General features: G+C 42.4%; 1 pseudogene; it reads left to right on the top strand.

Moving 5' to 3' along the window:
- The first annotated feature begins 84,724 nt into the window (after positions 1-84,724).
- On the top strand, positions 84,725-117,705 carry LOC135881078 (zona pellucida sperm-binding protein 3-like; annotated as a pseudogene).
- Positions 117,706-144,179: the final 26,474 nt, after the last annotated feature.

The raw sequence follows: 144,179 nt of genomic DNA, 5'->3' as shown, positions 1-144,179 counted from the left end.
TTCTAGACACAATAAATAACTGCTTCTTGGAACAGCTTGTCCTGGGAAAGCCAGTTCTTGATTTAGTCCTAAGTGCACCAGAGGATCTGGTCCAAGAGGTGAATATAGCTGAACTGGTCAGTAATAGTAACCATAATGTAATTAAATTTAACATCCTTGTGGGGGAGGGGGGAAATCCCAAGAAAACCCACCACAGTAGCATTTAACTTCAAAAATGAGAACTACATAAAAATGAGGAAGCTAATTAAACAGCAATTAAAAGGAACAGTCACAAGGGTGAAATGCCTGCAAACTGTATGTAGACTATTTAAAAATACCATAACAGAAACTCAAACTAAATGTATACGCCAGCCTTAAAAAAAAAAAAAAAAAAAGGGGGAGGAGCAAAAAATGCTATGATGGCTAAACAGCAGAGTAAAAGAGGTGGTTAGACACACAGATTTCCTTTAAAAAATGGAAGTCAAATCCTAGTGAGGAAAATAGAAAAAAGCATAAACTCTGGCACTTTAAGTGTAAAAGTATAATAAGGCAGGCCAAGAAAGTATTGAAGAGCAACTAGCTAAAGACACAAACTATAACAGCAAAACAAAATTAAGTACATCAGAGGCAGGAAGCCTGCCAATCAGTGGAATCACTGGACAATTGAGGTGATAAAGGAGCACTCAAGAAGACAAAGCTGTTGTGGAGAAGCTAAATGAATTCTTTGCAGTGGTCTTCACTGCAGAGGATGTGGGGGAGATCCCCACATGCAAGAAACTCTGAGGAACTGTCCCAGATTGAGGTGTCAATAGAAAAGGTTTTGGAACAAATTGATAAGGATTAAGTCACCAGGACCAGATGGTATTCACCCAAGAGTTGTGAAGGAACTCAGATATGAAGTTGCAGAACTACTAATTCTAGTACATAACCTGTTTCTTAAATCGGCCTCTGTACCGGATGACTGAAGCTAATGTAATGCCAATTTTTAAGAGGGGCTACAGAGGCAATCCTGGAAATTACAGACCAGTAAGCCTAACTTCAGTATGAGGTAAACTGGCTGAACAGAGTGAAGAACAGACCAGAATTATCAGACGTAGGTAAGCAGGGTAAGTTCAGGAAGAGACAACAAGCCTTTTATAAAAGGAAACCATGCCTCAGCGATTTATTAAATTTCCTTGAGGGTGTCAACAAGCATGTGGACAAAGGTGATCCAGTCGATATAGTATCAGGAGGGGTAGCCGTGTTAGTCTGAATCTGTAAAAAGCAACAGAGGGTCCTGTGGCACCTTTAAGACTAACAGAAGTATTGGAGCTAAGCAGTCATGAGATAAGAAGGTCCAGTCGTGGATCAGTAACTGGTTAAAAGATAGGAAACAAAGGATAGGAATCAATGGTCAGTTTTCACAATGGAGATACTTAAATAGTGAGATCCCTCAATGATCTGTACTGGAACCTGTGCTGTTTAACATTCCTTAATGATCTGGAAAGGGGATAAACGGTGAGGTGCCAAAATTTGCAGATGATACAAAATTACGCAAGATAGTTAAATCCAAAGCTGACACTGTAGAGTTACAAAGGGATCTCACTAAACTCGGTGACTGGGCAACAAAATGGCAGATGAAATTTTCTGTTGACAAGTGGAGAGTAATAAATTCAAATTACACATACCAAATGATGGGGTCTAAATTAGGTGGTACCACTTAAGAAAGATCTTGGAGTCATTATTGGTAGTTCTCTGAAAACATCCACTCAATGTGCGGTAGTAGTCAAAAAAGCGAACAATGTTAGGAAACATTAGACAAGGAATAGATAATAAAACAGAAAATATCATAATGCTACTATATAAGTCCATAGTGAACCTGCATCTTAAGTACTGTGTCCAGTTCTAGTTGCCCCCATCTCAAAAAGATATATTAGAATTGGAAAAGGTACAGAGAAGGGCAACAAAAATGATGAGGGGAATGGAACAGCTTCCATATGAGGAGAGATTAAAAAGACTGGGCCTGTTCAGTTTAGAAAAGATGACTAAGTGGGTTGGGATATGATGAAGCTCTATAAAATCATGAATAGTATGGAGAAAGTGAATAGGAAAGTATTATTTACCCTTTCACATAGCACACAGAACTAGGGACCACCTAATGAAATTAATAGACAGCAGGTTTAAAACATACAAAAGGAAGTTCTTCTTCACACAATCAGTGGAACTCTTTGTCAGGGGATGTTATGAAGGCCAAAGGTAAAGCTGGGTTCTAAAAAGAATTAGCTACGTTCATGAAGGATAGATCCATCAATGGCTATTAGTTATGTGCCAGGTGCCCCTAAAACTCCAACTGGCAGAAGCTGGGACTTGAGCTCAGGGGATGTATCACTAGAAATGTCCCTGTTCTGTTCATTTCCTCTGAAGCACCTGCCACTGGCCAGTGTCAGAGACAGGAGACTGGGCCAGATGGGCCACTGAGCTGACCCAGTATGGCCGTTTTTATAGTCTTATATAACTACTATCAAGGAACAGGAATGGCTTACCAAGTTTATACAGGAACTGCCAGCTTGATCACAGATTTGGAGGAATCATGGTTCCCAAAAAGAGAAACAAAGTCCCCAGAGAAGTTCTGAAGGTAGCAGAAATCTTGTGGCCATTATTTCTAGTCAAGACAATGCTGTTAAGGGGTGACATCCTCCTGCTTTGGCTGTAGGACCCTCTGAGGGGATCATGGCTGCTGCTATTAAAACTACTTTAGTGGCTTTTACTGTGATGGATAATCACATTACTTCAACTTCTGCTCTGTGTGATACTGGTGTAAATCTTGAGTAATTCAAAGCAGATTTACACTGGCATAACAGAGAAGAATTTAGCACATGGACAAAAGCAGATTTAGGTCCTGGAATTTTGTCTTTGGAAACACCACTGGCATAATATAACAAAGCATGGACTTTCTGTAAGACCCATTATATCATAAAATCTGAAATTGATTATCTGAGATCAGTTTCTTCGGTCATTGTTAAAGGAAATGCTATGTTAACTCAAATTGGTAAATGGAAAGTCATAGGAGATCCAGGAGTCTCCATATCCTACATGACAAAAAGGGAATGGGGGCGGGGGCAAATGTACAATTTGGGATTTAACCTCAACACTATCTGCAATTATTTACATACAATAATTATCAGATGTGCTCAAGCAACACAACTACAGAACTGGGAAGGGGGATGCAGAACTTTGGCTCAGAATTATAGAAACAGGAGTCAGGAGGCTGGATCCAGAGTTGCGGCATTTGGATTCTGAACTGCTCTAACATACAAAGATGTCCAGATCCAGAATTTGGGTTCAAGCTCATTTGCACTCTGCATACATGACTATGAAGGATATCAACTAGTTCATCTGTTATAAAGTCACCTCTGAACTGCATTGCTGTCCCAGTGCCAATTGTCAGAAGAACTGACTGTCTCTTGACCACTGTAAAGAAAAGTGGCAACTTTTTTCCCTTCAGCTTTCTGCCGTATTAAACTGTAAGTGCCTCACATGTCAGAAGGATTCATTCCGGATCACATTTCTGATATCATCATATCAATGTTTGATGCTAGACTAATGCTGCACTTTAAATAACTGAGCTTTATCAAAATGTATATCTGTGGTACAAGAGGCAATGCATAATTAAAGACATGATTCCCCATCAAGAATGCCTTGCTTCAGTTCAGGCTTCATTGTTATGTTTCATACCCTAACAACCACACCCTCATTTCCTTATTTTCCTGACTGTTTTGCTTGCCATTTCCATAGTTGCTGTGACTTGTAGTTGGACTTGTTACTAATGTTGAATTTTACTTGTTTTTTAACTTTTCATCGCAGCCTGGACCGTAAGGGTTATTAATATTCTCTTTTCCAGCTCAAGGAGAGGATTTCATGGCAGCTGAACAATGGTGCTTTGATTTAAATGGCTCTTATTTTCAGCTCCCATTGGGATCTACTTTGCATTTTCTGTCGGTTATTATATTGCTGACACCTTCATTGGCTGCTCTTTTTGCTCCATATCATTGTTTTAAAAATCCATGCCAGCTCAAGTTTCCAGCATTGGCACTCAGGTTTGTTCACTTTTAGAAGGGCTTGTGAGAAAATGTATAATATAAAGAAGTCTATTTCCGTCTTCAGAAATTTTTTTTCAAGTTTTCATGTCTCTTCCTACTAAGCTGTCCTATAGTAATTAATTTTCTCTATTTGTGCTGTAGGTCTTGCCTTTGAATGTGTTCTCCTTTATGACATCAATTCCCACTCACTCATTTTGTGTATATCTTCCTGAGTCCACCAACAAATCTGGGGGGTGGATTCATGGATAATTCCAACATATAATTACAATCAGTACAGTTATTGCACTGAGTTCAGACATTATCAGGGCCAGTTTAGTGCATAGGCTCTATACATCCATTCCTAGGCCCCCAACTTCTGGAGTCCCATGGTGTGATCTTAGATTTCATTTATTTTCAATATTTCTAGGCCTCATGGTTGCAAAGACAAGCTTGAAAATGTGGCCCAAGTGTAACTGATGCCTCTGAGTCTACAGAGAGCCTGAAACAATAGTTCCCAAACATGTGGACAGCTCTGTTCATCTTAACTCTAAAAGTTGCTGCCACCTCCAAGCAGGGGTGAGACCTACCATGGGAGTGAAGCTATAGGAGCCTCATGTGGATTGTGCCTAGCCCCCCAGATTGCTTTAATTGCCTTGGTTATTATAGCTGTAGTTGAGATGTAACTTCATGCAAGCCATTGGTGTTACATTGATGTAAAACCAGTGTAAGTGATGGGAATAATACCATTAAAATATTCTGGCTTGCATACATGAGGCCATTTTTAAGCTTCTGTGCTAATACTGTCTCAACTGCTACCACTGATCAGCATTCAAACTGTGTTCACTGCCTACCCTATCCAGAAATTTGTTTTGTTTCAACTTACTCTGTTTGCTGCAGCCACAGTATCTACTGTAAATTCATTGACTTAGCTAGCAAAAATATTTATTATGTTTCTGTAGAAATGCAGGGGCCTGATACTCCTCTCCATCACAGCCAGATTCAAAACAAGCCCTTGAACCTCGCTCTTCCATATCCCAGGTGAGTACTCTAGCATTGGGCTATCGAGTCTCTCTCTCTCCCCCAATTATATTTAATTATTTAGACAAGGTGGAATAGTTCCAAGCGGGGGGAGGGAGAGAGAGTGTGTGTGACTGACTGGATAGCCCAGAGATTATGGCCCTCATTGCAAACCTTGAAATTTTCACTGAAATAGAATTCCTGTTTTCCCGCCATACCTACTGGAATTTGCCATTTTGGCTTTAAGCATTTAAACTTAAATGCTTAGAAACTAAACAAACACAAATGACACAGCAGTATCCAATCTCCATTGAACATGGTCAAAATACAGTAGTCCAGACTTCATGTTACTTTTATTTTTGGACTAAAGCATTAGCCAGTGAATTATTAGACATCCCACTGTATAATGAGAACTTTTTATTACACATGTGAATGAAGCTAGTTTCTACAGGGGAAACATGGTGTTTGCTCAGAAAACTTTCATTATTTCTGCCCATTTAATTCACATGATCAAAATACGGCTATTTAGAGAGAGATTTTTCATACCTTAGGGGGAAAATTACCCAAAGAGTAGCCTGTAAAAACAGTACACAGTAAAATGCATAATGGCAAGCACATTGCTGGGCCAAGGGACATACAGCATGTCACCAAATACCAGCTCAGTAATGATGGAAATTATAATGGATGGCCTCTTTGCATTTACAGAGCCGAGCCAGAGAGGCAGTACTTAATTTTAACCATCACAGCAGAGTTGCAAAAATTCTCATGAAAGTAATATCTAGTTCAGTTCACTATAAACCAGCTAATGTGTCTGAAGTGAAGATCCATTTTGAATTACTTCCCTACATGATAAGAGGTTTGTTTAGCTCTCTGAGGGCTTTGCGTACCTCTTCTAACCATTTCCTGCTGGAAAATATGAAATAGGTATGGGCTAGATGATAAAGATGAAAAATTTCCTTAAAGGAGCTTAAAATCTTGATCCCCTTCTAATGTTTCCCATGCATGTCCTCTTCCATTAGCCCTCCCATATATGTACTTGTGTGACTGGACAAGCCAGGGGATGAGAACCAAGTAATCGGTCATTCTCCCATTGCTCCTATTTCAAAGGTGTAGGCACTCCAACCCATACAGCAGAGGTGTGGTGCAGTGTTTTGAGGACAGACCTGGGAATCAAAAACTCCCAAAATTTAATCCCAGCTCTGACCACGAGGGCCAACTCCTTATAATTATTTAGGCACATAACTCCCATTGATTTTACTGGGAGTGAGCCACCTAACACCTTTGAGGACCTAAAGCTGAGTGACTTGCCACAGATCTCTCCATCTCAGTCTCTCTGAAAGGTGGGTTTCCTATTCATTTACCTTCCTCTGAATCGACGAAGTCCAAGTAAATGAGCTTCATGAATGTTTGCTGCATTGGAATATTATATATATATATATATATATATATATATATATATATATATATATATATACACATACATATACACATATATATATATATATATACATACATATACACACATATATATATATATATATATATATATATATATATACACACACACACACAGGGCCGGCTCTAGGTTTTTTGCCGCCTCAAGCAAAAAAATGTTTGGCTCCCCTCCACCCCACCCTCACCCCCTGCCGCCCCAACCCTGGGCTCTCCCCCCCACTCCACCCACACCCCCTGCCGCCCCAACCCTGGGGTCTCCCCCCCACCCCACCCGCACCCCCTGCCCCCCAACTCTGGGCTCTCCCCCCAACCCCACCTGCACCGCCTGCCGCCCCAGCGCTGCGCTTCCCCCCACCAGCGCTGACTCCGCCTGCTCCCCCCTCGCCTCCAGCCAGTCCAGCGCTGGCAGGGTCGGGGTAAGCAGCGGGGCACCTGGGCCGCGCCTCAGCCCAGGGTCCCTCCAGCTGGGGCTCCCGCCTCCAGGACCATCCGGAACCGGGGAGGACAGAGCTGGGGGACCGCCCCGGCAGGGGGCTGAGGAGCCAGGGCAGGGCAGCCCCAGAGGGAGCGGAGCCCCGGAGAGCGGGACGCGGGCCCCTCACGGCAGCGCCCCACCCTCTATGGCCCCGCTCCTGCTGCTGCTCCTGGCCACCCTGCTGCAGTCCCTGAGCCGCTCTGGCTGCTTCGCCCAGCCCCGGCGCTGGGGGGCGGCCGCCCTGCGGCACCTGCAGGCAGCTCCGTGTGCCCCGAGGGGTGGGCCGAGTGAATTATAACCCTAATATATATATATAAAAATAATTCATCCCCCTCAGTGGCTACTATTGTTGCCTATTACACTGGTCTACAATTTTTGAGAAGTCGTCTGCTTCAGAGATAAAAACTGCTATTTATTATGTATTTTGATGCGCTGAATTCAAATATGACAATTAAAACAACTGATTGGCTACTGTTTCTAAGATATTTAAGTTTTTACATTTTATGTCTATGTATATTGTGTAGATAGTAGAGTTTTAATCATAAATTGTAAACCTAGGTCTTTTCATGTGTTTATGGTTGCTTTACATGATAATATTTCACCTGTCCTGTTTATGTAACACTTTAAAAATCAGCAAAAGGGTTATATAAATAAAATTTATTATGAAACAAAAGGCAAAAAACTATTCTGTACATAGTTTAGTCCTATTCAGTGTCTACTCGGCACTTCTTGGCTTGTCTCTTGTATTCATTAAATGGAGCATCTCTTGTCACTGTCCAGCAATAGTCTGCAAGCATTGATGGGCTCCATTTGCCCTGATAGCGTTTCTCCATTGTTGCAATGTCCTGGTGAAATTGCTCGCCGTGCTCGTCGCTCACTGCTCCGCAGTTTGGTGGAAAAAAATCTAGATGAGAGTGCAAAAAATGTTTCTTTAGTGACATGTTGCAACCAAGGCTTTTGTATGCCTTGAGGAGGTTTCCCACCAACTACCTGTAGTTGTCTGCCTTGTTGTTTCCGAGAAAATGTATTGCCACTAACTGGAAGGCTTTCCATGCTGTCTTTTCCTTGCCACGCAGTGCATGGTCAAATGCATCATCTCGAAGAAGTTCACGAATCTGAGGACCAACAAAGACACCTTCCTTTATCTTAGCTTCACTTAACCTTGGAAATTTTCCACGGAGGTACTTGAAAGCTGCTTGTGTTTTGTCAATGGCCTTGACAAAGTTCTTCATCAGACCCAGCTTGATGTGTAAGGGTGGTAACAAAATCTTCCTTGATTCAACAAGTGGTGGATGCTGAACACTTTTCCTCCCAGGCTCCAATGACTGTCGGAGTGGCCAATCTTTCTTGATGTAGTGGGAATCTCTTGCACGACTATCCCATTCGCAGAGAAAACAGCAGTACTTTGTGTATCCAGTCTGCAGACCAAGCAAGAGAGCAACAACCTTCAAATCGCCACAAAGCTGCCACTGATGTTGGTCATAGTTTATTCACCTCAAAAGTTGTTTCATGTTGTCATAGGTTTCCTTCATATGGACTGCATGACCAACTGGAATTGATGGCAAAACATTGCCATTATGCAGTAAAACAGCTTTAAGACTCGTCTTCGACGAATCAATGAACAGTCTCCACTCATCTGGATTGTGAACGATGTTGAGGGCTGCCATCACACCATCGATGTTGTTGCAGGCTACAAGATCACCTTCCATGAAGAAGAATGGGACAAGATCCTTTTGACGGTCATGGAACATGGAAACCCTAACATCACCTGGCAGGAGATTCCACTGCTGTAGTCTGGAGCCCAACAGCTCTGCCTTACTCTTGGGTAGTTCCAAATCCCTGACAAGGTCATTCAGTTCACCTTGTGTTATGAGGTGTGGTTCAGAGGAGGAGGATGGGAGAAAATGTGGGTCCTGTGACATTGATGGTTCAGGACCAGAAGTTTCATCCTCTTCCTCGTCTGACTCAAGTGAGAATGATTCTGGTGCATCAGGAACCGGCAGTTCTTCTCCGTGGGGTACTGGGCGTATAGCTGATGGAATGTTTGGATAATGCACAGTCCACTTTTTCTTCTTTGACACACCTTTCCCAACTGGAGGCACCATGCAGAAGTAACAATTGCTGGTATGATCTGTTGGCTGTCTCCAAATCATTGGCACTGCAAAAGGCATAGATTTCCTTTTCCTGTTCAACCACTGGCGAAGATTTGTTGCACAAGTGTTGCAGCATATGTGTGGGGCCCACCTCTTGTCCTGATCTCCAATTTTGCAGCCAAAATAAAGGTAATAGGCTTTCTTAACCATAGTGGTTATTCTGCGCTTTTGTGATGCAAAAGTCACGTCACCACAAACATAGCAGAAGTTATCTGCACTGTTCACACAAGTACGAGGCATCTCTGCTCACTTTGGCTAAACAGAAATGTGTCCCTTTGCAAAATCAAACACTGACAAATAAGAGAGCACAACACTGTATGATTTCTAGAGCTGATATAGGGCAATTTGTTCAGCAGAGTGATGTAAGCTTCGTTATGACTGCATCATCCATGACTTCTAGGAATAACATGATGCAATTCATATCATGTATGACGCAATACCAGCTTCAGATTGCATCATTCATTGTTTTGCCTAAAAAGCAAGTACTGTCCAAACCCAGTCATAGATTTATTCATAGATCCAGTCAAAGATGTATTTTAATCATTTCTGGTTTAAATTGAGATCCCTTCCCTTTATAACTCACTTATCCTCCGCCATTCCCAAGTCAAGGGTCGTATATACTGACCCAATAGCATATCTTGAAAACTAGAGCCAATCAACAATTTTAAGCATCATTTTCGTTCTCAGTGACCCAGAATTAGTAAAGTTTGACTACATTTATTTCAGAAGCATTTTGGCTGTAGAGCAGTGTTATCTAAGATTGTGGCATCTGCTTGGCAACATTCACTGGACATAGTTTTCCATTCACTGAATCTGCCTAAATATGGATCCCATTTCTCCATTCCTTGCTCATGCTGCCCTATTCATTGGCAGAGTGGAGCCCACCTTTTTAGCATGGAGAGGGAGAGAAAAAAATATTTTAAAAAGCTATGCTAATTTATCAGATTTGATTTACCTTCAGGATTTCATTAATTGGCTTAATTTCCAGTAGTGCCTGTGCCTCTCCCTTCTGCAGGGGAACCATAGGGTATCCAGAGTACATAGAGCCTAATGGGGGCCCTGCACGAAGTGGTGGATTTTATCCTTAATTTCTATTAAAAGTAATTGTTTTCAGGTTGTCAGAGACATATAACCAAGTTATCTGATCAGCTTCTTTTTTCCTTGTGCCGTCTCAAACCATGTGCTACTGCTTAGTTTGAAGTCCTCCAGGAAGGTATCTCATAGTTTCCTTAATAAGCAAGACAGGCATCTAATCTAGTCCTCTGTGAGATGACTGGAATAGCAATATTTAGGACAGGCACCTGTGGCCTCACTGAGCTGTGAAATGAATCAGGCATGGATAGCAGCTTTTCTATCATCCTGTGTGAGTCAAAAATACTCAGTCCCACATCATGCTGACAGTCGTAATTTATTCTTTTCGAGTTTGGGAGAAAAGGGTCACTGAGCAGTTAGCATTCTATTAGGAATTATAACACAGCCACCAAATATTCAGAGTACAGAATATTAAACTTCCCGTTCCAGATGCTGCTTCTGCAGACAGAGAGAAAAAGAAACTTTGAAGTTTAACCTTTAGGGAATTGAGAAAGTTGTTTCCATATCACTGCTCTTTTATAACAGCTGCTGGAAAAATGCAATTCTATCTTACATTTTAGTACTTCAGTACCATATGTCATCCTGCTAATTCCTTCAAACAGCAGTGGCTGGAATTCACAACTGTACTTAGAGTGAATAATTCAGCCAGTCTATTTAAGTGGGTTTGATCAAAATTAGCCATATGTTAATGATAACTACTACGGGGTGTTTTAATGAGTTTGCCTTTCTGAAACTCAAAGGCCTGGCTCTATCTTTTTTTTTTTTTTTTTTTTTTTTTACCTTAACAAATTTAAAATTTGATTCCCAGAGTTTCCTCTCCTATTATCTGTGGCTGTGTGATATTTTAATAGCTCTTTTTATTTTGTAAGGCCTGGTATTAGAAGTTGCTCAATGAAGGGGAAATAAGACTACTGCTCTGAGAGAATAGTGAGGTTAAGAAAAGGTGGACTTCATGATATGATTATGGATCCCAGAAACACAGAAAATGAATCTCCAATCAAGAGAAGCTGCAATTGCAAGGGAATAATAAGAAACCAAGAAGAAGAAGAAAAAAAGTTAGTGTTAACTGAAATCAATTGAAGCCACTGAGAATGCTAAAAAGGCACTACTGGAAATTAAGCTAATTAAAGATGTCCTGAAGGTAAATACATTTTGATAAATTAGCATAGCTTTCTACAAAAAAATTGCCAAACAAGTACAGTCATAGGGTGATTGGGGTCAGAGAAGAAAATTAGCACCAGCAAAACACACACATTTACAAGTGTTACAATTCAAACTGCTATGAACTGTGGTGGAAATGGAATACAGTGAATACTATTATGATAGCTTTCTTTTTCAAACAGTATATGCAAATCAATTGTATTGCCTTGAACACTAGGTATTATATTTATACTATTGCACTTTGATTACTCAGAGTAGAAACTGATCTTTTTTTGGCTCAGCTGAAAAGTATAACATATTCGTACATTGTGTCACTTTCAGTGGTCACTTAATACAGAATGAATCTCTGCTGATTAGGGCCTGATCTAAAGCCCAATGAAATCTATGGAAAGATTCCCACTGAAGACCCTTTGAAGTCAGAGTGAGAGATAATAGCTCAGAAATAGCTTCCTACCAGTTTAAGCATTCAACTTTTATATTTTAACATATACTTGCCTAGTAGGATTGCCATTTGCAGTATCAGCAGAAAGGTCAAGGGCTGAATGGGCATGAAGACTGAATTACCCTTTCACCAGCAGAGGTGGCCTTTCCAAAGGCCTGATCTTGTTTGCAGTGAAATAAATGGAAAATTTGCCAATGATTTCAGAAGGAGCAGAATTATCAACAGGCCAGGCCTGAAGTAGTGCAGAGAAATTTGCACTTGTGAATGGCTTGTTCTGTAGATAAATATAAGACTTCAGTCTCTGTCCATCCAGTAATTTTCAAGATGAAATAAAGACTTTAAACAGGGGGTAGACTGCCAAAGAGTGCTACACAATGGTTACAGTTACAGGAAGACCCATGAGCTGAAAAGTGTATCAAACTTGCACAAAGGTCTGGGATTCCTCCTGCTCCCTCTGCCAAAACTCCCAAAGGTTCCGCCAAGACTTCCAACAATAGTAAATGCTTGTTTAAGTTTGGACCCAGTCCACAGGAGCCTGGATTTACGTATGCTTTGGGACTACATTCAAACATTAGTCACTTCAATCATATCTGTGTTCACTAGTTTCAATCCTAGCACAATTCACTTGGTGCAAACAGTACCTTTCTTACTCAGTAGCTATTCTTACCTTGTTCAGAGGGAAGATTTAAGAGCAAATATAGAGTCCTGCTACCCACTTTTAGCTGTACTAGTTATAAATATGTCCATTTGGTGATGCTAAAGTTAATAATGAGCTACCAAGGGAGGAGTAATAGACTTCTAATCTTGTGAACTTCACCAGCAACTAGCTGGGGGGAGAAATAGTTAATGAGTTGATTAATGGTCCAAGAAGAAGGGTTAAAAGATGGGCACACTCTCCTAATTTCTAAGAACATTTAATTAAAATCAATTACTTAACTCCCTTGTAAACAGAGTAGATCAATCTGAGCTGCAGTCAATATTCTCCCTGACTGTGCAATGAAAGAAAAAGAAAGATGGTGATCTCAATGGCTTCCTGAAGCCTTAATATTGGATACACCAGATCATCTTTTCTTTAATTGCAGATATAAGAAAATAAAAGCAAGGGCAAAAACTAAATCTTAAACAGTAAAGAGATACATTCATTACACAGGAAAAGGCCTCACTCTACTTATCACAAGAAGAGGAGAATTATGTTACTTAAAGTTTGGTCAACTGTCCACCTACATTTTACAGCATTAATTGGTTACTTTGCTATATATGGGGAGGGATAGCTCAGTGGATTGAGCCTTTGGCTTACTAAACCCAGGGTTGTGAGTTCAATCTTTAAGGGGGCCTTTTAGGGATTTTTTGGGGAGTAGGGGGGAGAGGGATAGCTCAGTGGTTTGAGCATTGGCCTGCTAAACCCAGCATTGTGAATCATTGAGTGGGCCTTTTAGGGAACTGGGGTAAAAATCTGTCTGGGGATTGGTCCTGCTTTGAGCAGGGGGTTGGACTAGATGACCTCCTGAGGTCCCTTCCAATGCTGATATTCTATGATTCTATAAGAGGTTCCCTTCCCCCACCACCCACTATAAATAAGGTCTATTTTAAATAGATCATTAAAACCAGGACTATTGATTCCATTGATAGATTATGGAGCAAGTACTAAAGTACATCACTTATGCGATTTCACTTAGATTTTGATTTATGTGGCTGAACCAAAGCCCAGTAAAGGCAATGGAAAGATTCCCATCTATTTAAATGAGCTTTAGATCAGACCCAACACAATGAGACTTACATGTACCACATTAATAGCTGAAGTGCATGACAGGGTTCCTCAAAACAGAACCTACAGAGCCAAAGAATGCTGCTTAGTGAAACTCTCTCCAGATAAAGAGCACCCTAAATATGGCCCCACAGCACTGGGCCTTGAGGTTTCCTTTTGGATTTGGGTGAATACCAATTTTTTCTGCAAAATTTAACACTTCCTTTAAAAAAAAAATCTTTTAGCCCCCTTCTGGCCTATACGCAGAGATATCATCATCATCATCATATTCCCATTACGCCTCCGGTGTTTACGGCAGCGACAAAGCTTCTCCACTCCTGTCTGTTTCTAGCAAGTCTTTCAGTTGTTCCCCAGCCATGCCCCAGGTTTTTCAGCTTGGCTTCCACAGCTCTTCACCATGTTGTTTTCGGTGGCCTCGTTTTCGCTTGCCTTCAGGAGTCCATCTTATTGCTTCTCTGGTGATGGAATCAGTATCCATCCAAAGCACATGGCCAATCGATCTCCAGTGCCACCTGGTAATGATGGTGCTCATATCCTCTTGGCTGCACTATGTGAATAGGTCTTGGTTTGAGATTGTTCTGGGCCAAAAGATATGGAGGATTTTTCTGAGGCAGGTTGTATGGAATTAAGACAGTTCGGACATGTCATACTTTTCTCATTCCCCAGCATTCTGCACTATACAGTAATATTGAAAGTATGTAGCTCTGATAAATCTTGAGTTTGGTTTTGGTGTTGTATTTAGATGATTTCCAGACTGTATATGAGCTCCTGAAGGTGTTGCTGGCTTTATTGATTTTGTTCTGGATGTCCTGGTTTGTTCCACCATCCTGGCTGATGGTGCTGCCCAAGTATGTGAATGTTTCTACATTGGTGAGACTATAATCCTCTAGGGGGAGGGATAGCTCAGTGGTTTGAGCATTGGCCTGCTAAACCCAGGGTTGTGAGTTCAAACCTTAAGGGGGCCATTTAGGGATCTGGGGCAAATATCTGTCTGGGAATTGGTCCTGCTTTGAGCAGGGGGTTGGACTAGTTGATCTCCTGAGGTCCCTTCCAACCCTGATATTCTATGAGTGTGGTACTGCAGATGGTGAGGCAATATTAACAGTCATGATAGCTGTCTTATTGCAATTGATTTTCAGCCCAATTTGCTGGCTGAATGTGTTGAGTCAAGTTGTTTTTTCTTGTATATGGTGTTGGGTATGTGATAGGAGAGCAAGATCATCTGTGAAGTCCAGGTCTTCAAACGATGAGAAGGGTGTTCACTGAATGCCTCTTGGCATATCTTTTGTTGTACACCACATTATCCAGTCAATGGCAACGTTGAAGAGGATTGCAGAGATGACACACCCCTGACGTACTCCTGTTTTGACTTCAAAACAGAGTTCACTGTAATCAACACTGCATGTAAAGTTGAACTAAAAGCTTGAGATGATGTTGATTATATGGAGAGGGATTCCATATGCCCGCAGAATGTGCCATACGCTGCTCCTGTGAATACTATCAAAAGCCTTCTCAAAGTCTATGAAGTTTATGTAGAACTGCTGTTGCCATTCTAAGCATTGTTCAATTGTTTCGTAGAGTGAAGATCTGGTCTGTGCATCTACACCCTTTCTGAAAACCGACTTGCTCTTTTCTGAGAACGCTATCAACTGCCTCTGATATAAGCTGGACTATGATCTTACACTATACTTTGCTTGGCACAGATAAAAGTGTGATACCACACCAGTTATTACAATCACCGAGAGTTCCTTTTTTTGGTATCTTCACTATAACCCCATTGGTCCACTCATCTGGTACTTTTTCCCTTTCCCAGACTGATGTAAATAGAGGGGCCAGGATAAATGTTGCTAACTCAGGATTTACCTTGAACAATTGCACCATGAGCAGCTGCATCCTCTGCTCGTGTTGCCAGATTATCACTATAATGTTGTTTGTCTGCTCTCACAAGGTGTTTAATCTCCCAGTGTGCCTTGCTACGCTGCTCGCGGTATTTGTCCTTTAGCTTCTGGGATTTTGTGTCTAAAACTTTTTTCTTCAGGGCTCATCTGGTTTCTATGGCGTTCCATGTGCTGGGTATAATCCACTCCTTCCTTCTCTTCTGCCTGTAGCCTAGACAGGCTTCACTGCTCTGTTTATAAATTGCTGTTACTTTGTCCCACTTCTTGTTGATCTCCTCATCTGCATTCCCCTCCTCTTCATCAAGGTCTGCAAGTGCCTGAAGCCTGTTCTTTAACTGCAGAATGAAGGAAAGCTTTCTGTATTTCTGGGGACTTTAGCTTGTCAATGTCATAACATCTCTGTCCCTTGTTTGGTGGACCCACACTTCTCAGTTTTAGCTTGATGGAGGCTGTCACAAGGTGGTGGTCACTGCCAACATCTGCACCTGTTCTCACTTTCACATCTGTCAGTGAGAGTCGCCATTTGCCATTCATCATCATGTGGTCAATCTGGTTCTTATCTCTGCCATTTGGAGAACACCGTGTCAGCTTGTGGATTTCACGATGTTGGAAGAGGGTTCCGCCAATGACTAGGTCAGGGGTCGGCAACCTTTCAGAAGTGGTGTGCCGAGTCTTCATTTATTCACGCTAATTTAAGGTTTCATGTGCCAGTAATACATTTTAATGTTTTTAGAAGGTCTCTTTCTATAAGTCTATAATATATAACTAAACTATTGTTGTATGTAAAGTAAATAAGGTTTCAAAATGTTTAAGAAGTTTCATTTAAAATTAAATTAAAAGGCAGAGCCCCCCGGACCGGTGGCCAGGACCTGGGCAGTGTGAGTGCCACTGAAAATTAGCTCATGTGCCACCTTCGGCACGCATGCCATAGGTTGCCTACCCCTGGACTAGGTCATTCATATTATAGAACTCAACAAGCCTCTCTCCGTTTTCATTCATGGTGCCGCACCTATGTCTTCCCATTGCTCTGTCATTGTTTGTGTTGTCCTTACCGACCTTGGCATTCAGGTCTCCCATGACAACAGTTAGGTCATGGCATGATGCTCTCTCTAACTCCGCCTGCAGTGTAAGGTGGAATTGTCCTTTACTTCTTCATCACTGTCATTTGTCGGAGCATAGCACTGAATCAGGGTGATATTATTGTATTTCCCTTTCAGTCTGGCTCTCATAAGTCTGCTGCCGATGGATTTCCATTCAAGCAGGGAATGCTCCACTCCCTTTTTCAAAAGGATGGCAACACCCTCATGGTGTTGTCCACCATCCCATGCAGAAAACAGCAAAGTTTCTCCCAAGTCTGTTGTTAATCTTCCTGATCCTGTCCATCTGCTTTCGCTGATGCCCAGGATGTGTAAGCTGTAGTGTCTCATCTCTGCTGTAACCTGAGCTAGCTTCCATGTTTTGTACATTGTCCCTATGTTCCAAAAAACAAGTTTGTTTTTTGTCTTGGGGTTAAGCACTTCAGTCTTTATGCCAGTGGCTTCCTTTTGGCTTTCACCACTGGCAGTCATATGGGTCATTGACTCCTGAAGGCCATCACACATAGTAATGGTCGATTTCTCCGTCGCTGTTTCTGTAACATATTTTGTTTTTTATGGGACAGGGTTGTTAACCTTGTGCCTAACCCCCAACCTGGAGGACAGGGTGTCTGTTTTGTCTGGCCCCTCCCCCACAGACCAGTCCGGCATGGTTGAATCTACCAGGAGCAAAAAGCCCCCGCCGACACAGACTCTGGGGATTGTTAGAGCACATAAACTGTTCCGCCACGACAAGGCACGGACATCAGAGGACAGATATCTGGGGACACAGAGATATGGGGGGGACGCAGAGATATGGGGACACTGTTAAAGTTGATATTGGAATCTTAACTGCAGATTATGGAGTTTCTAGTAATTAGGTTTTCCCTAACTCCTAATGCTGTTTTAAAAGGCAATATATTCTCACCCCTCCCAATCTCAATTAAGTTCTTTCCCCCCCGTGAATAAGATTCTGAACTGCTGTTCTTTTTCTCCTCTCAGTTGCTAGAGGGTATATTACGGATCATACTGCTGCTCATAACTAAAGCATACAACTCCTAATGGTGAATGAATGAAAGAAAATAAATTTTGTTCTTTGCCTGCACAGCACAGACTATGCACACTATGTTCTTTTCATTTGCACCTTTCTAGGGCTTCCGTGAGGGCTGCTGCTCCCTTTCTTTGTTTAGCTGTTATTTATAGTTATGAAACTATTAGGTAATTGTAAATAAAGTGTTTTTTTTCTTATCCTGAAGAATGTGCTTTGTAACATGGAAGAGGGGAATGGTACTTAATTTGAATAACAAATTCATTTTGCTTTAATATATTCTGTTTGGGTATTTAATATGATAGTTGTGTATTAATGCTGGAAAGATGTCTGGGAAGCAGAGGGTAAGTGCCTTTTGGAATGAGGAGTGAGTGACAGAAATAGAAATTAGAGTTGGGAAAGATAGAATACAGGCCAAATCCAGCTTGCCGTACTTGCATGAATTTTCCTCATTGACTAATCAACAGAATAAGGGACTAGGATCAAATTCTGCTCTCACTTGTTGCCAGTCAGCCAGTTCAGGATTCTTCCCCACACTATATTCTTGAGTCCCTCATGTATTCTAATTTTAAACCAGTCAAGTGGTGGCACTTTTACCACATCTCTTGGGAGACTCTTCTACAGTCACAGGCCTCACTGTAACAAACCATTTTCCTACCTGGACCTTGAGAACTCACTTTCCCCTTTATTTTCACAAACTATGTGTGCTGTATTTGCAACAAGATTTTAAAACCTTGACATCTGAGAGGTCTGCACTTAGTTTTGATTGCACAAAATTGGTCTCATTTTTTTTAAAGCCATTATGTAAGCGGGGGAATGGTCCCGCTATTGTGGGGAACTTTCCTGGCTTCTGCACTACCCCGGTGAAGTGGGCTAGCGAAAGGATCTGAGTCCTCGCTCCCACTTCCTTTACCCAGAGGCCTCCCTGCCCTTGAGGACTCCCCTTCCACTCTCCTGTCCACAGATCACTGCTCCATTGGGAATCCGAGACTCCAAGCATGAAGGAGCTTTTGGGAGTGTGATAGGACAGGCCAAGGGAGTGGGGATGGTGGGTCACCAATTGTGTGGATCTACCAGCCAATCCTTCCCTTACCCAACATATAGAGGCCCTAAGGAATTTTGACGCCCGTATTCTGCAGCATTAACCATGGAGGAGCATGGCCTATGGGGAGCATTCCTTCCCACCAGGGACTCCGATGGAGATCTTCAAAGCACAACCAGATATGTATGCTGAGGTTAGGATTTAGCCCTGGTACATATTCTGTTCATTCAGCTGGTGTAAATTGGTATCGTTTCATTGACTGCCCTGGTGCTACACCAAATTACAGCACTGAGGAACCGGCCCTTCAAGGATTACTCTTTGTGGGGAATGTTTTATAGATATTACTGTTTCTTAATTTAGGTTTGATTGCTGGTTGTTAAATAACAGTTGGATAATGTCTATGAGCCCAGGAAGAGAGGAGGGGTAGACTGCCCCTTGTGTGACCTACATATGGATGGAGCAGAACTCCAGTCCCCCCTGAGTCCACACAGTGTTCTAAAGATGGTGGAAAGGAGGTAGAGCCATAACTTTTCCCAGCCTTCCCTGCCCCAACTATTGGAACTGACCATCGGCATAGGAGGTGGAGTGAGAATTTTGCATGGCAGGAAGAGGAATAGTAGTGTACACGCTCCCCTTGCACACTGGGGAGCATTCAGGTTCCCTGATGCAGAGTGCCTCCTAGTGGTCCCTGTGCGGCAGTGCATCTCTGCCCCTTGCTATGTGCAATTTGAAGCATCTACCCCCAAAGGGTCAAAACAATAAAAATGAGTCTGGGCGGGCTCATTTTGTTTTCATTTGCACTGTTGGTATTTTGTCCATCCAATTTCTTCCTCTTTTCCCTGTGGAAAGAGATTCAATTTCTCCTTGTCCCACTGCCCAAAGTGAGACAAATCACCTAGCCCACCCACACTTGACTTTCAGTGGCCAGGTCTGTAATTACTCTTTCCATTTTCTTCCCTCGCTGCTTTGGAGGGGGAGTTTGTATCATTTTATTTGCATGGCTGAAGCGCCAATACTCCCTCCCCTGCCATGCCCCTGCATTTTCAGTGTAAAAACAAAACAGAATCAAAAAGAGTCAAACGAGGAAATAAAAAGTGGCCCAGAGCCTGATACCACATTTCACACACAAACACTAGACCTGGACATTTTTCTTACTGACAGAGGCTGAAAGTGAAATGTAAAAACTGTGGCTCAGTCTCCATAGCTGACCTTAAGCATGTTTCAGTCCCAGCATCACCACCTGGGGGTGAACCCACTACAGCATTAATTAATGACAAGTGCAACTGTAGTGAACCCACTGCCAATTGCGACAGCACAATTGCATGTTGATACATCTCTTTTCCCACTGGGTCCATCACAAGTTATTAGGTTTGTCCACACAAATTACAGTGGTGCCACAATTTCAAAGGAACAGGTGGGCTGACTGAGAGTCAGGTAGCTTGGGAAGCCATCCACGCAGGGAAGCTGGGTAGCCAGAAATCCAGGCAGCCCAGCAGCCCTCCAAGTAGGTTTCTGTCAAAAGTTTTGACAGAATTGACACATTCCAGCAAAACGTTTCCAGTCCATCAAAATTAGCATTTTTCTGATGGAAAACTGTTCTACTACTGCACTACTTCCTGGATCAGTGTTGCTCCAGCAGCAATTTCTTCTACTCCGGATTCTGTTCTGCTAGAACAATGCCAAGGAAAGTAAGTCTTTTGCTGACTGGAGGTGCCAGAGACACTGATATATTCCTAGTTGTGCACAAAAGGTTTGGTGAAAAAGTTTCAGTGATATTGGTATCATAAATGACAGTGCCTGATAGTAAAATAATATGACTTGCTCTAAAAAAGATGCAGTCCAATATTTGGTATCTGAGTTTACAACCTTTTATTCTCAGGAACTTTGCTTGGCATGAGGGCATAAATTCAGGAATTAGAATTTCAAAGCTCTGATCTCTTAATCCAGCATTAATTCACATCTGTTTATGACAGTAACCACTGTGATCCATTTCCCAGTGGATATATATGGTTGCTATCTTCACAATATGTAAGTCTTTTAAGCTGCAGCAATTATGATTGGACATCCCCTTTCAATATGAACAGATACATTCTTATCTTGAAGCCAAAACCATATTGTACAAACTGCTCATTGAAAACACATTCCAGCTTTAGATGCTCTTCATTTTATCTGACACTAATGTATGCATGAATTCAATGTTTTCCATACTGAGGCACAGCAGTCCTTGCTTCCTTTACTTTTCTGAGATAACCTGTTGCTATTGCAGAATATAAACACAGGGCCTGAATCTGCATAAATCAAGAAAGACTCCATTAATGTCAAATGGTGTACAGTCAATGTGGAAGGAGAACAAGGCCTACAGTGTATTGTCAGACACTACACCAAGAGTCCAAGTTGCATTCTTATCTTTGCAACTTCAGGTTAATGACTATGCTTTCTGAGACATACCTAATTTCTATCACAGCCGGCCTCTTTTATAACCTACTCTCTTGAGACTAAAGGGCTGATCCAAAGCCCTCTGAAATCAAACTGGACTCGAAACTGACTGCCACTCATTGCAGACTAGGTCTAGACTAGAGTTTAACCTAACTTGCATTCCAGAGCACAGTTGAGTGCAGTCTGCATGTAGGTGCAACAGTCAAGCACTCCCTGCTGTACACTGGACAAGGACTTGCAGGAGACTAGATGGTTTAGGAATCTGGCTTACAATGGAAGCATAAGGGACCGGGGCATAAACAATCTGGCCTAGCTGTGACAGCTGGGCTGAGGTCTGCCCACCAGGGACAGGAATCACCAGGCAGTAGATGGAGAAATCACAAAGCCTGGTCTAGTAAACAAGAGTCAGAGTCTGAGTCAGGAGATCAGAGGTAGTATCAGGTTAGAATCAAGAGGCAGGAATCAGGATCAAAGTCAGGCTGGAGTCAGAGACTGGAGATCAGGAGACAAGGTAAAGTCTGGCATTACAGCAGGCCAAAGTCTATGTAGCTGCCCAGACACCTTTGTGGGACAAACTGTGGGGTTAAGTAGGGGGCACTTGGCCAATCAGAGGGCCACAGGGTACTGTCACTCTGGGTCTCTTGGGCGGTACTTCCTGTGCATTCTACTCTCCACATTGCTCCCTTGCTGTGCCTCTACATGACTTCCTAGTGGCACTCTGGGACTATCGGCCACCCCAGGCTCTACAAACTCAGGTTCTAGTCCTTGGGTTCATACAGGAAGTCACAAAAAGTCATTACTAACTTCTGGATATTTGGTAGCCAGTGTAAAATAATTCAGCAGTCTTGGGCCAGCTCCTAGTGGACAGGCTTCTATATGACAAAACCTATCATCAAAGTTGGCATTATTTGGTTGGTTGGCCAGGAGAGAGACCAAAGGTTGGATGAATATAGAAACTGAACTACCTATCCTCTAGAGATGGTTCTTTTAGTGTAGATTAACCCATGCTAACACAGTGTGACCCTCAGTCTCCCTCTGATGGCTAGATCATGTGTAGGAGTTTATGAACAAGGCTGGTCAGAAAATAAGGGGCTTTTTTCTGAGTAAACTTTTGACTTTTTGATGGAATATCAAAAACTGAAATATTCTGGCCATAATCCAAAATATTTTGATTCAAAATGGCACCTCTTTGCCTCATAAAAGTTATAGTTTCAGTACCTTATGCGCCCATTCACCTTTGTGGACTGGGTTCTCAACCTCTCCCATGATGCATCACTTTCTCCCCCTGTTGATGATGGAAGGGGGTGCATCATAGTAGTCCCTGGTCATAGTGCATCATGGGAGATGTAGTCTTGCCAAACAGCCCAGCTGATAGACAAGAATCGAAGCATCAGACACCTGAACTATAATGCACAGAAGGCACTGTGGTGCCATTTTGAATTGAAATGTTTCATTTTTTGGCCCAAACTGAAAAACTTTCTGATTTTCAGGCATTCTAGGTGTGTGGGTTTTTTGTGTTTGTTTTTGGGGAAATACTGAAATTTTCCACTGGAAGCAAACATTAGTGGCAAAACATTTGTTTAGTTGAAAAAACAATTTTCCATCACTAAACAGTTTTGACAGAAAAATTTCAACCAGTGCCACTTATGAATTTGTTATTGGCTTCAAGCTAGCATGCCAGTGTCCTTAGTTCCAGCAGTAACGTCTCATGCTTTTAGATCGAGGTGGCATGGGTTCCATCCTGACAGATGACCATCCAACATTACTAAGGTTATAAAAAACATTTGCAGAGAAGTATGGGACTCTCTGGCATTTTGTGGGCATAGAGGAGTTGAGTACCCAGTCTAGTCAATCCAGTACCATTCCTGTTCCAAATGGAACTACATTTGAAAACAAAAATCCACTCTGTTTACTCCATAATTTAAAAGCTTAAAGTTTCATATTTTATTAGGGAGCATCTTAAGAACCACTATGGAAGTCTGTTATTTAATATGCAGGTCATAATAAATTGTCAAACTACTGTTAATTTAAAAACTGGTGCAAAAACAATTTGTTATCTTTTGACTAATGTCATAAATCTGTCCGCTATTAACGAAATGAAACACTTCACATACACTAGGTAGTAGAAAATTATGTGAGTATTACAGTAAAGTGGAGAATGGGAGATAGTATCAATTTTACTAATATTAACCATTATATAATACACTTTTCCACATCCCTCTCCCCCCACCCCTACAGCACAAATGCTGTAAGGTTTTTGTGGGTAGAAAATAAATAAATCTGCTGTGTTTACTTTTTGTAGAAAAAAATGTACCGAGCTCAATTCTCCTCTCACTTACACTTGTGTAACCTCACGGATGTCAGCTGAGTTAATCCTGATTTACACCAGTGTGAGTGAACGGAGAACCAAGCTCATTATCCTGAAGATGCTTCAGCTCTGTCTGTGAGAGAATTCACAGTTCAGACAGCAGTGGAAGATTTACTGCTGCTGCAGATCAGCCTTTAAAAACTTAAGAAAACTTTTGTTGTGATTTGTTGTTTTTAATGTGGACATTTTTAAAGTTTGTAGGTGGAACGCTTACCATGAATTATCTGGAGAAAATACACAAAGAATAGAGAACTGCACATGTCTTACCTTCCACTTACAGTGGGTCTCCAGAGAGTTTTGACAATACACATACAAAACGGCCCTGATTAAGCCCTAAAGCCTGCCTTAACTTTCACTTTAGTGGCAATGGACTCTATGTTCTGTTGTACCCCCGCGGAAGAAAAGAGCCACAAGAATGATTTAAGGCTTAAAGAACATGCCTTATAGTGATAGACTCAAGGAGCTCAACCTATTTAGCTAAATAAAAACAATGTTGGGGGGTGACTTGGTTACAGTCTATATGTACCTACATGGGGAACAAATATTTAATAATGGGCTCGTCAGTCTAGCAGAAAAGGTATATCAAAATCCAATGGCTGAAAGTTAAAGATAGATAAATTAAGACCAGAAGGCATAAAGTTTTAATGGTGAGAGTAATTAGCCATATGGAACAATTTATCAAGGGTCATGGCAGCTTCTCCATCCCTGACATTTTTAAAATCAAGCTTGGACGTTTTTCTGAAAGATCTGCTCTAGGAATTATTATAGGGAAGTTCTATGGCCTGTGCTATATAGCAGGTCAGACTAGATGATCACAATGGCCCCTTCTGGTCTTAGAACCTGTGAATCTATGAATAGCTGAGCCATGGGAATGCTTTAGCCACCATCTTTCCTATCATTGGCCCATCTGAAACACGCCCCCGAACCAGGAGCAGCTACAGAGGTGGCATTTAGCAGACTAAGCAAACTCTGCACTTGTCAGTGAATCTCTTTACCCTGAGGGTTTTCCTGACGTCCCTTATGACTGATCATGACAGGGCAAAGAAGCTTCAGGGTAATAATAGGCCTAATGCAGCAAGGTGACGTGTAAGTCACATGCTTGGTATTAATGGAGCACTTGAGGTCAAAGTCTAGATAGTAGCTGTGCTTTTATTTGACATAGATTTATTGTTTGCTGTCCACACTGAACATAAACTAAGATTCAGAAATAAATCTTTGTCCATACTTCCAATTACAAACGAGTGAAGAGCTTTTAAAACATTAATCACTTTTTAGATTATAAAATATATTTATATATCCTACCCAGAATGGATTATGTTACTCTATGATGCAACAGGCCTAACAAATACACATCTTTGCCATGGTGAATTGTCTAGCTCAGTGGGTTGGACAGTGCTGACAACAAACCCATTATTGTTTAGTTACTCCATACAAGTAGTTGAACTGCATGCCCAGCATGTTTAACAGAGATAATACACACTTATGATATTTATATGTACCTATAAATCAAGTTATAGCTGCATTTATCTATCTTGTCTTCTGAAGGGCAGGCAAGTAATACAAACCAAGTTTAAAGGGCTTCTCTAAAACAAAAAGATCAAAAGAGGGGTTAACAAGACTCAGACACTACAGAGATGGGCAGCAGTATAAAACCATAAAGACAGATTCCTTCCTGGATACTTTATTTCCATCATGTTATGGTGCTTAGCACATCTGTCACCCTGCTAAGGCTAGATTAGTAATCCAAAGTGAGGGAAACAAAAACATACACTTGTGGCACCTTAGAGACTAACAAATTTATTTGAGCATAAGCTTTCGTGGGCTACAGCCCACTTCTTCGGATGCATAGAATGGAACATATATTGAGGAGATATATATATACATATACAGAGAGCATGAAAAGGTGGGAGTTGTCTTACCAACTCTGAGAGGCCAATTAAGTAAGAGGAAAAAAAACTTTTGAAGTGATAATCAAGATAGCCCAGTACAGACAGTTTGATAAGAAGTGTGAGAGTACTTACATGGAGAGATAGATTCAATGTTTGTAATGGCTCAGCCATTCCCAGTCTCTATTTAAGCCTAAATTGATGGTATTTAATTTGCATATCAATTCAAGCTCAGCAGTTTCTCGTTGGCGTCTGTTTTTGAAGCTTTTTTGTTGCAAAATTGCCACCCGCAGGTCTGTCATTGAATGACCAGACAGGTTAAAGTGTTCTCCTACTGGTTTTTGAATGTTATGATTCCTGATGTCAGATTTGTGTCCATTCATTCTTTTGCGTAGAGACTGTCTGGTTTGGCCAATGTACATGGCAGAGGGGCATTGCTGGCACATGATGGCATATATCACATTAGTAGATGTGCAGGTGAACAAGCCCCTGATGGCATGGCTGATGTGATTAGGTCCTATGATGATGTCACTTGAATAGATATGTGGGCAGAGTTGGCATTGGGCTTTGTTGCAAGGATAGGTTCCTGGGTCAGTGTTTTTGTTCATTAAGCATAGGCTTAATTCTGCTTCATTGAAGTCAGGCATTTTATTATGGACTTCAGTGGAATCAGACTTAGGCCAACCCTGAACAATTTTGAAAATCCCACCCTTAAAATGATGTGAGATCAATTTAAAAAACAAACAAACACAAGTAACATTTTCTAGCCTTCAGATTTCATGATTCAGTATCCTGGAGAATGAAAAAATAAGAATGAAAAAACACTGATTGTGTGTGGTGGAGGTAAGTTTGACATCCAAATAACACGTATTTCCCAGTAAAAAGTGATTTCATTCTATAGTCCATGGACTGCACATGGATGGTCAGCACAGTCCTCCTCTTTGTTAGTCCACAGAATGAAAGTTTTGAGAACCAAGCAGTGAGGCTCTGGGAGAATTGGGACAGGATCACATGTACTTCGAAGCATTCAGTAGGCACCATACTTCTAAGACAGTGGTTCTCAAATTCTTTCAAAGAAAACATTGTAAGAGTGAGATCTTCAGATTGACCAATTCCCGCAGAGCTCCAGTAATTCATTTCCACTACCAGAGAGGACTCTGCTGGCTATTCATTTGAAATAGAGCAACATTTTTGGTAGGTAAAATGTTCACACAAATTGGAATTTGGACAGGAAAGAGGAGCTAACACCATTATTCTTACCACAGGGTATTTAATAACCACAAGTGGTCAGGACCACGGTTTGGTTTTCTATCTCCTATGAAAGACAGCACCTTCAGTAAGACCCCTGTAACAAATGTGTGACACACCGGAGCGCTGAGAAAATACTGGTCTTTATATCCCAGCAAAGATGGTGATTACAAAAGATTAATACCCCAGTTACATGGCAAGGGTCATTATCCACTGACTGAAGTGGCTGCTGTTAACAGCAAAAGCTGGTTGGAAAATACTAAATATTTTTCACAAAAAAATGTTGTCAACAATTCTGTTGACAGAATCCCGGGGGGAGGGAGAGCTCAGTGGTTTGAGCATTGGCCTGCTAAACCCAGGGTTGTGAGTTCAATCCTTGAAGGGGCCACTTGGGGATCTGGGGCAAAAAAATCAGTACTTGGTCCTGCTAGTGAAGGCAGGGGGCTGGACTCAATGACCTTTCAAGGTCCCTTCCAGTTCTAGGAGATGGGATATCTCCATTTAAAAAAAAAAAAAAAAAAAAATGTTCTAGTTACAGCAATGCCCCCTAATCTTTTGCTTTGTAGCATTGGTACACAGCTATAGCTATGCAAAATTCTACATTTTTCTCCCAGGAAATTTCCCAGGAAATTTTTTCACCTTTTTATTTCCAATTTCCCAAATTTGGCTTTATTTGCAATTTTGACAAAATGGCTATTTCTACTTGAAAGCAAACAACCTTTTAAATTGTCATATGCTTTTGATGCTAATGTCACTTTTAGTAGAAAATTGATTCATTTTAATTTCCAAAGGTTCCATTCAGTTTATTTGCAGTTTTGCATTCAATTATGAATATTTTACACATCTCTATTCTGGTTACTCAGTCACCAGCAACACTTTTAGTAGAAACTGGCTTTTCCCTGGAGATTTCTGAGCCAAATACTAAATCTGTCCCCATGGTGCTAAGTTTATAAGATCTGAGGCTAGAACAGCCAGAAGCTGCATGGCTGCAACCCAAATAGCTCTTTTCCTGAGCTAACCCTCTTTGCTAAAAAAGAAGAGAAGAAAAGAAAAGAAATGATTAAGCACTTTGATAATAAAACTTTCCAGATAGTATTCTGACATTTCACAACGGTTTCTAAATGCCTAATGCAACACATATCTTGGGAATTGAATCGAGAAAATATTTTCATTCCAAGCATGCTGAGGCTGGAAAACAGAGTAGCTGCTGCTAAAACTTACCTATATATCGTCTGATGAATAAGCTGACACGTTGTCAGTTTTCAGTTGTTTATTTTCCCCCTAAAATGTTCATGATGCTGTCTAGCACAGCTGCAGCCCATTCACTGGGCCTGATTCTGAGCTCAAATTCTACCCAATCTATGCCAGGCTAGCTACAGTGACCTCAATAGACACCAAGGTAAGTGAGATCAGAATCTGGACCATTACTTTACTATTAAGTCTGTCAATTAAGTACCCCTTATCAGTGCCTTTGAAAATTTGAAATACCAGAGCAGCAGTATATTATGTTTATTTTATACATCAAAAATATACTGAAATACATTAAATCTTAAATTTAATGTTATCTGTTTTATGGCCATATCAAGCTTAGGCCCAGATCAACGAAGGTATTTAGGTGCCTAACACCCATTGGTTTCCTTTGAGGATCTGGGTCTCAGACGTTAGGGCTGATCTGCACTTAAAAATTTTACTGGCATAACTATGGGCTGGTCTACACTACTGCTTAAGTTGATGTAACTTACATCACTCAGGGTACATCTACACTACCCGCCGGATAGCAATCGATCTATCGGGGATCGATTTATCACGTGTAGTGTAGACGCGATAAATCAATCCCCGATCGCTCTCCCGTCAACTGCTGAACTCCAGCTCAGCGAGAGGCGGAAGCAAAGTCGACAGGGGAGCTGCAGCAATCGACCCCGCGCCGTGAGGACGCAAGGTAAGTCGAACTAAGATACGTCGACTTCAGCTACGCTATTCTTGTAGCTGAAGTTGCGTATCTTAGGTCGATCCCCCCGCCCCAGTGTAGATCAGGCCTCAGGGGTGTGAAAAAGACACTCCTTTAAGTGACATAAGTTACATCAACCTAAGCACTGTTCACACCGGCACTACGTCTTCCCCAGACAAGCTACAGCGGTGCAGCTGCATCGGTGTAGCTGCACCAATGTAGCACTTTAGTGTAGATTTGCCCTATGCCAATAAAGTGACAACACAGTTATGCTGTAAGAGCCATAGCGTAGATTCAGTTATACCAGCATAAGACATATTATACTGCTATAGTTCATTTCGGTTCCCAAACTAGAAGAAGATATTAGCCCTCTTATATTGGTATAACTGCAGCTACATGAGGGTGGTTTTGGGACACAATTAAAGCAACAAAACTTTTAAGTATAGACAAAGCCTTATATTTGGTAGAGGAGTATGGCAATTGGTGAGCTTTCTTGTGCTAATGAAAAGGAATGGGTTTCAGAGGATTGCTGTTTCTCCAAATAACCTTAATTGTATGCAGTTTAGCCTGTAAATTATTATTTTAACACCGGAAATGTTGAACTTTAATCTCCAGTTATTATCTGTCTGCATTATTCAAGCAACTAGCACTGCAAATAGCACCATTGTACCAAGAGACTCTACACGGGTTATGAATTAAAGTGTGATCTATCTAGAAGGGAGATTCAGATCTCCATCCTTTTCTTTGCTTTAGTTGTTGGCTTGTGACTACCAAGACAGTTATTTTTTATTTTCCTTGATCCATTATTTGGGGATTGCTTTGGCAAAGAGGTGAGTCTTGCAATGCACCATGAATCCAGTGAATGTCGGACTCATCCTGTCCTTCTGTTGGAAGGAATTCCAGAGACTTGGGTTTGCTATTGAGAAGGCCAAGAGATTTCAAAGGCCTGATACTCAAGTCACACAGACAAACAAAGTGAGAGCAGGAGCCAGCACAATCCACACTCACTCCTAGAACCACTCACTGGAATAGGGTGACCAGATGTCCCAATTTTACAGGAACAGTCCCAATATTCAGGGCTTTGTCTTATATAGGCGTCTATTACCCCCACCCCCGTCCTGATTTTTCACACCTGCCGTTGGGTCACCGTATGCTGGAACTATAAATTCTAGAAGCCATTGAGTGGATTTGGGGAGTGGCAGCCAGATCTAACAACCCAAGCACAGAGGCAATGATGGAGGATAGCCACCTAGGACCCCCTGTAGAGCTTTGGAAGGCCTGTTGGTTTTGAGGGGGAGGGCTGAAGTAAGGTTTCCTTTCTAAGTAATTTCCTTTCCAAACCCCAGAAATAGATATTTTAGATCTGGTTAGACCTAAATTGCTGACAAAGACAGATCTGGCATACTGGATCTGAACACTCCAAAGATCCAGAGTCTGGGTTTCAAACCCATCCCTAATAAACCCTATAAAAATAAGATGGAAGATTAAACATTTTCAGATTCAAGTGATGAGCACATGACATCTGTTTAAATGTCATAGATAACCATGCTCCTCACCTACTGCCATCTCAATTTAAGCCAGTGCATCTCAACCTTTTCCATACCGTGACCCAATCTGACACCAGAAAAATTAGTTTTTGGACCTTTATCATACCTAGCCATAAACAAAAGGGCAAATGGTTGCAACTCCAAAGTTGGGAACCCATGATTTAAACTATACCTCTTGATACTCCCCTTAACATACTTGGGACCTGATCCAAAGCCTATTGAAATCAATGGAAAGACTTCCATTGATTTCAGTGACCACTAGAACAGGCCTCTGGTCATCACGCCATTGTGTTTCGCTTGACAACCTGCAGAGGCATGACTCACCTATCCAACATACAGTCTGATGTCATTCTCCATTCCCATATTCAATTTTACATTTCCAATATCAGAGATGGATGGAGATTTCTCTTCAAACGGCTGATGTGCATGCTCCTGCTTTGACAGAAGTGATGATAGTGGGCGTCGGGGGCACTGAAGACTTCCCAGAACTGAGCTCTTTGCTTAGCGTTATTTATGTATTTGACATTCCTCTGCATTTCCTGGTGGCAGGCATGGTTTGAAGGATAAGTGCTGCAGGAAATACAATCAAATGAGATTCCAGACCCACCCAGAAGCAGTAAATATAAAAAGCCTTAAAGAAAGCCTATTCTTATGAGATTTTTCCAGCCCAGTATCTAGACCAAATAGATTCAGTTCAGATAAGTATTTCAGTAGTTATTTAGATGACTTAGTTAATGTCTGCACTGCACTTTGAAGATGAAAAGTGTATACACAGGATGCAGTGAACATAATGGCCTAATTCTGCTCTCAGTGTCTACTAGGAGTAATTATACCAGGATAAATGAGAGCGGAATTTGGCTAAGTGTATGTACATTTAGTAAAGCTTTCTGGTCTCTTAGATTCTACAGTAATAAAAATATTAATCTGAATAAATAATAATATATGATAATGTATGAGATTCACTTAAAAATCTGAAAGAAATCTGGATAAAATATATCTATGGTATACAACGAAGGGTATTAGTCCATAGACAAAGAATAGCTACAGTCTTCAAACCACATTGAGGTGTAAGGGGTATTCCACTTGTATCTGTTAAGGGAACAATACTGCATAGTACCATCATAAATCTGGAAAATTTAGGTTAATGTACAGTAATTAGTACATTAATCTAATCTGATGATACCGAATGATGAGGGATTGTAAATAAAGTGGGAAGATAGTGTGAAATTGCAGAAGGACCTGAAAAAGTTTAGAAAATTGTGCAAGGCCAATTGGATGAAAGTCAGCATGAATTAAATGTAAAGAAAACAATATCAAGCAAACAAGATGGGACAAACTTGGCTGGAGATCAGCATTGCTGTATTTTATTGCTGAATCAGAGTGGCATTCTTAGTACCCTATCCAACATTAGGGGAGAAAGAATAGATATGCAAATCTGCCTTCCCTAACGATTACGACATAATAACTAGAAATATGTTTACCTGTTACACTTGAAGTTTTTCTGCTGTTGTAGAACACGTATTCACCAAATTGGGATTCGCTTCACTCCTCTTATATGTCACATAATTATTTTAATTGATCCAAGAAGCACACTGCAGAGAGGAGAGAAATTAATGGCCACATTTGCACTAGAGAAAAGTAACAAAAAATTACCATCATACTTGGTTAAATATTTGCATTGACTGACTTTATTTTGAATGTCATTGCAACGTGTTCATTGATTTGACATAAAAAACTGTGCTCAGTGATTCTAACTTCATATTATCCTTGCTTCATTAGAATACTGTATTTTCATTAAGAAGGTTGGGATCATTGGCTTCAGACCTACTGTGTGGATTTGAACCGTTCTACCTAATGCATGGCCATATTTTAGGGTAATGATACATAATAAATGTTTGATATCCCAACAACATCTATTATTATAAGTTACTAGGTTACCTCAGAGACTTTTAATAAATTATATATACTATACATGTAAAAATTACTTTAAAAGAATGTCTGCAACCTAAATAACAAACACTCAAATGTTAGGAAAAGCCAGATTTATGGTTGTCCATGCAACCTTAGGTTCTGCCATTTTATGCATCCATCCCGTGCATAGAAAAAAAAAGTGTGTGATCATGTAATAAAAGAGTGTATCATAATGTACATGCACAAGGGGGTGAATTAAGATTGCACTGCCAACTGAAAATCTGGCATTTCCTATCTTTTTAGTACTTGACTTTGGAACCTAAATAATGTTCTTTTAAGGTAATTTTTTGTGTGTATTTGTCCTCGGGTGTGTGATGGTGGTTGTGTTGTTTTGGGAAAAGATTATATTCCCAATTATTTATTTGCAGCTGTAACCACCACCTCACCCACATTGTGAACCTGCTATGTGGGTGGGGAGGGCCACCAATTTACAGAGGTGCATCCTGCTACAGCTGCTATAGCAGCTCTTTAGTGTTCCCAAGGCAGTTTGTGCTGCTGAAGATAATTTGGTGGTAGCCTGAGCCCAGGATCAGAATGTTCAGTGATTTTCTCATGCTGCCAAAAATTCTTCCAAGGACTGCAAGTGAGAGACAGGAGAGCAATTTTTGACAATTTATGTCTCAGTCAAATCTGAATGGAATTACATGGGACAAAGAAAATGTGCTTCTCAAACCTGAGGGGTACCTCCTTCTGGACGTCAAAGGTCTGCTGCAAACAATGGAGGTGTTGCAAAGAAAAGATGCAAGAAGCCTTTATAATGGAACATGTCAGGCAACCTAAATAGAGGGGTTTACCCTGAAACTCTGAAAGCTCCCAGCTCCCCCTGTAATACCCTTCTATAGTTACCTATATACAAAATAATATTAGGCAAAAGAACTATAGTTTAAGACCTGATCCAAAGCTTGTTGAAATAAATAGACTCCCATTTTTTATTTTCCTCCAGGAGCCATGTGCAATCTGTAAAGCCCTGTTGTGATGGGGTGTACCAGGCCCTTTGAGGCCCCCTGCTGGAGGCCCTGTATTCTTATCACACCCTGCCCCAGGAAAAGGAGCAGTAAAGGTGGGTCCTCTAGGCCTGCCTAGAAAGGCTGCAGGGAAGCAGCTAATCAGAGCTCTCAGCAGGCTCAGTTAAAAGGAACTACAGGGCCTGGGCAGATCAGTTGCTGGCTGGGACCAAAAAGGTGAAGAAGGATTAAATGGGAGGCTGCGGAGAAAGCCTGGTCAAGTAGGGATAGGACTATGAAACTTTCTAGGCACAGAAGCCTGTGAGAAAGAACCCTGACTAAAATGGGGCAGAGACAGTTACAAGTGCTCCAGACAAAGAGCCCTGAGAGAAGACTCTGAGAAATCAGGACAGAGAATGAGAAACTCTCCAGGAAAGGAGGCCTGGGTAATAGCCTGCTTAAAGAGAGTACAGACAGAGAACCCAAGAAGGTGGTGAACAGAGTGGGAAGTAGCTCAAGGAATGCAGCAATTGCACCTAGTAAAGAAAGCAGCGCATGGCTGCTACTTGTTGGGACCCAGAGTAGTAGGCAGGCCCAGGTCCTCCCACCAGCCACTGGTGGAGTGGCCAGAGCCCCGAGAAGTTTAGTTTTGGGGCCTGAGAAAGGAGCTAGAGTTTAAACAGGCCCAGAGACGGAGCAGAGGTCCAACTGTTTGTTGGACTGTGTTATCCTGGAAGGGTTTCCTTTATGTGTCTTTAGCAAGTTCTAGCTGTATTATTGTAGGCCTGAGGGAAGGCAGATTTGCTGTTGATATATTTGCTTTCAGGATGCACGTGACTCTCTAATCCTGTTAAATAGCAGTGGGGAAAATATGTGTAGGGGGACTGGAATAAGAGGCAAATGGAGGGAAAAGTAATTTAAAATGCCTAACGCCTGGCCCCATTCACAATTCTCTCCAGTCTCAGACAAGTTGATGATTGTCACTTGCTAAGTATCTAACATCATAATTCATGCAACTAAATCAATACCTGTCTTGTACCACAAACCACCTGTATGGCCAAGGGAAGTACAGGAATTTCTATTTTTGAAGTTAGCTTGTTATGTGGTGATAAAGATGGATTCACCCATGTATTCTGTCTGCACTACAGTGGCAATCTTGCACTCTCCTAAATTTCTCATGAGTTGCTGTCTGTGTGAAGATCTCCTACATGGGAGGCAAGGTGACCCATTCTCCCTCCCTGCATTATTTCCCCTCTCTTTGGACAGACCAGCTATAATTCCAAGGTTATGTGCAATGCGGAGACGGGGGACGAGGGAAGGGTAGAACGGAAACAGGAGGGAGCAAACTTGCATTATCAATCCCCAAACCCCACAGGGAATTTGCTGAAAAGGTAAGCCAGCCCCACAGAGCTATAGTACTTCGTCTCCCTCTATCTAGGAGGGCTTTCCCCAAGCTGACATCTTGTGTAGGATCCCCCTGGAGCCACACTGAATGGGACCCAGAGACAAGAACAGGGTGCCTTGGAGCTGATGCAAAGAGAATCTGTACAGGTGGCCTTTTGCCTTTGACAGATGTCGAGATCTGGGGGTTTGGGGACCAGCCCTTCTTCACGTATTTCTCCCCCTCCCCAACATAATAATCCAGAGGGAACTCGGTGAGGGGAATGTTATGGAGATTTAGTCCCTTCTACATTCTCTCCAAAGGGTTTTTCCAAGGGAGAGGATGATCTGGCCCATGGCTACTTCCTGTCTCATGGAAGACATAGATTTGTCTTTGTCATGCAAGTAGCCATAAATGGCTCAATACATTTTAACATAGTAGACTAACAACTGTTTTGCCTCTTATAATTTTAGGAAGAAGTATTCCTAAAGCAGTTAGTTAAATTTTATCAAGAAAAGTATGGTTTCTATTGGTTTAATTTCTCAAATTCCCCCACGTGGATTTTGGAATAGTCTGATTATTGCAAAATACTTGCTCTTCAATGAGATCAAGAAAACTATGTCTGTTTCTACAAATTCTCTTAGGCTACGTCTTCACTACAGGGGGGGGTCGATTTAAGATACGCAAATTCAGCTACGCGAGTAGCGTAGCTGAATTCGACGTATCGCAGCCGACTTACCCCGCTGTAGGGACGGTGGCAAAATCGACCTCTGCGGCTTCCTGTCGACGGCGCTTACTCCCACCTTCGCTGGTGGAGTAAGAGCGTCGATTCGGGGATCGATTGTCGCGTCCCGACGGGACGCGATAAATCGATCCCCGAGAGGTCAATTTCTACCCGCCGATTCAGGCGGGTAGTGTAGACCTAGCCTTAGACAGTTAGTTACCCTGCCTATATTACACAAATGAAACTTATTAAAATGGCTGAAAAGGACAGGGGGGGGTGCTTTCCTGCACAGTGTTGCAAAAAAACAAAATAAAGTTTCTGAGAGAAACTGAATCCTTCTGGAGGAAAAAGTCTTTCTGCAGAACCTGAATGACAAGAAACTAGTTCTGATGAGATCTTCTTCTTCTTCTTCTTCTTCTTCTTCTAAATCCAGATTGGTCTGAATCAGCACTTTTCTGTGCCTCAGTCAAATTTAAATTTTAAAAGTAAAAAAGGTTAAAAAAATACTGGTCCCTAGGAGTACTCATTTCTTTTTGCAATGAGTGAATCAGAAATCATAGAAATGTAGGACTGGAAGGGACCTTGAGAAGTCATCTAGTCCAATCCCCTAGACTGAGGCAGGACTAAGTCTAGACCATCCCTGATGGGTGTTTGTCTAACCCGTTCTTAAAAACCTCCAATGATGGAGATTCCACAGCCTCCATAGATAATTTGTTGCAGTGCTTATCTACTCTGACATGACGTTTAACCTAAAGCTCCCTTGCAATTTAAGCCCATTCCTTCGTGTTCTGTCCTCAGTGGTTAAGGAGAATAATTTACCATCCTCCTCAGGGCTTAAATTCTCAGATTATTTCCTAGAGGCCCCCCCTCCACACACACACACACACCCCTCCCATTCGGGGCTCAGGGCATTAGCCCTATGGGTCCGGGGGGGAGGCTCGGGGTTGTGCCGGGGCTCCCACGGTTTTGAAAATATTTACCGGAGCTCCGCTCTGGGTGGCTCTGGCTGAATTTAAGTCCTGACCCCTCCTCTTTATAAGAACTTTTATGTACTTGAAGACTGTTATCCTGTCCCCCCCTTTCAGTCTTCTCTTCCCCAGACAAAACAAACCCAGTTTTTTCAGTTGTAGATCATGTTTTCTAGACCTTTAATTATTTTTGTTGCTCTCCTCTGGACTTGCTCCAATTTGTCCACATTTTCTGAAGTATGATGCCCAGGACTAGACACAGTACTCCAGTTGAGGCCTTATCGGTGCTGAGAATAGTGGAAAAATTACTGTTTTTTTGTCTTGCTTACGACACTCATGCTAATACATCCCAGAATGATGTATTTTTTGGCAACAATTTTATACTGACTCATCTTTAATTTGTGGTCCAGTATAACCTCCAGGTCCTTTTCTGCCATACTCCTTCCTAGGCAGTCATTTCCCATTTTATATTTGTGCAACTGGTTATTCCTTCCTCAGTGTAGTAACTTACATTTGTCCCTACTGAATTTCATCCTGTTACTTTCAGACCATTTCTCAAGTTTGTCAAGATCATTTTGAATTCTAATCCTATCCTCCAAAATGTTTGCAACCCCTCCCAGCTTGGTATCATCCACAAAGAGTACTCTCTGTGCCATTTTCCAAATCATTTATGAAGATATTGAATAGAACCAGACCCAGGACAGATGCTTGTGAGACTCCATTCGATATGCCCTTCCAGCTTGACTGTGAACCATTGATAACTACTCTCTGAATACAGTTTGCCAATCAGTTTGTGAATTTACCATATTGTAGGTTCATCTAGGTTGTTTCCCAGGTTTATTTATGAGAAGGTCAAGTGAGACAGTATCAAAAGCCTTTTTAAAGTCAAGATATAGCACATCTACTGTTTCCCCCTATCCACAAGGCTTGTTACCCAGTCAAAAAAGGATATTAGGTTGTTTTGACATGATTTGTTCTTTACAAATCCATGTTGACTGTTATTTATCACCTTATTATCTTCTAGGTGCTTACAGATTGATTATTTGCTCCATTATCTTTCTGTACTGATGTTAAACTAACTGATCTATAACTCCCTGGGTTGTCCTTATTCCCCTTTTTATAGATAGGTAGTATATTTGCCCTCTTCCAGTCGTCTGGGATCTCTCTTGTCTTCCGTGAGTTCTCAAAGATAATAGCTAAAGGCTCAAAAAATCTCTTCAGCCAGTTCCTTAAGTATTCTACAATGTATTTTGTCAGGTCCTGCTGACTTGAAGATATCTAACTTGTCTAAGTAATTCTTAACTTGTTCTTTCCCTTATTTTAGCCTTAGATCCTACCCCATTTACACTGATATTCACGATGTTAGTCGTCCAATCATTGCTAACCTTTTTAATGAAAATGAATAATGAAAAACTGGACTAACATGGCATTCAGTGACTACCACCCACACACAGGCGCCAACTTTTTTCTGCGCCGGTGTGTGCTCGCGCCCGCCCCTGCCCCGACTCCACCCCTACCCCAAAGTTCCCGCCCTAACTCCACCCCTCCCTGCCCCTATTGGACCCCTCCCCAAATCCCCGGCCCCGCCTCCTCCCCTGAGCACGCCACTGCGTCCTGCTTTTCCCCACTCCCTCCGAGCACTTGCTCTGTGAAACAGCTGTTTTGCAGCGCAAGCGCTGGGGGGGGGGGGAGAAGCAGGACACGGCAGCGCGCTCAGGGCAGGAGGCGGGGCGGAGGTGAGACGGGGCGGGGCGGGGAGCTGCCAGTGGGTGCAGACAGGGCCGGCTGTAACTTTTTTTCCGCCCCAAGCAAAAAAAAAAGAGCGCCGCCCTGCCGTAACACCCCCCCTGCGAGCGCTGCGCTGCCCGAAGCCCCTGCCCCTCTGAGCGCCGCGCTGCCCAAGCCCCCGCCCCCACCGAACGCCGCGCCGCCCAACCCCCCACTCCGAGCGCCGCCCGGCGGAAACAAAAACAAACAAAAAAAACCCTCCAGCGCTGCCCCGCCGAACCCCCAAAAAAACCCCGAGCGCCGCCCCGCCCCAAGGTGCCGCCCCAAGCACGTGCTTGGTCGGCTGGTGCCTGGAGCCGGCCCTGGGTGCAGAGCACCCACCAATTTTTCCCCGTGGGTGCTCCAGCCCCGGAGCACCCACAGAGTTGGCGCCTACGCACCCACATACCCAAGGTGAAATCCTGGCTCCTTTGAAGTCAATAGCAATATTTCCATTGATTTTAATAGGGTCAAGATTTCATCTCCAATTTACATCAGGTCCAGGAGCTGTCCTGATTTTACATCATTGCCAGTGTAATCAGTGCCTCTGAGAGTGTCATCCCTCTGTACACTGTATAGTGTGTGCATTCCACTGCCATCTACTGTGTTGGATGTCATACCTGCACAGAAGTCTGTTACCATCTGACTCGCTCTAGTGTCTCGATAGGATAAAAGGCCTATTATTGCTACCACTAACAGAAATTCTCCTTTAGCTTACGTGGTAGGACCCATTTTATTTTATTTATTGAGCAAAATGTCCCAAGTTTTATCCCTGCTGTCAAACACAAAGTCTATGTGACCATGGTGAATGGTAGAGCTGATGGCTAAGAACTCCATGAAGGGGTTATTGTTACAAAGTCTGAGTCTGATTCTGCTGACCACTCCTTGATTCACATGGGAGTTGTGTGAACCCTGTAGCATCTTCTATTAGGTAAGCAATTAGTCTGTCATTAGTACACAGTCACCCTTTGTTTGAAGCATGCTGTTATTTAGTAATGTTCATATCATTGTAGGATTAAAAGATGTTTAAAAATAGAAAAAAGGAAAATGAAAGGAAGGTGAAGTAGGGTTCAAACAGTAAAAGACTTCATTCCCTAAACTTCTCCTTGGTCTGATCATTAGTCAAGTATGTTCCTATCCATTAATTGTGAGGAAAATTAAATTAATTAGCCATAAATAATTAATATAAATCAGCTGGAGCCTGGCTGAATGTAATTATCCGAGGAAAACCCCCATTATGGCTAAATCTTGACAATGAAAAAACAAATACAAACTTAAACAGTGCTCTGGTATGGCCTGACACAAAGCCTATTGAGATCTTGCGGAGTCTCTCAGAACTGTACTTAAAAGCTTTAAGTTCTTTTATTCATACAGTGATTGTAAATGTTTCATGCAACTATGTACAATCCACAAAATCGAAGCTACGTTAACAATTCAACACTTGAATAGCATATCCATTTAGCCTAACTCTCCTGCTGTCAAGTTTTTTTTAAAGCCTTTTCACATTTTCTCCATTTCTGTCCATTCCACATTGTATTCCATTCAACATTGCATTCCACATTGCAGCTGTACCACACATCTAAACTCCAAGAATAATATGACCACTCCATGTACAACAGAAACTTGGGGCCTTTTGTAATCTGTCACTTTGTCATTGTAGATGTAAGCCATAGCTGCATGGTGTGGTGCTCTGTCCCCCTCTATAGATGGCGAGGCCAACTGGAGAGTGATGAGCCTGCTATCTCTGTGATTAGTAGAGGCTCGTGCATTAAGATCCAGCAGTCCCAGGTTCGGTCCCCATTACTGACAACCCACCCTGGGGTGTCGGCATTACAAGTGGTAGCCTTACAAGAAATTGATCTGGGAAGCCTCTTGAAGCTGGACCCCTCGACTTGTGGCTTAACTAACAAGAGAGTAATGAGACTATTACAGCCTTGGCTGAGAAAGTTGGGCCTTTTAGTCAGAGGCGGCTCTAGCTTTTTTGCTGCCCCAAGCACGGCAGGCAGGCTGCCTTCGGCGGCATGCCTGTGGGAGGTCCCCGGTTCAGCGGATTCGGCCGCATGCCTGCGGGAGGTCCGCCGGTCCCGTGGCTTCGGCGTACCCGCCGCCGAATTGCTGCCGAATCCACGGGACCGGCGGACCTCCCACGGGCAAGCCGCCGAAGGCTGCCTGACTGCCGCCCTCGCAGGGACCGGCAGGGCGCCCCCCGCAGTTTGCCACCCTAGGCATGCGCTTGGAGCGCTGGTGCCTGGAGCCGCCGCTGCTTTTAGTTCAGGCAGTAGAGGTGTATGCATTAAGATCCAGAGGTCCAGGTCCAATTTTCGCTGCCGATAACCCAAGCGGGGGTGTCAGCACTACATAGAGAACACATTTCCCTGATTTTAGGGACAATAGTCAGTGCCGACGATGTTCCGTAAATATGATATTCTATCCAAATTACAGTATTTGTGCATTCTAAGTCTGAGTGTAAAAGAACTGTAACTAAAAAGAGGCTAATTATAAAGTATAAAGTAGTATAATGTAGCTGAAGACAGTGTGATAAAGCTGAGAAAAACAAAGAAAATCAGAAATGAGCAGATAAGAATCATGAACCTCTAACATTCAACAAGATCCTGAATCAAAATAATCAGAGATAGAGAGAGAAATCTATATTCACTCTTTGTCAGGATAAATAGCTCCGGCAATGGTTTAAATTACAAACCAAACCTGGAAACTCTGGTGATATGACTTTAATAGAATAAATACAGTGATCATTCTCCATAATTACCCCTCATTTAGTTCTCTCTGACTCCATGGACTACTAAGATTATTTATTAATGAAACTTTCCATACGCTTCTCAGCTATGCCAGCACAGCATTTATTTTATCTTCCTGACTACAGAAGCTCTGGAGTTTAGTTGCAACACAAATCACCTCAACCATGGTGCTCAAGAGATTCTCTTCAGATTTTCTAGCTGACATTGCCCGTGGCTGTTATTTTGCTAGATGCCTGGGGCTGCCTTGAATCCTTCTTTTTATTTGCAAGAGGTGACTGCTCTCTAGGTATAAAATCATTGTGTATTTCACTTCCTTTACGCCTCACCTCTCCTGTTCAACAATTTCTTTCTTCTTTAACTCACGTTTAAAATAGGCCCAAACCAAACCCCATGATCTGGATACCCCCAAATGTTTAGAAGTTACGAACCAAGGCTGGAATTTTCAAAAGTGCTGAAGGGAGTTAGGCAGCAGGCCAGAATTACAGTGTATTTCATCTTATGTCCTAAGGTACTTATATGGCCTCCTTTACCATAGTGTCTGAGCACCTCACATTCTGTCATGTATTTTATCCTCACAACACCCCTCTGAAGTAGGGCAGTACTATTATTCCCATCTGTCATATAAGGAACTGAGACAGCAAGAGATTAAGAGATTTGACCATGGTCACAGGGGAATTCTCTAGCAGAGCAGGGAAGGTCAATGGAATGGGAGTTTGGCACCAGGGAATGCCTGGTTAGGCACTTTTGAAAATTTCACCAGGTGCCTATCTGTGTCTTTTGGTGCCTAAATATTTTTGTTATATCTGGGCCTCAATTCCTATTGAATGTCAATGGGATTTGGGTGCCTAACTCCAGAACTGAGCTATGTGGCTTGGACCATCTATACTTACGGTACATTGAGCGAAAACCTTACCTGGGAGTAATACTTATTCTTAAGAATAGCCTGCTGTTATAGTGATTTATGGAAGAAAGAAGTGAATTCTCTAGCATTTGTATTTTATATAGGTTTTGTATTTCATATTTAGAGCAGTCCTCAGACCTCATGAACAGTTCATTCACTCTCTGCTGAGCCTCAACTGGATGTATCATCCTCCAATGAATGTAGCCTGACAATAAAGGATGGTATGCCTGCTGTCACAATTCACTTCCCCATTCTGCATTCACCTTTACCTTTACACTTGGGACCTAATGCTGCAGGCCTCACGCAAGCAAAGCTCTGGCTGCTTTCATTGGAATCTGTGTTCAAAAGAGCTACAAAATTAGGTCCAAGCAATTTAGGGAGCAGAGACTACATGTAGTCTGAGAAGGATGAGAATACTGAGGAGGAGGGATTAAATAGATTTCTATACCTCTAGCATTACTTCTAGCTGATAATATGTATATGTAAAAATCTAAGGTGGAGGCAAAGTGCAGCAGAAAGAAAAATATCTTTAGGCCCCATTATAGGAGGTCAAAGGGCCGAACATCCCAAAGGCCTGAGAACGCAGTTTATGCCAGGACAAACTCCCATCAGCTGATACTTTGAGAAACAGGGAGAAAAAAAATATAAAGCATTTACTTGTTGTCTTCTAGGTGCTAGAACATGCAATGATGATTATAAAGAGGACAGTGTTTAGTCCTCATTTCATTCTCTTTCCTCCTAAATCCACAGCTGTTCCTGAGGCTCACAGCCTTCTTCTCCTCAAAATCCATATGCCTCTCCCCTCCCAGGAAAAGAATCTACCTTAAATAGTACTTGTGAAGTCCTTGGCAAAAGGGTTCTTCCCAAAAGTCCCCTGCCTTGATAGTGTATCAGGACATTACCAAAATCCATATCTGCCAGAGCATTTCAGGATCGCTCCTATCTTCAGGAAAATAAAGCAAGAGGCTTAAGAATATTGTACTCACATACTCAGAGGAGGCTGCCAATATAAAGAGAGAGAGGGGGGAGATTTTCTGGATGCTGTGCTGGTGCTGAAAAATGAGGCATATCTCCAGTTTCTTTCTATTCAGTTATCCATGAGAAGAACTGACAGTGAAGAAGCAGCATATTGTAGTCAGTGGCAAAGCATAATTCCTTCAGACAAGGATGATTAAGAAATGAACCAACAGTTGGGCACTATAGTCTGATCTTTCCACAGCAACATACATGCTGCCAAGGGGAAAGTATATTAATAGCTTGAGTGCTAGGCTTTCTGAGGCATTGGCCACAGCTGATAAGAAATCGTATGTTGATTGGCATGTAGCTGGGAACTTTCTATAAAACATGGCTGTATGTCCCTTTCATCCCCAGCAGACCCTTCTAAACTAGAGATGAAACAATATGGAGCACTGTTGCCCCATCCCTCCCACTCGAATATAGCAGGACCACTCCGGTTGTGCTGCATAGGAGGTAAGGCCATTTCAGGGAAGGTACTCAAGGGGATTCTATACTTCCACATACAGCAGAGCTGGAATCCACATGTAATCTTAGCATGGAGTGGAGTTTGGAGAAGGGCCTGAATGGATTGTGACTATCGAGACAATAATTATGGAATCCAGCAGCCGCAAAGCCACAGGGTCAACTCATTGCATGAGTCAGCACAGAAACTTAGGCCAGGTCTACACTACCGCGGTAGTTCGACAGCTGGCAATCGAACTTCCAGGTTCGATTTATCGCGTCTGGTCTGGACGCGATATATCGATCCCGGAAGCGCTCGCCGTCGACTGCGGTACTCCAGCTCGGCGAGAGGAGTACCGCGGAGTCGACGGGGAGCCTGTCTGCCGCGTGTGGACCGCGTCTGAACCGCGGTAAGTTCGAACTAAGGTATGTCGACTTCAGCTACGTTATTCACGTAGCTGAAGTTGCGTACCTTAGTTCGAATTTGGGGGTTAGTGTAGACCAGGCCTTAGTCTGTTGCCCTGCATAGGCACTGTCCATCTACTCTGGTTTATTTCCCAGATCGCATTCCAGAACAGCTTCTGATTTGATTGCTTTTAAAAACAAGCAAACAAAAATATCTAACTTTCCATCTTAAGTGTTTTTTATTCCTTTACTAGTCAGCGTCAGAGCAAATTACCTCAAATCCCTGTGAATAATGTTCCTGACTTTGTATTGCCAGCTCTCATTTGCACGGACACTTCCTTATCTAATTTCTCATTTTGTTTTGGAGAAGTGGAACAATTTCTGTGTCTAGTTTATAATTGCCATCATTCAACTTAGTCTAAAACAACCTGTGTGACAATAATCATAAGTACAGGACCTGACTGGCCTCTCACTGACACTGGTGCAAGTCAGGAATTCCACCAGTGAAGTCAATTGAGGGTCTGAAAGAAGAATCAGACCCAGTGTCTCATTTGTTGCTGTCTATATATCACACCAAAAGGATGTCATATCACATAATAATGAAGAGAGGGTTGGGTCTGCAGAAGACCATTGTGATGAGAAGAATTTGGATCTTGGCAAACACTAATGTATGTGATGAGTGGAATCACATGTCTTGATACAAAGTCAAACAATCTGTTAGTCAAGAGGGGTAACCCCATTCCCCCCCCCCCAAAAAAAAACTATGCAGCAACTGAAAGGTTCTGGAAAATAGCTTCTGAACGGAAGCTGAAGAAATATTAGGCTAGAGGGTGCTGAGAAAAATGTGAGCACCTGTGAGGCCAGAATGATAGCGCCAGTCACATGAAAGTGGCTAGCCAATCGACAATTGTCACACTGTGTCTGCACCTACATTCTAATTTTAACAGACGTGACCATATATTTAAAATGGCCTCTGATTCTTAGAGAAGGGAATACAGGCGCCTATGACTAGAAACTCTGTTATTCCTCACCAGCACTGGACACAGGAAAAGGAGGAGTGAAGATGGCTTTAAGTCACCTTTGTGACTTCTGAATTCTGTTCTGGGCTGGGGGAAGGGGGCCTCTCCACCCTGTGGTACAACTTTGAGCAGCTCCAAGGCTACTCTAAATTGCACCAGCCGTGTGTGTGTATGCACATGCACACACGCATGCTGCAGTCAAAGACCCGTAGCCCCAAGCCTCAGGGCCCAGGTCAGTTGACTCTGGCTCACGGGGGGGGTCAGGCTGTGGGGCTAAAAATAGCAGTGTAGACATTCTAGCTCAGGCTGGATCCTGGGCTCTGAAACCCAGCAAGGTGTGTGTGTGTGTGTGGGGGGGGTGTCTTGGAGCCCAGGCTTAGCCCAAGTGGGAACAATCTATGCTGCTGTTTTAACCACCCAGCCCAAGCCCTATGAGCCCTGGTCAATTGATTGGCGTTCTGAGACTTGGTGTTGTGGATTTTTCTTTGCAGTGTGGATATACCCTGAGAGCCTTTTTACCAGTGCAGAATATTCAGGGCACACTACTCCAGACACATAGCCTCTGGTTCCCTCCCTCTCGCCCTTTCCCCACACCCAGCACATTCACTATTCTGTGGCTTGCATGGCGATTTGCATGAGCTATTACACTGGCAGGAGCATTCTGTAGTAGCTCCTTTATAATCTGTAGGTGGTATGTCCTGACTAGGGTTGTGGGGTTATGTGCTGGGAAGTTTATACTGCACTTGCCAATGCTTTACCCATTCTGTGGAGGGTTTTTCATTTTCAGAGGTGTCAATCTGGCACATTGTCTATAGCTGAATTTTTTTGAGTGAAGTTTATTTTGTGATCTGAATACTGTTTTAAGTAAAAACAGTGCTTTCCAGTGATGTCCATAACTCAAAGAGTTTTCCCAGTATTTGCTCTGCAATAAAACTTATTTGCCCATTTCTGCTATTAGGGCTTGAACAAACATGTTTGATGAGATGAAGCAGCATCAGGCTGAAAAACCTCAACAGAACAATAAACCTGCTGTCACCTATAAAAAGTAATATGTGAATCCACTCATAAGATTGAATGCATACAAACAGAAAATAACTCAGGGCCAGGGCCAGTAGTCAGTGGGGCACTGGCAATAACAGATAAGGAGTTTGGATAAAAAATTGAGAAGTATGTGATTGACTGGATAAATAATAATACTGATACCAACCCAGAAAAGAGTTATGAGAAATGCATAAAATGAAGCTGACCAGACTTGAATGGTGATGGATCTGTTGAGTAGCTGTATTATGAAGGGAAAGAGTTGCCAGGAATAAAGAAATCACACCTGCTTCAAATCATCTTAAAAGATAGATTTAAATCACATATCAAAGCGGTTTCATTTGAGTTTTTTATGCTTTCCTACATTCAGATTGATTTATGAGACAGCCAGGTACACATTGTAATAGCTAAAACATCCAAGACACCACAACATAGTGAAGGATGCTTGAGGTAAATAGGAGATTGACGACAGGCTTGTTGTTAACTAGCGCCAAAGTAAAACTACCAAGAAAGTCACATTTAGACTAGTTAAATTACTGTTTTTCCCAGACTAATTAATGCTTTCCTGTCATCAGTAATTATGTACCCTGTACTTTAAAATATGCTGCAAAGAGCAAACAGAAGCTAGAACAATAAGTTCATAGATGTGTGCGATCAAAAGCATTAGCAGAGCTCTCCACAACTCATATGTATTTCAACAAATTCAATATATGTCGAACTAGCACAAGACCCCTTTCTGCCAGGCTATTTACCAAACATACTGCACATCTCTGCAAATGTTTCCATAAATTAAACTCAGTTAAATTAGGCTGTTGGATAATGAACTAAATATCAGATATCAGCAATGTTTCGGTGACGGAGGAGCTGGAATTATGATTTAATTGATCAAATAAATAATTTACATCATCTTACTCAGGCTTTTGCATTCCTGAGAATGAAATCTGACAAATGCCAATCTATTAATTTTACTGGAGCTGAAGGGAACGAATGGCAGATTCCCCTCACACTACTAAATTGAAGCTTTGAGCACATTAGCTGCACTGCGGGCCAGATTTGCCAGAAAGTTCAGCTCCAACAATGAAGGCCAGATTTCCAAAATAGCTCATTTCTAGAGCTGGTCCAAATTTTTTGATTAAACTTTTTTTCTGTAGAAAATTGTCATTTCCACAAAACCGAAAATGCTTGGATCAAATGTTTGCCAGGAAGGTTTCTCAGGTTCAGGATGGAATTTCTGATCTAAAAAAGAGACAGCGGCTTTACAGCCGGTGTCTAGGGCAGTGGTTCTCAACCAAGGGTCCGGGGCCCCCTGGGGGGGACCGTGAGCAGGTTTCAGGGAGTCCGTCAAAATAAGCCAGAGAGCAGGGCCGACGTTTGACTAGCTGGCCGCAGGGCAAAAAGCTGAAGCCCGAGCCCTGCCGTCTGGGGCTAAAGCCCAAGCCTAAGCCCCTCTGCCCAGGGTTGAAGCTGAAGCCCGAGCAACTTAGTTTCGTGGGGCTGCCTGTGGTGTCGGACCCTGGGCCATTGCCCTGATTGCTACTCCATAGTGCTGGTCCTGGCTTTTAATCTACTGGATATGCAGAAAAACAGTTGTGGCAAAGGTGGGCCGAGGAGCTTTTATAGCATGTTGTGGGGGGCCTCAGAAAGAAAAAGGTTGAGAACCCCTGGTCTAGGGTGCTTAGCTGGGCTGTGAGAGACCCAGGTTCAAGGCCCTGTACCAAATCAGGCAGAGCAAGGACTTGAATCTGAGCATCCCACAGCCCAGGTGAATGTTTTAACCAGCTGGGTGTTCCGGGGTTTGGGGTCACACTCTTCCTTTTGTTTTTCACAGAAAGGGTTTTTTTCATTTTGCATTGGAATGAAAACAAATTTTGAAACATGGACATTTTTCGCTACATGGAATTGTTGTTTTCCAGCCAGCCGTACACATTTCCCAATAAAGCCCCTAAGTAGCTGGCCAGTTTTTCAAAAGATCTCAGAACATTGGGTTCTGAGCTCTTTTGAAAATCTGACCATCGAGGTCACAATGGGAAAATAGGTGCTGAGCTCTTTTGAAAACCTGGCCCCAACTGTAGCTTCTGAGAACAGGAAAATCTGGCCCCAATTCTTCTGAAAATTTGGCCCAAGGGTTATTGCAGTAGCTGAGATGAACATTGTAGCAGACACGTGAAACAGGCCTGAGATATTCTGAGACATCGGCTGGGGCATGCAGTGGAATTTTTACTTGCAACTAATTTGACTTGAACCAAACGCAGCAACTTAACCTGAAATTTGGAAATTAAACCAAAAATACAGACCAACTGTAATAAAAGCATCAGTTGCACTCCCGCGTATATACAATACCCAGTATATATAAAATACTGGAAATAGACTCGTTTGGGTCTCTTAGGATGAATCAGATTGCCACTTTAACTTGTAGACAGAGATCGGGTTTGCAACTCAACAGATTTTTTCCTTAACTGAGCAAATTAGCTGCACTGGGAGACAGATTTGCCAGAAAGTTCAGCTTCCACAATCAAAGCCAGATTTCCAAAGTAGCTCATTTCTAGAGCTGGTCAAAACTTTTTGACCAGGAAAAGTTTTCAGGAGCGTCCTGAAGATGCTAAGGAACCCTCTCATTATTGCCCTTCCATTTCTTTTTAGCAGAGGGTCTGAAATTATTATTGAGCCTTAGCACTACTGTTCATGTCAGAAATAATGAGTGTCCTTTTGTTTTTAGTTTTAATCTCTAAAATTAGTCTATTCCATACTACTTTGATCTTTGTATAAATGACACTTCATTTTAGGTACAGGAACTGATCTCATGATTCTCACCATTTAACTGGAAAATAAACAGCCTACTCTCTACAATGTTCTTTCTTTCAGGTGAAAGAAAATATCCTATGGGATACTTTGACTGCAACCAAGCAAGTTGCTTTAATATCTAATTTGTGACTTCTAGTTGTTCTACTTATATTCAATAGGTCAATTCCAAATAGTTTCACATTGCCTGGAATGCCACTCATGGAATATTATCAGGTCTGTAAGCTTTGCCATTTGCCTTCTCTCAGCACTTTTATTAACAATATTTCATTATTTAGGAGAATGAAATACTTTTAATTTTCTTTTGTTAGTATTTCCAATAAATACAACTCAGTGCATGGGTACAAAATCCACACATGGCAAAATTGTGTTCTTGAGACAATTCCCTGTCTCCGTTCATGGACTAGAGAAGCCCTTTGCTATTGAAATCCCTCTGAACTTCAAAGAACTTCTGCAGTAAAGTATCTCTCTGAAGAATTCTTCATTGCCCCTTCCCAGTGAATATTGCTCTAACTGACTGTGGGAGCCATATGTGCTATATTACATGGTGGAGGGAGTTATAATTCTATGGCACTGACGATAACAATAAATTCCTGTAGAGGAGGAAGCATTGGCAGACCTGTAGCATAATGAGGAAAAAGCATACAAGCACAATCCTTCTACAGGCATCACAGATGGACAATGACTCCAGGAACCATTACAGCATTCTGGTTCCAAATCTGATCAGCTGCCTCAATCCTGAATCACAGCTAAATTAGGGCAGATGTCACTTTAAAGGCTTGATCTGATAATGTGTTGAGCACCCACTGGTCAATCCTTATTCATATGAATAGCCCCCACTAACATCTATAGGCGCACTTGCCTAGGTAAACATTCACGTAATAAGGGTTCCACAACTGGACCCTGAGAGAAGTAATAATCAGCTAGATTTTTATTGGGAGTGGAAGGCTCCTCACCAGAGCTGTGGAGCCCCCTTGCAGGATCAGGTAAGTCTGGGCAATTGTGTGTGTGTGTGTGTGTGAGAGAGAGAGAGAGAGAGAGAGAGCGCATGCACCACTAGCAGGGATTGAACCATACACCTCCAGTGCTAAGAACATGAGCCTTTACAGTTTGAACAAAAAAGCCAGTTTATCTAGCTATCAGCTGTAACAGACCTATACCACCGGTGGCTTGGACATAGAGTGGGACATATAGCCCACACTGAACTGTGGGTTACATGAGCAACAACAGCAATTCCTCCATGCTGATGTCAGCATCCATTCAAAGGCTATCAGGCCCATTTGCATCATCACTAAGTCCAATTTTTATGAGCATTTTGTGGTTATTAACACTCAAATGTAGACAGACTGAAGGGTGTGGATTTTGCACCATAGCTGATGAAAATCTGTTCCGATACATCTTGGCATCTCAGCTCAATAGTTCTTAACAGAATAAATTGATTGGACTAGCTTTGAGTCTACAGAAACTCGATAATTGGATGTGAAAATGTAGAGGACGAGTATCAAAGTTATAATGTGAACTGCTAGAGTGGAATATTTATCTGAAGCCAAAATCCTAGGACCCAACATCAACAGAGTAACTTAATTGATCCTGTTAAAAGAGAGACATGAATTCAAAAGCCCATTTTTAAAAGTGAAAAGGACTAAATGGCTGTTTGAAGGATTTATTCTCCTGTTCCAGGAACTATTATGAAACATTAAGAGGAGGCACTCCAAACAACTTCCCATTCCAATGAAAAGGAGGAGTTATATCAGCACTTCCTAAAACTTTTTCAGTATCTCAAATGAAGTGACGCAAATAAAGGAGTGAGGGAATCAGTCATTTTGATCTGAGTATAATTATTATGGAAGACACTCTCCTTCTGACAAAGAGGTCTTTGCTTTACAGAGTTCAAAGATACTTTATAGTCTGTCTTTTTTATCTGTGACAACATTCATCTTTGATTTTGATCTCATGCCAGTTTTTTACCAGTATAACTCAGCCAAGAGCAATGAAGTTACTCTTGAATTATACCAGTATATGAGAGTGCAGAATGAGGCTCATCGATTCATTATTGGACATGCTCTGTGTACTTGAAAAGGAAGAATGTTGCTTAATCTGTATTTGTAGCTGTTGGACTCAAAATCCTGAACTTGGACATGAGAGAGAGAGAGGTTGGCAAAAAACAGCAATAAGCAATGCAATTGGGGGATGGGGAGGCAGAAAGTAGCAGAGGCAGCAGTGATCACGTTTATTATTATCCCTCCTAGTTTTTCAATATCATGGACTTTCCCTAGGGTAGAGAATGGCGCTTGCCATAGTGCTGCACTCAATTCCTCCTCCTCACTCGCAGATAGGGTAGACTGTCTGTTTCTGCTCAGGCTTTTGCTATGCTTCCTCTTGACAGCTGCGCTAGCTAACTCACACTCCTCTCCTTCCTTCTCAGCTCTCACACATTGCTTGAGGCTCGTCTCAGGCAGCCTGTGGAGCACAACAGCTGAGGAGGTGGGAGAGAAGCACAGACATCAAGAGGGAGTTAGCTCTCAGCTAGTGCTGGGGGAATACAAAATAGGTTTCCCCCTTTTGTCTTTGCTTTCCACAAAACAATTGAACAGTTGAGTTTTACTTGCGCAAGTGCTGGCAGAAAACCTAGCTGAAACTTACATGCTCACAATAGAAGAGATATATTTGTATGCGAAGGGAATAGAGATAGGGGAGAGGGTTCCCAGAACTCCGGGCCAGAGCCCTAGCAAGAGGCAGTCTCATGTAACCCTCATTTGGCAGGCCGCATCCTTCACAGATAAGGATGTGCATGAAATTATTTTGTATGAATGTGCTGAGAGAAAATTTCATTTAAACTCTGCAACCTGTCACAGTTCAGGGCAACTGCACCTGTATTTCCCCTCAGCAGTCCAGCCAGGACACCCACTCTTAGACTTCCAGCTCCCTAGCCATTGTCCTGCTTAAGTCGAGACTGTATCTCTCTCCCTTCTGACTGGGGTACCTCTACGCTGAACAGTTCCCTGCTTTTTCAGTGTGTTCTTCCCAGCCTAAGCAGACCTGCTTGCTTTCTCTTCAGAGACTAATAACAGTGTAACTACCCACAGATAAGCTATTACACAGTTCTTCCAAGCAAGCCTCTTTTATTCTTAAGGTAAAAGCATTACAAATAAAATACATTAAAAACAATAAAAGAGCCATCACACATGCTAATAATCTTACCAGATATCACCCCCTCCAACATGGGGTCTGGCAGGATCAGTCCTTGAGCACCCCACCTTGGGGTTTCCCCATGGTTTCAAGTTCATCACACTCTTTGCTCCAAACAAGACCACTCATTTATCTTGTCATTCATTTATCCAGTTTGATTCTTCAAAGTGACCCCGACAAGGTAATCAGCCAGACAATGGGTCCCTGCTCAAAGGGCAGCTCCAAAAGGACGGATTGGGGATGGGTGCATTTCCCTCAATCCCCAACCCACCAATTATTTCCTAGGAAATACACTTCACACATATTTCCCCCAAAAGTCCTTTGAAGTCCCTAATATCTTCAAAAGATTGCATTAATCATGTCCTTCCTCCTAAAGAAGTTCCATACAGTCCCACAATGGTACATAAACATTTACACGTTCAATACAATTGAGTCCCAAACTACTTAAACTTAATTCAATATAGTTTGTCCAGGATATTACAGGACTGTCACCAACCAATCAACACATCTTAGAATAGTTTAATTGTTATTGCAGTCATGCCTAAGAAGTCTCCACGGCCTAGAAAGGAAAGGTTTAACATCTTCTAAAATCTCAAATCTGGCTTCGATGTTCCCCTTCCCTAAACTGCTTCTTCTCCTTGGGAAAGTCAAGTGGCTTCTTCAAACCCAACTCCTAAATAGAAGAGTTATGCTTAGGCTTGGCTGAATTTTATTTTTTATATATAATTTTGACTGATAATATTGATGCTTATTTTAAGCACTTATTCCCATTTGTATTGGTTTAAATTTTCACAGTTGTGCAAAATAATGGGTTTTAAGCATTTTTTTTATTTTTACTGATTTAAATGTTCACAGTTGTGAGACATTATGTGGGACTCAAACACTAATTATGTAATGACAGTAGATGTTGAGATTCCAAAAGTTAAAGCTTTATAACTGTTAAAACATAAATTTTAAACATCACATGTCAAAATATACAAAGTAAAACTCCTTAAATCAAAATCTAAAGTTCTCAAGCAGCATTTTTCTTACTTTGTCTATCTGTAAATTTTGATTATTGATGGAAATATTTTTTCGTCTGTTTGTATCTGTACAGTGAAATCAAGGTTTACCAACATATACCCATAAAAATCTAATCCTTCCAAGCCTAGTTATCCTCATCCTATAAGAGAACAGACACTATCATGTGACTTATATGACCAATCACAACAAACTAATAAATATCACATTTAAAATGTGGAGAATTAAATAGTTTCACACAACTGTTCACAATCAACATATCAAGAGGAAAAAATCATGCCAAAAGTCTGATGAGTAAATTCAAGTGACAGATAAAGTGAAGGAAATTCCAACAGGCTCACAGACATTATACAACCTGTTAAGGAGGCTGAATTCATCAAGTAAATTATTCATTGCACATTGTTCTCTCAGTTCTGTCAGCCTCCCCTGTCTTGTTACTGGTCTAGAAATTATAAAGGAAGAAGACAAATGTTGGGGCTCCAGGAACCTCAGTCACGAGCCCTCCCAAGAAAGATCCCATTACATTGGCTTCATATGGAAAACATCAGGGTTCTGGTCACCAGTAAGAGAAGGTTAGAATGGCTTGTGGAAGGAGGAAAAAATGTTACTACATGCCTAATTGGTCTGGGCCCAGCATGAATCCACTTGATTGAAAACCAGCAAGAAACTTTCTTCCTCCAACTACTTTGGAAAGTCCTTTCGTACAGGTTGTACTCACTTGTTCAGGCTGACCTCAATGTTACCCTTATCCCCAAAAGGGGAGAAGCTGTGCACTTTACAGGGAACCTTCTTTGACAAGGTTTGTGTCTTGTCATGAATGAAAATAAGCTCCTGATTTGATATAACATAATCAAAAGTAATTATAGTGGATGAGCACTTTTTCCATATTAATGTCTAAGACATATTAGAATATTAATAGCACAGAGAAATCAATCTTGATTTCCCCACTAAATATTATTACTCTGGGAATCCCACGAGGTGTATTTTAGGCCCAATAATATTTTTCATATATTTTATATTTCATATTTTTCATATCTATGAGCAATAAACTGTACACTCAGTATAGGTAGCTGGAAACTTAAGTTTATCTTCATGCTGATAATACCTTTTCACATTCTGTAGAGATTTCTTTATCCTGTTATGAATAAATTGCAACACAATTTTAATAATATTCAAGACTTGTATCTGCTAATACATGCAAAGAAAGCAAATTGTATGTCCAAGTCCTCAAATATGGCCAAGCTGTGCCCAGTGCAAGAGAGGTGATGCAAAGCAAAAGTGTCTTTATGCCACTTTTGCGCTCCCCCAATTCAACCCCTGCCTGGTATTAATCGCTGCTGACAGATCTGAAAGAATCAGCGTGAACACTTGAGCTTTGTGTATCACCAGAAGGAGATTATTAGACCTATCCATGCCTGAAAGATGATTAATTGAGGCCAAGGGAAAGGGGTGTGTCAAAGTTACAGGGCTAGCTGCACCTCCTACCCCTGGTTGCGCTGTCCTGACTGCACACCCTTATACCTTTCCTGGGGTGGAATCACATGATTGTTTCACTCTCTCTTAGTCTACTGTACCCTGTGGATCAGCCATGCTTACCCCCAGCAGATCTATCTGGGCTCAGTACGTATGGTTCTTCCTTTTGGAAGTCTGTGATCAGTGGATTACAAAGATCCAGAACTGCCTTCTTAAAACAAAGTATTGTTTAATCTTAACAGTAAGAATAAGCCATGAGAAAAATGGTTTAAAAACAAAAAAGTCTACACGTGTCTATCTTACCTAGAATCTAACCATGCTCTTGAAGGGGACCCCAGCAGTTCTAACTTTCCCCAGGCCTCTTGTACCCAACTCTGGGTTCTCAGCCTCAGAAAAATTGTTTCTGTCCTTGCGGGAGTGTATATCTCTTTAAACCCTTCTGGATCCTTTGATCCCCCACCTCCCAACAGGGACTGAGTAATTCCTGGAGAAACCTGTCAGACAGGCCCAGCAGCGAACCAAGCCGGGCATCAAAGTAAACAGTGCTTACATTATCCCTCAAGTGTTTGCTGAGAATTGTACATTAGGATCCGACTGCCACTTCCTGGGAGTATTTCCTGATAGCCATGCTATTGAATTAACTCAATACATGCATGCAGTAAACATCACAATAACCAGGTCAAGATACAGTATTCTTAAAATATTACAGATAGCTCCAAAACCATCATAGGGCTCCCATTTAATTAATTACTGTGTTTATTTTGATGTGTAAAGATCAATGTTAATTTTTCAAACAATAGGCAACTGCCCTACGCTATTGTTATCACACAATTCAAACTGACACTCATAAAATTTTCATATAAATATCACATAGTAGCATAATAGAGTGCTCTCGGTCCTCCACAAAGAAATAGGATCCAGAACAAATACCCCTATCCCAGATAAAATGCCCTAATCCTTCTGACACCATATTTCCTAGCGGCATGATCCAGTCATCATTGAACTCAATGGAAAGACTTCAATTGACTTCAGTGGGAGCTGGATCAGGACCAAAAAGCCTGGGAGGAGAGATGGGATTTGCAGTGTGTACCGTGTTACTATAATATTCATTTATCAGACTTGGTGTGTCAAAGCATCAACTTACCTTCAGAATTCACTCCAGTTCTTCTGATCCATGCTTCACTTATGATCGACTGTAGTTATTATCCTGGTTGTTCCAAAAGTCTCATTAGCAGATAAAGATCTTTGAATTTTCTGCACTGACATTCTAGACATAGATTGATCACATTTTGATATAGACATGTTGCTATTATTAAAGACCTGTCTGGTAGTGTAATGAGTTTTTCTATCTTATGTCTGAGTGATCTTATATAATTGGTTTTGTGAGTAGTAAGATGTTGCGACTTAGGGGCCATTTCCCCCGTGCTGCCATTGTAAATTAGAAAGTGTTCTCAGTTTTTACTTGTCAAATTACTTTTTTTATTAATTATTTATTATGGAACACATTTCATTTCCTAGAGGTCACTTGCATTGGGGTGAATCAGAAAGCAATTAATGTGGTTTTAAAAATTAAAAAGAAATTAAATGACTTTATTAAAATATTAGAAACAAATTCCCTAAAATGGCTGAGTTTGAGCCATTGGATGCCAGGTTTGAGCTTTGAAGGAATATTTGAGCAATAAGGGCCTGATTTAAAGCCAACGACTCCCCATTGGTTTATAATGGAAGACTTGACACAACCTTGAAGATTTACTGCAATACATACTTCAAGAATCCACTCAGGACTACCCACATCAGACTAAGTGGGAAATAGACATCTTTCAAAATGCAGGCAACTAAGGTGACTATACATTCCATTTTTGTTTGAAAGAGACACCATATAGTTTGTGGCAAGTGTTTTATGCCAAGGGCAATACTTTTTTAAGCATCTACTGCAGTTACTCTGACTTCTGTCTTCTTAATACAGCTGCATTAGGGGAGAAGAAATATTTAAGATACTGCCATAATTTACAAGCTATAAGTGATGTCTGGCTTACAGCTAGCATTGCTTTTTAAAATATTGTGGCATTCTACAACAATAGTCTGAAACACTGTCACTTACAGTAGTACCTATAATGAATCATAGAATCATAGAATATCAGGGTTGGAAGGGACCTCAGGAGGTCATCTAGTCCAACCCCCTGCTCAAAGCAGGACCAATCCCCAACTAAATCATCCCAGCCAGGGTTTTGTCAAGCCTGACCTTTAAAACCTCTAAGGAAGGAGATTCCACCACCTCCCTAGGTAACCCATTCCAGTGCTTCACTACCCTCCTAGTGAAAAAGTTTTTCCTAATATCCAACCTAAACCTCCCCCACTGCAACTTGAGACCATTACTCCTTGTTCTGTCAGTGGTTTCGTTTGGATCGTTACTGTAGAATATTGCTGTAACTTTTTTTTTCTCCATAAGAGGATGCCTTTCTGTTACATAGGCATTTATTGTTACTACTAAATACAATCAAACAGCAATTTATTTGACTCTTCTTTTGAATCATGCCTTTTGAAACAGATTATTTGTATTCAATAGATTTCATTCAGTCATTGTTGTCACTATGAAGATAAGAAAGTAAAAACCAAAGAAAAGATGGTGAAGCTCTAAAGAATTCAACTCATTTGAACAAGAAATTCAGAGTAACAAATTGTGAGGTATGCAAGTGCACTAAGGAACTTTTAGTGCACTGTTGCCATGTCTACACCAGATATTACTGTGCAGCAAGCTAGTGTGCTGTAGATTCACACCCTGGCTTGCCACACTCTGATGTCCCACGTAGACAAGATCTTAGTAGGAGAAGGATTTCACAGAGCTAGAATGGGGCTTTGCCATAAGCCATGAGCAAGGGGAAGTACATAGTTGTTCTACCCCAACCGCAAACCAGGAACTCAGAGAATAACAGTCTGTTCCAGGTTCTCCCTTTGCTCAGACGGGGGGAAATAATCTACACCAGTCCTGTCCCAGGGGTACATTACTTCCCCCGCTGCTCTAGCTCAGCACATTGGAAGCAGAACCGAGGATCCATCCCTCTCTTGCCCTTGCCACCCATTTCCTGCCTATCTGCACAGGAGAGACAATAGTGGCCATGAAGGAAATTCTCACTCCCACACACTACACTCAGTACAGGTAAAGCAAGATTGTAAAGATACATTTTTCACCTCCTTAAATCCACAGCATGGGCACAATACGTGCCCACATTGATTTTTAAGTGTCCTAACCAGCACACCCATGCTTGGGGACCTGCTCCCTGAAAGGCAGTCATGTGACATTTGAAACATTTACATTCCTTATTCACATGTGTTATTCTGAAGGCAGAATTAAAGAACCTTTTGAGTCCAATTTGAATATTTATTCCAAAAAACATGAGCTCTGAGAAACCTTGCAGCCAAATTTGCATATTTCATTTGAACAACAAGCTTCAGGGCAGCTTTTTAAAAATGTCAGGATTTTATCTTGTGCAATCCTCTGCATTTTTTTTCCAAATCTGTTACATCCAGCAAGGCTTTATGGCTTTGTTTGTATCTTATTAAAAATAACCAACAACATTCAAATTCTTAGTGTTGTCCTGCAAGCATAGTGAGTCCTCTGAGAGATGCTGAGTGACTTCAACTCCCATTGACTTTGCTGGGAGTTGAGGGTACTTAGGACTTTTTAGGAGCTGATAAGAACCTTGCAGGATTCAGCCCTCAGTAAATTTAAACTTCATTCCAAATTGGTGCATGGTGCATTTTGTTTAGCTCTCTGATATTGTTGGGGGGTAGAAGTTGGGAAACTGAGTCACAACTCCACCCAGTTTGGGCTTAATCAATTTTCGCCTTTATTTACAGAATTTCAGACAGAAGTATTGTCACTTATAGTGGCTGGACGTACATTTATGCCAGACAAATGATAACAGACAAGACAGAATTGGTAAATAAGCCCAAGTCACCACATTCCAGGTCATTGGGAAGTCGTTTCACCTTCCAGGATAGTCAGTGCTTTGTTTGATCCCTCCGTGTGGTCCTTAAGTCCAATTCTTCAGTTTCTGGTCCAGAGTTTCTCCAGTTTGGGCCCATGTTCACTTGAGTCTTTTATACATTTTTACATTACCAGCGCGGGTGCAAGAATGTTTCGCGCCCTAGGCGAAACTTCCACCTTGCGCCCCCCCTCCCCCCCGAGCCCTGTGGCAGTTCTCTGCCCCCCTCCCCAAGGCGCCCCCCCGCGGCAGCTCCCCACCCCCCCTCCGCCCTGAGGTGCCCCCCCGCAGCAGCTCCCCCCCTCCGCCCTGAGGCGCCCCCCCAGCGGCAGCTCCCCCGGGCCCGGGGAGCCGTGCGGCAGCTCCCCGCCCCAGCTCACCTCTGCTCCGCCTCCTCCCCGAGCACGCCGTCGCCGCTCCACTTCCCCCGTCTCCCAGGCTTGCGGCGCCAATCAGCTGTTTGGCACCGCAAGCCTGGGAGGGAGAAGCAGAGTGGGGCGGCGTGCTCAGGGGAGGAGGCGGAGCAGAGGTGAGCTGGGGTGAGGAGTTCCCCTGTGTGCCACCCCCCCCTTTACTTGCTGCAGGCGGCCCTCCCCGCGTCCCCCTCCCCCAGCTCCCTCCGCCGAAATGCCGCCGCCGACCGGGGTGGCCGAAGATCCGGCCGCCGCGGTCGCCGCCAAAGGACCCAAAATGCCACCCCCTAAATGCTAGCGCCTTAGGCGACTGCCTAGGACGCCTAATGGGTTGCACCAGCCCTGTACATTACAGATTACTTACTGTTTATCCAATTGGCTTTTAACACATTAATCTTTTGGGTTTAAGTAACCCAAATATTACGCATGTGCAAGCTTCTGCATTTTCCTGCTAGTTTTGCAGTTTCTGGTTTGTGTCATTTTATGTCACCTTGCCCTGGCTCTTCCCAGAAAAAGAGCTTTTTGTTGTTACAGGTTTGTGTGTTTTTATCTCGTAACTTCCAGCACAATGTTACCTTGGGTTCTGTCAGCATTAGCTTCGTTTTAAGCAGGCTGGCAATGCTATGTAAAAGAGGAATTAGCAAAACCTCACTTATGCCAGCAAGGCCTTGGCCTAAGTGTTACCTCATCTGTACTCTTGCACTGTACATAATTACAAATCATTAAAACATAGCTAACAAAGATCTTAATCTTAACATTTAACAATTCCTCATTTTATATTTCCATGTTATAAATCAGTTTGTTATTCCTGAATCGGTTTGGGAGTTAGGAGAGCATGCTATGATTCTTTAATGTCAATATTTCTTATCTTCTTTAAACATTGGTATTTCGTTGAAAGTGCCGTTTTGTTAGTGAATATTTACAAATAAACTTCATTACATAATTTCCTGTGAATGCATTTTGAGGGGTGTCTCAGTTTTAGGACCTTAATATTTAGTTGGTACCCCAACAGGTAGAGTGGGGGGTTTTAAAGTCAGAATGCAGTCTGTTGTGGCTGTCAAAGGCTGTACTTAGATCTTACATGGAAGGCCTGTCTTTCCTTAGGGCATGTCCATACTGCCCCGCGTATTGGACTACGGGGGTGTGTTAGCCAAATGGGCTCGTTTCCCCCTGGAGCTGCCCAATTACCCCAAGGAGGCACGGGAGTCTAGAAGACGGCTTCAAGTTCTTTATTGATCAGTCAGCTGAGTGGGTGCTCTCCTCGGCTAGTGCCAGAGAGAGAGACACACCTTACAAGCGCAAAGCAGGCCTTTTTATACCCAGTAAGAAACAACTTAGCGTGCATACATTCTGCTAACCTATGGAATTTTTAAATTCCTTTCTAGGGGTAAATAGGATACATCTGTTGGACCTCCTTGATTGATTATTCTTCTGGGGGTCTTCAGGATGCATATGTCCGACTTCCTTGATTGATTGTCTTGCTATACATATATCCGGGAAACGGGGCTACGTGCATGTGGGAACAGCTGGGATAATAGGCGAGTAGTTGACCTTTGCTCCAACAGGTGTGAATTGCAGGGTGCAACAAAGTGCTGTACTGGAATTCCCCCCAGGTGGCTGCTGCAGAAACAAAGTAAAAGGTGGGGCAGGGATTGTCTCTTCCTATGTGTTTATAGGATGCTTAGGACGATGGGGCACTGATATTAGTTAGGGCTTGTAGGTACGACCATAATAATAATAATTATATTCCAGTTTAAATGACACCAGAAGGTATTAGATGATTTTCTTTAACCTGCCTTAAGAAATTTCACATTGCACTTAAACCCAGCTGAAGTTGTGTAACTTTAGCACCCTCGTGGCCAAGATGGAGTCTGCTCACAGGCAGCTCTGGCCAAGAGAGGGCGCGCGCAGGAATGCAGCAGGAGAAATCCCTTCCACCCCAGGGGCACCTGTTCCAAACCCCCCAGAGTGAACACACACACACACACACACACACACACACACACACACACAGGAAAAGTACAGTGGATATAACAAGGGAAATATTTATTTACAGAGGGATGAGAGGAGAAAAACAACAAGGGGAAATATAGGGGGAGCAGTAAGACAGGGCTGCATCCAAGCCAAGGCCCCACAGGCCCAGTGGTAGCACAGTCTGGAAGGGCAGACACTGAGCAATGTGTCTGCACACAGAGTTCAGGAGTCCTGAGCAAAGTTCCAGTCCAGTGGTGAGTCTTGGGTGCTCCTGGTCGTCTTCTGCGCCAGTGGACTTTCCCCCAACAAACCCCTCCGGTGCCCTCTTCTGCCGCTCTCTGCAAAGCCACACAGAGCGACCACCTCCCCACTTAACTAGCTAGCAACCCCAATGCAGAGTCCCAAGCCCCAGTACTCACAGCCCCATGCAGCTCTGGGCAGCAGTGATACTGGGTCCAGCTCCGGCCTGTCCTTCTCGGCAATTCCTCCCTGGCACAGTGCTCCTCCTGGCTCCCATCCTGGGGTGTCCCCGATCGGCCCTGTCCTTCCCAGGCTTCAGGCAGGTTCTCTGCTGCTTCACTTTTCCAGGGCCTGCAGGCTGCCTCTCCCTCTCCTTGGAGCTCCAGCCCTGCCCCCTGGAGTTTCCCTCCTTTTTTCTTACTCTCCCCCTCCCCCTTAGGAAAAAGATTTAAAGGGCCATGCTCTCTAAACCCCAAAGGGGTTACAGTTGTATAACTGAAAAGCACCTTCAAAACAGACCCTCTTCACTAGCACTGTTTTAATAGCATCAGAAGACAGGGTCAGCCAAAAATGAGTCTGGACAGTAGCTGAATACGTGGTGTGGACAGTTTCCCTAGGAAGATGCACAGAACCAGCCTCTAAACTCACAGTCCACTGAGGGTATACAGCCTGAGCTAGTCAGGATCAGCTAGCCTAGTGGCTCATTGGGAAACACAGAGCATGACTGAACATATTCATTCAATTGGCACAGATCCCTGAGTGGGGGCTCGAGGTGCTACTGATAGATAAATATTAAAATAAAATGAGACTAATGGTCTGTGCCTGACAAATGACATGTACCAAATGCTGCATGAATTCAAGCTATGTAATATTTCTCAGTGACCAAAGTATGACTGGATCTCCAAACCTCTTGACTCACCACCTATGGTTAAACCACTGGACCACATAGTGTTTCAGCTCCCCATAATCGCATGCACACACACACCACACCCCTTTCTAGCCCTCCAGCAGCTTGTTTAAAATTCACAAGTATGCATGTTTGTGCAGAAGTGATTTTTCACAAGCATTCAAAGCCTCCGACAAAATTTCCACGCAACGTATTATAGAAAAAATGTCAAAATTTCATATAATTGCTCATGATCTCAGAAACAGGCATAGAACTTAGAAGAATTTACCAAATAGATGCTGGGCATGGATCATAAAATCAGGGGGGAGGGATAGCTCAGTGGTTTGAGCATTGGCCTGCTAAACCCAGGGTTGTGAGTTCAATCCTTGAGGGGGCCACTTAGGGATCTGGGGCAAAAATCAGTACTTGGTCCTGCTAGTGAAGGCAGGGGGCTGGACTCGATGACCTTTCAAGGTCCCTTCCAGTTCTAGGAGATGGGATATCTCCATTAATTATTATATTATTATTATAACAGTAAAAATAATAGCCTGGGCTATGAATCCTAAACCACAGCTGAAATAGGCTTCATGTGATGAATTTGCCAGACGGGTGAGTTTGGGCTTACTGAAGTCTATCTAGGAAAGTTGAGGAAGAAAGCGGCAATGCTAGGATCTGGGATATGGTAAAATTCAGAGTAAGATCAATCATAGCTTGAGTCTGAGAGAGGTCCCTGGAGAAATCATTTGCTTTTGTAATATTTTACTCTCCTGTAGTTTTATACACCTAGCACATAGCCAAAATTAACCAAATCCAGCAAATGCAGCTACAAGACCCCACCACAGAGACCTCACTCTGAATGGTAGGTACTTTTGATATGTGACTCAAACCTGGTCCAGTTGAAGTCAATGGTAGCTGAGGTACTCAAAGAGCTGTAAGTGCATCTGGTGTTTTGAAAACCCCAACTACATGCAAATGGCTGGACTCAGCCATCTTGAGATATCATCTGTGACAGAGTATCAAGACACTGGTAGCACCAAATAATTCCAACTGAGATCATGGCCTTGTGCTAGGCACTGTACAAACACATAGTGGAAGAGAGACCCTACTTCAAAGAGCAGACAATCTTAAAGAGATAGATGGACAAAGGGTCGGAGAAGGGAAGTAATATAGCCCCATTTTACAGACAAGGAATTGTGGCACAGAGAGATTAAGTGCTTTGCCCAGGATCACACAAGTAGTCTATGGTAGGGCCAGGAATCAAACCTGTATTTCCTGTCTCCATTCCTTAACCCCAAAACCCCTCTCTGTCTTTCTCTCTCTCTCTCTTTAGAAGCACTATTGCTAGGGGTAACTAAAAGTATAAGAACCCTGGCCTAGAGCTCAAGTAATAAAGGCAGCAAGAGGAAGATATTGCTAGATGGGTATTTTAATAATATCCCTAGTTTGTAGTCTGAAGACAACTAATTATGATGTAGGAATCCTGGAGGATTACAAGACTCCTTGTGCTAATCTGGGGGAAAGAATCACTTTACTAATTAATTAAAACTTTGTTTTTTAATATAAAATGCTGCTTAAAAGATCCTTAGCATTGGGTAGCTGCAGTATAGGAAAATCAATGTACAGTTCTTGCACATGGTTCATTAAACCTTAGGCTGCATTCAAATGATTTTTTCAAATAAAATGTCCATTACAACACTACATGTTAACTTAGCCAGTGAAGTGATGTATTAAGACCTATAATAACAGCTCTGCTGCAGAGTGACAGTAATTGCCTGTACTGCAATAAAAGTGCAGAAATAATCCCAGGCATAACACATTAAGGAAGCCTTTAGCATTGTGAAACAAAATTACTCTGTAACGTTTGCAAGCCTTATATATTTGGATGCATGTTCTTTGTGATACACTAAGCCTTTTCCTCCACACACCAAGGTGACACTTTTCCATTCAGCAAGAAGGTGGGGGAAATGTTGTTCTTCAAAAGGTCCTCACATCAGCTCCATTAAGAGAGAGGTGAAGCAGGGTGCCTGGTGTGTTCATGAGCATTCTGACCTCCAGAATGCCCTCCTAGCCTGTGCTTATTTCACAGCAGTGCAGGCCCAAACCCAGAGCACTGGATGTGCAGAGGTTTACAGTGTGTTCTACTGCGCACTTTACAACAAAACTGGGTCGAACACTGGTTCCCATCTTCCCACAAAGCTCAACCAAACAATCTTTGTCTATAGTACCTATGCTGAGAATCTTCCCCACATGCCTCATACGTGAGGCTTAAAGCTAGTGGATCTGTGTAACCTGAAAATGCTCTGTCCCATTCTCACACTACCTGCACTCCCTTTACAACTCCTACAGCTGACACAGAGCACAGCTACGTGACACATAAGAAGTGAAATGCAACTACTGCCTTGTGACTTCTTTCTGTGCAGTAGAATCTCTCCAGTTAAGCCATTTCAATCTTTCCACATGCCCATGGCCAGGGGAGCAGCATTTGTCCCACAAAACATTACTAGCTATATTTCCAACAGGCCTTCCTAACAGTACCCACAACGCTTAAAATTCTGCATTTGTATGTACAAAGGAGCATTTACCTATTGTTCACCTATCTTATACCACCATGTGTCTTGCTGCCTTGGCTTTCTGCTTTTTCAGAATTCAGTCTATTAAAATTATCCAGCCTAGGGTGACCAGATAGCAACCGTGAAAAAACGGGATGGGGGTGGGGGGCTAATAGGTGCCTATATAAGAAAAAGTCCCAAAAAACGGGACTGTCCCTATAAAAACGGGACATCTCACCCTAGCCCATCTAGATAAATGCTATTCCTTAGCCACTCTCCGTTTGCATAGTGTTTTGTTTGTTTCCTTCTTTGTTTTACACTATACAAATCTTTACTTTGCTGAAAATCCTTTAATATCTGTAGCATCCATCTTCCCCTCAGGTGTCATAAAACTCTCAGGAAGCCACTCTCTGCTCATCTTAAATCAAATGAGTGAGCAGGGTCATCTGATGATGTCATCTGGTACAAAGTACCACCTTGGACACTGCTGGTATGTTTCCACTGGAAACAAAGAGTTCCCGCCTTATGTAAATCCTACTTAAGGCAAGGAAATAAGGCAAGCAGGACTCTCCTCCATTGCCTGCCCAGGAAGGAAGACTGCTAAAAACACCTGAAGGGAAAGGCAGGGTTGAGTCTAGGCTGACACAGGGGTCCAGTCTGTAAAGAGAAATAACGAACTCTAAGCTACAGAAACTCTGCAACTTGCCTAAAACAACATTTGGGGTGAGAAATTACATTTTGTAATCTGTTTCTTGAGTGTATTAGCTTAGTTTGTGTGTTTTGTTTTATTTGCTCAGTAATCTGCTTTGTTCTATTTGTTATCCCTTATAATCACTTAAAATTTACCTTTTGTAGTTAATAAACTTATTTCTTGTTCATTTCAAAACCCAGTTTGTGCAATTCATATCTGAGAGGGGCAAAAAGCTGTAATTATCTCTTTACACACTGAGGGAGAGGGCGATTTTTATGAGCTTGTGCTGTGTAGATTTTTCTATACAGCGCAAGACAATTTTATTTTGGGTTTACTCCCCAAAGGGGGTGTGAATCCCCAAGCTGATTCCTCCCACACAGAGCTGATGTCAGTGTCTCTGTGTCCATTTGCAGCTGGGTGGAATGGGCGGAACCAGGGGGACCCCAGCACATCAGGTGGCATCCCAACCCATCACAGATGAGCCAGTGTTGCACGTGATTTAGCTACAAACTCAAAAATTTACATTTATACATGTCCATCCACCTAGCTGTTGAATAACAATTCAAGTTGCATTTTCACATGTTTTCTTTGTTTGAGTGTTTCAAATGATGTAGTTGTCTCCACCCTTTTATGAAGACTGTTTAATTCTTTCTCAAGAATGAGTTGCTTACTTTAGAGAGGATTTTTATAATTTTACTCAAATGTAATATTGGTGCCCCTTATTTCTATAATCCCCCATAGCAGGGGAGAATCTAACTCTTAAATGTTCTGTTCTACATCCTATACATTTTAGCTAAAATTTTAAAATCTTTTTATTACTCTAGATTTTCTAAAAGTCATCACATTTCATAGATATTTCGAGTATTGTTAACCAAATTATATTTCTTTGATTTTCTCTGACTGAGCCATAGAAATAGTGGAGTCCTCTGTCTTGACTGTCAACCATGAAAATATTACTTAGAATGAAACACATCAGTTCTGAAATTCATTTGATGCCTAGAGAAATAAGGTGAAAAACCCTCCTTTATCCATGTTGCTTACAATAACATGACCAAATTTGGTGGAATAAAATAAGAAGTAACCTGAAGATTTGTGCAAAATGAAAACTGAGCATTTTCTGAGGTTTGGAAAAGTTGATGAAATACTTGCTTTCAATGTATGATTGCACTCAAAGAGTATGGTCAAAATCAAACTTGCAACGGTGCCACTCAGCGCATCAGATAAAGATCAGGTAAAGATGCTGTATCAGAGGCAAAATAATGCCATCCTACACTGCTGTTTGTGAGGTGCACAAGTACCGGTACTACAGTGATAAGTGATATAGAAAACCATGCTTTTTCCCATGACAAAGATAGGGCCCAACTGCAGAATATAGGTCTGATTCTTATTCCAGGACAGAAGAAAAATATTTGTGGACAGGAGCTTTTTCAAAGGAGATTTGGGATTCAAGCACATAGCTAGTCTGGACAAGCCTTCAAACTTTGGAATGCATCAGAATTGAACCTTTTCAGCACTGCCCAGGACTGCTCACAGCCTGACGAATTGGGGGCCCAGTCCAGTGCACATTTACTTTATGAATGGGAGTAGTTATACTGATGCCAAAAAGGGGAATATAGGCTTAAGGCCTTGGTTTAACTGTTCATTTATTATCCTGTTATCTGGAGAAATGTTCTATCTAAGCTTCTGTTTCAAAAGGGTGTTAAATAAAATCTACCTATCTTTTGCATTGAAAATGATCAGCTACTTTGGATATGCTTAAGCTCAACCTGAACCTTCATTTAAAAAGGGATAATAACATGAGAGAGAATTCTGAACCAGTTGCCTATTTGAATATGGTGGGCAGGACAGAAATCAAGAGAACACATAATTGGAGTGGAATTGGAAAATGCTTGGAGATTGGCTTGGATGTGACCTCAGTAAATTCTGAGCACTTCAGTTGTGGGAGGAGAGCTTGCATGGCAGCTTTTTCACTGTGCCATAATTTTCATTTCAAATAAATGAGAATTCCTCATATCTGATTAAAAAACAATCCCTCCGCCATCAGGGCCTGTTTGTGCTTTAATGAACAACCATCTGTTCTTCTTATTGTCTTTCCTCTTGTCTATTTGTGACCCTTACTTGTAATGTGTCATGTTATATCAAAAATCCCTTGTGGCAAGGACCTTGTCTTTACTTGTTTGCCTTACACGTTTCTGGTAACTCAAAAATAGTTAAGAATGCCACCATATTATGTGGAGGAAGCAATCTCAAGGAATTGATAGACTGGCCCCAATCCTCCAGCTGGATGGACTATTTACTCTTGTGACACAGCTCCTACATCAAGCCAAAGATTGGTATAGGGGGTATGCCCAGGACTCCCTTACCCCCAGCTGATCTCTAGCTGATGACCCTTTGGCAAACAGGTGTATATTAGAGATACCCCTTTGACTCTTCTAATTCACACCTGGAACCTGCCCAGCCACAGGATGCCACTTAGATTGGGAGATATAAAGAAGTGTGTGAATCTATGACCAGTAAACTAAGATCTGAGATGGTTTGTAAATGAAGGAGCAATTTGGTCATTGCACACAGGCAGGGTTGAAGCAGGCATGAGTAGTTTAATGATTTTAGTTAAGAAGAAAATATTTTATAAATCTACTGCCTCATATATTTGAAGCAAAAATCAGTAGGAAAAAAAATGGTGAGAGAAAGCAAAATAAATGATGGGTAGGAATGTATTTGATCTGCAGGGGACGGTAGAGATACTTTTACATCAACAAAAAGTGAAGTGATCAGAAACATTAAGATCCTCAATACAGAAGTCTCACAATGGGGAGATTTGTGATCTCTGGAGAGAGAACCTTCCTAGGACTATGCAACTCACTGCCTCAGTAAGAATAATCATGCAGTTTGCTGCCTTCAGGCAAAATGTGCGTGCGCGCACACACACACACACACACACACACACACACACACCCTGCTTCCTGCCAACAAGGAGGAAGAAAAACACGTAACAGTTCCTGGAGCAAGACTGAGATTAAAAGAGAAACAATATGTTTGGGAAAATCAGTTGAGACAGAGAATTTTTGCCTGGGCAGTTCCAACCGAAAGGAAAAATAAAAATAGAAGAATGTGCTACTGCTAATTCCTTTCTTGCTGTCAGGACCAAGAGAATACAGCTCAGAACTCATGCTCACATGGGATATATTAGTGAAAGAAAATTTTTACAAAGACAATACACAGTTTGCACATTTCCTGGAAAAACAAGAGATCAGAGCAAGAAAAGGGGAAAAAAAACAAAACAGTGACATACTTCTCCTCATACTAGCCCTAAATAAATTACACACATCACTAGATCAGCAACAAGAATGAGGTATGAGTGACATACCATCCAGCCTATTTGCAGAGTATTTCCATTCAATGTTCACACCTAGATGTGGCCCGAAACCCCCCTGGTCATCATGATATATGATCTCTTGGACAAAACTAGGTGCAAGAATGTGCAAAGATACAACCAAGTCGCCGGGAGACAAGCTCATTTTGCCCCAACCCTGGCACAGGTGATCAAGAGAAGGGCTACAATGGAAAGCATTGAAAAATAAGCTCTTATTAATTAAATGAATGCAGCTCCTTCATTCAACTTGATATAAAGTGTATATATATGGATAAAGATACCAGAAAGTCAAAGTCTCTTGGATCATTCACAGACTCTTTGGTGGATGTCTTCACAGATGAAGTGGGGAGATGCCAGCATTCACCCTGCCTGCTCTCGTTCCATGTAGGGAAGAGAGGCTGTGTCATACAGCTTTGCACTTTTATTCGTTCTTCTTCAGCCACCCAGTGCATTTGAGGCTACTTTCTACCAAATTCATGAGACTCGCCTTTGTTGAAGTTAGTGACCAACTCTCATGGCCGGCTCCAGGCACCAGCTTACCAAGCAGGTGCTTGGGGCGGCCACTTCGGAGAGGGGCGGCCACTTCGGAGAGGGGCGGCACGTCCAGCTGTTCGGCGGCAATTCAGCGGACGGTCCCTCACTCCTGCTCGGAGCAAAGGACCTCCCGCCGAATTGCCGCCGCAGATCGCGATCGTGGCTTTTTTTTTGTTTGTTTTTTGTTTTGGTTTGTTTTTTGTTTTGTTTGGCTGTTTGGGGCGGCCAAAACCCTGGAGCCGGCCCTGCCAACTCTGAACTGATTCTTCGGACCCTATGGTCACTTACACCACCACCACTGTCCACCCAAAAAACCTACACAGAATGCATATCTCAATTGCCTTGGAGACAGTTGTAGAGATTCTACAGTATACATCTGGAGACCACTTGCATCCAGGAATACCTGACAAGAAATAAGTAAAACTTTAATATCATGCTGGGATGATACTGGAAGCCAGCATCAGGGATTCTAAGCAAGGTACTACATGCTGCAAAAAAAAATGAAAGAAATTAGCACAAGAATAAGAAATGCAATGGCTAATTGGTTCAAGGACTTTCAGTAGTACATCTCCATTTTCTTCAGTCAATTTAAAATAAATGTTCTAATTTATTCCTCATTCTTATGAAACAAGAGTTGTAACAGAGCTGTTTAAAAAAATCAATGCAATTACTATAACTAAAATTGCTATGTCCAATATGGATGTTTCTGTTAATCTGAAATTTGTCCTATATTTAAATCTAGTGGGACTGTTGTACAGCACCTTTTATATCATCATATCTGTTTTCATGTCAGTACTTTGCAGAGCAACAAAGCTACAACTCCAAGAGCATTCAGAAGGACAGTAATAGTGTCTATTAACAACTTTGCTGTCAACGTTTGTGGAAAAGATCATAATTTTTAACATAAATAATACAGTCAAAGACAGTGATCTCTGCATACATTCCAAATCCAAACTATACACCAAATCATGGCCTTGAGTCAGCAAAGTACTTACACATAGGCCTAGCTTTAAGCTGTCTGTCCCTTTGATTTTACTTATACGCTTAAGGTTAGGCATATAGTTAAGTACTTTTCTGAAATGGGGCCTGTAGCTGTAAACCCAATGGTTATACATCGGACTCCTAGGTGAATACCAAGGTGAATCAGGAGAAGTTCCATTGATATTTATAGGTACCTTCACAGGGTGAAAATATCTGTTACTGAATCACTCTTTAATCTAGAGGACAAAGCTCCAATGGCTGGAAGTTGAAGCTAAACACACTCAAACTGCAAGTAAGGTGCCTATTTTTAACAGTGAGGGAAGAAATTACCAAAGAACGTGTCAGATTCACCATCACATGAACTCTTTAAATCAAGACAGGAAGTCTTCCTAAAAGATCTGTTCCAGTTCAGCCACAAATTATTGGAGTTGATGCGGGACTTTGAGTGAAATTCTATGGCTTTTGTTATGCAGGAAATCATAGAATCATAGACATGTAGGGTGGAAGGGACCTGGATAGGTCATCTAGACGAACACCCTGAGCTGAGGCAGGACCAGGTAAACCAAGACTATCCCTGACAGATGTCTGTCTAGTCGGATCTTAAAAACATGCAGTGGGAGGGATTCCACAACCTCCCTGGGAAGCCTATTCCAGAATTTAACTATCCTTATAGTTACAAAGTTTTCCCTAATATCTAACCTAAATCTCCCTTGCTGCAGATTAAGCAGATTACGTCCGTCCTACCTTCAGAGAACATGGAGAGCAAATGATCACCATCCTCTTTATAAAGACTGTTGTGAGGTTCCACACTCAGTCTTGTTTTCGCAAGGCTGAACATGCCCAGTTTTTTCTTTTAACCTTTCCTCGTAGGTCAGATTTCCTAAACCTTTTATCATTTTGGTTGCTCTCCTCTGGACTCTCTCCAATTTGTCCACATCTATTCCTAAAGTGTGGCACCCAGAATTGGATGCAGTACCCCAGATGAGGCCTCACCGCTGCTGAGTACAGTGCGACAATTACATCCTGTGCCTTACCTGTGACTCTCCTGTTAATACACTCCAGAATATTAGTCTTTTTAGCAACTGCATCACATTGTTGACTCATATTCAATTTGTGATGCACTATAACCCCCAGAACCATTTCAGCACTACTACTGAAACAAAAAGCTAGCCCCCATTCCATTCCCAGAACTTACCAGACATTTTGTGTTTCACCGTATTAGTTTTCAAAAAGATGTCTGGGTAGTTAAAATCCCTCATTGTTACCAGGTCTTGTGTTCTGGATATTTCTGTTATTTATTCTAGAAATGCCTCATCCACCTTCTCCTCAGTGGTGGTTTATAGTGGATCCTTTCCATGACATCACCCCTGTTTTTCTCCCTTTTATCTTTACCGAGAGACTTTCATCTGGTCTGCCTCTCATCTCCTTCTGGATCTCAGACCAAATATATATTATTGATGTATAATTCCTGCCTGTCCTTCCTGAACAAGCTTCTATACCCTTCTATACCAGCATTCCAGTCATGAGATCTATCCCACAAAGTCTTTCTGATGCCAATTACGTCATAATTTATCTTATGCACTAAACCTTCATAACAATCCTTTCTGGCCTTAAAAATGTATTAATCTATCAAATTATGGAGCAGTGGGAGGCACGGGAATGTGTCAAGGGAGGCGCAAGTTGTGTGCTTTCTTTTTTGTGTGTGTGTGTGTGTGTAAGGGCTCTGGCTGGGGCTCATGCAGAAGGGCTGCGCACACCCGAGAGGCGGGGATAAAGAGGACAGCCGGAGCCCTGCTGCCCAGGCTTGCCTTTCTCCCCCACTTCAATTCCTCACCATGAGGCAGCCCGGGCTCAGGCTCTCCTTCCCCCCCACACCAATCCCTCACCCAGAGGTGGCGGGGTTCGGCTATCAGCCTCGGGGGCAGCAGCAGCATAGAAGTAAGGGTGGCAATGGGGCACTAAGTGTGCTGTGAAAAGTGATATTGATGAATATCACTTTTCACATTGCCACTTAGTGCCCCATTGCCACCCTTACTTCTGTGCTGCTGCTGGCGCAGCGGTGCCTTCAGAGCTGGGCACCAAGCCAGCAGCCACTGCTCTCCACTCTGCCTTCAGAGCTGGGTGGAGGTATATGTACTTGGGTAGGGGGAGACATAAATGACTACAGACACAAAGAAGGGGGGTCCAACCAGATAAGTTTGAGAATCACTGATCTATGGAGTTAAACTGATGTAAAACTAATGTAAATGGAAGAATAATCAGATTCGTAGTGTCTGTCTCTGGGAGACTTGGGGGAGCATAGTGACTGCTACACCCTTTCAAAGGCTGGGGCATGCACTGCCCTCTGCTAGCTGGTTCTATAGGCCACAGGACCTCTCCACTCCCACTTTGGAGTATCTACTAGCACAAGCGGCACTAGGCTTGTGGGGTCAGATCCTTAAATGATGTAAATTGGACAAGTCAGTGGGACCAGATTCTCAGCTGGTACAAATTGGCATAACTCCATTGAAGTCAATGGAGCTAGGCCTATTTACTCCAGTTAAGGGTCTGGCCTGTGAATTTCTTGTGTTCCCCAAACAAAAGGACTGGTACTGTGCTCCCACGTGGGGCCTAGTGCGAGGTAGCTCTTCATGCTGTAGGAAGTACATCAGTTATAGGAGACAATTACAATGAAATAATTGTCGTATCCTGTAATTGATGGCAGTCATATAAGATTATTTTGAATCTAGCCACAGTATTCTACAGTAAAGGATCCAGAACTACTCTAGCATAAAACAGTGAGACTACAGTGGTACAACTACTGTACTACTGTACAATACTGTGGGTGTGTTTGAGGATTTTAGATGCAAACACACCTATTTATGTGGCTGTCATACTTTATATGATATATGTAGCTGATTGAAGTTAATAATGTGGCCATAACTGTAAAAAATACCACAGGATCAAAATCATTGGTAGTGTCAGGTTTGTACCCAGCAGTGTTTTGGGCCCTTGCTGCAGAATACTGGAATATATTTTAATAAGGTATGAGCAACAAGATAAAAATCAAACATTTTTTAAAATCAACTCAGCCTCTTGTCATGTTGGTAATTTTCCCAACCAGGATAAATGAGTCAATTTCCTGTGCCAGTTTCTTTCACAGATGGGGTAGTGTCTCATAACAGCTCTGTGCCAAATTATTAGGACTTGATTGACAGAAGTTTGAATGAAAATACCCAGTATCCACAAATGCCAAGCCTGCTTAGCATATCTCTATGGCTCGAGAGAAACTCCTTCATCAATTTCTCCTGTTATGTCCAGCTAAAAGTACTGACCTTTTTGGATCTAGATTTGCTCATAATAAGGGCCTTAGGGAATTACAAATATTCTGATCCAATTAACATCTCCTCAAGGAAAAAGAATCCAATCAATTATATATAACTTTGTACTCTAGAACAGTGGTTCTCAAACTAGGGCCGCCGCTTGTTCAGGGACAACCCCCGGCGGGCCGGGCCGGTTTGTTTACCTGCTGAGTCCGCAGGTTCGGCCGATCGCAGCTCCCACTGGCCGCGGTTCGCTGCTCCAAGCCAATGGGGGCTGCAGGAAGCGGCGCGGGCCGAGGGACGTGCTGGCCGCCCTTCCTGCGGCCCCCATTGGCCTGGAGCTTTGAACTGCGGCCAGTGGGAGCTGCGATTGGCCGAACCTGTGGATGCGGCAGGTAAACAAACCATCCCGGCCCGTCAGGGGCTTTCCCTGAACAAGCAGCGGCCCTAGTTTGAGAACCACTGCTCTAGAAGCCTGATCCAGAGCCCACTAAAATCAAAGAGGGTCTGTCCATTGACACCAATGGGCTATGGATCAGACCTTAGGCAAAATTTTAAGCTGTTAGGCAATATCACTTTAAAAAAAGCACTGCATCCCACTCATATACTTACCATGCTTAGCAATTGATATTCCTGGTATAGAATAACTTGTGGGCTATTACTTATAATGATACAAGCAATATTTAATAAATGCTTTTTTCTAAACCTAAATATTTTAAGCTATGTATTGAAATGATTTACCTGTGAGTTATAACGGAGTTATCTTGCTTAATGAAGCAGGTGTTTGTCTGGGCTTTACCAGGTGTTAAAGCAGCAAGGAGAAAGTAAATTTAATTTCTAAATGGATTTTAACTCCCTTACCTCCTCCTAAAATACAGGAGTTAAAACACGTATCTTTTGACTGCAGGGCTAGTGACATCTTATTTATTCTCTCCATGCTATATTTTTTCCCAACTATATTTTTTCAGCACAACATTCCATCTTTTAAATGGTATAAAATGTGTGCTCTTCAAGTGTGTATAATTAAACTGATCAACTGTTGATACTTCTTTCAAGCAGACAGATGTATTGAGGGAGTTTGACTGGTCAAGGTGACTTCCTTTTTTCAAGTGAGTAATGTTTAAATTGATAAAGTAACCAAAAAGATCTAGTGAAAGGGAGAGACTATTATATAACATACAAAGCAATACAGATAATAGTCCCTAAAATGTTTCCCTAGCAAACCCAGTCTTATCTATTACAAGCAATAGCATGTTTTTCGTAGTGTAACACACAAGGCTGTTCCCAATATGAGTACTTTCCAAGCAACTCATCCCAGAGGAGGGTTGGTTTACAGGTTGGATATTCACAAATACTCAGATCGCTGTTGTGTATTCATGAAAAGGCTATACATCCAAACAGTTTCATAAATGTTAGCACAAACAATCATTCACAGAAAAATTCATATGGAAATACATATTTTCAGTTCCCTAAATAAGGGGTAATGTTTGTTTATAGACAAATACCCATTTTCCTTTGTTTCTTTTTCTCCGGGGTAGGCATTTGCGATACCTGTTTGTATCTTTCACTCTAGACTTCTATTATACAGAGTTGGATTATGGTCACCTTACTCATGTTGAAAAGGACGTTACACAATATGTCGCTCCACTAAAAATTAGTGGAACTATTACAGAATAAGGTACTATTCAATGTCAGTAAGGCTATCACAATCTTCCCCATAGCTTTTTTAATGTTAATCTTTAAATTAATTAGAGCTAGATAATACATTTCATACAAGAAGGTTTAGCCAAGTCATGATGAAATTGCCATTAAAGTCATGAATTTGAGTGCAGATGGTGAGCTTGGGCTTTTCAAGATGGTGATAGAAACAAAAAATGCAGCATGTGAGCAGCGACTATACAGTACAATATTAGCTCATTTGTACATGGGTTTAAGTAGTGAAATAAAGATGATGAAAACTGATTTATCACTGAGAAGATAATCTGCACATCTAACTTTGCATAAGAAGAGATAGCCAAAGTTCTCAGTTAAGAGCATGGGAATTGCCTGACCAGTGATCCATCCATTCCAGTATCCTGCCTTCAATGAGGGCCTGTACTAGATGTTGCAGAAGAAGATGGAAGAAATTCCACAGTAGGATGTTATAACTGCCCCTAGGAAGTGTTTTATCCTTACCCCCCAAGAGTTAGTGATTGGCTTATGCCATGAAAGATGAGGGTTTACATTCCTTCCAAAATTCTTGTTTAATTTTTTTTAATACTCAGTATTATAACTATTTCTGGAACCAACATAGCTACAGTATATTAGAGAGACAAGGTAATAGCTTTTATTGGACCAACTTCAGTTGGTGTGTATATGAGAGAGAGAGAGAGAAGCTTTTGAACTCTGTGTAAACAGATTTACACTAGCTCTGCATCAGGCCCATGGAATTCCAGTTTAAGTCATATTTAAGGCAACAGGGTTACTGGAAGCTAGTATTATATAATATGCTCATTGTGTTCATGAAAGGCCATACTGAGTGTTGGTATAGAACGAAGTATGGTGCATGAAATATTTTGAAGCTTTACAGCATTTTAGGGTTTCATTTCTGTTCTGTTCTCACTTTGTTAACCTCCAGCATGCTAGTGATGACACACACAGCTCATCTTCCTCCTAGCATCCAAAGGAGAGGAATGCTGCAGCTCGGGTTGCCAGGTGTCCGGTTTTCGACTGGAACACCTGGTCAAAAAGGGACCCTGACGGCTCCGGTCAGCACTGCTGACCGGTCCGTTAAAAGTCCGGTCAGCGGTGCTGCAAGTCTAAGGCAGGCTAGTCTCTACCTGTCCTGCCACCATGCGGCGCCCCGGAAGCAGCCAGCAGGTCCGGCTCCTAGGTGGGAGGGCCATGGGGCTCCGCGCACTGCCTCCGCCCCAATCACCGGCTCCGCACTCCCACTGTCTGGAAACCGTGGCCAATAGGAGCTAGGGATGGGGGGGGTGACTGCGGGCAAGAACAGCGCATGGAGTCTCCTGCCCCCTTAATACCCCTCCCCGCCTATGAGCCGGACCTTCTGGCCGCTTCTGGGGCACAGCGCAGTGCCAGGACAGGCAGGGAGCCTGCCTTAGCCCCGCTGCACCACTGACCAGGAGCCACCTGAGGTAAGCCTGTGCCCCAACCCCGAGCTCCAACCCCCTGCCCGAGCCCTGAGCCCCCCCAAACCCGGAGCCCCCTCCTGCACTCCAAACCCCTCATCCCCAGCCCCACCCCAGAGCCCACACCCCTAGCCGGAGCCCTTACCCCCCCGCACCCTAACCCCCTGCCTCAACCCGCAGCCCCCTCCCAGACTCCAAATCCCTCTGCCCCACCCCCCAGCCTGGAGCCCCTTCCTGTACCCCAAACCCCTCATCCCTGGCTTCACCCCAGAGCCTGCACTCCCAGCCGGAGCCCTCACCCCCTGCACCCCAACCCCCTGCCCCAGCCCCCTCCTGCACTCCAAACCTCTTATCCCCGGCCCCACCCTAGAGTCTGCACCCCCAGCCCAGAGCCCATACCCACTCCTGCACCACAACCCCCTGCCCCAGCCCAGTGAAAGTGAGTGAGGGTGGGGAAGAGTGAGCAATGGAGGGAGGGGGGAATGGAGCAAGCGGGGGTGGGGCCTCAGAGAAGGGGTGGGGCATGGGCAGGGCCTTGGAGAAGGGGTGGGGCAGGAGTGTTTGGTTTGGGGTGATTAGAAAGTTGGCAACCCTACCAATATAGGCCATGGTGATGGAAACCAGCAACCTTCAGGTCTTGGTTACTAAGGGCCTAGATTTCTCACTACATATAATGGTTATTGTAAATTTCTGGCAGCTCAGTAGATGCTTCCAAAGGAAAAGTGTCCTCAGGCTGCACCGTGGGTGCCTTGGAAATCCTAGGGTAAAAGGAGCTAGGTTAAGTGCAAAGAATTGTTCTTTTAACTTCTAAATTTTACAAAATCTCTTACTTGGATGGGCAACAGGAACCTCCCTACAGCAGCCTGGCCCTTGGCACCCCAGGGGCATTCACTCCCTGAGGCAGGGTAAGCAGTGTTTGCCACTTTGTCCTCATGCAAGGATTCCGCTGTGGAAGGGGAGCTTTAGATCTCAATGAGAACTCCATTAGTAGAGACAACTGAGGGGACATACTGAAGCACAGCATCACCCAACCACCCTGGCCACACCTCCCCCCATGCCAGTGCTTTTGGCATGGACTGGGCAGCTATAGGCCAGCTAGCAGAGGGGATGGTGTGAGAACCTTTTACCACTATAACTTCTTCCTCAAGCCTACTTTCTGCAGCCAATCCCCCCCCCCCGAAAGAATTTAGCACTGTCACTAAAACCTGCAAGTTGACCTTTGTGCGTTTGCAATCACATGTTAATTGTATTAGTTCTAAGGTAAGTGAGCAGGACATTGCCCCTTTAAGATAAAGACTCTGTGCCATTGCCATAGATCTATCTGCTAGGCTGCAGTAAAGCATTTGGGTCTCTAGTGTGTGTGACAGTGAAGTTCCACGGACTTGAATATGTAGGCAGTAGAGCTGGTCGGGAATTTGTCTATTAAATAGGTTTGCATCAGAAAACGCTGATTCATCAAAACCAAAATGTTTCATGGAAGTGTTTTAGTAGGGTGACCGTATGTCCCATGAGGGAGGCTCAGGTGAGCATCTCAGGCCAACCCCACACAGGGGTTGGGGGGAGGGCTCAGGCTAGCCCCATGCAGTGTCCCATTTTCCCTTTCGGAAATATGGTCACCCTTCGTATTAGTTTTGATAAACTTCTGATGAACCAGAGGGAGGGTTTTGTGAGAAACCTGCCCGGTTTCCAGCCAGCTCACCTGGTGGGCTGCTGGGGGACCCTCGCTTCCAGGGTCCATGGCACTTGGGCAGCCCTGCCATGCAGTCTACCCCAGGGTCAGGAACCCCAGGGATTCCAGGGAGCCTGGGAGCTCACAGGCACCAAGACTCCAGGCTCACTCCTGGCTCCCAGGGGTGCTATTTTTTCAGATTTTTCCTTCAAATTTTCTACTTTTCATTCTGAAACTGAATAATTTTTTTTTCAGAATTTTGGAATTTCCCAGGGACCAGAAATTCTGACTTTCAACCTGCTTTAACAGTAAGTAGCAATGACATCCTCATATGAACTCATAATATGACCTCTAAATCTCCTGTGTGATGGTTCCCAAAAGTTTTATTTGCCTGTGTAGTCCCACTTTGTTAATTCAATTGGATGCCGGTGAATTACTGAACACTTGACATAACAGAGATGGACCTGACTCATGATGTTCAGATCCAAACTTCCCCGTCTTCTGGGGAAATGAGGGACATTTGCATCTGATGTTCTGGCACAAGTCCATCTGTAACCGGTCAGCACTTGACAGGGATGGCGCCTAGTGGTTATGGGGTAGTAGGGGAGCCCAGATGCTCCCACTCCATTGGACCCTGACCCAGGTGTCTTTTAAGCCCCACCTCCACCTGGAGCATGCTTTGCAGGGCAGTTGGGTGGGGTTGTTCCTTAACCCTTTCACTCCCAGTGTAGGGTTCATACACCCCATCACAGCATCTTTAAGGCCGTCATGAAGGCTAGATCTAAGAAAACTTCCCCAAAACCACTTCAGCAATTCACTATAACCCCAATTTGCAACACCCTGATGTCCCAGTGATCTGAATGTACCACTCATACCAAATTATGTGGCAGTTTTAAGATCTGAGCAGATACACCTCTACCCCGATATAACGCTGTCCTCAGGAGCCAAAAAATCTTACCATGTTATAGGTGAAACCGCGTTATATCGAACTTGCTTTGATCCGCTGGAGCGTGCAGCCCCCTCCCCCCCCCGAGCGCTGCTTTACCGTTATATCCGAATTCGTGTTATATCGGGTCGCGTTATATCGGGGTAGAGGTGTATATTGTAGGAAGGTATCAGAATGTCTGACCTATTTATACTGTTTAGAGATCAGTATGGAACAAGACGATACCTTTGAATTACAGGAAACCCTTCAATGTGACTTTATAAGCATCAACATTTATTTATCTACAATAGTACATATCAAGAATTTCTTGATTTTAAAAGCAAATTGACAGGCTGGGACAGGCATTACATTTCAGTGTCTCACTAGTATTAGATGAGGTGTCACACACAGACAAGCTTTCAAAGGTGCCTCTCTACAGACTCAGCACTTACATGTCTTGAAGTGCAGATGGCAATTTAGTGAAAGCAGATAATTACGTACACTGTCATCCATCTTTGTGATGCTGTTGGACAAAACTGTAGCACTTGGTAAAGGTATTGACAATCTGTCCTCCAAACGCAGCTGCTTGACCTTGCAAAGTGAAGAGCACCAGTGGTGATCTCCAGACATTCCCTGAATGATTATAAAAATGGGCAAAAAGCTCCAAGGTCTATTTAGCCTCTGTGAAATTTGCATCTACCAGTTATATACAGCTTTCAAAAAACTGAATAAGATTCATCTTCTCTACAGGGTCTCTAAAATATTAACTGATGGTGCAAGTCTGATTGTCGTGGGGTGGAAAAAGGATGGAAATGAAACGGCTGCCTCCTTCCATAACGATATATATTACCCAGCACTTTGCTGCATGCGTCAGGAAATGGAACATAGCTCTTCAGCCAAATACAATTCTGCTGATGAAAAGGAGAGTGCTAACTTTTATACCTTTGAAGGTCAGGCTTCCCCCTGTGATCCAGACTTACAGCCATTTAAAATATATATATACTGTGGAGCAGCTTTCTTCCTTTTGAACATCTCACAATATAATACATTACCCATGATTTCTATCAAGTATTTGTCTACAGCTGGTTTTGTTGCGTAGGATGTGCACAGAGACTGGATACCACAGAAAGCTTCATTTTTGCAAATTAATTCATATCTTCATTTTTATTTAAAATTTCTTCTATACCACCACACTTTCTCTGGCTCTGTCAGAAACCAGTCCTACAGTATTCCATGTAATCATTAAAATATTGCAATATCATTATTGTACACGGTCACATTGAGCACTTTATCTGCAGAGTATTGTGGTACTTTCTTATAACTGCTCCTTAAATCACTATTATCAGTATTTTATATAACAGTAGTGCCTAAAAGTACCAACTAAGATCAGGGCCCCATTGCACTAACAGCTCTATGCACACATAGTAAGAGACGGTTCCTGCCCTGAAGAGCTTATAAATACAACCTACATGGACAAGAGAAAAGGAGTGGGGGAAATGAAGTATTATTATGTACTACTTATGGAAAATTGAAGTTATGTGTCTCACACAAGGTCACACAGGAAGTCTATGGCAAAGCCAAGAATAAAACCAGTGCCTTAACTGTAGTGCCATCATTCTCCTTTACCCTCATCTCTTTTTGCCCCAGCTCAACAGAAATGTTTCATTTAAAATTACTAAGGTCAACTTGTCCTTGTCTCTTCCAAGGTTTTCCTTTGCACTGATTTCTGTTGATTTTCCTGGTACATGGTTAGACCAGAGCATTTAATGATCCACATTCAAAACTTTCAATGGGAGTTCACATGGCAGGATCAGGTGTCACAATTACTTCTAATTAAGTAATGTTAAATGTATGCAGCAAAAGATGATCAAAGAGATTGTATTGTTGTCCAAAACCTCCGCAAGTTTTGGACAGTTTTCTTCTTATTCTAAGTCTGGGTTTCTACATCTCCAGCCTGTGATTTTCAGCTCTGTCAGTGCCTCACCAGACCCCAATCACATGCAACCACATCCTAGAGGTGAGAAGATTGAAAACTGACTCTGAGTTTCTGCAGGTCCCTTAGAGCTGACAGAACCAATGCACTGTAACAGAGATGTTCAAAAGATTCTGCAAACCTTTTCCTGCAACAGTCTACAGAAAAACATCTCTTGCAAATTATCTTCACTGTACACTTGTTTAGGTATATTCTAATTTAAAAATCTTATCTCGGGGTGAATGCTTAACTCCTTTCAATGAGACACAAATACTTGAAACCAAAAGGGCAGTGATTGAAAACAGAGTATTAGCATTCCTACAGAACTGCAGTTCTTATAGAAATACAGCTAAGAAAGCATAAAGAAAGCATAAGAAAGTCTGAAATATGACTTTGCTACTGAAACCATAATCTAATGACAGTTCTGCCAAAGTAGCAAAAGCCTGCTGATAAGGAGGCACAAATACTCAGGGCCAGCAAACTTTTTATCAGATAGTTTCTATACCTTTCAGTGGGAAAGAAATGAAGAGCTAATCTTGAAATCAATAAATAAAGTCAATGCCAATTCTCTTGCGTGATCCGATAGACATTAATTCAAGCCAGTTCCTAAAGAAATAAATCCAGCCAGTAAGGTGATGAGTAGAAACTCAAATTAGATTAGGCAAATTTATATCTATTTGCTGTTTGCAAGTACATAGCAGATAGAGTAAGCTGGAAAGAACAAAAGGTATATGATAGAACCCAAAGGGAAACAAGGAATCTTGTCTTATTATATCTTCTAGATATATTATATCTTCTTATTATGTCGTCTAGATTCTTGGGGGAGGCTTGTCTTCATTTTTGTCCTGTACAGTGCTCAGCACATCCTTGGTGTTTAAGAAATAATAAATAATGAAAGTATTCCCAAAATATATGTCAGGTATTCGGTACCAGGATCTAATAAGCACCAGCAAAAAGCTCCCACTGAAAATGGTCGTGTGTGACTGTGAGAAAGATAATTCCTAGCCTTCAGCGGTGCTCTTAGTGCATTTATATGCATCCTACAATAAACTTTTCTTACTCATTCCACATAGTATACACAATAACTTTTCACAAAGAGAAGAATCCTCTAGAAAGCCAACTATGGACAATGGCATAGACATCTAATTACAACTGGTCAAAATATAGTGCCATGACCTAAACCCCATTGTCATGAATGGAAAGACTCCACTGATTTCAATGAGGGACAGACAGACAGATTTATTTTTTTAGAGAAACCTTTTGAAAGGTCATGCATCATAATTTCCTCATGTGAAAGAAATTTGATGTCTGCGAGGTATGTTTGTGGAGTTTTTGCCCCATTCTATAGAAGCCTGTGTCACCTTCTCAGTTATATAAACAACATTACAAATATATTACCATGTGCTGAATACAAATGCCTGTCTATTTGCAGGTGTCATGTCAGATGAGGGTGGCGAAATACTGTTTGGAGGGTAAGTCAAAGAATCAAGAACCTCCACGTTTACTAACAACCTACTTAGGTCCCACTCTGTTCCATCCTGGCCTTCAAACTCACACTTCCACCTGCATGGTGTTATGGTGGCAGGTTAATGTTCACATCTGGGTTATAATACAAAACACGCTAGAAATCTGGTTGGCTGAAGCTCAGGGTTTTTCTCTTTTCACTGTCAATATTTTCTTTCTTAATTTTTAGGTGAGGTTATTTCTGATGAGAGATGGTGGCTTGACAGCTCTGAAGAATGGGTTCCTCTTTTTATCCAGCCAACAGGAACAATAAAAGCAACTAAAGGGCAAGTTTCCCTATAGTGCCCTGCCAATTTGCATTAACTCTGCTTTAAAGGGACCTTTTTGGGGGTGAAAGGATAGTTCAGTCTCTGTGTTGGCTATTTTATTGAGATGATCAACAAGGGGGCAAGTTATTGCCAATTAAGAAAGTGGCTTTTATGTACTGGGCCCATCTACCCATTTCACACAGACAATTTAAACTCATCAAACTCATCAAACAGTAACAGCTTTCAGTCATTACTAACTTAGCATTGATTCAGTTCAATCAGCTAACAGAAAATGTACTACCACTTATCTCTAGAGGCATTTTATCTTCTCCCAAATGAAGTATATTTAAAATAAACACAATCAGATTTACAAGTATGGTGCATTTTGGAATTTCCCATGATGTAAGTGCATTACTAACTATACCACCTGAAAAAATGAAAAATATGATTGCAAGCAGCATAAATGATTGTTCTACATCCATGCAACACAAGATCAGGCCTGCAGAAACTGCAAGAAACCGCTGATCAGGACCAGCTACTCAGGGTTAACAAGGTTTCTTTCACATATCTGTACCTTTAATCAGGAACGAAATGAAGAGCCAGTCTAGAAATCAATAAATATATAAAGCCAATGCTAAAACCATCACCCAGTCCCGCAATCAGTAATTCACTTCCTAAAATGAACGCTGGATATTAAAGCCGAGAAAGTAAACAGAGGGGAAGGAGATATGTATTAATCAATGAACAGGGCAGCATGCTCAGTGACTCTCATCAGTGGAACAACAGGTAAATACTTTGTTTTAAAAATTTAATAAATAAATTTCATTCCTGGAAACTTCATGAAAGAAAGTCTGAGCTTCTGATGTTTCCAGCATGATATTCAAAATAAAGAAGCTTGGATAAACTTATCCAACCTGAAACAAACAGCCAGAACATTTGAACTTACCCATCTTTGCGGTAAGTTACTCATATAGTTATCAGTGTTTCATTACAAATACCGAAGGTCTAATTCTACATCTCTGACACACATTGAGTATCAAAGGGGTAGCCGTGTTAGTCTGGATCTGTAAAAGCAGCAAAGAGTCCTGTGGCACCTTATAGACTAACAGACGTATAGGAGCATGAGCTTTCGTGGGTGAATTCATCCGAATACTTCATGCATCCGAAGAAGTGAGTATTCACCCATGAAAGCTCATGCTCCTATACGTCTGGTAGTCTATAAGGTGCCACAGGACGCTTTGCTGCTTTTACACATTGAGTAGTAATCTGTATGCACATCTTTTTGCATTATCATTAGAGATATAGTCTATTTATTATTATTTTATTATTTTTCCAGTACTATACACATGAATAGCCACAATTAATTTTGTATGCAGTGTTGTTGTACCCATGTTGGTCCCAGGATATTAGCGAGCCAATGTGGGTGAGGTAATACATTGCATTGGACCAATATCTATTGATGAGAGAGAGAAGCTTTTGAGCTTACACAGAGCTCTTCTTCAGGGCTGCGAAAATAGCTCAGAGTGCCACTGCTAAATACACATTTGTTCTACCATGTATTTAGCAGTGACACTATGTGTTAGTTTCCTAAACCTGAAGAAGAGCTCTGTGTAAGCTCAAAAACTTGTCTCTCACCAACAGAAGTTGGTCCAATAAAAAATATTACCTCACCACCAATTAATTTTAACAGACGTAGCATGTCCATTTTAATTGACCTGCAATATACATTATTCCATGGTAAAGATTATGTCCCTGCTTTAGGTGCTTTTTATTCCTTTTACTAATTTCCTTGAGGGTCCAAGGCCCAATTCTGCAAATCTTACTTCTATTGAGTTGTGGTATTTAGAGCTGGTCAGTAACCAGAATTTACATCTAGCTGGAAATTCTGCAATTTCTAAATTTGTCGTTGTTCTGAATTAGACCAAAATATTGAATTTTCAAATTTTCCCACAAAACGAAATGTTCAGTAAAGTTTTGTTTCAGGTCAATCAAAATGTTTTGTTTCTATTTTGACTCATATTCCATTCTATTCAATAATATATAGTCTATAATAGAACATACAATATGTTTTAAAAGAAAGTTATTTTGAAATGAAAATCAGAGTAGAACATTTCAATTTCTCTGTTCTAAATGAAATTTCATTGATATTGATATGTTCCCAAAGAATGTTTTGATTTTGATGAATCAGCATTTTCAGAAGGAAAAATATTTGGTCAGAAAACTTTTCACCAGCCCTGGTAGTATTTTATTCACATGAGAAGTCCCATTAGCTGTATTAAAAGTAAGGATGGCAGAGTATGTCACAAAACCAACAGCATCTTGGAAAGGTGGATGGAATATAGGAAGGAACTTATTGATGATTTTGAAAAACTGGAAGATATAGATTTCAAAAGAGGAAAAGAAAAAAGCACTACCTATAACAATGTGGGAAATAGAAATAGTGCCAAAAAGTATAAAGCAAGGAAAAGCAGCCGGGGAGGATGTTGTTGTGGTTAAAATGCTACAATCCCTGAATGAAGATTCAAAAATTTACCTACTAAAATTTTTCAATGGGATGTATACACAAGGAGAAATGCCAGTCAATCTTCATTCCTCTGCAGAAGGTAAATAATGCTAGCGAATGTAAACACCACCACTCTATAAGCCTGGTAAGCCACACATTCAAATTTTTGTTGAAATCACTGACACAGAGCTATCTCAAGCTGAGAATTTTGCAGAAGTCAGTTTGGTTTCTGCCCTGGAGTAGGCACGAACAAGACAATTTTTGCCCTGAGGATCTTAGATGAGCATATATTAGAAGTGTAAAGGGAAATTTGATTAAATCCAAAATGAGAAGATTATATATATTCTTGAAGAATGTAGTATTGACTTCCAAGATCTACAGTTAATAAAAAGCTGGTATTGGGGATAGAAAGCAGCAATCCAAATGAACAATGAACTATCTGAGTATTACAGTATCAAGAAAGGTATATGCTAAGGTTGCATCCTATCTCTGCAACTATTCAACATATACGTAGAAGGTATAATAAGGAAAAGCTTAGAAGACACCTACCAGAGCATACATGTCAATGGCATATCTATCAACAACAAAAGATATGCCAGTGACCTAGTTTGCATCACTTCAACAAGGGCAGAACTTGAGAACATGCTTACTGCCCTGAACAATGCCAGAAAGAAATATGGAATGACGATTAACATTAGGAAGACAAAAAGTAGGATAATAAGTAAACAAAGTTATGCACAAGATAGGCAACATCTATATCTTGACAGTCAAATGGTGAAACAAGTGAATAGTTTCCCCCTGTTTAGGGAGTCTAATACTATCAGACAGATGATGCAATGAAGAAATCAAGAGAAGGATACAGCTTGCATAAAATGCATTCAACAACTTCCAAAGACTTCTGTGTTGTCAAAAGATAAAACTACACATCCTCATTAGATTGCTGAATTGCTACATATGGTCACCCCTCCTGTACAGGTGTGAGAGCTGAACAGTAAAAAATGAAACAGATGACTGAGAATGTTCACGTTTTGTTGTTACGGAAGAATGTTAAAAATTAGCTGGATAACCAAAACTATGAATGATGAGGTGATCTGAAGTATTTTTAAAGAGCACAATTATTTTAGACTCTAGATAAGAGAATAGCATCTTTCTGTGGTTGCTGATCGCAGAGTAACTCAATTCCAGCACTCATACTATCAGGCAAGATCACAGGCAAACCCGGAAGGGAAAGGAAGAGAGCCAGCTACACCAGATACACTGCCAGATGGACTGGTATCCAAAAGAGAGTGGCCGTTTTACACCTCTTTCATGATTGTGAACGATGAAAGGTGGTGGTTGACAGCCTTTACATAGTATCACTTGAAGAAGAAGAAGTCCCATTAAAGGCAATAGCACTAATCACATTGAGTAATAATTATATTGTGTGAGTAAGGCCTACAGAATTAAGTCTTCAGTTATTTCAGGTACTTAGGCCCTGATTCAGCAAATACATGCAAAACTTTAAGCAATGTGATCAATTGTTTGATGGACAGAGATGTATTTAAGCACACTTGTAAGTATTTTATTGAATAAGGACCTTAATGCAGTAGCCTTGAACCTGGAAGCCTGAGATGAAATTTGAGTTAGGACATTAGACAAAATTCACAGAAGAAGCAAAATTCAGTGGTACACAAATTGTTGTAACCTAGGCATCTTGTATATAGTCATCTGACAAGACATTAACCCAGTGAGAACTCAGATCTGCACATTATCACCCCTTTCCCATTAATAGTAGAGGGAGAATTATAATTCAATCTAATTACACATACAAAAGGTAGTAATTAATAGTACAAATTAGCTATTAAATGATTCAGAAATTCTTAAGTGGGGAAATGACCTTTTCACTTTTTATCTGGCAGTGATTCATTGGCTGCTGATTTGGGGGAGAAACAAAGAGCAATATAACTTCATACAAATCTTCCTTAGTCTCAGACAGGCTCAGTGCCAACCTAATTAAAAATATGGTAGAAACACTTTATTTCATGATGTACCTTGGCATCTCATTGTTACACAACCATTTCTAAGGGTCACCTTTCTTCATTTACTGAACCATGAAGCCTTTCCTAATACTCCCAGTGGAAAAATAAAAATGAAGTTTTAATACTTAATATCGACTATAATTAACTTAGAATCATTAGATATTTTTACATTCTGATTAAGTATTACCTACTGTAGATCAAACTATATATTATTCATTACTTCGTTTAACAAATAATTACATTACAGAGTTCTGCATTTCCACTCTTGATGGCTTCAATTTACAAAATGCTACAAGTTTATTCATACATGCATTTAATATTGTGCCTACCTGCTGAGGCGCGTAATATACAGCACATAATATCTAATGTTACTTATATTGTAATATCAGCTCTTACTCTTATTGTTAAATTAATTTTAGTACCATGATAAAGATTTTTAACACTGAATTTCTCCTTTCTCAGGAAAAGAACTTCATTTTTTTTATTTGTAAATAAGTTTTAGAATTAATTTCTGACCTTGTGTGATAGCGGGTAGTCAGATAATAATTCTTTTATGCATAATAGATAGATATATATACAGGGCAGATCCTCGGTTGGTTTAAAGCAGCAAAGCACTACTGAAGTCAGTGCAGCTAAACTTATTTACACCAGCTGAGGGGCTGGCCTACAAATTCTCCTTAATAAATAAAGTAAAACAATAATGGCAATGAGCTTGAATAGCAATTTACATTTGCCATTTCATACTTTTTCACAAACATAAACTAAGTGCTTTTCTGGATAGGGATTGAACATAGTTCATCAGCTTTATTGTGAGAGCTGCAGCTGTTACCTCTTGGGTTGTTTTTTTTCTTTGATCTTCCTGACTTAGATGCTACCCAGGAACCCCTCTGAACCTTCTGATAGTCGGGTAATTAAGCATACAACTTTGTACTTTTCTAATACTATTTATCTTCAAAGGCACTTTACCCATATGAGCTACACCTCACAATAAGCCCTTTGAGCTAGGTGAAAGAGAATGATGTTCCTCATTTTAAAGATAAAGAAAGTGAGACACAGTTGTTACGGCCCTGATTCAGCAATCCATCCCTACTGAGCATGTGCTTAACTTTAGGCACATGCTTAAGTTCCACTGAAGTCAAAGGGACAGATCCCCTGCTGGCGTAATTTGTCATAGCGCCACACTGGAGCTGTGTCAATTTACACCAGCTGAGGGTCTGCCACATACAGCCTAACTATGCTACCTTTGAAGTCAATGGGCCCTAAGCATAAAGAGAAGCACATATGCAAGTGCTTTTGCTCATTGGGGATGGCATTAAGTATGTGCTTAAATGCTTTGGTGACTTGCTCAAAGCAACAGAGAGAGGCAATGTCAGAGCTGATAATAATGTGAGCACCAGAGCCAGAAGCTTAGAGCTAGAGTAGGAAAGCCAGCTCTGGCCAGCTTCATTTCCATGACTTAAAATGTTGATTACCCTTGTGGTTTCACATACTGTGTTTTATTGCTTCAGATGGAATTTATGGTCGGATTGTGTAAGTAGTAATAGATTGTTCCTGTGACTGTACTCATGAAAAGGCACAGAGATTGTGCAGGATATTATTAGGGGATCTCCCGAACTTCGCAGGGAACTAGGAACAGGATGGAAGGTGGTAGTGGGCTCTCTCCAAGAGACCAGCAGCTCTCTCCCAGGGAGCAGGAACTCTATCCAAAGACCCTGTTCTGCTCCAGGTTCTCCACCTGGAGACTCTGAACGCCCTGAGTGGACTGATTCTTTGGGACTGGACTGGACCGCACCAACTGAACCAGTAGCAGCACCAAGCTGACTTCATAGTGACAGCCAGCTTCACTGGTGACAGTCGTATCCCCAACCAGGGCCGGCTCCAGGCACCAGCGAAGGAAGCAGGTGCTTGGGGCAGCCAATGGAAAGGGGCGGCACGTCCGGGTCTTCGGCGGCAATTCGGCGGCGGGTCCCTCAGTCCCTCTCTTCCTCTTTGAGCTGCCACCGAAGTGCCGCTGATCGGCTTTTTTTTTTTCCCCACTTCGCCACTTGGGGCGGCAAAAAAGCTGGAGCCGGCCCTGCCCCCAACAGGTGGTGGCTGCACAAAGTTCACCTCGAAGAGAGCCCCTACCAGTCCAGCAGTGGCAGAGCTGATGTCACATAACTGTACCAGAAAGCTGCACATCAGAGCAGGTCTTGATGGTGCAGACTGCTCCAGACTGGACCAGCCAGGTGGAGGAGAGCCATCCCCTTACGCCTCTCCTAGTATCACTGCTTGCAAGTGGACCAGTTGGTGTGGATCTAGGTGGGTGGGGATTGCTTTGAGACTGAGTCATACTCCTGACTCACCAGGTGAGTTTTGCTCCTTTTATTATAGCTATAGATACAAGAGAGAGAGAGAGAGAGAGAGAGAGTGTTATCTTGTATCTAGTGTTTGGTTTTCCTTTTCCCCAAACAAAAGGTATTTATGGTTCCATATTCCAAAGACTCCTGGGTGCTTATAAGTGGGGAGGAACCACCTAGAAAGGTGACCAGGGAGTTTATATTTTAATTTCCCAGAGCCAGAAATAAGAGTACAGCTCTGGGGGAGTGCTTGAGCCATAGTTTTATTTATTCTAGAAAAGGACCCCGAGACAGACTGAACCAAGCCCTTGTTGCTGCCATTGGCAACTGGCAGAATTGTCATTAGAATTCAGGAGATCCTGACTCAGAGTCCTGTGCTCAGACCACTTTTCTATCTATACCCGTCACTCTAGTGGACATTGTCTCTCTTTTCTCCTCTCTGTTCCTCTGGGGGTGGTAGGAAGGAAGGAAGGAAAAGTTATCCAATATATTACTATACAGTAGTTTTTGTGCTCAAAAGTATTTCAAAACACTTGAGAGTTACTGTAAATATAGTTCAGCAATTTAAAAATTAGCAGTGGGGGGTAGATACTAAGAGGCAAAGAATGGAAATAGATATATATAATTACAGCAGAGATTTGAAATGAAATGGAGAACCGAAGAGGCTGAAAGATGCAAGAAGACAGTTCTAGATGGCAAGACCAGAGGAGGACACGGCGAGATTCTGTGAATGGACAGAGTCTCTAGCCAGTGTTAGCTCAGCAGAGGAAACGAGAGGAGCAGAGAGATTCAGAAAATCAAGGGCAATTTTGAATAGTATCTTGAACTGGATAAGGCGGCAATGAGGTTATCTGAGGTTGGACCGACGGGGTTGTACTTTGTATTCTTGAGAAGGCAGGGTACAGCTTCCCACAACTGCTGACCTCTGGAGAGTTGCGATTTTAGGATGTAATCACAAAGGGAATTGCAATAATCTAATAGAGAGCAGGCAATGAAGGCACAGGTAAAGACTGTGAGAGTGGTGAGCCGGGATTGTACACAGGCACTGATAACCACTTGCTGATACGGAGATTTACAAGTGCGGTCAATTTGGGAGAAAAAACTTTCAGCATTAAGGTTGTCACTGCAGCTTCACATAGTGGAGGTAAGTGGAAGGCCTGTATCATGCAGGAGATAGAAGAAGGCATTCCTACTTGAGAGGATCACTTCAACATGTAAGATATTTAATTGAAGAAGGTTGAGATAAAGCCAGAAGTTTGCAAGCTTAAGGCAGGCAGAGAAAGGCAATAGTAAAGAAGTCATCAAATAGGAACAAGTTAGGATAACCCACATAACTTCAGTAGCTATGGTAAAAAATCGCCCAATCCTCTGGTTCCTTCTGGTGGCACAAAGAAGCTGTAACCCCAATTTAAATGGCCCTGAGAGTATCCATCTCCCTTGTGCAGGGAGCATGCAGGGTCTTTCCCCACTCAACACAAGCTAACAGAAATGAAGGGGAAGCATGCTGCACCTCCTTAAGGCCCTGGGCATACCCCACTGTCCACTGGAGACCTCTGTGGGGGCTGGAGCACAACCCATCCCAGAGTTCCTCCTGAGGCAGCTCTGCCCACCCCTTGCTCAACTCTGTGCCTACGGGACACAATTGAAAGGGATTCAGTATTTGCGCCAATGGAATATACCCCGCAAGTTGTTTCCCAAAGTCAGATTTTGGTGAATTAAACACTGGCCTTTAACAAAGTGACTGTTGAGCTATATGATTCCTCCATGTGCTTGATCACACATTAAAACCAGAGACAGCTTTTCTGTCCCCATAGTGACAGAATTATAGCTTTCTGCTCCAATGTATTCCACCTGAGATAATAACTACTGCAACTGAGGATGCTGTAAATGTGCAGCATCAATCCTTATTTCCTCTGCAACAAGAAAGTCCTGAACAGAGATTTGCCACCAGAATAACCATCAGAAGCTTGGAGGAAAAACACTAGTTTAAAGAAAAGAAAAGAAAAGAAAAGAAAAGACAAGATCTTTGGTCTCACAAGTCTAACGCTCAGTTAAATATAATAGAGGATTGTGGTACCCAGACTCAGGCTGAGTAGTGCCTCACGTTGAGAGTAATCTCATAGATTTACATGAGACTATTCATTGAATAAGTTGCTACACTGTGAAACTGCAGCACAATCTAGCCATGGATGCAATTACGAGCAGCTTTTGGACTTTATTTTTCAACACAATCCAAGGACTGAACTGTACCTCTTAAGCACTGCCTGCTATATGGGGCAGTGTGAAGACGCACTGTCCCCTGGGGAGCACTAGTTGACAATGTGTTTCAGAAAGGCACGTGACCTGATTGCAAACTGGCTGGTGGAGGGCAAGGAGTGGAGCCATAGCTCCATCTACTCTTCACCCTCTTTCCCCCCCCCCCCTTACACTGATATGCCTGGACCCAAGATCTAGGTCGCTCACATTTGGGAAGCCATGCCTACTCCACCCACTGGCAGAGGCTTTGATTCTTGGCTGCCTTCGAACAGGCCAAGCAAAGGTTATGAAGGCTTCTTCCTCTCTGCTTCTCTACCATATGCAGCTGTGTGAGGGAACCACAAACTATCTGACGTGAAGCAGCCGGCAGTTTTACTTAGAGTCGTGAGTATAGCTGACTAAAATTTTTTTGACTGAAACATTTTCCCATTGAAAAATGTAGTTTCATTGAAATTTTCCACAGAAAAATGTCAACTTTGATTTTTAAAAATTTTCAATAGAAAAATTCCAAAAAAAAAAAAATTTTTAGTTTAATTTCAGCTTAAACTGTAATTGTGTTTTAGTTTCTCACAATTCTTGTCTTTCACCCTGGAAAAAAAGGGAAGAAAATTTAAAAAAGAGAAGGGGGGGAAATTCTGAAAAATCCAAAACTGATGATGATTTAAGAATGGTTAAAAATTTCCATCTCACCTGGCAACATGCTAATATCTACTCTGTGAGCTTGATTCTGTGGCAACTTACTCCATGAGTCATCCTTTTGCTTTCAGTTGTCAGAGAACAAGAGTCCTGTACATTTTGATAGCCTGTCTCGCCACAAGAACAGAGCAGACTGGCAGAGATGCAGACTACATGCCCTGAACATGCACACACACATCTGTGAACCAAACCAAAGCTGGCTGGTCTAATTTTATGCCTATGACCCTTCCCCCCATTCCTCACATTACAAAAACTGAAAGGACACACGACTTTCTCATAAACTGCTGAGTTGTATTTTGCCAGTTAAGTGTGATTACAAATTCAGACTTTAGATTAATTATTTCTTCCACTGCAGCTGTCAGGTCGGACATGTACAGCTACAACACCAGTTTAAATTAGCAGATGTTCCTCAGCAAAGCGTAGGAAAAGAGAGTAAATTATAAAATGTGTGATGATTTGCTGCTGTATGTTCAGGGCTAGATTGTGACTTTAAACACAGCCGCAAGGAAGGGATGTGCATAAGCTCCACCAACGCAGGCGAGCTCCAGGAGGTGTTATGACTCCAAGACACCCCTCTGAGTCACCATACACCACCTGCTACCCCTTGCTCCTGGGAGCTAGCGATTTACTGCTGACCCAGACTAGCAGAAATATCACATACCCTGCACCGGCTCAGTTAATCTACACAGTGAGTAGGGGAGGAGGCTGAGTCCAGGGCTTTGCCCATTCCCTAACTTTCCCTGCCCACCTGCTCCAAGGGGAGTAGCCCCACTTACACTGATATGCCTGGACCCAAGATCTAGGTTGCTCACATTTGGGAAGGGGAATTCTTACTCTTACTCCTTTCTTCAGACACATAGTCTGAGTCACAGCCATTCCCTCAATAATTAGTTGCACCGACAGCTTCAAGCTTCTCTTGAATATGGTTCTCTGACACTGCTACAAAAAACAGGATCAGAGAATTGTATTCAAGAGAACCTACTGAAACTCTGCAGAATTCCCAGACCCACTGAGGGCAGGGTTCTGCCTGGCCCTATCACACGTGCACAAAGGGAGGGTGGAGGGAAATCAAAAGGGACAAGCAGCTTCCCCAGCCACTTGCACGGCCTGCATAAGGACCAGGCAGAATTTCTGTCAAGATGCAACGTCTGCTGTCCTCCATACTCATCCAGGAGTAGCACCGCCAAAGGGAGCAGGAAGAGATAGGGAGGTAAGAAACCCCGGATGGCTTCCCCCTGCTCCCGGTGGGGAATGGGAGGGGGGGAAGAAGCCCCAGGCGGCTACCCCATCCCTGTGGGGAATGGGGAGTAAAGGGAGGGAAGCCTGCCAGAAATCTGGGAGCCTGTTGGGTGGAACTGCCAGCAGAGCTGAGAGACCAGGCTCTCAGCTCCCCACACTGCCCCTCTTAGGTCGGTGCAAGTGCTCATGGTGAGGATGCTCACCACCAACCCAAGGAGGGTAGTATGGACATGCACCACCACAGTAATTACTGCGTTGGTTGTAAACTGACCTAATATAGGTCGACTTAAGTTTGTAGTGTAGACGTACCCATAGTTTATAATTCCAGATGGTGGCAGTGATGTCCCTAAACTGACAGTTTCCCAAAAGTCTTTTCAGGGTTCCCAGATTGTCTCTGGAGATCTGCGCTTTGCATCTGGTACACTTCCTTGTAAGAGTCCAAACAGTCCAGAGATGCAGGATCTTTCCTTGAATCCATACTTACAGCTTCTGCTCACAGAAAACAAGCTGACAGTGTCACTGCCTACATGGGCTTTTCCTTTGATGACAGAGAATGAGGAATGCATTTTGAGTCTTTGACCTCCGAACATCACACACAATGACCACTTGCTTTGAAATTAGCACTTTTCTGCTAAAGTTCTTCATTTGAATTCCACAAAGCTTCTTTCTTGTCTGATGGATTATTTTGTTACAGGGGTACACACAATGTAAATGTTTGATACTACATTATAATGGGATACAGATAAGTGAAAACAATGCAAGTAACATCCCACTAGTTTTCATGAAGTTTAAACACCAAATACAGTCTCATACATTTAACAATCACTTTGATCTATACTAATACACAAATGACTTGGCCTGGGGCTCTGGCATGAGCTGGCACCTGGTCAACCAGCGTCACACACCCCATCTAGTATTTACTAGATGTGTTAACTTTCTACAACATGAAGGTTAACACTTCTTCACACTGTAGCGTTTCCACATAATACGTTTAGTTTGCTGTACTTAGGGACAGATCACCAATAGTACATAAAAATAACAGGACAGAAATCTCAACCAATTCTCACTTGCTGTCTTTCTTCCACATTTTTCCATTAAGAGAGCATAGAGCACCTGAACCTGTGGTTCCTGCCAGATTTGCATGGATGTTGGGAGGTCTGTGATGGTCAGGGCCATTGAGATCACTTTTCTTCCACCAGATCTATTCCCTTGGCCTCCTTAGCAGCATGTCTCCTGCAGGGACAGGGCTCCCTTGGGCTGGACACCAGCAGGTAGATGAGATCATTACAGTACTTGTCTGTCTCTTGTAACCATTCTGAAAGTAAAAAGTCTAGAGACTGTTTTAAATTAAGTAGCTCAGAAATTTCTTGCTCTGGCAAACATTATCTTCCCCAGCTAAACAGTGTATGATGTAAAGTGGCTGTCCTGTATGCCTTCACAGTCACTGCACTACAGGCATTTAACTCATAACTGTGCTTTGTAAAGCACTCCTGTATTTCAAGAGCATGAAAAGCCCTGTGTAAATGCTATTCCAGCTGGTGTGTGACTATCACTCACAGATTATCTCATTTGTGACAGTATCTATTGCTTTTTTTCTTTGATTTTTCTTTGATTTTCCTAATCAAACCTATTAAGTAAACAAATAAATAAAAGCCATACTAATTAGAACACATTAACTTTTCCACTGTGAAAAAGGCCTGTGTATGGAGACACAGCAGGAGGAGGAAAAAAACAAGACAGTAGCTACAGTAGATGGCTAAAGAAGGGCAGGGGGAAGGACTGAAAGCTTTCAAAAAAGGGAAACATTAAAGATACTTAAAGATGTGTGTACAAATACTAAATTAAACCTGACAGCACCCAGCAAATTTGAAATGGAGAAATACTAACGTTGATATCAGGTTGGCAACTTCAAAGGGCAGGGAGAGGGCAAAAGCAATCACCTTTTAAATAAGAGATGTCCAGGAGCAAGCAATAAGCAATCAAATTTCAGATAGAGGCCTGGGAAGAAGACAGTACAAAGCGTTAAGAGTGTATAATAGAAAGTGAAGGGTGAGGGAGGGAAGTTGAAGAAATAACATACCATGCTGAAGCATATGTGGAAGCCCAGGGCATGAAGATGCATATTACTGGGGTTTATAGGCATTGCTGCAGTGTTGCAGAAAGTAACTGAATTTTGGCGTTTTATGGGTTTTATGGTGGAAAGCCATATTGTTATAAATACAGTGTACTTGTGTTGGATTGTTGATATCTGAGGGCTTTTGAAATTACATTGCTATCACCTAGCTACATCAGTGGAAGGTCAATTGTGGATTACTGTGCCCTAGTATGCTCACACTTGAGCCATGCACACAAAATTGGTATTGAACTAAATCAGTCCAGGAGGACCATCACAGGGACTTTGAAACCAACTCCCACACTGTCACTCTACTGCCTCGTAGGGATTGCACAACCATTAGTAAGGTAGGATGCCTTCAGTAAAAAGGAGAGACAAAAACAGGTGCATGATCCAAGACATTCACTGCATGGATACATGCAAAGCACATTGTCAACATCTGGTACTCCCAAGGAACTATTCAAGATAAATGATAACACCAGGTCTTGGCTGCCATTTTGGAATGACAAGCTGTGGTGATGATGATAATGATCGATGATGGAAGGTCCATGGCCCCAAGACAGCAAAGTTCTTCACAAATGCTTAATTTTAAGCATGTGAATAATGTCACTGAAGTCTGAGAACTGCCACTCTAAGGGCCTGATCCAAAGCTCACTGACTTACACTGATGTAAATCAAGAGTAACTCTGCTGAAGCCAATGGAGTTGCCCAGGTGCTTAATTCCACTGATTTCAATGGGCTTTGGATCAGGTTCTGAGGACACAAAACTGGGATTTTCAAAGTTGCCTAAAGCATTTGTTTATCCAGTTCCTATTAAATTTACTTGGAACTGGGCACCCAAACTCCCCTAAGTGTTTTTCCAAGACTCAGCCTATGGCTGCTTCATATCTTACTGCTGTTGGGATTTTCAACACAAAACATGAAAGCCGAAGAGAAAGGAATTTGATTTGTGGCCACCTAATCTGGCACAATGGTCACATCAGTGTAAAACTGATGTAAGCGAGATGAGAATCAGTTCTGTAGCTTTCCAAGTTGCTGTAGCACTATATTAAATAACAAAGGTCCCAAACACCACTCACTCATGAAACCTTATAATCTTTCAGAGGAATAAATTCATGGCTTTGGTATATTCAGTGCAGCATCTAAATGAAATTGTAAAATAGAAGGGGCTTGATTCTCTCACAGCATTTTTCCATAACTTCACTGGTGTAACAGTGGAATTACTTCTGATTTACTGCAGTGCAAAAAGAGAGTCAGGCATACGATGTCAAAAAAGCATGTTTCTCCCAATGAAGTATGGAAATAAACTTATGCTCATTTGGGTTAGAAGCTCTGCTTTTAAAAAAATTTAGCATTAAAAAAGAGAGTTGCCAATTTCCAGAGGATATATGATCTCAAAAAGAGGCTATTATGGAACATTTTCACAACACTGCTGCTTTCTGACACTGTTATAAAGAATTTGCAGAAACTGTGCTGCATTTCTTACACTGCTATAAAGCTAACATGGGCTCTTAATTCATACTGCGGTAACCCGAGAGCTTGCAAAAAAAATGCTTTTAGCCACATGATGTCCGTGAAGCTTCCAGCGATGTGTAATTAAGTATTCACTAATGAAAACTGAATTTGACATACAAATGCCATGTAGTCGAGATTACTTACCTTAATTAGTGAGTCTATTTACTAATTAGCAATTAATAACTACTAACAAATGCTAATCAGTAGTAAATTAGTGATTGCTAATACCTTCACTATTAAATTAATATGATTGTGTTAAAATTATAGTTTCAAATAATTCTTTACCGGCAACAACACTTTCGATATTTCAAGGTCAAGAATTTTAATAAGGAATTTAAGCACACACTTAATGTAGAGTGTGTGCTTATGTGCTTTTCTTGTATCAGGGCCCAACACATTGCAGTACTGAACTCTAATTGCACAAATTATCTGCTGGGTTTGTTTTGTGGACAAATACTCCCTACAGGCAAGGTTAAGACCACAGAAACAACCTGCGAACCTAGATCTCCAGAGGTGAAAGACTATTTCATTACTACACCTACTATCGCTGTGTTGTTTCTGTCTGGCTATTTGAAGGAGCCTCGGTAAATGTATATTTTAGGGGACTTTCTGAGCAGCATATGTAGAGCGATAACAATTTGCCTGCTGCACTGCACCGTACGTATCTGGCTCAGCGCACAAGGTCTTCTTAGGCTGTATCAAATGAAATAAGTGTTGTATTGATCCTACTTACAGAGCAGTGACGTTTATTCTATTATGCAAAGCACTTTAGAGAGATTTTAGCTTCCTTCTAATTACTTAACTGTCAAGTCTGAGCAGGTTTGGGAAACAGAGCCTGGCATCATTCTCTGGATAGTAACGGATAGGAGTCTTAAAGTGTCTTTAGACAGTAGAGGAAGTAAAGCTACTACAGCCAAAGAGAATTTATTCATGTATCAGGCACTGAAACCAGCCTGTATTTTTGATTACAGGAATTAAGATAATCACAAACTAAATCCTATATTCTTATTAGGCCATTGGCATTAAGAGTAGGGATTTAATAATGCTAACCTCTGAGGTAATAGCACTGGGTAGTCTGCATTATTGGGTAGCTGAAGGGCTAATTTTCTAGTGCCACTGAGTTAATTATTTCAACGAAACATCTTTTACTTCTCCCTATGCATGCACAGTTTGTGTCTTGGCCAAATAAGTATCAGCCAGGCAAAATAACTACTGATATCCTACAATACAGAATCAAATGAAGAGAACCTTCCACAGCAGCACATCTTTTCTGAAAGAGAATCATACGCAGCAACAAAAATAGAAGCCACATCATTTAGTTCTTATCCATAAATCCTGCTGTCTTGTTGGAAAAAATCAAGTCAACACAGAAATCAAATAAATTAAATAATGTTAAAAAAATCTCCTCTTCTGTGTCATAAACCCTGTGTTCAGATATTGACTGCTTAGATTATTAATTCTTAGGCAGTAAACTCTCCAAGTCCCTGATTCTGAAACTTATGAATGTACTTAACTTTAGACTGGTGGGTCATCCCATGGAATTCAATGGGCCTGCACATGGCAGTAAATTAATCATGAGCATATTTCCAGGATCAGGGCCTTAGAATGTAAACAGTTTAGGGCAGGGACCATCATGTCTTTATATGTGTTTATAGCACTTAGCCCAACAGAGCCCCAGTCCCTCACCAGGACCTCTAAGTGCTCTACATAAAATACTAATACTCAGAAAATTCAGTCAGTACTCAAACAGTAAATGCTGTAATTTTAGGAAGGATACACACTATTCTTAAGTACCAAACTCAGCTTTAATTATGGAGCTGCTACCAGTACTTCCATAATACTTATAATAACACTAACTCTAATACTAATGATGTTCGGAATGAGATCTTACTTATTCCAAAGCACTATGAAATTCCCAGTATATGTTTTTATTTAGTTTGGTCACATTATCCAATAATTGAATCATTCCAATTCCAGAATATAGCTCTGCTATATCTTATGTGTCGAACAGGATTAAGTGTGCTTGTTATTAAAGTCTGCCATTCCAGGCCAACGGGGGCTGTGGGAAGCGGCGGCGGCCAGCCCCTCCCTCAGCCCGCGCCACTTCCTGCAGCTCCCATTGGCCGAGAATGGCGAACCGTGGCCATTGGGAGCTGCGATCGGCCAAACCTGCGGACGTGGCAGGTAAACAAACTGGCCCGGCTCGCCAGGGGCTCCCCTAGTTTGGGAACCACTGATTTAAAAGTTGAAAAAATACTTAAAACTTATCATGTGAACCTTCAAAGAAAAAAGTATGCTGCTTAAATTAGAGAACAAATTGGGGGTGAATTGGGTACTCCTTGCCCTGGTTTTTAACAGAAGAGTGACCACTTTGTATTAGCAAAAGCCACTGAGCATATCCCAGTTTAATTGGCTCCATCAAGTGAAGTTTTACTTCATTAAACCTCTAGCTTAGAGATGGTAATATTCTATTCACATCCTGCCATGATCCTTCCCCACTCCACCGTGCACACTAGCCATGCCACTTTGTATGCTTTAGGTTTCTTAAATTCATAGTCTTTAGCAAATATTTTTCCATGCAGTTGAAGAAGGTGAAGTCAAGTCCTGCTCATTTTAAACATGGGAAATAACTTCAGTGGGACTAGTCAAGGCAAGCAGGATTTGGCCACTGTTCTGCTTCAGCTTTGCATCCAAGTTCATAAACAAGATTAAATTTCCATATTACATCTGTTGCATCAAATAAAAGCAACCATTGGGGACTAAGTATGTGCTCAGGTCACTAGGACTACTTGTGTGAGCAACCTTTTCTTTTTAGTTCAACTCTTTAGCAAGCTGCCAGTCTGACTCGGGCATTTAGAGTAATGTTAGCCATGTCTCATCTTCCAAGCTTTAGAGTGTACAAATATTTGATTTAAATATGTCGAGGCCTTGCAGCTGTCTTTATAACAGTCAATTCCTGGTCTTACTGAAGTCACTGCAAGATTTGCTGTTACCTTCAATAGGATCAGGATTTGATATATATAAGCATTGCTTGGTAATACAAGTATGGCTAATCTGCTGTACTATCATGCCTACCTACTTGTAATATTCTTACTTAAAAGTTACCTTTTCTTGGAAGTGCATACTATACTTTGGGCACAAATTAACTTTTTTGAATCTAAATGGACCAAATTCTAAGTAGAGTTACTCCAGTTTAACCCAACTGAAGTCAATGAGGTTGCACTGATATCACTGGGAGAAGAAATTGGCTCACTGGGACTTAAATCATTGTAAATAACCACTTTGTAAATAACCACATTGTAAATAACTTGGATTTTTAAAATTCTTCACACTGTAACAATCAGAAAAGTTAAACCCATGACCCTGGTCCTCAGGCCCATCTGAACTGCACTCAGGATTGGATGTCTTTCTGAAAGACAGACTCTAGTTTGACTACACGTATTTGGGCTTGAAAGACAGAACCCAAGGTCAGTTTACCAACTAACTGAGTTAGTATGGTTTTTCTAGCACTACCTGCACATTCTCTGTGGATAGAGAATAGACTAGGAATGGCTCTGAATTACTTGCAAATAAGCTCAAGTCATTTTTATATAAATGAGCTGAATTAGTTTTTGTTTTTATAGGTACATTTTCGGGTTTTTTATTTTTTTCTTCGAGTGTCACAGTTGCTGCATCCTAGAAAGTGTTGCTGGGGCCAGATGGTTGTCAGGGAAATGTTGCAAAACTTGCACATAACCTTCATAAAGGTTTATTCATGAGAAAGTCTTTAGCTTTCCTTTTATTATACCACTTATGACTCAAGTCCTACATGGATTAACCCATGTGAATGATGCATTTCTTTGCATGTGTGGAAGAGTTTACTGAAAAAGAAAAGGTTAGAAAACTTTTCTTAGGAGATTACATGCAGAAATATTGACCTCTTTGCTATCCACCACTCCAAAAGAGAGCAGAGGCAGCTTGGAAGAGGGTTACAGTCCAGGGCCAAGCTTTTCAGAAGTGATTAGTGATTTGGGGGACCTCCATTTTTGGGTGTCCAACTTGAGACACTTTAAAGAACTCCCATATTCAGAAGGCACTGAGCCCCTCCCTCTGAAAATTAGGCCCCTTTTTGATAATGATTGTTACTTAGTCAGAGCAGAAGCACACTTTATCTCTTAAAGGTTGAACTTTTCCGTGTCAATCAGATCACAATACTAAATGTCCCTGTTGTAGGGATAACAGCATAATTGTATGGCTTGATAGCCAATACCACTTGCAGTACAGCCTAGTTTCTCCTGCAATTAGTTGATTTTATGAGTCTGCAATACACTAAATGTAATTGTCAGCTAATTTTCCTAAATGAACACTATGAATTCAACCTACTGAAGCACAGCGAAATGTCATCTGCATCCCAACTTGCAAAAGCTGACCTCACCATATACACCAAATAGCAGCGCTTCGTTCTAATTGCACCTTTACTAATGATGATAAAGCAACATGTGACTCCACATAACTATCAAATGACCACATTCTAATCAGTGTCTATGAATATAAATTATAGTTTAAAAGATTATTACATACATTAAACAGCCGCTGTCAGGTCAAGTCTGGCTCCAAATGCATGTTTTGTAGAAGTAAGGTTTTACAAAAGCTAAGCCATTAGAAATGGTTTCATAGTGTTTGTTCTTTTTATTTCCACTAGAAATGGGTTTTTAAACAAATAAGCATTCGCTGGGAGTGTTTGCCACGTAGGACTTGAGCCTCTGAACATGCACCTGCTTAACTTTACTAATGATGCAATCCCATTGCAGTCAATGGAACAGCTCATGTGAACCAAATCATGCATATGCATAAATATTTGTAGTACCAGGGCCTAAAACATTTTCACCTTAGTTCATGAAAACCTCAGAGTAAAGTATCCAAGCACCCAAACTTGCCAACACTGAAAGCCATGCTTAATGTAATGCAAATGAATAGTCAAAAGAATTGCTCTGTATTTGCACCCATATAACTGAGATCAGCAGTTGGGTCCAGCGAAAGTACATTGAAGCAAAACTGATCAGACTCGGTGGACCATATCCACAGCTGATAGATCATTAATAAAGTTCATAGATGCCAAAATGGGCCACATTCTCCTCTCTTACACACAGGTGTAAATCAGGTGTAATTATGTTGCCATTGACAGATTTGCAGCAGTGTAAAACTGGTGTAACTGGGGGCAAATCAGGCCTACTAGTCTACATAATGTATCAATCTTCAGTAAGTATAAATACGCTTAACTTATTCTATATGCATTTCCCTGAAGCAGCAGGTATCAGTTCAACAGATGAGTCTATTATGTATTTCATTTCATAGGGTGTGTGATTTGATAAAATACTGTATGCATTTGTAACTTTAGCTTTTAAAAAGTGGGATAGTTACTATATACATACTTCTTAGCTACTTAAATTGGGTTTTTATTTAATTATGCTTGCTCAAAGCAAGCACACTCCCATAGCAGCAGCAAGAAATTTTCTTGCAAGTTAATAAATAGAATTAAAATCTTCTCTTCACAAGTAGGTGAGTTATCTGGCAATCAGGCTGTTGGGGATGATGTCAAGGGAATCCACTGAAAATGCTTAGGGAGTTCACTGACATCCAAATGGAAAGGATGGGGTCTTCTCATTCAGTGGACTATGAATCAGTTGAAGAAGAAGCTTAAAAGAACCATGAGGAACTAGGTACCAGGGGGTCCGTGCCTGAGAGGAACCATCCAGTGGGTTGTGACCCAAAATCTGAAATAAAGCTATAAATGGTTAGGAATGAAGAGACCTTACTATAGCAGTCCACAGAATCTGGCAGACCCAGCAGCGCTCTGAAGATACAAAAGCCAGGAGCCCTCAGCCCCAGTTCCCAAAGTCACTAGTTCTTTAAAGAAACAAAACAAAACTTAGTTCATAGGGTGGGACCTTAGAACCAAACTGCTCTAGCCCCACTAGACTGTTCTTACAACCTCTTCAAGTAAAAGAATATCACTTTGACCTTATATATGTGAAATATGGAGTTCCTGTCCCTCAGCATTAAACCTTAGGCACACATTGACTTGTCCAAAAAGTTCCTAGCATCTAATTTGTTGTGGAGAGTTCGAAGCGTGGTCTACCCTTAAAACTTATATTGTCATAATTATGTCGGTCAGGGGTGTGAAAAACCACACCTCTGAGTGATACAGCTATGCTGACAAAAACTCCAGTGTCGACACAGCTATGTTGATGGAAGAGTGCTTCTGTCGGCATCACTAACATCATTCATAGATCAGCTTTTCTATATCAGCAGAAAATCGCCTTCTGTCGCTACTCAGTGGCGATGCCAGCATAGTTATGCCAACATAGCCCTAGTCACTCACCTTCCATTAAAACAAGTGGAAGTCCCAAAGCAAAAGCCATGCGTAAGTCTTTGAAAGTTTACCAGCAAGTAGTCAACTTAAATATTAACTCTAAAGAGAAGGAACATTTGTAACTCTTTTGTTAATGAAAAATCAACAGAAATTGCTTTTTTCCCAATAAATTAATCTGACATGTTATAACATGCTGTAGAGACAGGAAAGCATCATTTAATGCATTGGCATTTGTACTATGTTCTATCACAGGAACTGCTCAGTATATTAAAGTCACTGTGCCTGATCCCTACAATGTGTTAGGCAATACAACTCCTAAAAAGTTATTGAAAACAAAAGCAATTACTATTCGTCATATATTATTGATAAACTATTTATAGACTTGGAACTGTTGCCACCATCTTGTTTTTGGCTTCGAGAGCAATGTGTATTGTATGTTGTGATGCATAGTGGTAGCTTCCGGAAACAATGCAACATGACAAATCATACATTAGAGTGAGGCTGCAATGGAAAGCTGGAGCATGCACGTTAACACATCACTTTTCTGGTTATGGGAATCTAAACAAAAATGAAACTACCTAAAAGTTAAGCTGCCAGAATTTATTCAGAAAGTAGCGGATACGGAAGGCTGGGTGAAGAAAAAAGGATACAAACCCATTGGAAAGTGCTATGGAAGTATCGATCCTGGCTTGCCACACAGTAACTCCCCACATAGACAAATCTTAAAGGTCTGGAAAAGGATCATGAAGAAACCCCTGGGCCAAATCCTATACCCACTGAAGTCAATGGCAAAACTCCTGTTGATTACAGTGGGGCAGTTTTAAATATTTGTGCTCAATGGGTTAAATTAAAAATTAATGGGTGATGGAAACAAAAGGACAGATTGTGTGTGTTTGCTTTTGGGGTAGTCAATGAGTTTGCACAGAAATCCTCTTCCCCTTCTACCTTCTGCCAATGCCAGAATTCTCTATGAGAAATTATTTCTAATTTTCCAAGATATTAACATAATTACTCTCAACAGTGACCTTAATTCCAGTTTTGTATTGCTTCAGACTAGATTGCGAGGCATAATATGCCAGCCAGATACTAACTATTTACAAAAGTGGATACCACTGTTACACAATGTTCAACTTATTTCCCTGATAGACGTCCCTTGTTTTTCAAACATTCACAGTAGCTTCTCGATCATTTTTAAATGTGATTAATCCCACCTTTTATCTCATGCCCCTCAGCAGAATCCATTTGCTTTGGACACAGCCTTTCTCTGGGACATATTTGTCCCTTTCTTCTGACTGTTGCATTATTTAGGTCAAGTTCCAAATACTATTACGCTTTCTGGTTTATTAAGTTGTTGCTGCTGGCAGCCTTTCAAGAACTAGCTAAAGGAAATAGTTACACAATGGAGATATACATTTCCTTATCTTGATTATTTAATTTTAATTACTGCCAGAAAGAGCTCTCCTTTGCATTAATTTTATACCAACCTTAAAGTTAAATCACCTATTGCCTTAGTCTCTACTGTCACAAACTTTAAATTCAAAACAGATTTCCTGCTGCTTTCTCTGAAATAAACAATGGAAATGTGACATGCAACATTAAAAGAAAAGAAATGTCAAGCTGCTATACTTTGATGGCTAGTTTATTTGTTCCGTAGGAAGCTGATGGCTTCTCCTAATAATATTCAAAAGCAGTTGTAGCTTCTTGTTTCCTTACAGGCAATTTCTAATTTGTAGAGTAAGAATTGAGTTTACAGTAAAAAAGAAAGATGCAGTTTTCACAGTAATTTTCAACCATAGAGAAAATTGTAGTGATCTTTCTGGAGGCTATACACAGTCCTCCTTTTATCAGCACACCATATGAATTACCCAATGGCTCCATCCTAACCCTACACAATACCTGTGCATGGTCACCCAGTTTGATACATTTTACTTTTCTACTGGATTAAAAAAAAATAGCCAGTCATAATTATTTATTCTTTTAACCTTGCCTACACAGGGCAGGATGAATGCCTCAGTGCAACACCATCTATATGTAACTGACTTAGCCCAAATGCAGTCATGAAAGTCACACAAACTTACCACTTGATTTTCATCTCTTTGGCATAGCTGCTGTTTATTGATATCCATTCTCTTATAAGAGTTGTCAATATTTTCTCTTTTCCTGCCAATCCATAGCTATTATCATTCCTCCAGTGTTCAGTATCTCCTTCACCATGATTTGCTCTATTTTTGAGTTTTCTGCCCCACTGGGCCAGATCTTCATCTATTTCCTTGAGAGATTTAGCCCTCCATGTGTTATTCACCATATTATCCTTCAGCCCATGGGTTCTCCAACTGTAGATCCAATGGCATCACAAACACTGGCCCTTTTTTATGGCTAGATCAGAGAAAAGTCCTGAAACTATGGGGGTCGGTCCCCAAACACAGTTTTTATTGTTGTTGTTGCTGCAAAATGGGGTCATGGTATGGCAAAGTTTTAGAATTGCATTAGTTCATACTTTGCTGGCCACCCATTAGCTTCTATCCCATCTTCTCTCAATGTCCATTTTCTTTTCCATATAGTCTGTTATAGCTGATAATGTGTTAAAGCATCGGCAATAGATAACACTGCTCTACAGCCAAAATGCTTCTGAAATAAATGTAGTCAAACTTTACTAATTCTGCGTCACTGAGAACGAAAATGATGCTTAAAATTGTTGATTGGCTCTAGTTTTCAAGATATGCTATTGGGTCAGTATATACGACCCTTGACTTGGGAATGGCGGAGGATAAGTGAGTTATAAAGGGAAGGGATCTCAATTTAAACCAGAAATGACTAAAATACATCTTTGACTGGATCTATGAATAAATCTATGACTGGGTTTGGACAGTACTTGCTTTTTAGGCAAAACAATGAATGATGCAATCTGAAGCTGGTATTGCGTCATACATGATATGAATTGCATCGTGTTATTCCTAGAAGTCATGGATGATGCAATCATAACGAAGCTTACATCACTCTGCTGAACAAATTGCCCTATATCAGCTCTAGAAATCATACAGTGTTGTGCTCTCTTATTTGTCAGTGTTTGATTTTGCAAAGGGACACATTTCTGTTTAGCCAAAGTGAGCAGAGATGCCTTGTACTTGTGTGAACAGTGCAGATAACTTCTGCTATGTTTGTGGTGAAGTGACTTTTGCATCACAAAAGCGCAGTATAACCACTATGGTTAAGAAAGCCTATCACCTTTATTTTGGCTGCAAAATTGGAGATCAGGACAAGAGGTGGGCCCCACACATATGCTGCAACACTTGTGCAACAAATCTTCGCCAGTGGTTGAACAGGAAAAGGAAATCTATGCCTTTTGCAGTGCCAATGATTTGGAGAGAGCCAACAGATCATACCAGCAATGGTTACTTCTGCATGGTGCCTCCAGTTGGGAAAGGTGTGTCAAAGAAGAAAAAGTGGACTGTGCATTATCCAAACATTCCATCAGCTATACGCCCAGTACCCCACAGAGAAGGACTGCTGGTTCCTGATGCACCAGAATCATTCTCACTTGAGTCAGACGAGGAAGAGGAAGAGGATGAAACTTCTGGTCCTGAACCATCAATGTCACAGGACCCACATTTTCTCCCATCCTCCTCCTCTGAACCACACCTCATAACACAAGGTGAACTGAATGACCTTGTCAGGGATTTGGAACTACCCAAGAGTAAGGCAGAGCTGTTGGGCTCCAGACTACAGCAGTGGAATCTCCTGGCAGGTGATGTTAGGGTTTCCATCTTCCGTGACCGTCAAAAGGATCTTGTCCCATTCTTCTTCATGGAAGGTGATCTTGTAGCCTGCAACAACATCGATGGTGTGATGGCAGCCCTCAACATCGTTCACGATCCAGATGAGTGGAGACTGTTCATTGATTCATCGAAGACGAGTCTTAAAGCTGTTTTACTGCATAATGGCAATGTTTTGCCATCAATTCCAGTTGGTCATGCAGTCCATATGAAGGAAACCTAGGACAACATGAAACAACTTTTGAGGTGCATAAACTATGACCAACATCAGTGGCAGCTTTGTGGCGATTTGAAGGTTGTTGCTCTCTTGCTTGGTCTGCAGACTGGATACACAAAGTACTGCTGTTTTCTCTGCGAATGGGATAGTCGTGCAAGAGATTCCCACTACATCAAGAAAGATTGGCCACTCCGACAGTCATTGGAGCCTGGGAGGAAAAGTGTTCAGCATCCACCACTTGTTGAATCAAGGAAGATTTTGTTACCACCCTTACACATCAAGCTGGGTCTGATGAAGAACTTTGTCAAGGCCATTGACAAAACACAAGCAGCTTTCAAGTACCTCCGTGGAAAATTTCCAAGGTTAAGTGAAGCTAAGATAAAGGAAGGTGTCTTTGTTGGTCCTCAGATTCGTGAACTTCTTCGAGATGATGCATTTGACCATGCACTGCATGGCAAGGAAAAGACGGCATAGAAAGCCTTTCAGTTAGTGGCAATAAATTTTCTCGGAAACAACAAGGCAGACAACTACAGGTTGTTGGTGGAAAACCTCCTCAAGGCATACAAAAGCCTTGGTTGCAACATGTCACTAAAGATACATTTTTTGCACTCTCATCTAGATTTTTTTCCACCGAACAGCGGAGCAGTGAGCGACGAGCACGGCGAGCGATTTCACCAGGACATTGCAACAATGGAGAAACGCTATCAGGGCAAATGGAGCCCATCAATGCTTGCAGACTATTGCTGGACAGTGACAAGAGATGCTTCATTTAATGAATACAAGAGACAAGACAAGAAGCGCCGAGTAGACACTGAATAGGACTAAACTATGTACATAATAGCTTTTTGCCTTTTGTTTCATAATAAATTTTATTTATATAACCCTTTTGCTGATTTTTAACGTGTTACATAAACAGGACAGGTGAAATATTATCATGTAAAGCAACCATAAACACATGAAAAGACCTAGGTTTACAATTTATGATTAAAACTCTACTATCTACACAATATACATAGACATCAAATGTAAAAACTTAAATATCTTAGAAACAGTAGCCAATCAGTTGTTTTAATTGTCATATTTGAATTCAGCACATCAAAATACATAACAAATAGCACATTTTATCTCTGAAGCAGACGACTTCTCAAAAATTGTAGACCAGTGTAATTTGTGTTTCAGTATGAGATGTGGTCTCCAAATTTTGGAGCAAAATCAATTCATTCAGATGCTTTTATTTTATTCGCACACATTAAATGAAATCATGCACTATTTTTATTTAAGTTCAGTTTTGGAAAAATCAAAAACCTGCATGCTCTTAGTCTATCCAGCATTTCTGATTCAAAGACATCTTTGCATCTACTCTCTGAGAAACCACCAGGCAAGCTGTACATTTTAAACATTAGGGAAATATAGGGGACTGCTCACAGAGTAAGGTACCATTCGATGTGAGCAAAGGTGGCAGAATCTGGCTCTTAGAGAGAATGTTTGTTTTGGTATTGTACTGATTCTAACTGGTAGACACTGAGAATTATGTAAATACAGAAAAGAAATGCCACTATTTTGGGATTCATATTTCAGAAACCTCTTTCTGCGTTGCACAGTTTGTGTGATTAAAACTAAAAGAACCCAATGGGAAAGAGGTCTATAATGTTACTAAAACAGAATTTCTGTTGACTTCGTGGAAAGTGTAATTTGCTTTTGTTTTTTTACTTGAAGTACTATATACCCTTCTTATAAAACATGGCTAGATTCTCAGCTAGTGTAAACCACTGTAGCTTTCCCAAAGGCAGTGAAGCTGGGCTGATTTACACTAGTGGAGAATACAGCTCCCTTTCTATAGAAGACAATAGCTATGGAATGAATATACAGAAAAACAAACAAGTAGCTCTACGCTCACACAATTTTATTGTAATAGAATTTAGCACCAGGCTAGATACAACATGAATTCCAATTAAAATTCATTTTGGAAGCATGCTTTGACTGGTTTTCATTAGTAAGTTATAGATTTGCAACTTTGCTCTGATTGGGCAATAAAATCAGGAATAAATTATAATGATATGAAACTCAGCCAGCCTCAGTTGATATGCGGTCTGAATAGTTATTATAAATGAAGCAGCCATGGTAAGTAGTTAGTTTCTCTCTAAGACTTGATTCACTCATGTTGTACCAACTAAGTCCCTCTTTTGCACTTTTTTTTTACACTTTACTTTTATTTATTTATTATTGCTTTGCAACATGAAGGAAAGTATTTTAAAACATTAAGTACTATGTGTATTATCCCACACTAGGATAGCACATTATTCTGCTGACAATCAGGTTGGAGTTCCTGCAATGACTGTATTGAAAAGCTCCAAGTTTTCGTATGCAGGGTTAGGCCCCAGTCCTACATCAGGATCCATTAGTGTAGACCAGGGGTATCCAATAGGCAGACCACAGGCCAAATCCGGACTGGCAAATGGTTTTGAATGGACCGCAAAATCTTTTTATTTACTTATTATTATCATAGAATCATAGAATATCAGGGTTGGAAGGGACCTCAGGAGGTCATCTAGTCCAACCCCCTGCTCAAAGCAGGACCAATCCCCAACTAAATCATCCGATAAATCATTATAAACGAATCATATAAATCATCCGATAAATAAATCATTATTGTTGTTGTTGTTTTCTCTGGAATCTGGACCTTGACTGTACCTTGACCAAGAAATTTGGACCTTGACAAAAATAATTGATTATCCCTGGCATAGACCCCTGCGTTTTACAAAACTGTTTCAATACTAGCTAGAAGGTAATGTGCAGTGTGATGTTGCAGTCTATATGGTTTTATAAAAATATGCTAATGAGTGAATATAATGTAACTGGAATATGCTTCATGCAAAAGGTCTCTTGTAAGGTATCATTACAAAGCTTATAATCTACTGAGTGTGATCATCCTATTTGTATAAATGTACCACTCTGGTATCTGAAACTAGAAATATGAAATATAACTCTGAGGGCCTATTGTAATTATGCAAAGTGTGGGCCATTAATGATGGTTTGGAATCTTGATGACTCCCATTAACCAGGACAATTGTCTGCAGATGGCTGTGTTTTACCTGTAAGTCTTCCTGTATACGTGTGTGCTGGCAAGTGGGCAATGAAGTCTTGCAGTGACATGTGATCATGTCACCTGAACTGGAATCCATCTTTAACCTGGTGTCTTTCCATTGAGAAGGAGGGGGTGGGAACCCAGAGAGGGACAAAGGATTCCCACCTTATGCAAAAGATATATAAAGGGGTGGAACAGAACAAAGGGAGGGAGGAGCCATCATGAAGAATCCCCTAGCTACCACCTGAGCTGGAACAAGAGCTGTACCAGGGGAAAGAATTGTGCCCAGGCCTGGAAGGTGTCCAGTCTGAGGAAAAAACTTACTGAAGCATCTCTGAGGGTGAGATTATCTGTATTCAGTTTGATTAAACATAGATTTGCGCGTTTAATTTTCTTTTGCTTGGTAACTTACTTTGTTCTGTCTGTTACTACTTGGAACCACTTAAATCCTACTTTCTGTATTTAATAAAATCACTTTTTACTTATTAATTAACTCAGAGTATGTATTAATACCTGGGGGAGCAAACAACTGTGCATATCTCTCTATCAGTGTTATAGAGGGCGAACAATTTATGAGTTTACCCTGTATAAGCTTTATACAGAGTAAAACGGATTTGGGTTTAGACCCCACTGGGAGTTGGGCATCTGAGTGTTAAAGACAGGAACACTTCTGTGAGCTGCTTTCAGGTAAACCTGCAGCTTTGGGGCAAGTAATTCAGACCCTGGGTCTTTGTTGGAGCAGACGGGAGTGTCTGGCTCAGCAAGACAGGGTGCTGGGGTCCTGAGCTGGCAGGGAAAGCAGGGGTAGAAGTAGTCTTGGCACATCGGGTGGCAGCTCCCAAGGAGGGTTCTGTGATCCAACCCGTCACAGCAGTATATAGGCTCAGTCTCTGTCTCTAGTTACACCTGCTTGTATGCTCTGAAACATTTATTCAAGTGATTAACATTACACACTTCAATAGTATGTAAGGGTCTAAACGTTTGCAGTATTAGGGTCATGTGAGTATGCAGGAAAATGCATCTTCCAGCTTGTGAGGATTAAAAAAGTCATGCAGGGCAAAATGGGAGCAGCTGTCCATTATGTTTGCTAGAAAAAAGGATCGATTCCGTTAGAATCTTACCACTACAATTAATGACATTTATTCTCCTAATTAACCACCAACCTTTAAGGTTTTAATTTACTACTGAATGTACACTGCATAAAATATATGAAAAAGCCCTTCTGATATTAAGCAGCATCACAGACTAACTATAACTGATATTTCCCACCCAAATTAAACATGTTTAGCAATGCGTTTCCAAGAACCCTTCAGGAATTTCCCCACACACAGATCAAGATAGGGACAAGTGGGACAAGTTCTCATTACTCCCCCTACTCCAAATTCTGCTCTGGCCACTGGAAAGGGCTCTGCTTGCCTGCAGATTACTTACTACAGGCTGAGAGAAAGTCAATTAACTGACGCAGCTGTGAATGGGCATGGGGTATAAAGGGATTCAGAGCAACAGCCTTTGTGTGTGGTGCAATTGCTCGGGTGAAATAGTCAGAATGGGTGAAAGTAGGAAGCGGATGTTTCTGCTTCTGATCATTAATACAGTACCGTACATTGCTCTAACCTCTGGGACTTGTCTAGGAGTGTTTTAGCAGAGTTGGAGACTCAAACGGAGTTAATATTTCCCCAAGACAGTCCTATGTGCCATCACCTGCTCCATCCCTTCTGTGGGCTCTAGCTAGAGCTCTGTCTTCATGGCAATCTGTTACCTTGCAATGCCAAAAGTCTCAGATGGTAATAACTGTAATAACAGGACCTCTTTGGAATAGGCCACCTGATCAAAGCTACTGATCTGAGCCTTGGCCCAGCTGCTCGCCAACACTCTGCTTTGAATGCTGCAGCCAACAGGGTTATCTTTCAGATGGGGCTGCATGAATGTGGCAGTGTTCTGCAGGTAAGGACTGGGTTTGCGCTCTCAAAATTAAACTGTTCAACTCTAGTCCGCTTGCATGGTCAGTATCTAATGACTCCCCCTTAGCTCTGTCTAGTTGTGGATAACCAGAAAACTCTTCTGGCTTGTGTAATTCTGAAATCTCTAAAACAACAGAACCTGGAGGTATTATTGGTGTGCTACCCTAGATTTGGCAAGGTTCTCAGCACAAGTGCAGTCACAGTGCTAGCTGATCCGTGCAAGGTGGAACAGGAAGCACAGTACAGACAGTCTGGTGGTCTGTGCCCTTTGTTTACTCCTCCCGTGAAGGTGAGAGAAGCTGCTGGGATTCGGCTTCTCCCTACAGCCAGCTGTAAGAAGACAACGGCACTGCAGGGAGTCAAGCTGTTGTGCTACAATATTCTGAGTAGGGTGACTGTACGTCCCATTTTGGCTGGGACAGTCCCTTTTTTGAGCTCTGTCCCAGCCATCCCAATTTTGTTTGTTTGCAAAAGTGGGCATTTGTCCTATTTGCTCTTCCCACCTTGATCAATGCCCACTTTTGCACAGGAATGTGGGGGTGAGTGGCAATCTCAGCCCTGCACAGAGAGGGTGGCAGGGCTCGGGCGAGCAGCGACGTCAGCCCCAGCCTTGCACAGGGGGCAGGCAGGGTTTGGGCGAGCAGCAACGCCAACCTCGTGCAGGGAGGGGGAGACGTGGCTTGGGTAAGTGGCTCAGGCCTGTTTTCCCTTTGGGAAATATGGTCCCCCTAGTTCTGAGAGTGCACTGCATTGTGATGTGACTTCAGTATGTGACACTGGAGTGAGATAAACACTTTAATGGGTATTAGGGGTGGGATCCTCAAAGGGACTTAGGGGTTGCAATGTTGGGTGTTGTGGCACCTAACTTTTAGGCACCTTGAAAATCACGGGAACATCACTGCAATGCACAAAGCTGCGCTGGGTGTCTAGGCTCCCTGTACGCTGCACGGGGCGGGATAGGTGCCTTACAATGTGATCCAAAGAAGCCAGCATGCTAGTTGGGGAGGCTCTTAAGCTAATCAATGGGAGATGCCCAATGACTATTCCACTGGGGATAAATCATTAAATGGTGGTTGGGCCCGGGAGAGACTGGGACTAACTCTGTAGTCTGGTGGTTACGGCGTCCACCTGGAAAGTGGGAGACTCCGGGTCCACTCCCTCTGCTCCAGTCCCTCTTTCATTATTTATCCACATTGGAACAGCTTCTACAGGAGAGATGGGAGCCCCACACCAGAATATCCCATAGCTCAGTGGGTAGAGCACTCTCCTGCGAGGTGGAAGCCCCCTGTCCAAGTACTTTCATGCCCTCAGGTGGAGTGGGGTGAACTGCACCTCCCAGCTGAGTGCTTTAACCAAAACTAAAAGTTATAAGGCGAGAACCACCAACACTGGCTCCTCCAGCCAGATTTTGAATGGGACCCGACCCAGTAGGCATAGTCAGAGGCCACCTGCTGGATCATCCCTCCTCTTCCCTCCCCCCCCCCCCATGAAATAATAGCTAAATGCTCATCTTCCCCTGGTTTTGTGATTCGCTCTGGGGCTTAGGCTGGAAAGAGGCATCCAGACACCTAGAGGGAGGCAGCAGTGCGCATGCCAGAGGCAGAAATGTAGGTGCTGCAGCTGAGGGAACCTTTACCTTGAAAACGTAGGTGCCAAGTGAGTTTAGGTGGCTACAATGTTCAGTGGGGGTTTTGCAGATCACAGTGGAGCCAAAACTGGGACTGGGGTACCTAAACCAAAGCCTTAGTACCTCTGTGGGTCCCACCCACAGGCTGCATCACATCTACCTTTTGGTTCTCAAACTAATTAAAATACTCTGTTACTTCTATAACATTCCTAAAGACTACAACTTTGTACAAACCAATCTGCCTAGGGAAATGACTAGGGGTCTCATTTATCTAATTCCTTCTGACAGGTGCCTGTCCTCGTTAAAGCAGATTAGGTGTGAATTCATGTAAAGCTGCTGGGATGAAGTCCTCATCCACTTCACACGGCCAACCAAAATCCAGATCAGAGTTTACTAGGGACTTTCTCAAGTGTGTCATGCTTGAGAATGAAGAGGCCTCCCATATCTGAGATGGGGATCAATTGACTAACAAATTTACTTAAAATGAAATTGTCCCACCCTATACTGGCTCAGGTACATCTCTGAAAAGAAGTCTTGGTGGTAGTTGAATGCATATTCTCCACTTGCAATCCAGAGTATTAAAGTAACTCTTTCCACAACTGAAAACTGGAGTAACTAGGACCTTTAAAACTGCCATTAGTGAAAAATCACCCAAAGGAGCATTTACTACATTGGTGGGTACCTGGGCACCATTCCTTTTCTTTGGGGTAAAAAGACAATCTCTGAGGGTGACCTGATTCCAAACAGTTGTGGGTCTACAATTTGGGGGAAAGAACCTGACTATCACTATTTCTAATACTTAGAAGGCAGAAGAAACTACTGAATGCAGTTTATAATCTCCTCAGGGCGCTGCAGATTTCCATGGCATATGATGACAAATGTTTCTGCAGGAGTTACCCTGCCATGGAGCTAACACTAAAGGCCCAACGTAGCCTGAGTGCTAGATGCCTTGCTGATTTGATAGTCTTTAAATGAAGAATTAATTATACTAGATTCTCTCCCTTCAATATGTGAATCTTTCCAGATGACACCAGACAGCACAAACCTTTTTTACAACCCATCCCCTGAAAACAACTCTATTATCTTAAGAACAAATCCAGCTGTGATTCCTATTGAGTGTTGTTATCTAAGGTGAGTCAGGCACTTTAATCTCATCTTTCACATTTCACTTGCCAGTCTCGGTTCTGCTTTAGCAACCGGGGTGGGGGGGGAGGGGATCCAGATGTGGGCATTGCAACACTGAGTGTCTCAGTGTCTAACTTCTAGGTGCCTAGAAAGTCACAGGAACAACATTTCAATCAACAACCCGAGTTAGGGAGCCTAGGTGCCTAGACAATGACACTGCCGACTCTTGGGGAGCTGGAGTATATCAACGGGAAAAGCTCTCTTGTCAACATAGTTCTGTCTGCACGGGAGGCTAGGGCAGTGACGTAGTTATACCGACATAGACCAAGCCTCATAAGTCTGGGCTGCAGGAAGGTGCCTATCTCTGCTAGTGTTCCACAAACAGGAACCCACTGCCTGGAGTCAGGCATCTTAAGCACCTAAGGTGTTCCTTGCAGGAACAAGTTCAGCACCTGCCTTGCTCCACACACAACCTCCAGAGGAGGAGGTGGTAGTGCTGGTGCTGCTCTAAACCAGAGAGAGAGAGAGAGTCTCTATAGTCCAGTTGCTAGGGCTCCCACCTGGGAGGTGGGAGACCCTGGGTCCCATCCCTCTGCTCCAATCACTCTTTCATTACTTAACCAGCTTCAGCAGGAGAGATCGAGGGAGCCCCACGTCAGACTATCCCATGGCTCAGTGGTTAGAGTACTCACCTGGGATATGGGAGACCAGATTCAATTTCCCCCTCTCTGCCTGAGGTGGGGGAGGATTTGAATAGAGACTCTATCTCTTTTCTTCCAGTCAGGCAGAGAGGGGGAAATTGAACCAGGGTTTCCCAGATCCCAAGTGAGTGCTCTAGCCACTGGGCTAAAAGTTAAGTTTGGCATCACCGCCTCCTCCAATCAAATTTTGAATGGGACCTGATCCAGTAGGTGGCCTCTGAGCTCATCTACTGGATTTGCCCCTGCATGCAACTTAAGTGGCTACATGCCTATCTGCCCCCTGTTTGTGAATTGCTGTGTAGCTTAGGTGGGAGATAGGTGTCTAGATGCCCGGAGGGAGGCAGAAGTATGCATGCCCCAGAATTTCCTAGGGAACTTTTGCAGTGGCAAGTTAGGTCCTGAGTTTAGTGCCTACAGGGTTAGGCGACAGCCATGCAGGAGTCTAATAGATCCCAATGGTGATGCACATGGGGGACTTAGGTGCCTACTCTGGAGTCTAGGCACCTAAGTTGCTTTGTGGATCCCACTCTGGGTTTCTATCTTTCAGGAGAAACAATGTGAGCAGCAAGCAATCAAGCCAACATGGGTTCCCTTCAGGTCTACGCTATCTGCAGAAGAGAGGCTGGGTTTTTCCTTGTATCTGATGAACGGTAGGCGGTATGAAACATGTGGGGACTTCCTTGGCAGTAGCCAAAATCATAGCAGCATGAGGCAGATGATATGCAAAAAAGACTCCTTACTGGGTCTCTTGAAGGCAGAGGAGTCTAGTATGTTGAGGTGTAGGCATGTGTGTGTACACATTTGGGTTTCCAGTTCAAGTTACTTTCTATGCGGGGGAGTGATGAAAGCTTCCTGGGGGAGTAGCTCAGTAGGGACCAGCACTTATCCTGGAGAATGCACTGCTTCTTGCACCTGATATGTCTGGCTAGAAAGCATGGGCTTTCTTCTGGAAAGAGAAGATGCTGCATCTTGTAATGATCGTTGTAGTAAATACCCCCACTCTCCTCCTCAAACACAATAATAATGGGAAACACTCTCCCTTGATTCACCTTTGTTAATTCTAAGTGCACAGCTTGTCGGGCTTTTGCAGATGACTGGGCAGCTGAGAGGACCTCCAATGGATTCCACCTGGGGGATATGATTCACATTCAAGCTGATGTCAGTACTGGAAGTCATGTTGTGCTAAGGCGCTTTACTGACGGTTGTGTAGCTATGCTAATTCCACAGCGGGACTCCACTCTCCAATATGTGATCAACTTCAATGGGTAGGATCTCGGCAGGAGGGGCTTTCATGGCCTGACATACCTTGTAAAGAGCTAGTGAGCAGAGGATTGCTCTAACCAGGGTCTTTTCAACCGAGCTATCTAGTAGATGGGAGATCAGATGATACATCCTCAACTTTCCTATCCCCATGGCCTCAGCAAGATACCCTTCAGTTCACAGTTGACATTTCAGGTTTGCTGGAGATACTAGAAACTTGGTAAGATCTGTTTCCTTTACTCCGGACTAGAGGCCTAGGTCCTGCAACATTGTAGTTTACCTTGTCCCACTCTGACAGTTTTGATCCCTCTATTCACAATTGCCCCTAGATCTATATTACATGCCATATGAAGGTCACTGCAGCCGACCAAGCTCCAGATTCTCTGAACAAGGCTTGTTCCTTCAACAAAGCAAACAATATGTGAGTAGACTTTTTGGGGGTGGAAGGGGAGGGGAGAGGGAAATGGAAGAGCAGTTGAAAAGCCAAGGTTTCTCCCTGTTAATGTTGCCATCTCTCCCCCTGCAGCTGGTCACCTGTGGAAGGCCCCAGGAATATCTGTAGCTGCTGTGAGACTGGGAACTGTGGGTCACTTGGAGGACAGAAGACTTATCCTTCTGCATAGACCCTGGAAGAGAGATGTGCCTTCTAGTCATGGTATGTATGTTGCATGCATCTAATCAACAAACAGGGAGCATGTTTATCTTCAGGCAGAGTCTGTAAAGCTTTCACTTGGTCTGACTAAGTGAACTATCAGGTCTCGCAAACACGTTCGATGGGTGAGTGGACTAACTCATAACAAGCTCCCTAATACTGTGCCTCTTTTAGTGAAGCAGCACCTACTTTCAGGGAAGCTGAGGCTGATAGTGTGGTGGGACCTCTTTCCATCCTTGATGCAGATCAACACTCCAGGAATTTTCCAGAAAACATAACCAGAGTGACAAAGATGGGATCACAGGGTATGAATTTGACTGTGTGACGTGGCTGCGAAACTCATGACTCAAGTCCTAACCCTGTGTCTTCTCTTACAAGTGTAGCAGAGAAGCCTCTGATGGTGCAGTGGTTGTCATTGCTTGTTGCAGCCATTCACTTGCCCTCACTTTCTTGGGACTCTTTCATGTGTACAAGAAATACAGAAATTATTGGTCTGTATTTCCTAGTCTGTACAATAAACAGGAAACTATATTTCAATCTCTGTGGTCAATCCAGATCTTCTAATGGGGCAGAAGTGTCCCTGTGTGATGTAGTGGGCACTATGATTCAGTAGTTATCTCTTGGTTGAATACTGTGGCAGGGGCGGCTCTATGGTTATTGCCACCCCAAGCATGGCAGTCAGGCGGCTTTCGGTGGCGCGCCTGCGGGCGGTCTGCTGGCCACGCGGATTCAGCAGCATGCCTGCGGGAGGTCTGCCGGTGCCGTGCCTTCAGCGTCCCCGCCGCCGAATTACCGCTGAAGCCGCGGGACCAGCGGACCTCCCGCAGGCATGCCACCAAAGGCGGCCTGACTGCCGCCCTCACAGCTTGCTGTGCTGGTGCCTGGAGCCGCCCCTGTACTGTGGGTAAGAAACACCTAGACTGAAAGGAGGGATGGAAACTATCACCTTATTGATTAATTGGCACCAGCCTGGATCTCAAAGCCCAGCTGTTGCCTTCTTTGGGTAGAAAAATTCAAATAGTCTCTAGTGAATAAGTCCTTTCACCAGAACAGCTTAGCACTACAAAGCTGGTCTCCTGGACAGTATTTCCTTTCATATGGGCGTCCCCAATACCCACGAGTAGGTATGAACGGTGGCTGTGTACATAGGAATAGAGCTGGTTGCAACACTTACAATTCAATGAAATGTCAAAATGGGCTGGTTTGTCTAAAAGTTTGCGGGGGAGGGCAGGGAGGTTGAGAGTCTGAGCCTGGTCATTAGCACACGGGCCTAGGATGTGGGAGACCCAAGTTCAAGTCCCTGCTCTTCCTGACTCAGAGTGATCTGGGATCTACTGGATGCCAGCAGAAAGCCAAGCACTCAGTTGATGTATCCAACAGAAATCAGAGGATGGCCCTCCCCAAGGATTCCTGAGATCAGAGTATATAAAACCAAGGCCACCCTGTGGAACCCTAGAGTTGACTGAACCCAATAAGAAGTTGGAGAATCCAAAGTGCACCAGTATCTTGGAACAGCTGTGCAGAAAGGACTCTTCCCCCATCCCAGAGTTAAAAGGATAAATGCTGAGATCTCACTTGAAAGATTGTATTTCCCCTTATATTCTTTAATATAAGTAACTGTAGGTTATCTTGCTAAGTCTATGCTCTCTAGTATGACCTCAAGTAACCATATTCTAGATTTTAACTCATTATTAAGTCCAAGCAAATTGGCCTAAGCGATTTGAATCATAACTTTAAGCAAATGTTTTGGAGATTCTAAAAACTTGTCCCTTTTTGACCAATCCATTCAAACATGAGGGACCAAACACTCAAAAATGCCTTAAAAACACTTTGGCTTCCTTTGCTTTTATTTTGCTAGTATATCCTTCCTCCCTGGAAAAATTCTGCAAGGGTGATAAATGTGTTAGGTATTGATGATCATAAATAAATATAACAAGAAATCTTGGTGATTGGCATTGTTCTGTGGTGTAACTGCTGAGCCCCAAACTTAGTTATGGACAAGTACTCATACTGGTTTGTTCTAGCACCTAGAATATTGTTTGCATGAATTGTTAATTTTCCATTTAAAAACCCAACCAATGGCATTTACTATGTTTCTTTTTTCCCTCTCTCCCTTTCTCTCTAGCCCCTCTTCAAGGGCAAAATGGAAAAGGGAGGGGGAAACTATTTTTTTATGGAATAAATGAAAAAATAATTGTGGAATAAATTAAAAAAATCACTTTCATAAAAGCTGGAGAACAAAAAAAATTCAAAATCTTGTGAAAAATCTTTTCAATGTTTTGAGCAGCTCTAATAAAAACCCTACTAATCTAAGGATATGTCTATACTGTAATCAGAGGTGTGACTGCAGCTCATGTAGTCAAACCTTCATAGCTGTGAAGACATGGTGGCACAGATCCTGGCACAGGCAATCAATGTGAGTACGTACCCAGAGTCCTGGATGGACTTATACGATCCATGCTGCAGCTCATGCCACAAGCTAGATTAAAGCTAGCATGGGTATGCCTACCTAAACTGCAATCATATCACCAATTGCAGTGTAGACATAACATAAGTGAGCCTGATCTAAATAGCCTTTTAAAGCACAAAATATCCCACAGATGTATCCATATCATAGCAGGATATTCCTCTGTAATGTGCTGCATTAAGCGCTACAAAAAACAGATTGCCAATTGTGAATGTCCATTGAGGTGTGGCTGTAAAGGCCCTGAAAAGAAAAGCATGAACACGTGGCTGCTAAAATAAAGATCAACGTTGCTACACAGAGCACTCTGCATTGCGGTCTGTGCTTATGAAAAGCTCAGAGCTAGACTGGAAGCATATTGCAGGGGAGGCCAGAGGACTGGAGAGTGCCTGTCCATGTTATGCCTGGCTGAAGCTTCTCATTTTCATGAACAGTAAGGGTGGGGCTTTCGACAGTGTCTGTGATTTAGGAGTATAAATCCTATTGAAAGTGCTTTTGAAAATCCCACCCTCAATCCATCCAAAAGCATTTAAAGAAAGAAAACCTAACAAATCCTTGATTTTTTTCTCCCATCTTTTCATCATAATGTTTGAGCTAAAGGACTTTTAAAATTAGGTATATAAAAGCCATTTCTCATAGATCACTGTAGTAAACTATGTTGAAGGCAGTTGCAGGAAATGTATTTAGTCTCCCAAAGTATTTGTCTTTCTCAAGACTTTCCATTTGTTTTCTTCCGGGGGGCAAAAAAACCCAGATAAAATGACGCTGACTTATTTTTATAAATACAGGGAGTTGTATATAATGAGATGGAAAACCTAAAAGCTATCTGGTGTATTTATCTATCATCTCATTGCAGTTCTCCAAGACTTCGCTGAAGCACAGAAAATTATTGCCCTAAGGCAAAACTAGATCTGTGCAGCAATGATAAATGATATAGGGACCCAGGACTCTCCTGAATCAAGTTTTCCCAAAGATTAAAAAGACAAACATAAAAACAAACACTTAGCAAAGACAGTGCTGCTCCATAAGGAAAAACACTTATCTCCCAGACTGACAGAAAACACTCTTGGTGAGGGCAATGATCCTTCTTAACAGCAGTCTTTTCTGCAGCTATGAAGATCCTTATAATGTTGCCGTTTTCCTAACGGGCACACAATGCAATACGTCAGTAGTCATTTATCTTATAATAAAAAGGATTTGTTATTATTTCCAACCAAAGTGCTGAGCATTAATTAATTATGTTGAGATGAAAGTATTTGCTGTATTTGGGGGGAAAAAATCTTCTGTGCAATGTTTAAAAGATCATCTGAAAAAGGAAGCAAATCAGTTTGTATAATCAGTTTTGGACATTGTTTTGTAGCTAAAATCATATTAATTAAAGCACAAATCACAGAAATTAGAAAAAGGGTTCTTGGCTTATAAAGGATAGAGTATTTTAGAGCTTTGAGCAAATTTATTTTGGCCTGTTTAATTTATGCATTGATTTTTCTTCAAAATGTCATGAATACTTCCCTTATGTCTGCTCTTGCCTTCCTTTGTCTCTGTCCATGTCTCTGCATAGACCATTCCTGGGGCCAACTGATAACAGTAATGACTTTATAAAGGCCAATAGTCCTGGCTACATTTCTTGCACTTTTCATTATCATCATTATTATTCAGGCACCGAAGTTACATAAAAAATAAATCCTAATCCCATCTCCTGCAAACAGTCTCCCCGGCACCCAATGTAAAACTAATGGAGCACAAAATAGCACTTTTTAAACACCATGCCAATGTTAAGTTTTGGCTGAATGACATGAGGCTGAGACAATGGATTAAAACAGCAAGCATCCAAAAAGTTTTATTGTTAGGGGCTAGGGAAAGTGTACAAGATTCACATTTTAATTTAGTAGCAAAGACTTTCATTATTGACATTAATGGAAGTTCAGCAATTTACACTGCTTGAGGATCTGGCCAAGGAAGACCAAGAAGCCTTTATTATGAAGAGAAACATGGGGCTTGATACTCTTTTTGGAAAACACATATGCATACACTTAACTTTAAGCATGTGCTTAAAACTCAGTGAACTCAAAAGGGACTTGCATCGGAATGTTTTCCTGAATTGGAGCCTAAATCAGGAGTAACTTTATTGAGTCCAACAGTTACACCACTGTAAAACCAGTGTAAGTGAGAGAAGATGCAAGTTCAGTATTCATAAATAAGGCTGTGAGCCTTTCACGGAGGTCACGGAAGTCACGGATTTTGTGACTTTTTGGGACCTCCGGGACTTCTGCAGTGGCTGGTGCGACTGACCCCAGGGCCGCCCATGCAGCTGAGGTGGCCCTGGGGCCAGCTGCACTACTGCTGCTCAGGCAGCCCCAGGAAGCTGGCTCCAGGGGCTGCCCCAGAGCAGGGGTCTGGGAGCAGCAGCAGCGGCCTGGGCCGCTGCCCCCCGCCTGGAGCAGCAACACCAGCGGCAGCAGGGGGGAACCTGGGCCGCTGCCCCCGCCTGGAGCAGCAACACCAGCGGCAGCAGGGGGGAACCTGGGCCGCTGCCCCCGCCTGGAGCAGCAACACCAGCGGCAGCAGGGGGGAACCTGGGCCGCTGCCCCCGCCTGGAGCAGCAACACCAGCGGCAGCAGGGGGGAACCTGGGCTGCCACCCCCTGCCTGGAGCAGCAGCGGGGGCACCCTGGGCTGCCGCCTGCTGCCCCCGCCCCGAAGTAGCAGCAGGGCCCCAGGATGTCCTCCTCCCCAGCAGCAGCGGTGGTGGGGCCCCAGGCTGCCACCCCCAGGAGCAGCGGTGGTGGGTCCCCAGGACCATCCCCCTCCCCAGGAGCAGTAGCGTCCCCCGGAACCACCCCCAGAACAGCAGCATACATGGGAGCACCCCTCCTCCTTCCCTCCCACCCCGAACCAAATATTTAGTTAGGGGTATTTTTAATAAAAGTCATTGACAGGTCACAGGTCGTGACTTTTTGGTTATTGCCCGTGTCCTGTCTATGATTTTTACTAACCATACCCGTGACTATAAATATCCGTAGAAGGAACAGAAAGCTGATTACGTCATGTGAATCCAGAGGGTACCAGAGAGAGTTGCATGCCCAAAACCTCACTTGTGATCTCAAGCAATAATGTGCCTTTTACAGTTAAACTACTCTCTGAATCAGGGCAGGATAGCATCCCATAAAATGCTGATGAACTGTTCCTTAAGGCTGCTTGATTGCAAGTGACTAGCAGCAGAAGGTATAATGCATGCTAATGAATAGATCGTTGCTTTTTTTAAAAAGCTGCTGTATACATATAGTACCTATTCTGAAGCCAACTGCTGATGTGGAAGCTAATTATTTTATGTGCAAGATGATTGACATTTATTTTATATTTGGATTTGATTAAGTTATATATTGTCTACAGTAAAACAGAAGTCTAACAAGGCACAACTAGGGAAGGCCTAAAGGACTAGATTAAAAAAATAATTAATCAGAGACAAATTATTGTGGTCAGATTATATGCTTATCATATATACAATGTGGGAGCAAAGTTCACAAAGGTGACCAGAGCTATCAGTGTGGGGCATTATGGGACAGCTCCTGGAGGCCAGTGACAGTTGACGGAGGTAACGCAGTGTCTACACTATCACTGCATTGACCTAACTACCTCGACTTTATGCCTCATCTGGAGGTAATGTTATTAAGTTGGCGTAGTGGGCAGCAATGAAATTTAAGCATAGTAGACACATCCACAGCTAGGTTGACATGGGCTGCCTTTCTTCGACCTAATCATGTAGTGTAGACCAGGCCTTAGACAAGTTTGACGTCTTCAAGCTGGCAGGGCCTCACAAAATACAGCCTAGAATATTTAAGGAACTGGCTGAAGAGATCTCTGAGCCATTGAGAGAACTCATGGAGGATGGGAGAGATCCAAGACTACTGGAAAAGGGCAAATATAGTACCTAGCTATAAAAAGGGGAATAAGGACAACCAGGGCATTATAGCCCAGTCTGTTTAACTTCAGTACCCAGAAAGATAACGGAGCAAATAAAATCAATTTATAAGTGCCTAGAAGATAATAAGCCTATAAGTAACAGTCAACATGGATTTGTCAAGAACTAATCATGTCAAACCAAGCTAATAGTCTTCTTTGAAAGGATAACAAGCCTTGTGGATGGGGGAAGCAACAGACATGAAATATCTCAACCTTACTGTCTCATGTGACCTTCTCATAAGCAAACTAGGGAAATATACCCTAGACAAACCTACTCAAAGGTGGGTGCACAACTAGTTGGAAAACTGTACTCAGAGTAGTTATCAATGGTTGATAGTCAAGCTGGAAGGGCATATCGAGTAGGGTCCTGCAGGGATCTGTCCTGGGTTGAGTTCTATTCAATAACCTCGTAAGTGATTTGGATAATGGCATAGAGAGTACACGCAGCTGATACCAAGCTGGGAGGGGTTGCAAGTGCTTTACAGGATTAGAATTCAAAATGATCTTGACAAACTAGAGAGGTGGCTTTATGTTCCTGTGAAAATCTGCTGAAATTTGGGGTTTGTGATTGAAGGTGTGAGAAAAAGAAGTATAGGCCCAGATAGTAAGCTCTTTGGAGCTGGGACCCTCTTTTTGTTCTGTTTGTACAGTGCCTACCAGAATGGGGTCCTGCTGCATGACTGGGGCTTCTAGAGGGCTACTACAGTAGAAATAATAAACAAATAATATTGTGCCATTATTTTTAAGTGAAACTGTACAATATGAGCCATAGTTAAGGTTGTGTTCCGTTATTTAAAAAGTTTCAGCTATAGCTTTTGCTCTTTGTGGAAGAGTGTATCTCCTTGTGGTTAGTATTTCCATGCTTAGATTCAGAAATGTATTTTTCGTTATATATTTACCTAAACTTGTTCCTTTGGGTGGCCTGTAATGAGAAATGTTATCGCATTCTCATGTATATTAATTTTTCTTCCAAGGATGTGTTTTCTGATATACCTCATAAGTGGATACCCTATAGGCATTTTAACATTTAAACTGAGGGACTTTGAAATGCCCTTGCTAGAGCTGATACATTTTGTATGAAGTCTAACTATTCTTAGTCATAGGAATGAGAACCAACACCTGGAGGAAGCGACCTATAGATAATCTAGAATGCAGTGGTTCATCTGTTCATTTATACAGTTTACTGGGAACACATTACCGCCTATTCACGGCTCCTATGATGGCTCCATCTGAATAGAGAGTCCAGTTCAAGGTCACTGTACAAAACCTCTGCATGGGATTGGCCCTAGATACCTGAGAAATCACCTCTCCTTCCACGATGATGACCTCACATGGCAGCTGCACTCCACTACAAAATGATGCTGTCAACAAACAAGGAAAAACTCATATCCACAGGAGATAGGCCAAGATTATGAAACTCACTGCCAGATGAAAGGAGAATGACCATCAGTCCCACCTCATTCAGAACTAAATGCAAAACTCACCTCTTCAATTCAGTCTTTCCCGCCCCAAAAAGCTCTCAGTCACACCAGCATCCTCACCCTTTATGAGACAGATCTTCAGCTGCCAACAGTCAGCATAGTGCCATTAAGTTCAATGGAGCTACACCAATTTCCACGAGCTGAGAAACTGGCACTATATATATATTTTTTAAAATCCTAACAATAAACTTTAAATTTTCTCTTGCCAGCAGAGCTGAACGTGGGAGATTTTTGTGTTCACTTCCTGTGCTAGGAGCGCAGATACCTTATCAAAGCCTAGATACAGGCTCAGTGGTTTATAATTCATCTAAATGTGCCTGGTCAGAAATGGAAAGTGCACACAAAAACATTTATAGAAAAATATTACATTTAAATAGCCGTGTTCTTAGAACTCTAACTCTCTCCCAGTTCCAAGGAGTACAGAACCAGTCAAGCACATATACGTAGTCCGAGTTTAAATCTATCATGCACAATATATTGGACAGCCAGCTGTGCACACAGCCACCTAGGGTTTTGTTTTGTTTTGTTTTTAAACATATGCATGGCAGCAGGCAACATTTTGAAAACCTAACCCATAATTGTCATGCTGAGACTAAATCTCTGAACCTAATTACCAGAAACGCAGCTCGGGATTGTTTTAAAACATTCAGATTAACCTATTTTTCTAGGACACTGCCTATAGGATTTTAAATAGCGTCATACTGTATGAAGATGACTCAATTACACTGTGCATACCTTTTCCTAAACATGTCACAAAGACCAAGTAATTCCTAAGTGAGCACTCCAATCGTCTCCTGTTAGTCAAAAATACTTCAGCTCACACCTTATATGTTATATTAATGGCTTTGCCTTTTTTAAAAAGTAATCTGGGAATGACTGACAGGGAATGGATCACTTGATGATTACCTGTTCTGTTCATTCCCTCTGGGGCACCGGGCATTGGCCACTGCTGGAAGACAGGATACTGGGCTAGATGGCCCTTTGGTCTGACCCCGTATGGCTGTTCTTATTTTCTTAATAATTTAAATTGATTTAACCATTTAAAAAATAACACTTTAAAAGATGTAAAAAGAAAAACCTTCTGGGGCCAAAGCTTCAGCCAGTAAAATCTGTATAGCTCCATTGGTTTCAATGGGGCTACACCTGTTCACACCAGTGGTGTACAATAAATTGCCCTGTGGTGTACAATAAATTGAAGCAGAACTTTCGGGTTACAAAAATCTATGGAAGAAACTGACCAATCTTGCACTTTACAACAGATAAGCTAGATATCTTTTTCCACCTCTACTGTAATTAATTACAATACACAAAGTTGAAATTAGCCTTAGTATAGTACTAGTTATAATTATTGTGTAGAGTCAGTCAGTCTCTTCTACAGATTTCTGCATCTAGAAAGGCCATGCAAGAGATGTTTGTGGGTGTGTGCCAGAGCCGTCCATTGGGTAGGGCGAATTGGGGCGACCGCTCCAGGCCCCGTGCTTTGGGGGGCCCCACAGACCAGAGCAATTGGCTGGAGGGGTCGGTCCTGGAAGACATAGGCACTGGAACTATGGGTGTGAGGGGTGCTGCAGCATCCCCCAGACTCCTGGCTGCCGCCCCATGCACCCGGGGCCCTGCCCAGCTGCCGATGTAGAGCAGGGGCCCCAAGCTGATTTGTCCCAAGCCCCGCACCCCCCCAGGGGACAGCCCTGGTGTGTGCATACGTGTGTGAGAACTCATAAAGAAACATGCAGATCAGTAGCATTGTCTAGGACAGGGGTTCTTGACCTTTTTTCTTTCTGAGCACCCCCCCCTCCCCAACATGCTATAAAAAAACCTCCACGGCCCACCTGTGCCACAAGTGTTTTTCTGCATATCCAGTAGATTAAAAGCCAGGGCCAGCATTAGGGGATAGCAAGCAGGACTATGGGGGGAGGGATAGCTCAGTGGTTTGAGCATTGGCCTGCTAAACCCAGTGTTGTGAGCTCAATCCTTGAGGGGGCCATTTAGGGATCTGGGATAAAAAATAGAGGGGGATAGGTCCTGCTTTGAGCAGGGGGTTGGACTAGATGATCTCCTGAGGTCCCTTCCAACCCTGATATTCTATGATTCTAAAAGAACAATTGCTGGGGGTCCCATGCCACAGGGGCCCCACAAAGCTAAGTTGCTCAAGCTTCAGCCTTGGGTGGCAGGGCTTGGGCTTCAGCTTTCTGCCCTAGGCCCCAGTGACTCTGACACCAGCCCTGCTCTCTGGTTTATTTTTGTGGACCCCCTGAATCCTGCTTGTGGCCCACAGGGGGCCCTGGACCCCTGGTCGAGAACCACTGGTCTAGGATTGTCTCCATTGTCCCATTAAAATTTCACCCCAACACAACCCCCTGGACCCAGAACTTTGCAGAGGAGACACCCAAGGGGGGGGGGGCAGTAGGACTTATACAGCAAGATCCATCACCACCCCCTCCCCAGCCATGTGGTCTTGGGGAAATAAGCTGCAGGGAGGAGCCAGCCAGCAACTACTGCAGAAGAAGTTCAAGTAGGAACCAATGTTGACTAGATATTCTCTCCCCTGTACTGACTGGCTCTTTTCTCCAAGCCCCTTCCTCACTGTCTCTTCACCTCAGCCTCCCCCCACACCTGACTCTCCTAGTCTCCTCTCTCTGCTCCCTTGCCCTGTCTCTCTCATCACCCCCTCTTTCCAGTGACCTTCCTGCCTTCCCATTCCATTTAGTTAATCCTCTCCTCACTAAGCCTCACCTAAAAAAAGGTTATTTACAAAACAAATGGTACTAATATGCTATTTTTTCAGTTGTCACATTGTGCATTCTGCTTGTATGTTACATCCCTTTTCTCCTATCCTGTGTCTGTCCTGTCTGTTTAGACTTTGAGGCCTGGGGTCTACAGTAGAAAAATTAGGTTGGTTTAACTATGTCGGTCAGGGGTGTGAAAAATCCACACCACTGAGCAGCATTGTTAAGTTGAGCTAAGTCCCCGCGTAGACAGTGCTAGGCCAATGGAAGAATTCTTCCATCAACCTAGCTACCACCTCTCAGGTGCATGGATTACCTATGTCGATGGGAGAACCCCTCCTGTCAACATAGATAGTGTCTACACTGAAGCGCTACTGTGGCATAGCTACACCACTGTAGCATTTTAAGTGTAAACAAGCCCTTAGTCTAAGCTCTTGTTAGTAAGGGCTTGTGACCAGGTGCCTGAGATGGACCACACTGAGAAAGAGAATGAGAACTCAGGGCAGACAATCCCCCAAAACGGGTGGCTTATTCTATAATTAGATTCACCAACCCGGTAACAAAAGAGCTTCTGCAGTGTGGAAGCAGAGAAAGAACTGACAGGAAGGGGATTGCAACGCATGACAGTTTGTTAGCAAGAGTCAGGCTAACTGTAATCCTAATAACGCGAGATTTGTATAAGCGAGGATTGTGTGAGGAGTGGGAAAGAACTGTGTGAGAAGTTGTTGCGACCTTGTGTAGAAAATGTGCAGGCAATATGGAATGTAGACTAAGAGTCTACATAAGTGAGAAAAACAAGATATCAGAATGACCAATGTATAAACAAAATGCTGCGGTTGCTTTTCATTGTCTGTAACAAAAGGTATAAATGTTTGCGGTAATTGTTTATTTGAGAAGAGACCTGCCTAGGAGGGGGAGACCCTGTGTCCTAGTGCACTCTCTTCCTTTACACAGCTGTTAAAGAGAATAAAGTATCTGACTTTGCTGTACCCAACCAAAAGAGTGAGAACTGTGTTTTTCTCCGACAGCAGTACCATCCTGGTTAACCAGAAACCAAACACAAGCTGAGTTTTCCAGGCCTTGGCTCTCATCCAGACAAACAGGTCTAATAAAATGAGAGGCTACTGAAAACCCAATTCACCATATGTGAGGTTCTACTAATCCCAAAGGATCAGACACTTACTCCCAGGTCAATATGTGTCTCAGATCTTACCCAAATATCACATTGTCAGCCAATCCTTAGTAAACTAAAGATTTTTTATTAATAAGATAAATGAAGATGAATTGAATGGTTAAGGAATCATATACATACAAGTGATTGCAAAGTCCTTATATCAGGTTGTAGCAGTGATGGAATAGGCTGCTAACTTGCAAACATCTCTCTCATAACTTCCAAAGGATTGGAAGGTCCTCGTTCCATAGTTCAAAATACTCCTTTTAGTTGTAAATCCACAGTCCAGAGAATTGCAGCAGGAATGAGGAAAAATGGAAATGTCCCACGTGTCTTTTATATCCTTTGCCACATGCATGGAAAGTTACTGGCCCAATATGAAGTCAAGGGTTACACGAGCACGGAAAGTTAGTGCTAAAAGATGGAGACTTAGGTCACAAGTCCTTATCACATGTCCTTCCATGGTTTGCTGAATCACAGGGGCAGCCATTGGCTCCTCGTTGTCTGAGTCATCCACAGGAAAGGCCTACTGAGTGGGATGAGTTTCTTCAATGGCCCATTATGAGAGTGGAGTGTCTCAATGGGCCATTAACACATAGCTGGCTAGCCCTGATCTAAATCTATCTGGGGTGGGGTGGGTGTCACCCAGGCATACAACACATGTTTGAGATACAGATACACAGCCAATATTCATAACTTCAAATACAGTGATGATACGCGGATTTTACCAGGATATTCATACTTGACAGATTGTAATTTTTCCATTGATATCTTACATGACATACTTTGTACAAGGTTTATTGCAACTTTGTAACAATGGTGACTGTATTAGTGTAACTAGTTATTTTTATACAGCATCCGAGGGCTGTTTACTACTCTGTGGGTGTGTCTACACTGCAGCTGGGAACATGCTTCCCGGCACAAGCAGACAGGAACATGCAGCTCTACTCAAGCTAGTGTACTAAAAATAGCCGTGCAGTGTAGCCAGGGGTAGCACAAGTGGCACCTCGGGCTAGCTGCCTGAGTAAGTAGCCAGGAGGTCTGGGTGGATTTGTACTCAGGGGGCTAGCTTGAGCTGCTGCCCATGCTGCCCCTGGCTATTTTTAGCATGCTAACTCAAGCAGAGCTAACACCTGTCTACTCATTCTGGGAAACACACTCCCAGCTGTTGTGTAGGTGTCGCCTGTGTACGTACAGTGCCTAGCACAATAGAGACCCAATTTTGGTTGGTCCCCAGGCACTGCTGCAATACATAATTGTTATCAATCAATCAATACATAAATAAATAATAAAGTCTCCAGCATCTCCTCAACTACATGTAGCTTCCCTGGGTTTTATGCAGCGGCTTATTCATAATTAAACAAAGCTTGTTCAGGCAGGCTGGGAATGCCAATACTTTTGACATTCAAGCTCCATAAATACTGTTCCAGTAGTGATCACTGGAGGTGGGGGGTTTGATAGCTACTGCTCTGACCCTTCCTTCCTCCACTAGGCAGCGAGCTTGAAAACATAGAAAGTCACTAAGAAAAACAGCAGTGCAGTAGCATGAGAGACAGGCACAACCGGACAGTGGTAGTAGTACAAGGAGCATTGAATTGTTCAATTAACCTAGTTGGCACCTGACCAGAAGGACCAATGGGGAATTAAGATATTTTCAAATCTGCAGCGGGGGGGAGGTTTTGTTTGTGTTCTCTTTGTTTGTTCCCTCTTGGAACAGAGAGAGAGAGACCACACAGGTAAATCAGTTCCTAAAAAGATACCTGAAATGATACATGTAAAATTTCAGAAATTGTAAGTAAAGGCAAGGAAATGCATTAGATTATCTTTTGTTTTAGCTGGTGAATTTTCCCTATGCTCAGAGGTAGTTTTATTCCTGTTTTTTGTAACTGTGAAGTTGAGTCCAGAGGGGAGTCCTCTGTATTTAAAATCTTTTATTACCCTGTAAAGTTACCTTCTATCCTGATTTTGCAGGTGTGATTCTTTTACTTTTGTCTTTATAATAAAGTTATTCTTTTAAGAACCTGATTGATTTTAGTGTCCTAAAAACCAAAGAGTTTGGTCTGTGCTCACTTTGTTATCCTATTGGTTAGTATATTATTCTCAAGCCTGGAGTGTTTAGATTGGAGAGACTGGCTAGGCCCATGTAGAAAAATAAAAGGGGCCATTTGCAAACTTTAGATTTAAATCCAAACCTCCTCAGTGTTGCAAGGTGTAAAGATCTAGGGTCTTAATGCAGGGCCAGCTGTGATCAGGAGGCATATGAACAGCTGTGTTCAAGCAGCACATATCAGATCATGGTCTAGAGATGAAGGTGCGGTAGGCCAGAAGAAAGAGCAACTAGAGTAATAAGGGGTCTGAAATCCAAGCAACGCAAGACAGAGCAAATGTTGACTCAGCCTGAGAAATACATCGTCATTATGTGTGTGACACAGATGGAAATAAACTTTAACTTAATGTCAGTTCTGTCAAATATGCTCAACTATAGAATCTCCGGAGTTGGTGCTGAACAGAGACCTAAAAAGTTAAGGAAGCAATTTGTGAAAGGTTTAAAGGAAAACTCCAGTGATCTATCACCAACCATTTAATAGATATTTCCTAAATACATCAATCAAATGCCTCAATATGAAATAATATGTAAAGGATACCTGTTGAAGAGTGAGGATCCCTGTGGCTGTGCCCTTAGGGCATGAAGGATGCCATCAAGGTATCTGATAAAAGGCAACAAAGAGTCCTGTGGCACCTTAAACCGAAGTATTGGAGCATAAGCTTTCGTGGGTGAATGCCCACTTCGAAACGTAGCATCTGCTAGAAGCAGAGAAGTGAAAGAGAATCTTGGGTCCTGTTCTGAGGAAATCTGGTATCTGTATTAAATTTGTATAATCTTTTTAGGACTAAATTCTGCTCAAACTGACACAGATTATATAAGGGACTTAGATAGCCATTACCATAGCATTGAGCACCTCACAATCATTAATGTATTTACCCTCACAAGCACCCCTGTGAGGTAGAGGAGTGCTATTATCCCAACTTTAGAAATGGGCAACTGAGGCACAGAGAAGCTAAGTCACTTACACAAGGTCACAGAGGAAGTTTTTGCAAAGCAGGGATTTGAGCCCAGGCCTCCACGATGTAGTCTAGTGATTTATCCACCAGACCATCCATTCTCCCCCAAACCTTGCCAAATCTGGGGCAGCACTATTGAAATCAGCAGATTTACTGTGGATTTGTACCTGGTTAGGCAAAAGCAAATGCTTTTATATGAAGTTTTGTTTTCCCTTTCTAGTGAGGTAAATGCTATGCAAAATCCAGCTATCATCATCTTGTCAATCTTTTATAAGGGAGTGGGGTAGGGTGTGTACAACCTTCTGACACATTTTATTTCTGTGTGCACCTGTTCATCATCCCAAAGCTCCCTTCATATGCTACTATTTTGAGTAGCAGTTCAAAACATCCATGCCCCCCCCCCCCCCCCCCGTGCTTGTTGCAGTTCCCACAGTCACTGGTGGAGAGAAGGTATTCTGGCCTTATAACAGTTAACTTTATGTTACTGTTCTTCTCCCCACGTCATCTTCCCCCTTAATTTCTATTGCAATGAAGAATGATTTTTGACATCCGGACTCATGTGTCCTGGATTTGATTTATGGGTTTAAGATTCAGGAGAGAAGGCAGGCTTTCAAAATCAGATGAACAAGAAGAAGAGGGGACATTTTTAACATCCTGACAAAAATAATTAGGTGACATCAAGCCGTTCCTTTCAAAGCCAGCATTGTCTCAGTCAAACCAGCATGTCCAGACAGTTAATACCATATGAAAATTAGTAGCCTGGAAATTTTCTGATTTTAACTTTCTCAGCCTCCCAACGGGCTATACGAGGGGTGGCCAAACTGTGGCTCTGAAGCCACATGAAGCTCTTTTACAGTTAAAGTGCGGCTTGCGGAGCCCCCCTGCTGCCTCCCCCCCATTCTCCACCTATCAGACTGCAGTGTGGGGAGCTTGGGACATCTGCCTTGCAGCGGGGTGGTAGGATAGGGGTTTCTGCCCAGCAGGGTGTGGGTTCTTAAGCCTTCAGCCCGGCCCCTGCAGACAGAGGTGAAAGTAGGCCGGTACGCCCCGGTACGCTGTACCGGGGCGGCCCGGCTTCCCCAGGCAGCAATTTAAAGGGCCTGGGGCTCCCAGCAGCGGCTGGAGCCCCAGGCCCTTTAAATTGCCACCAGAGCCCCACTGCTGGAGCCCTCAGGTAGCGGCAGTGGGGCTCCAAGGGCTATTTAAAGGGCCAGGGCTCCCGCTGCCTCTACTGCCCCAGGCCCTTTAAATAGCCCCCAGAGCCCCGCCGCCACTACCCCAGGACTCCGGGGGCTATTTAAAGGGCCGGGGCGGTAGAAGCAGGGGAGCCCTGGGCCCTTTAAATAGCCCCCGGAGCCCTGCTGCCAGAGCCCTGGGACAGCAGCAGCCGGGAGCTCTGGCAGCGGTTTAAAGGACCCGGGGCGGTGGCGGCGGCCGAACCCTGAGCCCTTTAACCTGCTGCCAGAGCCCCCGGCTGCCGCTGCTACCCCGGTACAGGGCGGGCCGGGACTGGCTCTGACCCCCCCATCCCCGCCCCTTCCACCCGAGACCCCGCCCCTTCCAGGGGCCAGAGCCGACCCCAACCCAGCCCCGTACCGGTAAGTCCCTATTTCTACTTTCACCCCTGCCTGCAGAGTGCGCCTGCCAGGGCTTGGGGTTTCAGCCCGGCGCCTGCTGAAACCTTGAGCCCCAGCAAGTGCCTCAGAACACCTGGCAGGTGCACCCCGGCTCTCGCACTTCTGAAGATTGTTGTATGTGGCTCAGTGGGTCAGCAAGTTTGGCCACCCTTGGGCTATACACTGGTTATTTTCTACAAGAGTAGAAAAAGCTCCATGTTATCATCTACTAGCTTTGCAAACATTCCAGTAACATCTGGTATTTCGTAATAACTGCTGCAGTCAGAGCCTATTGCAGGGACATCTAGTGGTTATTGAGGAAGACCTGGTCTTTGTTCTAGAGTGATAGTACTTCTGCTCTAATTTTGCAGCACAATAGTGCTGGAGAGAAGAGAATAACAGCAATAAAGCAAAATGAGCCTATTATCCCAAGAAGAACAGTTATTTCACATATGTTTGTTTAATTCTGAGAGATGGCAGGTGAGTAGGGAGCCATCTTCTACACTCTTATCGCCTTCATCAGAACACTAAGCACTTACACAGTGTTTTTCATCTTCCAAGCACTTCAGACACATTAACCAATTAATCCTCACAGCACACATGGGTGTGAGGTAAGTGACTACTACAGTCACCAGCATGGTCCTTAAGTAATATGCCAGAACACAGAAGCCTCTTTTAAGGAGTTATCTGGAGACTAAGGATTTAATGCTGATTTCACTTATACTGATATAACTCTGCTGACAGGAATATTCCTGATTGACTCTGGTGTAATAATTTTCCATCAGAAAATGCAGATTTAAAATCTAAATGTTTTGCAGAACCACGTTCATTTCATTAAAAAAAAAAGTATATTTTATTAAAGTCAAAATGAAGCTCTTCATCCTTATGGAAACAAAAGGCTTTGTGCTTATGGAAATGAAATGTTTTGATAAAATGATTTTGATATTTCCACAATTAAATTTTTCAGTGAGTTTGTTTTATGGGAAATTTTGAAATTTGACTTTTTGAGCCAATTTGGGATGAAAGTAAAATTTCAAAATATCTGAATTTCCCATGAAACAGAAATTCCAAATTTCAGCCTCCCACTCCAGAGCAACTGAGCTAACATATCACCTCTGAAATTATTCAATGAGTCACATTAAGATGTACATAACTGTCTCTTACACACTGGTAACTGAGTCTCAGTCATGCTGCAGCTGATTTTAATGTCACAGTTTTCATATTTGCTTTGCATTATATTTTACTTACATTATTGCTATTGTTTCACAGGGCAGAATTCAAACCTTTAGATTCACTGAAGGATGCTAAGGATACATGTATAATCCGCATCAGAAACTAGTCTGATTTTTCCACTCACCCAGGCACGTAGGAGATTGTGGGAGGGCAATATACACAATGTCAGAGGAATGTGTTAAGAAATGGATCATGTGTCAAGCTGTCTGGAGTGGCTCACAAACCTGGGTGTCGACCTCAGGGCAGATTGTTACAAGCCAGGGCACAAACCCCAAACTGGTTGTGTGTTCTATAATTAGATTTCACCAACTAAGTATCGAGCATGAACTCCTCACTCACTATAACAGCCTTAACATGGAGTCACAGACAGTCCCCTTGGGCATTCCGGTCTACCTTTGTGATAGATAGTCCCTTACACCAAAAATCACAACAATATTCAGGTTACTCCCAATCCCAAAGGACCAGTCACTTACCCTAGTTCAATTGTACCTTAGATCTCCCACCAAAGACACTGTCCTATAATAAACTAACTAAAGATTTATTAATTAGGAAAAAGAAATGAGAGTTATTTACAAGATTAAAGCAGGTAAACATACACACACAAATCGGTTACAGTCATAAGTTTCAAAAGCTGCTGTAATATGTAAGTTCTATAAGTCCTTCAGAGCTAACCCAAGCTAAGCAGCTTGGGGATCCCTTTTTTAAGCTTAGAAATATTGCCCTCTCCAAATTCCAAGCAGCATAGTGATCCAGTTCCTTCTGGTCAGGGATTTTTATTCCCTTCCCCCAAGGGTTCAAACTGTGATGGAATAAGGATTTGTGCACATCCCCTCTTCATGGGTATAGGGGAGCAATCAACAAAGACTTTTTTCTACTGATGTTCCACAATAGTTCATCCGGTGTCTATATGCTGTCTTTTGTTGTGCAGGAGATGACAACTCTTGTGGTAAACTAGTATTTCACACTTGGTAATGCTTCTCTCATAATAGTGGGGGTTTCCCGTTTCATAGCAAACACTTTTAGAGTTACAAAGCAAACATAAATATTACCTTAGAACATGGGATACAGATATTATAAGTGAGATTAATGCATGCAGCAACGGACAAGCATTTCATGAAGTCAAAACACAAACACATTCTTATAAACTTAACATCTATTTTAACAATGCTAACACACAGGTGAGCCAGACTGCTTTCCAACTATGCATTTGTCAGTATTCAGTGAGGCCTACAGGCCTTGGCATGAGCTGGCACCTGGTCTGCCAGTATCACAACATGCATGGAAACATTTCATTGATTATGTTGCACCAAGCACATTATAATGACATGTGTGACGATGTGTCCCGTAATGCTTTATGGGAATATGACATAACTGGAGTATGTTTTATGCTACATGTGCCATGTAACTTATTTTTGTAAAGGTTATGGTCTACTGAATCTATTCATCCTATTTGTACACATATATCATTTTTGTACTTGAAGTTATGAATATTGGCTGTATACTTGCTTGATTTCTAAGTAAGCTTCTTTAGAAAGGAATTTGCAAAGTTAAGTGCCCAATCAAGAAGCACTTAAGGAACAGTGGATCTTGGAATGCTCCAATCCACATAAGAAGTCTACTTGAGGACGTGCAAGGTAGCATGTGAACCATGGCTGCTACCTGTAGTTCTGAGTCATGCATGGACATGTGACTTGCCCAGGTGACTCCAAAACTCCATCTTGGAGCTGGACTTTGCATAGGAGAGAGGCGGGGGTCTCCACCCACAAGAGAAAGTCTATTTAAACCCCCGGGAGACCCTTCCATTTTGACTTCAGCTGGCTAAAGAAAGAACCTCTCTACCCCCAAGGATACCTGAAAGGAACTGGAACAAAGGACAGTAACTACAGGGGGTGTGAGTGATTGCTGGACCCAGACTAGAACGAGACTAGTCTGTAAAAGGAAGCTTACTGGGTGAGGTTTTTATCTGTATTCAGTTTCTTAGACATAGACTTGCGTGTTCTATTTTATTTTGCTTGGTAATTCACTTTGTTCTGTCTGTTACTACTTGAAACCACTTAAATCCTACCTTCTGTATTTAATAAAAACACTTTTTACTTATTAATGAACCCAGAGTATGTATTAACACCTGGGGGCGGGGGGGCAAAAAGCTGTGCATATCTCTCTATCAGTGTTATAGAGGTCGAACAATTTATGAGTTTACCCTGTATAAGCTTTATACAGGGTAAAACGGATTTATTTGGGTTTAGACCCCATTGGGAGTTGGGCATCTGAGTGTTAAAGACAAGAACACTTCTGTAAGCTGCTTTCAGTTAAGTCTGCAGCTTTGGGGCAAGTAATTCAGACCCTGGGTCTTTGTTGGAGCAGAAAGGTGTATCTGGCTCAGCAAGACAGGGTGCTGGGGTCCCGAGCTGGCAGGGAAAGCAGGGACAGAAGCAGGGCCGGTGCAAGGATATTTCGCACCCTAGGCAAAACTTCCACCTTGCGCCCTCCCCCCTCCCCGAGCCCTGCGGCAGCTCCCCACCCACCCTCCGCCCTGAGGCACCTCCCCCGTGGCAGCTCCCCCCCCCCCGCCTGGGGAGCCGTGCAGCAGCTCCCCATCCCAGCTCACCTCTGCTCCGCCCCCTCCCCGAGCCCTGTGGCAGCTCCCCACCCCCACCCCCGCCCTGAGGCACCACCCCCCGTGGCAGCTTCCCACCCCCACCTCCGCCCTGAGGCGCCCTCCCCCATGGCAGCTCCCCCCCTGCCCGGGGAGCCGTGCGGCAGCTCCCCACCCCAGCTCACCTCTGCTCCGCCTCCTCCCCGAGCACGCCGTCGCTGCTCCACTTCTCCCGCCTCCCAGGCTTGCGACGCCAATCAGCTGTTTGGCACCGCAAGCCTGGGAGGGAGAGAAGCAGAGCGGGGCGGCGTGCTCAAGGGAGGAAGTGGAGCAGAGGTGACCTGGGGCAGGGAGTTCCCCTGCGTGCCGCCCCCACCCTTACTTGCTGCAGGCGGCCCTCCCCGCGCCCCCCTGCCCCAGCTCCCTCCACCTAAATGCCAATGACGACCGGGGTGGCCGAAGATCCGGCCACCGCGGTCGCCACCGAAGAAAATGCCGCCCCCCAAATGCTAGCACCCTAGGTGACCGCCTAGGTCACCTAATAGGTTGCACCAGCCCTGGATAGAAGTAGTCTTGGCACATCAGTTGGCAGTTCCCAAAGGGGTTTCTGTGATCTAACCCGTCACAACATGAATAAAAAAAGAAAAATCTTGCTACTCAAATATTGTACGCAGTCATTGAAGGTCAAAGGGAATTGTGCACTTAGCGGATGTGTAAGGGTGGATACACATTAAGACAGCTGTAAAAGAAGAGGAGGTAATGATACTGGCAATGCTGAGGATTTGCTTTCCGCCTTTGTGGGGGATTTTCTGCTTCTGGGGAAATCTAGTTTATTGGCACCATACCATAATAGAAAACAATTTTTATATGGTGTCAATGTAGGGTGGCTTTTCCTCTTACCCATTAACCTTCTGTGACATGCAGTTATCAACATTTTCTATGAAAATGGATCTGTAGTGGTCAAGGTAGGTCTTATACTTGGCAATAAAGCTTCCCTGTTTGAGAATGAGATGCAGTTTGTTGGGGCGGGGGGGGAGAGAGAGAGCGAGACTAGGACAAAAAGCAGAAGCCTACAGGTTTCTGGCTTTTCACCAAAAAATATTAGAGCAGTAAAAAGGGATCTTGTTTTCCTACTAAAAACTGCTTTGTTTATTTAGACATACATATTTGCACTTGTGCTTCTTTTGAATGGAGACAAGTCTCTGGCTCAAGATGTCCCTTAAAAATAACTTAAGGAATCAATCATAGAATAGATCACTTCTATAATCCCCGCCCCCTTCCACAATCAATAATAACCAGTAGCAAAAAAACACCACCACATACTTAAGATATCCCATTAGAGCCTTCCCATTTCCTCAGCGGAGGGGAAACAATGCATCTTGCAGCATACTTTGAAGATCAATCCATTACGACTGTTATGGACCAAGTTGGGGAGGGGAGTCTCACCAAGAACATCCTGCCAGCAGCCCCCCTTTTCTTATACGAGTGGTGCTCCAGCTCTCTAGTGATGGCAGCGGTATGGAAAAGTATGGAAAAGGTTTAGATGCCAGAATGCCCTCAATCATAACTACCTGATTTAGTGGGAATAATAATCTCATCGAGATTGAAACAAGCTACAAACTAGAGCTGATTACAAAAAATTATCAAATCAGTTTTTTAAAATGGAGAATGTCTTTTTGACCAAAATAAAATGTTTGCAGAGAATTCTCCTTTTGGCTGAAAGTTCTCACAAACTGAACATTGAAATTTTTTTGGTAAAATTTCAGTTTTCAGTTACCCCTGGAGCCCCGCTCCTGCTCCCCCCTCCCCACCCACACAATGGGGTTTTGTTTACAATTTTCATTTTTTCAGTTCAGCTTTTGGTAATTTTGACTTTAAAATGGTTTTTGAAATACAAAAATGTGTTGGTGTCAATTTTTAAATAAAAAGCAAACTAAAGGAAAAGTTACAGGAAATTTTAAAAATTTTGGATTTCCCATGGAAAATAATTGATATTTTTGACCAGTTCTAGTAAGAATCCCTGCATAGATTCACAAGGAATTTGTTGCAGCTTCCGATAATTTTCCTAAATGTACACAGCTTGATCCCTTCATTATTCTGATAGACAATGATGTCTCTCAAATCAAGGAATGATGATTTATATGAGTACTTATCTTATTAGAAATGACTACCCCAGAAGAGTAACACTACTTGGACTGTAATGCTTTTGGTGAATAATACCTTGAGATTGTTTGACAGCTCTGATATAGAGAAACAGACAACTGCCCCTCATGTAACGATGAGCAACTGTCTTCTCTCTCAAACAAAATATAAACCTTCTTCTTCCCATTCCCACCCAGCCTTCCTATTTTTTCCCCTTGTGGCTTTCATTGGCTGAGCAGATAAGCAAATGCACTGGCTTCCTTTGTATAAACCGCAATAAGGCCAATATGAGGATCTGCCAGAAGGCAGAATTTCCTTCTGAGCAACGCTTGCGGTGGCATCACAATCCCAAGATAGACTTGAAAAAATTTAACATAGATCTATGTATATGCTTTCCTATGCCTTGAGAAACGGGCTGCACTATTTATGTGAGCTAGCACAGGCACATAAAGCAGAATCAGGGCAAATACTTATGCAAGTATTTTTCATTAGGACATAGGATACAATGTAGCCTCTCAATTTTATCTACTTTCTTCAAGTTCTCATAGTTTATGACAATAGTAGAATCAATTAAATTAGTGTGCTGCTTAATCAGATCAAGTGTCACTCTAGATCAGTGGTTCTCAAACTTTTTTTTTGTGGACCACTTGAAAATTGCTGAGGGTCTCGGCGGACCACTTTATGATCTTTCCAAATGTTGTTTGTACCATTAGCTAACTATTGTAAAGCGCTTTCGATAAAAGCGCTATATAAAAAAAACCTTAATAATAATTAACTTTTTTTGTTCTACAAATCATAGAAGCATAGAAGACTGGGGTTGAAAGAGACCTCAGGAGGTCATCTAGTCCAACCCCCTGCTCAAAGCAGGACCAACACCAACTCAATAAAAGCACACAACTCATATTTTAATATCAGTAGTCTTACCTTTCTAATGCGATGGATGTGCCCTCTCTCCCCTGCTGCAGCAGCTCCTGAGCTGGGGCTGGGAAGGAGGGAGGTCTCTCCCCCTCTGCCCTGCCATGGCAGCCCCCAAGCTGAGGCTGGGAAGGAGGGGGTGGGGGTCTCTCCCCTGCGGTGGCAACCCCCGAGCTGGGGCTGGGAAGGAGGGCCATTTCTCCCCAGCAGCTGTAGCCCTGGAGCTGGGGAAAGTCGCCTCCTTCTCTGGCCGCCACAGCCCTGCACATCCCAAATTCCCCCGACCCCCTCTTCTCACCCCACTGCCACCTCCCACCTACACCCTATTCCCAAGGCCACCACCTCACCTTACATGTGCGTCTTCTCCAGGGTCCAGGCACCTAATTAGTGGAGCCACAACTGCACAGCTCCACTAATTAGGTGGGTGGCCCCTCATTGTCTTGTGTGCGGCCGCCCAGGTGTACACCTTAGAGGGAACTATCCATGGACCACCTGAATGGAACTCGCGGACCACAGTTTGAGAACCTTTGCTCTAGATACTTTATTATGAAAAGGACCATTGTTTATGGCTACTATGTTATTAAAAATGTCCCTCCTTAGAATGATCGCTTTATGCAGATAAGAACCACAGATAATTCTAAATTTAATATTTTTTCCTTCTGACCACACATGATTTCAATAATAAGTGAATTTATTGAATTCATCTTGTTACTCACCAATATGAATAACAGAACTAGAGACATTTTATGCTGGTAGAGATACTATCTCCATTCTGGATTTGGTGTGCATTGTTGAAATAAAAATGCAAATTACAAAGATCACCTTTTGTTTTTTAGCAGCCTGGTCTGCATAATCTGTCACCTCTGTTCTCTAGAGAGACAAAGTGGAGGAGGTAAAGACAGTTTGTTTTACAGGACGGCTGAAGCTAAAGAGGGACTAAATGTGTATGCTGAACAGGAGAATTATCAGATGTCAGGGTGGAGTGGAAAATTTGGGGCATTGGTGTATTTTCTATGGCAGAGACACTGAGGATTGCATAGGTGTAGGAAGAGAATTCATATCGCACCTTCCAGGTCAGGTCTGAGGGACACTCACAGGGCAGTCTGGGAAGCTCACCCTGCTGCTCCCTATGCTTTGTGGATAAACAGAAGAGTATTCGGTCCAGGGCTGCCCTTCTGGCACCTTTCACAAGCACTGAATTCACTTACCAAATAAAAACAAACAAGCCCTGCATGTTTATTGTCTCCTATGCCTCTATGTTTCATGCAGAACATAGGACTTCCACGATTGCCTTCCACCTTTGCTGGTCTTCTGCTGCAGTCTTAGCTTATGGCCATGTGATACTACTTCCTGCTTTTTTCTCTACCCTTTTAGAAATCTGATGTGTGTGTGGGAGTAGCAGTCTGAGTGTTTTTATAATAACAGACTGCACAGCTGTTTGTCTATTGTGGGGCCAGTTTCTGTTTCATGCATTGACATCACTATGCTCCTGCTCTACTGATTAACAATAGATGGTAAAATCATAAAAATTGAAGCTAAATAAATGAATATGGGCATTTTTTCTTAAAATAGCACTGTGGATTGTCAATATCATTCAACTACTGAAACAAGAGGATGATATAGACAAGGGACATTATGCTGGAAATTACCCTTTAGTCGCCAAACATCACCATTTGGGGAGAAATGCACACACATCTTGGTTTTACTCAAGCACCTGGCCCAGGCCATCTGGCATCCATTTTCATTAGTATCCCACCATACTAGGAGCTACAGATCTTCTCTATAGTGTGAACAAATAACTAGATATGGACCCAGGTTATGACAGTTTAGTGACATAAATAAACTTTACAAGGTTCAGGAGTCTTTACATCAAGGGGATTGGTTCAGCTCATTATAGAGCGATGGGGCAGTCCTAGCTTCCTCAAAGTTTAGGGGTGTTTGGATACAGGATATTTGTTCAGGCCCAGCTGTAAAAGTAGCACAAATGCTCCATTGCCAACTCTTGGGGTTTTAACACAAGTCTGTCCATATTTGGTGTTTTTTTCCCTAAAGCCCCAACTACTGGAATCAAGTTATCATCTGTGAACCAACTTTCATTTAAAAAAAAAAAAAGGAAGTTTGTAGCCCTCGTGGTTGCTGAGAGAAGCTAGAAACATGAGCCCCAAATGTTGCAACAACAAAGAAAAAAAAGCCACATCTCATTATTTCTAAGACACTCTCGTGATTTTGGGGGACCTGCTCATGATTTTGAATGATTAGGATTGGCAATACTGTAACGAAGGAGCTTAACTGAAACTGCAAAAGTAAAGCAGAGACAAAATTTTATCATTGCCTCCTTCAACAGAAACTCCACCCACCAGACTCTTCACATGTATGCTTGTAACTTTATATACATCAGCAGAACAAGATTTTATTGTCTAATTATGTCCTGAGAGCATGGCGCAAATGGTAATAGTTTGTGAGAGGTGTAGACTTATGCCTACAAATTTACTTGACTTCAATGGAACAATCTGTGAGAGTCAAAGAAACAAAAATTTAGCCCTAGACATCTACTATGGAGGCTAGTAACTGGATTTCATATTATCATGGAGTTGGGTGTCATCTTCCATTGGGTAACAGGTGGTGCCCTATAAACTTTAGAATGGTAATTCTAGCAATTACATTCTAGGCATTATAGGGTCAAAGAAACATAATGTAGGGCTAGAAGTGGTCATCTAGTCAATCCCCTTATTCTGAAGCAGCATTAAGTATACATAGGGCATCCCTAATAAATGTTTGTCTAACCTGTTCTCAACAGCCTCCAGTGATGGGGATTTATTTGGCATGTCAGCTAGGCCTTGATTCAGCAAAGCATTAAAAGCACATTCTTAATTTCTCTGCTGAATAGGACTGGACTTAAGCCTGGACTTAAGTGCTTTGCTGGATCAGGGAATTAGTGCACAATCACAAGCAGGTTCCCTAGAGAATAGGCTTTGGCTAATATGGTAGTGTGCATGTAACGCTGGGCCAGTGAAGGTTAAACAATCAGCAAGCTGGGTGACCTGTAAGCAACCCTTAAGGACACATCAAAAGGGTA

This window comes from Emys orbicularis, chromosome 7, assembly GCF_028017835.1.
Source record: "Emys orbicularis isolate rEmyOrb1 chromosome 7, rEmyOrb1.hap1, whole genome shotgun sequence".
Lineage (NCBI taxonomy): Eukaryota > Metazoa > Chordata > Testudines > Emydidae > Emys > Emys orbicularis.
This window is presented reverse-complemented; position numbering and strand designations above follow the sequence as displayed.